This window comes from Diospyros lotus, chromosome 1 (assembly GCF_014633365.1).
Source record: "Diospyros lotus cultivar Yz01 chromosome 1, ASM1463336v1, whole genome shotgun sequence".
Lineage (NCBI taxonomy): Eukaryota > Viridiplantae > Streptophyta > Magnoliopsida > Ericales > Ebenaceae > Diospyros > Diospyros lotus.
This window is the reverse complement of record NC_068338.1, coordinates 24284489-24394447: the sequence shown is the minus strand read 5'-3', so window position 1 is coordinate 24394447 and position 109959 is coordinate 24284489. Positions and strand designations below refer to the sequence as shown.

The 109959-nt window shown below is 35.5% G+C and overlaps 8 protein-coding genes across 9 annotated transcripts; 1 reads left to right on the top strand and 7 right to left on the bottom strand.

Annotated features, from left to right (window-relative positions):
* The first annotated feature begins 2459 nt into the window (after positions 1–2459).
* Positions 2460–13864, top strand: LOC127793567 (outer envelope protein 39, chloroplastic). The gene is made up of 11 exons (XM_052324331.1): positions 2460–2637; positions 2736–2802; positions 2887–2922; positions 3009–3153; positions 3347–3505; positions 3617–3687; positions 3768–3846; positions 3944–4059; positions 5131–5278; positions 11067–11136; positions 13266–13864. The coding sequence occupies exons 1-11, from the start codon at positions 2604–2606 to the stop codon at positions 13421–13423; spliced, it is 1083 nt and encodes a 360-aa protein (XP_052180291.1). The 5' UTR covers positions 2460–2603; the 3' UTR covers positions 13424–13864.
* Positions 13865–19555: 5691 nt separating this feature from the next.
* Positions 19556–23731, bottom strand: LOC127802055 (glycosyltransferase BC10). Its single transcript, XM_052337717.1, has 2 exons — positions 22262–23731; positions 19556–19972 (listed from the first exon to the last, which is right to left on the bottom strand). The coding sequence occupies exon 1, from the start codon at positions 23375–23377 to the stop codon at positions 22274–22276; it is 1104 nt and encodes a 367-aa protein (XP_052193677.1). The 5' UTR covers positions 23378–23731; the 3' UTR covers positions 19556–19972; positions 22262–22273.
* Positions 23732–25772: 2041 nt separating this feature from the next.
* LOC127802061 (probable receptor-like protein kinase At1g49730) lies at positions 25773–43627 on the bottom strand. The gene is made up of 7 exons (XM_052337728.1): positions 43437–43627; positions 38682–38937; positions 29950–30002; positions 29810–29877; positions 26525–26614; positions 26303–26372; positions 25773–26201 (listed from the first exon to the last, which is right to left on the bottom strand). Exons 1-7 carry the CDS (start codon positions 43504–43506, stop codon positions 25906–25908), a joined length of 903 nt encoding a protein of 300 aa, XP_052193688.1. The 5' UTR covers positions 43507–43627; the 3' UTR covers positions 25773–25905.
* A 2085-nt stretch (positions 43628–45712) lies between these two features.
* On the bottom strand, positions 45713–72560 carry LOC127801807 (uncharacterized). The gene is made up of 10 exons (XM_052337225.1): positions 72158–72560; positions 71584–71658; positions 71303–71356; positions 70993–71071; positions 70748–70875; positions 58239–58322; positions 57484–57567; positions 52324–52475; positions 51777–51924; positions 45713–46428 (listed from the first exon to the last, which is right to left on the bottom strand). Exons 1-10 carry the CDS (start codon positions 72527–72529, stop codon positions 46093–46095), a joined length of 1512 nt encoding a protein of 503 aa, XP_052193185.1. The 5' UTR covers positions 72530–72560; the 3' UTR covers positions 45713–46092.
* Positions 72561–76440: 3880 nt separating this feature from the next.
* On the bottom strand, positions 76441–84699 carry LOC127809604 (increased DNA methylation 3-like). 2 transcript variants are annotated; one of them, XM_052348521.1, is made up of 5 exons: positions 84318–84699; positions 84033–84222; positions 83709–83787; positions 77132–77319; positions 76441–76842 (listed from the first exon to the last, which is right to left on the bottom strand). In XM_052348521.1, the coding sequence occupies exons 3-5, from the start codon at positions 83744–83746 to the stop codon at positions 76598–76600; spliced, it is 471 nt and encodes a 156-aa protein (XP_052204481.1). In that variant the 5' UTR covers positions 83747–83787; positions 84033–84222; positions 84318–84699; the 3' UTR covers positions 76441–76597. The 2 variants fall into 2 exon arrangements, with proteins under 2 accessions (XP_052204481.1, XP_052204490.1); XM_052348530.1 differs by lacking the exon at positions 83709–83787.
* LOC127809610 (uncharacterized) lies at positions 77326–82467 on the bottom strand. Its single transcript, XM_052348545.1, has 2 exons — positions 82211–82467; positions 77326–82121 (listed from the first exon to the last, which is right to left on the bottom strand). The coding sequence occupies exons 1-2, from the start codon at positions 82314–82316 to the stop codon at positions 81628–81630; spliced, it is 600 nt and encodes a 199-aa protein (XP_052204505.1). The 5' UTR covers positions 82317–82467; the 3' UTR covers positions 77326–81627.
* Positions 84700–95739: 11040 nt separating the features above from the next.
* LOC127812492 (pentatricopeptide repeat-containing protein At1g08070, chloroplastic-like) lies at positions 95740–97534 on the bottom strand. Its single transcript, XM_052352895.1, has one exon. The coding sequence runs from the start codon at positions 97499–97501 to the stop codon at positions 95915–95917; it is 1587 nt and encodes a 528-aa protein (XP_052208855.1). The 5' UTR covers positions 97502–97534; the 3' UTR covers positions 95740–95914.
* Positions 97535–98609: 1075 nt separating this feature from the next.
* Positions 98610–99944, bottom strand: LOC127811385 (increased DNA methylation 3-like). The gene is made up of 3 exons (XM_052351238.1): positions 99776–99944; positions 99325–99548; positions 98610–98645 (listed from the first exon to the last, which is right to left on the bottom strand). Exons 1-3 carry the CDS (start codon positions 99942–99944, stop codon positions 98610–98612), a joined length of 429 nt encoding a protein of 142 aa, XP_052207198.1.
* Positions 99945–109959: the final 10015 nt, after the last annotated feature.

Genomic DNA, 109959 nt, shown 5'->3' with positions numbered 1-109959 from the left:
CTTTAATATATGCCACAAGCACCATCTATTCTTTGTGTTAGGAAAGACTATTTCAATAGCATTTTGCATGGCCCTATCTTGATCAGTGATTATTCCTGCAAGGGCCTAATCCTCCATACACTCAAGCCATGTCCTAAAGAGTCACACAAAAGTCTTGGTGTTTTTGTTGGGAATTATACTACATCCAAGCAGTGTTGATTGTCTGTGGTGATTTACACTAATGAATGAAGCAAACGACATGTCATATCTATTGGTCAGGTATGTGATGTCAAATGTGACATCGTCGAATTTCTTGAATGCTTGTCTACACCTATTATCATCCCAAAAGACATTATTCAATCAACACTCTTAATCCAAATCCATACTAAAGTAAAAACTCGAACAAAAGACTTACATATTCGAAAAGTAAGCTTGAATGGCAGCAACATCTCCTTCCCCAAGTCTTAACCTCCTCACCTGATCAATGCAAGTTCTGCAATCTTTTTCCACAAACGTCAAGTTCTTATATCCACCAGTTTCAACAACAGTTGAGTTAAAACTTTTGTGTGATGGAATTCCAGTTATATCATTCACTTCAAGTTGCCACTTCACATGTTAGCTTAAATGTGTGTTGCATTGATATAACCTAGACTTGGTTGGAGTTGTTTTATGGTTATGCTTAAGATGGACCATGCTTATTCACTATGTCCCTAAAATATCTAAACATGTTGCTAGCCTAGCTTTACACCCTAACTGAATTGTTGGTTGAGGGTTCATGGAGGTGCTAGATTTAATATTTCTTTTGCCTTCTCGATTACATGCATATCCCACATATCTTACCACCCTATCATTGCCCTTCTTCAAACTCTTTCTTTTAATAAGAAAATCCACATGGTAAACATAATTTTTGTAAAATTCCAAAACTTCATTCTCGTCATTGAACTTCATTCCTACCTTAGGGGATAAGATCATTATCTTCTTCTGGTAGTTCATCGTTTAATGCAAGACACTCATTATCTTATCAACCAAAGTTCCCTCATTATTTTCAAATGATTTCGCAAGCACAATATGATTTCCTGGATCAAAACAATGTATGATCATATGAGAATATAATGTTAGATTTATAATTTGCATTATCCACATACATTCTATTAGCAAGCTTGTTTTATATGGTTGTAGTTTAAGGAAACTGTGCCAAATTTGGGGGAAAAAATCAAACATATCTATGTCACTCATTGTTAGTTTCCTTCATCTTCTAAAATATAATTGATTATCCATAATAAAATTTGAAAAATAATAGCAACTAAGTACAAAATTTGGCCATTAAGATCACTCATGCATCAACCCTATAGCTAACATCAAATTTGAAAAAATTAATGTTAATTTTTTATTTAACAACCCTATAGCTAGCAACTTTAAATCTGAAAAAAATAACATAAAATCTAATTTTTATTTAACATCACTCATGTTAGCTAACATCACTAATTTTTAATTTTAACAACTATTAAATAAAAATTAACATCAAATATGAAAAAAATAACAATTGAGCTTAAAATCTGGTTAAGTCTAATGTTAAATAACAAAATAAAAATTGAATCTAATGTGTGTAGAAGGCTATTATGTTGTTACACAAGAATGGAGAAATATACGCCCAGAAAAATATCATAAATTAAATACTCATCAAGAAAATCTACCATCCACGAGCTAGCTCAATCTATTATTGATCCTAAAGTAAGAGTGTGGGTGGCCAATTTGGCATTGAACTGCTGATGAATGGTGGATCTGGCGGTGGTCGACTTGGAAAAGGCGATGAGGTTGAGCTTCGATAAAGAAAGACGGTGGGCGATCTGGCATTGCACAGAGAGAGAGAGAGAGAGTAAAAGTGTGGTGATAATGGAGGTTTCTGAAATGTGAGAGACGGAGAGATAATGAAAGAAATAATGAGATATGTGAGAGTGAAACAGAGAGTGAGAGTATGGCGATAATGAGGGTTTTTGAAATGTAAGAGATGGAGAAACAGTGAAAGAGAGAGTGAGAGTGTGGCAGTAATAAGGGTTTTCGAAATGTGATAGATGAAGAAACAGTGAAAAAGATAGTGAGATAGGTGAGAATGAAAGAGAAAGTGAGAGTGTGATGGTAATGGGGGTTTTCGAAAGGTGAAAGATGGAGAGACAATGAAAGAGAGAGTGAGAGTGAAAGAGAAGGCGGTGAGACTGAGCTTTGATAGAGAGAGACGACAACTGATCTAGTGTTGTGTTGTAGAGAGAGATTTAAAGAGAGAGAGTGTGGCAGTAATGAGAGTTTTCAAAAGGTGCGAGACAAAGAGAGTGAGGTGAGACTAAAAGTGAGATTGAGAGGTAAAAGGGTGAATTTGTCTTTTACACTTAAGGGTTATATGTAATTTCACTTTGAGTTTGTGAACAAAGTTGTTTGTTTAGCATAATCCAATGGAATATAAATATCGCTGTGAAAAAGAAAGAGATAACTTTTGAGATTCTTCGGCTCCCATTATTGTCAGCTTCCAAACACCCATCGCAAGTAAAGCACCCAAACGTATTAGAACAACTCGTGCCCATTTGCAGCGCGGTTGATGGTTTCACTTGAATGGTGGAACCAGTAATGGGATGGGAGCTCAGAAGAGTATTCATGCCGGCAAAGGTCGACTATTCCTGCATTTCCAAACAAATTTCACTACAATCCATACATATGCGCCAACCTACTGATTGTATTTGAATTTGATGATTGCTTCTGTGCAGCCAAGATCGATTTCAATGTTGATTTCACCCACAAGCTATGTGCTGCTCTAATGCTCTCTCCTTTCAGGTTCCATTTTTGCCTATCTATTCTTTAACCTTTGTGTGTTCACTCGGATCCCTATCTTCAACTCTCTCTCTCTTCTCGAAACAGGAATTCTGGCAGTCCACTTTCGCTCGTAATTGGGAGGTACCGTTGTGGCAATTCCTCTTTGGTTTCAATCGAGAATTTTCAAATTCTCCGGTTCTAATTTATCGTTTGTTCCCCCCCGGCAGTCTCTGCATCAAACACCCCAATTTATTTGGTAGGAGCGAGAAGCTCGATGTGTTGTGGGATAAAGGCCTCTTTGACTCCAATGTCTTGATAGCCTATAGAAAGCCGGGGCCTGAATGGCTTCCACAGAAGTCTTTTGTCATCCAGGTTTCTCTTTTTCTATGTTTAATTTATTTTTAATTGAAATTGAATTCTGAAAACTGATAGTTGAACTTTTTGAACCAACAAATGAACTTCTGAAAATTGAATTCAGGAATTGGCGGACTGCATCTTTTGAAGAAGATATTTGTGGCAGTTTGTAGCTAGTTATATGATATGCGTTACTTTGATCAATTTGCAGAACTCTATTTCACCTGAGATTGGGGTACATGGTCTTCCTTTTGACAACTTCTCCCGTACAGGGAGTGGAGGCATAAATCTTTGCCGCTTGTCTGCAGGGCTAGACCTGAATGAGCCTGCAAGTTCTCACTGGAGCAGCAAAACCAGCATAAAGTTTGAGGTTTATCCGTGTTCTTACATTTTATATGATTAGCATCTATTTGCATTCTCGAGGTCCAGATGTGAGCCAGAAATTGGTTTAGAAGAGGTTTTAAGTTTTGTCTTCATGCAGCATGTCCGTCCAATTAATGATGATGGCCGCTCAATAAGCAGAGATCTGGATGGGTTTCCAGTGACCTGCAGGTAGTAAAGGCTTCAACTATCCTGTTTTGGACAAGCTGGCTGACTGATTTTAACTTGTGTGTGAAATACTTGTTGTACAGTGGCAGTTATCATGACAGTATGGTAGTATTGAAGCAAGACTCTCAATTTGCAAAGGCGGATGATCGTAGTTTCAATCGAGTAACTTGTCTTACTTATCAAACTAAAAGTGAATGTTTTTATTCCCAACATGATATGAATGCATATTTTTTACTTCAAATTTTTCTTTTATATACAGTTTACTCTACAAATTGAGCAAGGGATCCCTGTTCTATCCAAGTGGCTGATCTTCAACCGGTTCAAATTTGTTGCAACAAAGGGAGTTCAACTTGGACCAGCATTTCTCTTGACTAGGTGAGAGAGATTTTGCTTAAGGTGGTAACTCAAGGAATCAATCTTGGCTGAGGATGGATAATGTAAACTGTAAGTCAGGATAGTATAAAAGAATTAAGTAACATGAAGTGTTATGCTGGTTAAGTTATTGCAAACATGTAAGAAGCATTAAGAAAAGAAGTAAGCAGGAATTGACCAAGCAAGCGTAACTTAACATTATTTAGAATTGTATCAAGAAATCTTTTAACAGACTGATAATAGTTGGGGACCTGGATTAGTAGAGCTTTCAAAATAAAAAAAGAGCGAGGGTTATCATGAGACAATCAAGAACAAAATGGAAGACACTATTCTCAAAATAGGATTTTTTTTTTCTATTTATGATATTAGCATTGGATAGTAATTTTTAACCAAACTAACATCTAGTGTTATCTGAACCTGGGTCAGGAAAAACTAGCTAGTTGAACTGGCAGGTCTAGGCCTGTGGCATAAACCCACCAGATTAACTGGTTGGTTTGTACCAACACTTAGCAAAATTTTGCCAGGTGTTCCTCTCTCTCTCTCTCTCAACATCACTGAACACCCAATTTTGGGATGTTGATTTAGAGAGAGGGGAGAATGGGAGGGAGGGAGAGAGAAGAGGAACACCTAGCAAAATTTTGCTAAGGCAGGTATAAACCAGCAAGTTGAATCGGCCGGTCTTTCTGTGGTACAAACCTGCTAGTTGAACTGGCTGGTTTTGCTCGACGAGGTTAAAGTAACACCGGATGCTAGTTTGGTAAAAAACTAGTATCTGATGCTAATGTCAAAAACAGAAAAAAATAATGTTCATTTAAGAAAGTTCTCAAGATAGGGATCTGTATCAAAATAAAAAACTTTACTTTGCCAATGATAAGTTTATTAAAGATGGGAAGTACGAAAAGAATAAAAATTTCTGAACATAGCCTAACCTCTTCTGCATACTTTACAAAACTCCCTTATTCAACATACCTAAAATTTCCAGCATGCTTCCTGTAAATAATCTGCAAAGTGTGTGCATTGATGTGTTTTTCTTTTGTCTGTATCCTGTATGATTTATGAGGTTTTTATTCCCAGCTTAACAGGCGGTTCCATCGTAGGGGACATAGCTCCTTATCAAGCATTTGCCATTGGGGGTCTTGGTAGTGTTCGTGGATATGGTGAAGGTGCAATTGGGTCTGGTAGATCTTGTCTGGTTGCTAACAGTGAATTGACATTCCCTTTGGTATGTAATGACTTTCTCATGGCATTAGATTTCAACAATTTATGATGTAATCACTTCTGTTTATTTACCTTATTGATATGTCTCAACTCGTGTTTCTTGATATCTTCCCTGATATAAACTGGGTGGGTTTGCCCAAGCATCTGAAGAATCTCTGTTGCTGGTTTACTCACATAATATTTATTCCTAAAAGTCCAAGTTTCTAAGTGTTCAGTTGTTAAGAATCACTATTGTAAAATTACCATTTATTAATTTTACATGGAGCTAAGATTTGAGTTAAGGAGACAACCTTCTTACAAAGCAAGGATATAGCTGTGTACAAAAATGACCCTTGCAAAGAAGGGGGCCTCATGTGTTGGGGATGCCTCTTTTTGTTAATTTTACATGGAGGCATGGCCAATTGATTTCTTCTTTGGGGATGATTTTCCATTGTATTATAGCATTAAGGATGATTTTTAAGGGCAAGAGACAAACACCACACTCTAGAGTTTGCAGCTTCCTAACCTGCTAGGCATGCTTGAAGAGTGGAAAATACTTGTTTACAGTATGAAATTTACATTCTATTGTTCCTTTGGTAAGACAACATAATGTTTGTTGGAAGGTTTTGTGTGGCGGTTGATATCATAGCATCAAGGATGATGTTGTACTATGAGGAGAATTACATGTTTGTCATTTGAACTTTTACATTCTATTATTCCATTGGCAAGACTAGTATGTAGGTTTTGTACTACGAGTCAATATCATAGTTTCAAGGATGATATTGTAAAGGTAAGAGGTGAACACTGCATTCTAGATTTTCCTGGTGCCTAACCAGCAAAGCATGATTGAACAATTGATGTAGAATGATCAAGAGAAAGATAGCTCTGATACCAATTGATGCAGAGCCCACAGGAAGAAAGACAACAACTACACATCACAATCTAAACTCGAATCAAATCAATAATCAAAGTCTACCTTCAATTACATCCTAAACAACTCTATATAAGTATACCTAATAGATATAATCCAACTATAATAGGATTCCAATAGACACAATCCCAATCTAACTAGGATTCTAATGGAACCTAATAGCTAAATGATTAACAAAAAAAAGAAGAAAATAAAATAAATAATTCTAATTCCTATTTTTCAATCCACTTCAATATTTTCCACAGCATTACTAATATGGCCTACATCAGCAGGTTATATTGGACAAACTTATTATCTCCTTCTGGTATGTATAAGTATAAAAAATGCATTTGAAAATATTACATTTAAACATGTTTTGGGATACTCCTTTTGACAAGCAGGATATAGACTATTGAATTCAAGGGCTTGGTTCATCTGTCTTGGAACATTGTAATTGGAAGAAGGGAACCTACTCTTCAAAATGAATTTTTGTGTTATTTACTTGTTCCTCCCCCCCCCCCCCCCCCCCCCCCCCACACACACACACACAAATCCTGTCTCTATATTTATGTCATTTCCCATTTAAAGGTAATGTCTAAGCAACAAACATGCTTAGATAACTCATCAACAAAACAAACATACTTAGATAAAAGTGCAACACAAAGAGATATATAATGGACTTATATGTACTTTTAGGTGTCAGTTATTATTGGTGGTGCTCAAGGATTTAGTCTAACGGATTCAGCACCACAAAGTACCCTTGAATCTTGCATTTTATATTTGGTTAGTAGGTTTGAATCGAATGACACTATTGATGATCTTCAGGGTGTCTACAGACACAAAGTGTTAAGACTGGCTGAGGAGAATGGAACAATTTGTTATTGCACTAGAATGTTTGGTTTATTGCTTGGGTCATGCAAGCTTTTGTTTAAAAAGGTAAGTGTGCAAGGCAAAGTTGAAAAGTATGAAATGTAGCTCCTTTGTATATCCTCGGAGCATTCAGAAAGGAAAAGGCAAGATTTTTTTAAGATAGACCTTTATATTTATAATATCAAATTGATCATTCTTGGTGTTTCCATGTCAAGACTTAAATATGAACTCCTCCTTTGGGAAATTGAGCAACAAGGAAAACCATTTAAATTATTATTTGCTATTATAATGAAGAATATGATATATTTCTTGTTTAACCAAAATTAAGGGAGAGAGTCCATACTGAAGGTGTGTTTGTTGTCCTTACTTGATCCCTAGAGAGCAAATGATGGCAGGCATGATTTCTTGGTGAGATCCAGGATTCATCACTCCTCCTCATTGTAAAATTTATTCTTTAAGAATCCTTATTTGATAACTACAGAATAAGGGTCCTTAAAACTGAATGGTTTGCAAATCCACCCACCTTTTTAATCATTTGAGAAATATGACCTTGAACATTACAAATCTTCTGAAAAATGAAAGATTATTCAAACATAAAACATATGGAAGTTGTAAAGATAATTCTATAGATAAATATGTTTCATACATGCATATATAAATATGTCTCCAACATGCATATATGCATATATTTACTACTGTATCTCCATATATTAATTTTGGGGTTTGGGTGCTGTATTTTCTGGTGCTTTTGTGAGGAGATTGTGGGGGGCAGCTTCTGGTGTATCTTCTTGATCTTATTAACTAACAATGCTCCGCCTTCTTTCAAAAAAAAAAAAAAAAGAAAAAAAAAAAAGGAAAGAAGACGAATCAATGGTGGTTGAAAATCTGGAAGAAGAAGAAAAATTGATGGCAGTGGCAGTGGATGATATGGGAGATAGAGGAAGAGAGATGATGGTGGTTGATGATGGCGGTAGTAGCAGCAGTGATGGAAGAGAAAATGCATTTATGAGAAGAGAGAAGATTGAGAGGGTTTATATAGTGGAGGGGAAAATAAAATAGTCCAAAAATTGTAAACTTTAATCCACTCAGGTGGGATTATTTTATACTGGGGGGGCTAGTGGGACAAATTTATCCCACTGAACTTGTAGTTTTTCTTTTACTAATGTCTTATCTCAGCTTACTTCAACCATTTTTCTTTATCAAGCCCATAAATGTCACATCAAGATATCTGTATCCATAATATTCCATTTCTTTTATTTCTGTGCTTTGTTGCAATGGTTTTATTTAGGAATTTCTCAAGTGCTTGACATTCATTGCTTGTATTGTGACTCAGAGAAGGTTCATCAAATCAACAGATACATTCTCAAAAAACCCTGAAAGTATTTCTATTCCAATCTAAAATTTTTAGCACAACTAATGCAGAATGGAAACACTTTAGCTCGTGTTTGGCAGATATCATATCCCCAGAAGTTTACTCTTTTTCTTGTTTGTTTGTTCAGCGGTAAATGATCTGATATGTTTTTCCTGGCAATTCCATAGTTTACAGCAATTATTGTTCTTCTGCATTTTGCAGAAAATCCATATATATTATGCTAACAGGGACATAGTAAGAAGAGAGAGAACTGGTCCATCTAGAACAGATACTGTTGCATTTGCCCATTGACTTCAGTTCAAAACTTCATAAACCAGAAAATTGATGTAACATCACATTGAGAAAAAAGAGAACAACTAATTACGTAACAGATTCTAAAATGCATAATTGCCTATATGTGAAGGTAGAGTTGCATAGGTCTCCTTGAAAATGATTTTTTTGTATTAAATCAGTAGCACTGTTTGATATACTTCTAAAACTCTCAATGAAATTGAGGGTGTCTTCATGTATAGGATTTGCATTTCTTTCCTCCCAAGAACACCACTGAGGATGGTACTGTATATGGCAACATGTTATCTCATTTACAGAGTAACTTAATGAACACACACTTAGAGGGGAACTCTGAAACCATGTTTGGGGTCAATTGGAAATCCGAAGAGAATAGAGGATGAAAAAAAGAGGAAAATTTCCTATTTTGAACACGCACACAGAAAAAAGCAAGTAGGAAAGGTAAATGTCTAAAATCAATAAAAAACTAGAGCAAGGAAATGTGGATCTGGTTGCCAAAATTATTCCTTCACTAGAAAAGAGAAGTTGCTTACTTTATAAGCAGCAAGGACTTCCACTATCTGGAGAGGAATAAAAAATAAGAAATATGGACTGTACGGTTAAATAGGAAAAGCTTCACTGCAGTTGATGCTTGTGGAATGATGCCAGAATGTTTACTAGCCTTTCAAATTCATAGTGGAGCTATAACAGAGAGCCTATTAGAAGCACTGAAATCTTCGAGATTTGGAGTCTATTCTTCTTTTTTCCAGGTTATAAACCAGTAAAAGTGGCAGCAGGTCTCAATGGCATCTTGACCCCTATAAGGGATCTTTCTTATCAATAAGCAAGTACTCTTTTTTTGCCCCCATGGTTGACTCAGTAGGGTAGTTTCCTTTTGTTCATGTTTTTCTTCTTTTAATAACTAAGCTTCTTTTGCAGGAGTCCTGCTTACTACTCTAAGCGCATGCCATTCTGTCCACTTAATAGCTTTTTAGGTGTCATCTAATTTCCAAGTCCTAGCATGTGAAGATATGATTGAATATCCATATTTCTTATTGTTACGCTTTTGTTGTCTAGGTTAAGATGATTTCATGAAACAAATAGCACTAAAAGGCGCTTTCTTGTACTGAAAGCAGCAAGCTGCAATGGAGTTTTATAAGCAGCTAGAAAACTTGGGTTACTATATATTGGATGATTTATTTTATTTATGTTGATTTGCATTGATTTATCATAGTTGTTTATAGACATATTTGATTTTGGGATTAGAATCATATTTCGATTAGATTTTCTGTTTTTATCTTTTAGGTCGGTTAATCTTTTCAGAAGTTGCCTATAAATAAGGCATATGATATATTTTGGAATTCAAGCTTTTGATTATTTGAATACTTGATACAGAGATATTGATTTTCTCCCTGATTTTTTCTCTTATCTCTTTCTCGGGTTTGTGATATTTTCTTTTAGACAAACATGCACTTGTTGTCTTCTTGTTAACATGTTGTTATGGTCCACTGCAAAGTATAAGACTTGTCCCATATCGAAAATTTAGGCTCTTGGTGTGTGGGTTTTATAATCTCTTGGGCACCCTCCCCTTGATAGCTAGCTTTTGAGGATGAGTTCTACCCAAGGGGTCTAACAGTGGTATCAAAGTCGGCCTTATGTCTCCTAGTTGCAATCACATGGCGACGGAGGTGACGCCGGTATTGTAGTGTTTGTCTAGGATTAGTCGTGACTAGTGCACAACCTGCCGTCGTGGGCAACAGATTGTGGAGCGTGGTGGTATGTTATGGTCCACTACAAGATATGAGACTTGTTCCATATCGAAAATTTAGGCTCTTGGTGTAGGATTTATAACTTGTTGGGCACCCTCCCCTTGATAGCTAGTTTTTGAAGGTGAGTTTTACCCAAGGGATGTAACACATGTTTGCAAAATATTGTTATCAGAAAATAAAATATAAAAATTATAGAATATTGAATAGAGAGTCAAGGCACAGAAATATACATGATTCAGCATGAAGGCTAGATCTAAGGCTGGAAGATAATAATGCTGTTCCATTCAACAGCTCAATATAGAGAAACAATCAAATATATAGAACTCTAAAGATAGAAACAAGATTTTTCTGTTATTCTCAAACTTATCTCTAATCTCCGTCTCTTAGTTTAATTTGAACTTTAACATTCCCCCCTTGAGATGAAAATGGATTGAAATGCTCATTTCACAATATTTACATGTATATACTCACTTGTAAGATGAATGGCTGGACTACCTTATGTTTTGTGCCTTCACTCTCCATACCCCATCTATATTCTTTGTATGTTATCTTCTTGCAGTTGCCACACTTGATTCCATAAATTTTCTACTAATCAGACTCTTACATTGATTCTTGCTGTATGCAGAATCAGATGTTAGAAGGTGCTATTTTCTTGGATTGTGGAACGGATTTGGGTTCCGGCCATCATGTTCCAGGTTAGTTTATCTTGACACAGACTTCTTAACATGTTTTGTAATTGCACTTTTTCTAGCCATCAGATTTTGCAATTGCTTAGCTTGGTTTCTCTTATCAAAAACTAGATGTACAGGGTTGAAACTTAATTTTAATTTATTCTTGAAAGTTTGTTGGCGTTTATAGTTTGCCAAGGTCTTAACTTGATCATTGCTATGAAAGGAGAGACAAATGAATCCTCTGCCTTAACCATCAAAAGCTTCTGTATATATCAAAATATTGATGATAATTGTCATGCTAACTGGTTGTCTAAGATATTGGACAATCTTACTCTTGATGGACCTTTGGAATGAAGAAAAATTGTGAATCTTTATGCTGCTTATGTCTTTGGGGCATCTCATCTGTCTGTTAATCTTATCCGTGAGTCCATTCTCTTCCCCCCCCCAACACACACACACCAAAAAAAAAAAAAAAACAAAGCTGATGCTTTCTAGATAATAGATATCAAGATTGCGATGAACCAAATCCGCTCGCTGGCTGTGATAGCTCACTGAATACCAAAGGAGAGAATAATGCTAGCTGCAGTGAAGTAGAAGATGGTTTATCTCCCTGCTCCACTTGCACATGTAGCACCAATTTATCACTACCTGTCGCCTATTCCTCAAGTTGTCAGCTGTGAGAATAGCCTCAAGAGAAGCTGACTAGGCAAAGAAAGTCACTTTAAGTGAAGCACCTGCTTTCCAGGAGAAGTGAGATTCACCATAACCAACAGTTGATTCATTACTCGAATCAATTGCAATCCTATTCTTGTTATGCACGTCAAGATGATAATGGAACAAATGTAAGGAGAACAAGGAAAAGTGCTGGGGATTTTACAGGTATTGGTATAGTACCATGACTACAGCTTAAATGCAGATATAGCAACCTCAGAGGACTGGCAAGGTGCTTCAAGCTGCAAGTTTGTCCTAGCAGCAACATGAGTATAGGACACTATTTAAGAAATTCCTCCAATGTATGGGAGTACTGATGAGTTAGAAAGCTTTTTTATATAAGCATGGTGGTTTTATCATTTCTCAATATTTTTTCAGTCTCCATATTAAACTCAGTGGCCTCATCTGAAGGTTCCACCACTAGAGTGTGTTTTTTTTGGTTATAGAGTATCTCGTCTTGTCACCAGTAGGATATAGACAGAAGGATTACTCTTATCCTGGGAATAAAGGTACAAATCTGGAAGTAATCTGGCCTGCCTCATAGAAATAAATTCTTCTTTTGCTTGCAGTGTCCCTGTGGTGGGAATGCTGGTATCCATGGACATAACATAATGACTGTCTAGACCCAAATAACCTTGAAATTTTGATGAACTACGTTGATGATTATAGTAATCTCTTTGGACGCTCCAGTGACCTTATAGGTTGCTAACCTGTGGTCGAGATGATCTACGTATGTTGTCAAAGTCAATGTCCTCAAAAATCTTTGAACTCCATCAGACCTATGTTTTCTTACATCTCCTACCCTATTGAGCTTGGGAGCTAGTGGAACTCCTGTGTCCAAATTTTTGAGTTTCAAAAGTTACAGAATTGGACAATTGGGAAATTTATCTATGGAGTTCCTAATGTGTCAGGTCAACTGACTGCCTAAGGGTGCTCCGTTCTGCATATGTGTTTTGGACTCTTTTTTCTAATGTCGCTTTGCCACTTATTAGTTTCGTCGATTGTGAGATAGTGAATGTACTTCAAAGTCATGTCGTACGATATGGGGTTATTGACTTACTGGGATCAATTAAAATTAGTTACACTCTCATAGGAAATACAGCAACGAAGAAATTTTGCAGCCAAACTACCAAAACGGTATGGGCATGAAATAGACAAACCGTGCTAATTTGTCCGCAAATGGATGCAACAGGCAACGGAGAATAAGGGTGGAAAGTTCTTTTACTTTCTTTCTCTTCTTTTTCTCATTCTGTTTCTGTTATTTTTTTTCTACATGCTATATCCTAAGAAAATTGACAAAAGAACATCATTCTTTTCATTTTTTGGGTACAAGTTATCTGTTCTTTTTTTTTGGTGTGATCTTTGTCTATCTGTGTTCATAGTTTCTTTGTTTTCTCTCTCCATAATCTGCGCAAGGCGATGATATATTTTGGGAATTTCAGGAAATCCTGCCCTAAGACATGGCAAACCAGGAAATGGAGTTGGTTTGGGATATGGTCTTCGGTTCAAGTCCCAGTTTGGTCACCTTCAGGTTGATTATGCTATCAATGCATTGCAACAAAGAACTCTATACTTCGGCTTCAGCAACCTCGCTCCCTGATATAACCCAACCCACGTAGTCGCAATCGGATGCTCTCTTATCTTCCTTAAGGTGTGAAGGGATTTCTTTGGATGAGTGCATGCAACTTCTGCTTAATGAGCTTATCCCAACTTGCAAATAGAATTTCTTCAGCTGCTCAGCTACTGGGAACGTAAATGCAGATTCTATGAACTTTGTGCAAGTTGCATATGCAAAGAAAGGGCAAGGGAAAGCAGGTTAAGTTGTGACATTCTTTTAACTTCTTTTTTCTTCTCTTGCTGAGTGAATCTCAAATCATTTTTTGTTCAAGGTTGACGACTGATAGAAGTTTATTCATTGTGGTGATTGGAGATGGATGAGAGGAAAAAAAAGGGTATACAGATACTTCTTCTTGGAGGATTCCATCACCTTTACAGTGTTTTAACTTGACTAAATTATTAATTCATGTCTAACTATGATCAAGTTTTTGGACTAGATAATATCTCAATAGAAACATGCAAAAACATGAGAGAAAAGGGCAGTTTTTTTAGTTAACAAAATTGCTTAATGTGATCTTTAAACGAAAAAATGATGCTAGATGAGTGGAGCATGAACGTTTTAATACCTATTTATAAGGATAGATGAGATGTTTAAAGTTGTGAAAATTGTAAAGAGATTAAACTAATGAGTCACTTTATGAAATTTTGGGAAAGAGCGATTGACCAAATGTTAACAAGGAAAATTAAGGTGTTTTATGCTCAGTTAATCATCACTAGAAATTATATACTTTTTTAATATAAAGATATAAAGATCTATCTATATATATATGGTATTTATAGATAAAAGGTTTATGCATAGTTGTTGTGTAGTCTTAAGAGAAGAAAGGAGTTTGAATTGGTTATGTACAATAAATAATTGTAGCATGGAGTAGAAGTATGTGTAGAAACATGTGGAGGAAATTGATGATGTGAAGAAAATCACTAGTAAATTTATAACACCTGGACAATGGTGAGGGATTCTTTCCCATGCTCAGTCAGTCAGGTCAGGTTGTCTTATTAGATTGCTAATCTCCAATCAAAGATTGTTAATTTGTTAGAATTGTCTGGGGATAACTTGAAGAGAAAGGCCCTTCGAGGTAGAGTGCAAATGAAAGAATGGTTGGTTGCCAGCCATAGGCAATACATTTGTATTCAAGAGAAAAAAAAGTAACAATTCCGCAATGCCTTGATGAGTGTGTCATTTTATAGTCGCGTGTGTGTCCATGATGTTTAAACTTTTACGTCTTCATAAATCAAATTAAGGCAATGTGAATTAAAAAATCAATTCTCTTATATCTCAATAAGTATTTATTTTATAATCATTTGTATTTATGACATTTAAATTTTTACATCTCTATAAATCAAGTTTATTATGTGTCGTGGGGTGGGGTGGGGTGGGATCGGATTGAACCTACTCCTTACTTTATTAAGAAATTAAAATAAAGTACACAAGGGCTAAGATGAAACCTTCAAAATACAGTAATTTTATCCTAATGAAAGAAATCCCATATTTTTGTCGAGGGGCAGAATGCAAAGTGGTGAGGCTGAGACGTCACAAAGAAGCATCAAGATTCGATTCAAAGTGATATTTGTCTTTTAAAGTGGGATTTGGATTGGGATTTGGATTGGGCATGGTAATGGTATCTATGGTATGGATTGTGACGTGGGATAGAGCGGTGAGTTGAGTTAACGCAGCTCCATCTCAACCACCTACTTACTACTGCCCAAACCAAATGTCAAACGCTACTACATTACTACTACTGTTCTAAAAAAATTATATTTATATATAGAGCTTGATTATTTTTAGTTTAAATTATATTATTTTTTATAATTTAAATTATAAAATATTTTGAATGTCTTACTAACTTTTTATTTTTATGCACTTTATTAAGAGATTTAAAATATTGTATAACTTGATAAAAAATAAATACAGTCTAAATTGAAAATAATTTTATTCTTGTATATATGTATTAGGTCACATATATATATATTATAAAGTAAGCTCACCATCTTCTTCTTCGTAGCATCCATATATATATATATATATATATATATATATAAATTAAAGTGTTGATGAAAGAAAGGCACTTGTTGTTACCAGCAATGGAAGAGGTTTAGGCTGCATTCTCTTTACTTTTTAATTTTTAATTTTGAGTTTTGAATTTATTTTTAATTTTATATTTTGATAGTCTGTTTTTAGAAAATTGAAAACTACTTATCTTTATCATTTTAAAAAATTATTTCTCAAAACAAAAAATTAGAAAACGTGTTCTTTTTGAAATTTTGAAAATAATTTTTTAATAATATTTTATTCAATAAATTTGATTATTTAGTAAATTAAAAATATTTAATGTTTATAAATTATTAAAAAAATATCTACATTTTAAAGTTAATGAATTTTGTAATATTTTTTTTATTATAATAATAAAATATGAATAAATAAATATATTTTGAGTTTTGAGTTTATTTTGAATAAAAACACTCAAAACAACTTTTTGTTATTTTGAGTTTTTTTTATAAATTTTTTTTTTTTTTTAAAAATATATTTTTAAAAACAATAAAAAGAACGCGTTTTTATTATTTTAAAAAATTAAAAACTAAAAATAACTTAAAAACAATAAAAAGAAGACAACCTTAATTATTAGAATAATAAAAAGTAACAAACGATACCAAAAATAATAATAATAATAATAATAATGAGCGTAAAAGCAATGCAAGAATAAGAAAGGCACTTGTTGTTATAAGCAGGAGGAGGTTTAGATTGCATTCTCTTTGCTTTTCAATTTTTAATTTTGAGTTTTGAATTTATTTTTAATTTTCTATTTTGATAGTCTGTTTTTAGAAAATTGAAAACGCGTTCTCTTTGTCATTTTAAAAAACTATTTTTCAAAATAGGAAATTAGAAAATATGTTCTCTCTGAAATTTTGAAAATAATTTTTTAATGATATTTTATTCAATAAATTTGATTATTTAGTAAATTAAAAATATTTAATGTTTATAAATTATTAAGGAAATATTTACATTTTAAGTTTAATGAATTTTGTAATATTTTTTTATTATAATAATAAAATATGAATAAATAAATAAATAAATAAATATATTTTGAATTTTGAGTTTATTTTGGATAAAAACACTCAAAATAATTTTTTGTTGTTTTGAATTTTTTTTATTTTTAAAAATATATTTTTAAAAACGATAAAAAAAACACGTTTTTATTATTTTAAAAAATTAAAAATTAAAAATAACTTAAAAACAGAATACAAGCTTAATTATTAGAATAATAAAATGTAACAAACGATACCCAGAAATAATAATAATAATAATAATAATAATAATAATGAGCGTAAAAGCAATGCAAGAATAAGAAATGGGGACGCAATCACTCTCACTCTCTCACTCTCTCTGCGAGGGTCAAAAAGGAAAGCCCCCCACTGCCAAAAGTGGAACTGACTGTTGGGTTGTAATTAATATTATTATTATATAAAGCCAATGAGGATAGTCACTCACTCACTCCTCCAAACCTGCAGTAATCCACTCGCTCCAGTATTACTTTTATGTTTAGCGTAGATTACATTTATCACTTTTTGAGTTTTTGTGAAGATTATTAAATTCTTTTGAGTTATTAAAAATGCCAAAGACTCTCTTATCATAAAAAATGTCAAGTAAAAAGACCATGCTATCCTTTTCTTATTTATTTTTTTTCATATTTTATGTGTATATTATTGTCACAAGAGTTACGAGTTGAAACTCATGTCAGTCTCAGCCCTGTATATATGCATATATGTGCAGAATTAATGGTCAAATAAGTCAATTGCCCTTATTGTTCCATCTACGGGTGGATCTGAGAAGGATTGGCATAGGCTTTAACTCCTCCCAACCTCAACCCCTGAATCCACCCTTAGAGGAGCTTACCTCTTCACCAAAAACAATCGTTGGAAGCATGTTGCAAACGTCTCAATTTCTATCCCTCTTTCTTATTTGTCTCATTGATAACAAACTCATCATGATGGCATCTCTATAACAAAGATCCCGATCTCTCTCTCTCTCTATATTGGTTATAACTTAACATGATGAGAAAGAGATGAAAAGAAAGGGAGGAGAGAGAAAAAGAGAGAAAGTGTTTTGAGAAACATGCTTATGTCAAAGAAGAATTTATTCAAGAAAGGTAAAGAGAATGAGAAAGAGAAAATAAAGAGAGAGGCATTTTTGGCAATTGAGGAAGTTTTGTATTTTTTGTTTGAGAAATTCTATTTGCAGTCACATTTTTTTGCTTTTCATAGCCACCTTTTACAATTACTCTTCACATTCACCTATAATTACTTTTTGCAACAATTATTTTTAAAAATACTCTTTAGTGTACACAGTCATCCCATTTTCTCTTTGCACACACCATCATCACACCCAATCATCATCATCAGTGACAACGTTCCCTCATCGCAAAGCTCCCACTGACGGCTATGATGAATGTGGTACCCTATCCTTGCACTACCAATGACCATATTTCTTGCGATTGCCTATCATTGCACTTGAACCGTAGGGTTCAGGGGATGCGAGCTCCGCGTTCGTCACAGTTGCTAGTGGGAGCTTTGTGATGATGGGTGGTCGCAAGGAACGCACCCATGGACAGGCGCCATAGCCGTCGATCTCCTCTCCTTCTTCCTTAATGATTGGCAACCTTTGTTGTTGCTGTTAAGGAAATATGCTGGCAGCGATGATGAATAAAAAAAAAGATGGGGTGACTAGCTGTAACATCCCACATCGAGCGATAGGAAGGACCGGAATAACTTATCCTGATAGATCTACGCGAACTTCCTAGAAGGGTCACCCATCATTGGATTACCCCAAGTCAAGTACGCTTGACTTGGGAGTTCTTTGCCAACATTCAGCCCAAAAGGTATTCAACTGGTGTAGTTTCCTTCCTTACACTATCCTCGATATATACTAACTTCTCTGGGCTCTCGGGTATTACATTCACCCCCCCTTGAGCACATGACGTTCTCGTCATGCGACCTTACAACTAGTCCCAGACCTTCTCCCATTCGGAGGCTGCCATCCTAGAAGCCTGCCAGGAGCCGCTCCTTGATCAGGCCTTGTACCCCGGCACCACTCTCCGCCCTCATTGGACCGTCTTCTCTAAGAGTCGGCTCTAATACCACCTGTAACATCCCACATCGAGCGATAAGAAGGACCAGAATAATTTATCCTGATGGACTTACGTGAACTTCCCAGGAGGGTCACCTATCTTTGGATTACCCCAGGTCAAACATGCTTAACTTGGGAGTTCTTTACCAACATTCAGCCCAAAAAATATCTAGCTGGTATTGTTTTCTTTTTTACTTATTCTCGATATATACTACTCTCCTCTGAACTCCCGAGATATTACACTAATGAATTTTTGCTTAAGATTATTTTAGTCATATTAAAATATAGTTGTGAAAAGCAAATTACCAAACTGCAAATAAAATTTCCCTTTTTGTTAAAATCTCCAAAATCCTTATTGCAATTTACCCTACCCTTTTACAATAGTATAGATTTATAAATTTCTCTATCATGCACCCTAGTGCACCTGATTTAATTCACAACAAATTAAGTCCCAAGTGCATAATTGGTACGTGCATTTGCCCGATTAGTTATATTTCAATTACATGTCTTGCTTTGATTGGTTAAAGTGTACTAGTTAACCTTCACCCATAGAAATATGAACTTTAGCTTCTATATTACACACACACACACGAGCACATACATGCGCGGGGATGTTGCTAAGCCCATTAAAGTTCTAATTTAGAATAAAATATACTTTAGAAGTTTAGTATAAATACCAAAAAAAAAAAATCCTATGTGCTTTTAAAAATTAACACTGACCATTGCTTAAAGGTTATATATCAAAATATCCCTATTGTTAAATTGGCATCACACCAAAAGGGGGCACCCTCATGATCGAAAAATAAAAATAGGATTTAAGGTAACATCTCTAGAATGGGATGTTAAAACCATAGCAATCAAACCATAATCCCAGCAAACAGACGTCCCAATGCCATCGATAATTACTAAGAATTATTTATTGCATAAACGCATGACACGCATCCAAATTACTAACACAATTGATAGGGTACCAAACAGAGACAAAGAGGAAAGGAAAGGGGAAGGAAAAAGCCTTAAGACTTTGATGCCTCATTTTCAGAAGCAGGGCAAGATCCACCTTTCAATTGAAAAGGCAATTGAAACTTGCAGCTGCTAATTAAACTCTCCAGGGGGGTTCGGTCATATGGAATGGCCTCTTGTTGATACATCAACATGTACAAAATACACAATAAAAGGATCATCATTACCCACTTCTACTACTGCCACCATCACTATATATATATTACAACACCAAATATACCTTAACGTATTGCTAACTACTAGGCATCAGAAAGCGAAATCCGTTCTCATGCTTAAGTTGGGAGTTCTGGGTTCTCGGGTTGCAAGGCTTCTTGTGGCCTCTTTGCAACCTCCTTGTCCTTGAATTCATCCTTTTCCAGTACTTGAAAAATTTCCTCTCATTTTCCTCATCTGCAAAAAGTAAACACACAATGATCTATCTAAGCATTGATTCCAGCATGAACTTCACAGGTAACAGAGAATGTAGTATAAAACCACACATCTTTGCAAATCATTGAGCTTGTGAAAATGGAAACGGTTATCGCGGCAAGGGGCATGCCCTGTTTCTTGACACGCATTTTGAATATGAACCGCAAAGGTCCAATTAAAATAAATAATTAGAGTTACCCTTCAGTTTGCCCTGTTTTTGTATTCCATTCTAATTTAATACACTTTTCCTTTTATTTATTCCAATGTCCAGCGTTCTAAAAACTGAACCAAACTGGCCAATTAGACTCAATTAACCGGCAATTGTAACCATAGTGGTCCAGGGTGCTGAAGAAACCAGCCAAGTAACGGATGAATCAACAGATCCAAATGAATATAGATTTTATTTTAAGATGAACTGAATATAGATTTGGGTTTACCAAAATCCAGGGTTGAATTAACTGGAAAGAAAAAGGGGACACAAGGAAGTAGCAGCAGCAGCAAAGAAGAGAGGTAAAGGCAAGTAGCACAAACATTGTTGGTTCAGAGAAAAAATAAAAGTGAAGGAGAGGCAGCAAAGTCATATCAGAGTTTGCTGAACTCAAATTTGGGTTAATGGAGAAGATGGAAAGGAAAAGGATAAAGAAGCAAAGGAAAAAGCTTAAAGTTGCGCATTGTTCTCTAATTTGGGCCCTAGTAATCTCTCAAACTCCAGTGCCTAGAAAAGGAACTTTGAACTCAAATTGGATTTAATTCTCTGAAGAAGAAAAAACATTGGTCATTCAGAAATGAAATTTGAGATTGAAGATCAAAGGGTTTGGGATTGAAGAAGACAAATTTGCAGGAAAGGCTTTTCTTGCTGATGAATTAGCTTTGATTTAGACCACCAACTGAGCCAAGTGTGGGTGGAGAGACGAATTTGAAATACTACTCTTAGGTAGCCAAGTGAAATGCTTAAAGATCCAGGTTGCTTTGGCTTCTCAGAACCATTAAAGAGATTTTTTTTTTTTTTTCCCTTTCTCTAGTTTCTTCCATTTTATGATGAAAGGACAAGTTTACCTGAGCCAGCTAATGCATTGGCATATAATTTTATCACAATTATATATTACTTTTGTGATGTATATTGGTAACTTATTTAAGTCAATAATATATTTTAATTATTTCAGATTTGATTTATAATTACTTTTAGTTATTTAATTATCCTAAAACTCAGTTCAACTCTGGTTCAATAGTTGAACCTTGATGATTTCTCCCATCCAGTTCACTACTGCAATCCAATTTTCAGAACACTAGCAACATCAAAATTTTATGTAGTCTGATGTGAAAGATGCTGGAAACTGGAAATAAACACACAAAAGAAAAGATGAAAATATTGCCAAGAAACAAGTGCACCAACACGCACACACGCACACACAAAAATGCAAAAGTGGGTTCAATAAAAAAATTGTCATTGGGAAGAAGTGGATTAAATTTTCTAATTTTTTTCTCAATCTGGTTCTATTTAACCATTTCAAATATCTATTCTAAAATTACCTGCCAAAGAATTCAAATATATTCCACAAGAAGAAGATATAAACTTCCACTTCTCTCAATCAACTAACTTTGTCTTCAATTCAATTAGACACTAGCTCAAAATGAAACTTGAAAACAAAAACCATCCACCTTAGCCATGGAACTAGTGTAATGCCAGTGCTCAATGAAGGATGTGATATGGGTGTTTTGAGTAACTTTATATCGAGGAACATGAGCATCAACAGAAGAATCAATAGGCAAAATCTGAATCACCTCATCCATTATTCAACTTGGAACATGCCCAGTTTGATACTTTTCTTTTTGGTAAAATAAAAATCCTCCCCACATTCTAAAGGAAGCAATCTTAAAGGCAAAATTACCGCTCAAGCCCAAGGAAAAGTACTTGGAGACTTCTGACAAACCTTGCCGCTCAAGCCTAAGGAAAAGATTCCAACTTTTCAATAGTAGATGAAACTACAACTCTACCAAATCAATATCTACCATCCATTTGTTCCAAACATCCCCCGAGTCAACTCAGCAAACACGCTAACCTTGCCGCTAGTACCAAATCAACACCTACCATTTGACATTCCAAATATCTACCGAGTCAACTCGCCATAACCTAAGCTACTGCCAGTGCCAAACCAATATCTAATATCCACTTGCCATTCCAATTATCTCCCGAGTCAACTCAGCTCTCACTGAGCCAACTTGAAACACAGTGAACTGATATAGACAAACAAAATTTTGATCATTACTCACCAGATGCCGATCCTAGTCCCGGAAGATGACCGAATCAGAGATGTCCAGCAACGGGTCCAAACAATCCGGTGAGAATTTCCTGGCAAACAAGTATGAAGGAGAGAAATTCGACTGGCGAAGATTGTAAATCAGCTGTGGTGAGACCTCCGGCCGCCGGTACATATATGGGTGTCCGTCGGTGCTTCCGGTCCAATTAACACGAGTCAGTGTATACTTAGTGCAGCCATCCGGATCCTCCATTGACAGCAGCGTCGGGAAATAATGCTCTTCTGGGTAACAAGATTCGGTGTCCAGACAGGGCAGCTGGAACTTCCTCCAGAGCCGCCGCTCTCCGACCACCAGGACCGCGTGCCGCCGCGCGAGAATGAAGAACTGGGATCCGATCCGGAACTGATCGAACCGGACCTCCGGAAGCATCACGTATTTCCCCCTGGCGACGTACCTCTTCCATAGAAAGGACTGCTGCGAGAGTATCTCGATGAAGCTGCGGTGCTGTAGCTTGCGCAGGCGAGTTAATTCGGGAATGGAGTGGTGGAAGATAGTGTTGTAGAGGTAGGCGAAGGAGTGGAGCGGGACGCAATGTTGGGAGAGGAGGGCGAAGAAGGCGTTGTGGGGGTCGTCGAGGAGGGCGTGGGCGAGAAGGCGGCGGGAGGCGGAGATCAGTGAGGCGGAGGCGCGTCGGGTCCTCTTGGCGGGGATGAAGCGGCCGGTGAAGACGCCGCCGGGAGGGCTGATACTGACGGTGGGATCGGCGTGGACGTAGACGTTGTAAAGGGCGGTGGATCCATTGGCAAAGAAACGTTGCCAGAGAGGGGCGAAGTGGAGATCGGAATTGGTGAGGAAGAGGAAGGCGATTTTGGGGGGGCGGGGGTTGGTGGAGCCGAGGCGGGTCTTGGCGGAGGGGCGGCGGTGGGGGTGCGGCGGAGGGGTGTCAGCGGCGGCGGCGCGGCGGAAGAGGGCGAGGTCGTCGAGGTCGTCGGGGAGGGAGATTGGGGGGAGAGGGCGGGGCGGGAGGATACGTGGAGCGAGAAGGAAAAGCACAGGGAGAGAGAGCAAGAAGAGAAGGAGAGTGGGCAGCAATGGCGAAGACGATGATGAAGACGAGAAAGGGAACATTGGGAAAAAGAATATCTCTATCAATGGAGGCAGGCGATCGGGTGGGTGGTTTTGAAAGGGTTTTATGAATCTGAATCTGGAGATTGGGATTTGGGGGGTTAGGGTTTGAGAATGTGAAGCTGTCCGCTCTGATTTGGTGTTCGCGGTTAACCAGTGACAGTGAGCGGGAGCGGGATGAATGATGAATGGGAGGAAGAGTACAATCTATACATCCACACTGATACTCCTAGACGCTTCTCCTACTGCGTCTAAGAGGGGATGGGGATGGGGATGGGGACGGGGACGGGGACGGAGAGATTGGGAGGGCCTGAAGCCTGAAGAGGACAGATGTGCCGGAAAGTTGTAATGTAGCGTCGTTTTGTTATTTAATTTATTAATTGCGTTAACACACTGATATTCTCAGGCGTTTCCTTCCTCACCAAGCCCGGCCCCAGTCTGATTATGGGCCTGCCCAAGCCCAACTAATAACATAACTACTTGGGCTCTGTTCGGAGAGCCCAAGACATAAAATAATATATCACCGACAGAGGTGTATCGGAGAGTTGTGATATTTGATAATTCTTCTTCTATAGATTTAATCTGTTTATATAAAATAGATTCAACCGAACAGTTATAAGATAAATTTAAATGTTTATTTTATATCTAATCAATCGATTTATCTTAGATAAATAAACTAAGTTTATACAGAATTTTTGTGTGCATCCAACCAATATCCATCCATCAATTCACTGATCGCTTGATTATTATTAGAATCGTACTTTTTTTATCCATTTTGTTTTGGGAGGGAGGGTTGGTTAGAAAGTTGCGAGAGACATGAGAGAGAAACAGCAGTAGCAATGGAAGCTGATGAGGCAGGAAACAACACGCAATAATAGCTTCCGTTCTGCTTCTCTAAATAAGATGTCAACGTCAAGAAGGAAGCATCCGAAGAGGACGAGGGAAAGGCACTTGTGTTGTGTAGCCTGCCCTTGGAGTGCAATGTTGTACCGGGTACGTCAATTTTGAGTATTCGAATTCATTCTCTTTCCTATCATTTTCTCTGTCTCTTTTTTTTTTCACCAAATCTCATGACCAAATCTCATGTCGTTGCTGCCTCCCCTCCTCATTGCCCACGCATCAACTATCGCTGCATTCTCTCTCATTGCAATGATCGGCGCGTGGATGGCAAGGAAGCGAGACAACAAGACAACAAGAAAAAAGGGGGAATGCAGTGACGAAAGACAAGGTGAATTTTTGGGAAAAGAAATCTCCAAAATGACTTTTTTACTCCCAAAATGAACGGGTCACGTTACCCCTTAAAAGGGGTACACAAAATTGCACTCCCTTTTTTGTGTACTCATTGCCATTGCCAATAAGTTATATAATAATTATAAAAGTATTGATAATATTTCAAAATCTAGGTGGAACTAAAATCCTCCAATGAATGAGAGTCTATAACTCTCTTCAAAGGATCAGATATTTCCAACAAGGGCAATTAATAAAGGAAAGTTGAAAAAATTTAAGAAGATGAATAGAAATTAATCAAATTAGTACTTTTAACATAAAAGTAGAGCATCGTTTTATTATTTATGTTGGGTTTGTCCAATGTGGGCATGTAAGAGAAGGGGAGAGGGCACACCTCCCCTCTAATTTTGTCATAAATATTATGTTACTCAATGCGAGTAACATAATAATTTCTCATAAAAACATATTATACCTACCCACATAGTATGTGTTTTATGAGATTAGATTAAGTTATCCCAAAATTACTTATATATTCAATGCTTGAAAATCCAATAATATAGGATTAAATAATTCTGAAATTATATTTTATCCCTTATACATGAGATTAACTTATTTCATTGTGCACCCTAGGTTTAACTTATCCCACCATTAGAAGGAACAGTTTGGGCTACAAAAGATGGAACCATTCCTTACCCACCCTCTCTTTTATCTGTTCTCTGATTTTGAATTTTCTTTAATCGCAACCGGACCGGAGAGAAGTTAGGCTTATTTGGAGTGGCCAAAATAGGGAATAAAGTAAAGGGCAGAATGGTAAATTTATTTTCATGAGCAAGATATCATCACCTATCAATCACATGAGATATAATAACGCCAAGTAAAACATGATATAATCTCATCACTGTTTCATCCTATTATTAACTCTATCCCATCACTAATTTATCCCACGTACCAAACGACATGCAAGAACATTAATTTGATAAACAAACTTCCTAACTTAAAAGTGAAAAATACCTCATATGCACGGCCTAATCATAAACACCATATACACAAATTTATAAAGAGAGAATACTAATTTGGCATTTTTCACTTCCTGAAAGTATGTCAATATTTTCCTAGAAAAATATCTCAAGGAGAAAAGGAAAGGAAGAAAATAACGAATAAGGAAAAATACTGAAGAAGAAGCAAGCAACTGAAACATGCCAAATGCATTTTTCATGGGACCTAAGTTTGGTTTAGCCATCAACTCAATTTCTAATGCATATAATACATTAAATATAAACACTACAACAGTCATCAAGAACAATTTATGCTATACCTACATTCTTCTGGAGATACCTGAATACCTGGGGAGTAAAAACTGTTGGCTTATCCGCTGATCTTATGCACATTCTGGCCACAGCTAACAGACCTTTTAGTTCTCTGGAATTGTAATTATCTCCAAGATCTGGATCAAGCATATTATGTATCGATCTTGAAAAACGAGGCTTGGATTCCTGGATCCATTGGATTAAATCGGCACCTCCATCCTCCGAGGACTGACCAGTTATTAGCTCAAGGATCAGCAATCCTAGCTGAAAGACGATATTTGTGGATGTCTGTCCTGTATATTATGCAGCAGGAGAGAAAATGAGCATATAACGATTGGAGTTAAAAAGAATTAATAGGAAATCGTGAACCTAAAGCATAACTATAGAAATTCACCCTTCAAGCATGAAGAGACTGGCATTGTTATGGTATTTCCGCGAGCATTTAGAAGACCGACATCCCAGAGCTGTTGCAAGAGGTATTGTTAATATTTTGGACACATCCAAAAAGATTGATTATGGTGCTTTCTTTTAAGAGAATAACAGAACCTATATTAATATATAACGTTATATGAGCCAAATGCTGGACCCTAAGAAGAGGTTGACTTAAGTATTGTACCTTAGCACTGAATTTGTCATCTAACATGATGGTACTTGAACTGATTGAGACGTGATACATCGGAGGGTCGCAAAAGAAGTGCAAATATTCCTGTAATATACAAATACAAATTGTACCAAGCTGCTCAATTAGTGCGGAATCCCATACAAACAGCAAATGCGGAAGAGAGAAAAGAAAAATCCAGCCCAAATGCAAAGCCATTATTTGGATTGGTAAGAGTCGGACAGAAAAACCTTCATATTTTCTTCTCCACCGTAATATTTTAGTCAATTACACCAAGTGGTCTGCTTTTTGACAGGTTTATGATGCATACCAAGCTGCAATTTTGTACTCCGTTGCCTTCAAGTTAATAAAGATTCTTACGGGAAAATATGGTGTTCACTCATGCTCCATGAATGTTGTTGAGGGTATATACAAAAAAGTTCATCTTTTATCGAACTCCTTAAGTTTTTAGATGAAATAGTGATTTATAATTTAAAATTAGTGGCAAGAGTAGACAAAAGTGTTAAGTTTAAACCTCATTGTTAACCCAATATTTAAATTGTTACATGTGATTGGACTATTGTCTATTCATACAGAGAAGTCTGATTATGCATGAGGGGACATAATGAGAATAAAAATGATAATATAAAAAACAAAATTAACTCTCTATCTAATAACTTAAACTTTTACATAAAATGATGATTAATAATTCAACAAACGTTATGTACCACTCTTGAATTGTGATACAACAATTGTACTGGGAAAAAAAATGCAGCCACGCTAATCAAAAATTGATTTTTGTGGCAGAGGATTATCCTCAAATGGATCCTCTTACAGAAAAAGGCCTACAACAAAACACAGATCGTAGATCACAGGCACAAGTCAACTCTTTATAAATCACAGGTATATATTAAGGCCAACAGCTCTATATTACTGCCTGAAAATAAAAGGTCATGAATCTGACTGATAAAATCAAACGTGACCAAAACATACCAAGTTAACTGCATAATTTGAATTTATTTCTTGGAGAGAAATAAATTCCAGCTGAACCCAGCCATGTTTCCTTGGAGAGAGAGAAGAGAGAGAGAGAGGTACCAGAATTTCCATCTGTATCTTTCCAGATTGTAAAGGTTGACGGACTGGAAACCATGAATTGATTAAAATGAATGCTCAAAACAAACGAAAGCCAGTTCACTGAAACTAGCGATTTGAGATGATGATATCGTCGGATTTAGAGAACCTAGCCAGATGTTACAACGCTCCCTCATCTCTTTCTCTCCTCCCCCCTCTCCCTTGCAGTGGTTGCTGGTGGAGACTCTTCTACTTCCATGCATTGTTGCCGACAATGAATTTATTTCTCTGGTTGGAGCTTTATTTATTTTTTAATTAGAGAGAGATTAGGAGAAGGATAGATTAAATTAAATTTAATTTAGTTTTAATTTATGAGGTTTGTACCTGTTGCAACCTTTCCTCCGGGAGGTAGTTCTTCCACAGAAGGCACCAATCTCAGAAGAAGAGTTCTCACGAGAGAGTAAGTTCTTCTAGAGAATTGTTACCAATCCCTTCTCCCAGGAAAGGATATTCTCTCGAAGAACTGTCCCATGTAGTAAAATCCACCTGATCGAGCATTCTTCTGAGGAAGTCACAGGGAGACCCATCTCCCGCACAAGTTTGACCCACATTGTCTCGCACAACGTGGCTCGCCTATAGTAGGCCATCCTTCCTCCGGGGGACCTTCCCCCCCGCGACAACAGGGTCCTTCTAAGCTTAGCCTTGAGACAACCATGTGTGCCAAGGAGAACAGTGTGTCTTGTGCCCAAAGGAGTCACGTGTTCCCCGTACATGCGTGCCATGTGTCCCAATCACAACGAAGGGTATAAATACCCCTCAACTCTTCGAATTCTAAGCCTTCTCTCCAACCTTTGAACTACCCGTACCCTCACAACTCCTATTCTCCCAAAGAATCCTTCACTTCTCCTGGATGATCTTCACAGCATATTTCACCCGCTCTACTTCATCTGCACAACATCTGCATTTCTACTTCACTATGGCAGCATCTGACTTAAGTACCAGAGTGCCTGCACAGGAGAAATCCCCGTGTGCCTTATAAATGCTTTCTACCTTGCAAACACTGCTCCAGGGTACCTCACAACTCTTCCATACAACAAAGATTCACCCGGACAACTTTCTCCTGGACTACTCTCATCCAATCATTCCCAAGCTCTCCCGGATAGCAGATCGAGCCCTCACAACTGCTGCAGGCTTCTCTCAGACAAGCTTTGTTCCTCTGTCTTGCCTAGCCCTGCTGACTTCTTGCTGAGCTTTCCTAGAAACAAATTTTAATTGTTGTAATCCAACAACAACATTACTAAAAACTAATAAAGGGGTTGTTTGACAAATGACCCAAAACAGGGGTCTGAAAGGAATTGACCCATTTTAATTCTATTCATTCTACTAATACTAATTCATTATGCATGTAATCATACCATAACTTCTGAAGAGCAGGAACCTGTAATAAAGGTAAAATTGCTCTTCATGAGTGTATGTACCTAGGAAATTGTGTCCTAATTCTAAATTTAAGCCTGTGAAAACCAATCTAAGATAAATAGAAGGAAAGCGTTTCTAAGTGCCAAGAGTAGTAGGTCAACCTGCATTACCACTTCATTCTTTTTTTATTTATCAATGAGAAGTCTCAGACCACTTTCACTGCCTTAAATGCTTCAATCATGGTGTTTTCAATTCATTTAGAATAGTGCATCTTCTCATCTTATGTAGAGCTAGATCCCTCTCCGCAAAATATCAATCAGAGTGTTTTCAATCCAGTGATTAAACTGTGTCCTATAGGATAAATAAAGCTTGGACTGGAAGAGAGAACTGGACGAGGGAGCTAATGACCCTTGCTGTTATCATATTCGTTACATGTTTTCCAAGGTTCTGAAGAAACAAAGCAAAGTTTTTTTTTTTTTTTTCCAAATTGGAAATTTTCTGGAATCAAGTGTCAATTATCAGCTGTCAGCTGAATTCCAAATTGTATTTTGGATTCTTGAATAATGGAATATGTTGTCATCCCTATTCATCATGTGTTGAACTAAAAGCTTTCATTCTCTTGTAAATAGAACTTACTGAGTCCTATATCTTGGCATCAGTATTCATGTGCCACATTTATACTTTTCCCCCTATCTTTTCATGGAATTGATCACTACTACAGAAACATACAACAACAAAACAAAAGATCAAAAAAGAAAATCGTGAAGAGGATTGTCATATTTTTTTTATTATGTAATGTTCAGCTTTAGAACTTACCAGAGCAGCCGCCACACCATTGATTATTTGCAGTCTTGTTCTCCAGTTCAAGGGAGTCTTAAGAGGATCTGCCAAAAGACAACTGTTTAACACAAAAATAAAAAGAGGAAAATACACGGAGTATGTGCCCCAACGGTTACCATTTAGATGTTCTTTCAGGCTTCCATTTTCTATGCTTTCAAACACAAGGAACCTGAAAAGAGAAAAATCTACATATATCATTATTACAAGTCTCTCAGAATAAACTAAGGCTTAAAATCTTTAAAAACCTGGGGACTCAAGATACAATGAATATCGTATCAATCTTAAGCAATGGCTGGGTCACAGGAATAATTTTGCAGTACATCACTGAAAATGCTTCTAGGCATCTCAACTTTCACCATATGCTCTCTCTTTTAGTTATGAAGCTGATTCTAAATCACAAATCAAAAACTGAACTTATCATCTGCACAAAAAATTACCTATGTTCTTTTACTACATTTGGAGTTTGTCGGTATTTGTCTGATTACATTTATGTATTAAGATCTCATAATAGTTTTGTAAAATTATCCCAAAAGACTTCAGACGTGATTCATAGTAGGATATTTACTGTCTAGTTAAAAGCTGGAAGCTTAATAACAAAAACTGTTACTTTCACAAACAAACTGAATAAATATAAATGTTAAAGATGATGCATCACATGCATGCCTATTGATTAAAACTCTATGGATTCACAAAGCCCTATTGATAAAATATTCTGTCATAAAGTTAATGTATGGAAGCTTTGGAGCTGACTACATACAACGAATGTAATGCAGAAGGAGAGGCTGCAGTTTGTTACTTAAGTATTGGAGTAAATAAAAAGCAATCCAAGTGCATAGTGCACCATGGAAACACTTAAAACTTCATATTGGAGATGAACAGAAACCTTTATACTTGGACAAAGTAGATAGGCTAGATAAACAGGTTATAGCGTGATAAGGAACTTTGAAGTACAAGATAATCAGTTCTCTCTCCATCATAATGCCTGATCAAAATTCACAAATTATAATAATCTACCCATCCCATTTGAACAAAATCTGTTAAAATGTCACATATGAACAGAAGCCAAGAATTTTTCATAAGCATTTGTTTGCTAAAAAAGAATTGAGTTATTGTGTAGATGTCCAGATCCCAAATCATCTATTTTAGGTTATAAGTAATTAGGGTACTCAATTAAGGGAATCACAGCTTGGAGGAGATTTTCGATTTTAAATTGTTTCCTTTTTTATTTGATTGCTGATTCTTAGGATAATCACAATCTGTTAGAGATGTGATTGAGGATTCCCTTGTGTATATAAATGTACCAATCATGTACAGCAAGAGTGTGAATAAGATTTCAGTTTTACCACATGGTATTAGAGCCATAATCATCGGTTCTTCATGTCTCTGTCGTCTTCGGCCATAATCACTAGTGACCCATCCGAGATTGAGCAGATCCTCGGTCAAGAGGTTCCCTCTACTTCACTGTAATGCCAGTTGCAACGTCTTTGGTCTCATTCCCCGTCCCTATATCTGTTGTCCATCACCATCATCTGAACCTGAGCCTCGTTTGTGCCAACCTAGCCTTCGTCCAGGACAACTATGGCTACCGAGAAGGGTTCCTCATCGGTGAATGTCATCCTGAGTCATACAGGAGCCGTCGATAGCTCCTCATTCACCATCACCAGCCATAAGTTGAGTGGTCACAATTACCTCTAGTGGTCGCAATTGGTCCAAATCTTTATCTTAGAGAAAGGGCGAGATGAATACCTCACCAGCGAAGCTGTGCAACCCAAGAAGGAGGATCGGAAATATCGATCTTGGAAGACAGAAGGCAATCTCATTATGTCATGGCTTCTTAACTCCATGACAAATGAAATTGGCAAGAACTTCCTCCCGTATGATACGGCTGCAGAAATTTGGACTGCTGCAAAGGAGGCCTATTCTCATGTGGAAAACACATCAGAATTGTTCAAGATAGAGTGCATCCTCGATGACCAGCAGCAAGGAGATCTGACCGTCACTTAGTATTTTAACATTTTGACTCGTCACTAACAGCAGTTGGATATGTTCACTACACACCAGTGGCAGTGTCCGGAAGATGATCAATACTACAGGAAGATTATTGAACAGCAGTGGCTGCACAAATTCTTGATCGGTTTAAACAAGAACTTGGATGATGTTCGGGGCAGAATCTTATCTACAAGACCCACTCTAAGTCTCCGAGAAGCCTTTGCCAAGGTCAGACGTGAAGAAAGTCGAAAGAAGGTTATGCTAGGAACTCAGGATCCTTCTCATGAAGCTGCTGCACTTGCTGCCCGTGGTAACCACCCATCATCAAATCACAGCAAACAGAAGCAGGAATGGCCAAAATGTGAGTTCTGTCACAAACTTGACCATACCAAGGATAAATGCTGGGATTTACATGGGAAACCAGCAGATATGAAACCTTCAAACTGAAGGGAAAGTAGAGGGAACGTGGCCAATTCAGAGGAACAGAATACCTCCCCTGAACTAGCACTTTTCAGCAGAGAACAATTGGAGTTCCTGCAGCAGATTTTTGGGCAGTCCCAAAGCAGTACATCCTCCTCCATCATTGCAGCCGGCACAACAGCTCTCTAATATCCTTCATGCTTTCAGTGTTAAAAGCAATCTTTCAAATGTATGGATTATAGACTCGGGGGCCTCAGATCATATAACCAGAAATTCACGGCTATTCTCTCAAATCTGCCCTTCTAAAGAAAGATGGACTGTTCGAATTGCTGATGGCACTCAATCCCAAGTAGCCGGTGTGGGAACACTGAAGTTAACTGAAACTTTTCATCTACAATCTGTCTTATTTGTTCCCGATTTGGACTGCAACTTATTATCTGTCAGCAAAATCTCTCAGGACTCTAACTGCATCACTAAGGTTTCCAAAAAAACTGTGTGAATTTCAGGATTTGGATACGAGAAGGACAATTGGCAGTGCTAGGCAGTACTCAGGGTTATACCTTCTCTCAAGCACTCACTCTCTTCATGGCCAAAATCTGCATGTTGGTAATTTAAGTTGTAGCAGTACCTCTTTTAATGTTTCTATTCCCAGCTCTAATAATCAGGCCATGCTTTGGCATTTTCGATTAGGCCATCCGAATTTTACAGATCTTGAGAAATTGTTCCCATTGTTATTCAAGAATAAAAATTCCAGTTTACTCCAATGTGAAGTGTGTCAATTATCAAAACATACTCACAGTTCCTTTTGACCTCAACCATATAAACCATCCCATCCGTTTGCCAAGTTTCATAGTGACATATGGGGACCCTCTCGGACAAGACATGTTTTGGGATTTTGTTGGTTTGTGTCTTTCATTGATAACCACACTCGCTTAACTTGGGTATTTCTTCTAAAAGAAAAATCTGAGGTTGCTCAAGTTTTTAGAAATTTGAACACCATGATTCAATCTCAGTTTCATACCAAAATCCAAATTTTGAGAACCGACAATGCCAAGGACTATTTCAAATTTGTCTTGGGGGATTATCTTTTATAACAAGGGATTATTCATCAAAGTTTTTGTGCCGATACTGCTCAGCAAAATAGCAAAATGGTATTGCTGAACGGAAAAATCATCACCTCTTGGAAGTCGCTCGATCACTCATGTTTTCCACTAATATTCCAGCACATTTTTGGGGGGATGCCATTACTCACAGCTACCTAACTCATTAATCAGATGCCTTCTTGGGTCCTTCAGTTCCAAACTCCTCTCCAAGCCCTCCTTGTGACCTATCCCCAGCCTCGATTTGTGTCCACTATTCCTCTGAAAGTGTTCAGATGCTTGGTATTTGTCCATCTTCATTCTCATAATCATGACAAGTTTGATCCTCGGGCCCTTAAGTGTATTTTCTTGGGCTACTCTCCTAACCAGAAAGGATATAAGTGCTTTTCTCCTTCAACAAGCAAATACTATCACTCAATGGACATCACTTTCTTTGAACATCATCCATTTTATCCAAATCCTACCATTCAGGAGGAGAGTGACTTTACCAAGGAATGTCAGTCTTGGGATGCTCTGAACTTTTTTGCTCCACCTCCTTTGATGTCTCTCAACACTACCGATACTCCTCAATTTGGGTCTCATCCTCAATCTGAACCTCACTCTTCATCTAATCCTAACGACGATCACTTACCAACAAATACAGAACTTTGTGTCTACTCCAGGAGAGGAAGTGCTCGAGATCAAGAAGAACATCAATCACTGACCAAACTTGAACAACTGTCCAAACCAGATTCAATGAATGAGGATAACACCATTCTTTACAATTCACTTAGTGAGGCACCTGAGAATGATCTGGATTGGCCTATTACTCTCAGAAAGGGAGTAAGATCATGTACAGTGCACCCTCTTCATAATTACATTTCATATAAGGGTCTCTCATCAAAATTCTGAGCATTTGTTACCAGTTTGGATATAGTCTAGGTTCCCACCAACATCCAAGAGGCACTGGCAGATCCCTCATGGAGGACAACAGTTTTAGATGAGATACGTGCCATAGAGAAGAACCAGCCATGGGAGATCACTAATCTGCCTTCAGGGAAAAATCTGGTTGGATGCAAATGGATCCTCACTGTGAAGCATAAGGAAGATGGAAGTATTGATAGGTACAAAGCCCGTCTTGTTGCAAAAGGTTATACTTAGTCTTATGGTGTAGACTACCAAGAAACTTTTGCACTAGTTGCCAAACTCAATACATTCGGGTTCTCCTATCTCTAGCAACAAACCTAGATTGGCCACTAGTTCAACTTGATGTGAAGAATGCGTTTCTAAATGGTGACTTAGAAGAAGAGGTGTACATGAAGATTCCCTCGGGGTTTGAGACTCAGACTACGAAGAATCGAGTATGCAAGTTGAAAAGATCTCTATATGGTCTTAAGCAGTCACCAAGGGCATGGTTTGACAGGTTCACAAGAGTGGTCAAGTCTCATGGTTACTCTCAATGTCAAATCGATCATACTCTATTCGCGAAGAGGTCGTCAGAAGGTAAAATATCTATCCTGATTGTATATGTTGATGACATCATTGTCACATGTGATTTCATAGAGGAAATGGATGGTCTAAAGAAAGTCCTTGCCAAAGAGTTTGAGATCAAAGATTTAGGAAATCTTTGATATTTCCTAAGAATGGAGGTGGCAAGATTTAGTGGAATCTCTATGTCTTAGAGAAAATACGTTCTAGACCTACTAAAGGAATGTGGGATGCTTGTGTGTAAACCTACTGATACCCCAGTGGAAGCCACCACCAAGCTTAGAAGGGGAGAGAAGGGTACTCTAGTTGATAAGGGATGAAATCAAAAGTTAGTTAGAAAACTCATATATCTTTCTCACACCACACCAAATATTGGTTTCGCAGTTAGTGTGGTGAGCCACTTCATGAGTGATCCAAGGGAAGACCATATGGAGGTAATCTACAGAGTCTTGAGATATTTAAAACTAACTCCAAGGAAATGTCTCTTCTTCAAGAAAGGTTCAAGTCAAGGGGTGGAAATCTACAGTGATGCAGATTGGACTGGTTTAGTCACAGATCGAAGGTCTACTTTCGGAGACTGCACCTATGTATAGGATAACCTTGGTACTTGGAGAAGCAAGAAACAATCAGTGGTCTCTAGGAGCAGTGCAAAAGCAGAATTTCGCGCCATGGCTCATGGCATTTGTGAAGGGATGTGGAAAAAGAGATTACTCGATGAACTGGGAGTCAAGATCGAGGGACCAATGAAACTCTCTTGTGGCAAATTATAAAGAGATTACTCAACGAACTTGGAGTCAATATCGAGGGACCAATGAAACTCTTTTGTGACAATCAATCTGCCATCAGCATTGCCAAGAACCCTGTACATCATGGCAGGACTAAGCATGTGAAAATTGATCGTCACTTCATCAAGGAGAAAATTGAAGGGAATGTTATCAATCTAATCTATACTCCAAGGTAGCGTTTGTTAAAATGAACAAGATAAGGGAGTATCAAGATAAGGTTGGAATGCTTTCCAGACCAAGATATGGAATGGTCAAGATAAGACTGGGAAGAATTCCAAGATTTCTATCAGACTATTTGTTAAGTTTTTGAAATCCATTGAGAATTGTATTTTTTTTTCATATGTTTGTTAAATGCATATGATAAACTCCGAGATACGGGTTTTTTTTATCAAAATATCCCTATTACCAAATTCATAAACTGCAAGTTAACATTAACAAGAAATTTATGATTAAAATAGTGCTTTATGATTAATGTGAATTATCAAAAAATAAAAATTAAAAATAGTGTTTATTTTTCTAAATCCATGTTCAAAAATAGATTCTAAAAAGACTAGAAAGTAGAAATAATTATTGGTGGAATTACAATAATTCCAATTAGATAATTAAAAATTGCCAAAACATATTTTCATAACAGATAATAAAATATAAAATTGAATAAAATAATTTAAAAAATCGGTGAAAGGAATTTGTATTAGATAATAAAAAATATACATAGAGAGAGAAATTTAAATTTTAAAAATCAGTGAAAGCAATAATGTCATTTAAATTTTAAAAATTGCCGAAACATATGGTAATTTAAAAATATATTAAATGACATTAATTATCCTACAAAGGGCATATGAATAATTTAGACTTATTTGTAAAATATTAGATAAATTTATCTGGAGGGGGAGGCCAGATACTCCAAATAAATTTATTTGTAAAAAGTCAGATAAGAAGTTACGTGAGGGTTTTTCCAAGAAAGCTCAGATAAGTTTTAACAAACACTTTGGAAAGAATAAACATCTGGAATGTTTCCCATATTTGACATTTTCCACCCTATCTTGGTTAACAAACACTACCCAACAAGACTGCAAGTTGTTGATATCCTAACTAAAGCTTTGCCTTGAAAATGCTTCAAAGACCTAAGTTCCAAGCTTGGGATGATTAATATCTTCGCCCCAGCTTGAGGGGGAGTGTAGATGTCCGGATCCCAAATCATCTATTTTAGGTTATAAGTAATTAGGATACTCAATTAAGGAAATCACAGCTAGGAGTTTTAAATTGTTTCCTTTTTTATTTGATTGCTGATTCTTAGGATAATCACAATCTGTTAGAGATGTGACTGAGGATTGGCTTGTGTATATAAATATACCAATCATGTACAGCAAGGGTGTGAACAAGATTTCAGTTCTACCACATATTGTTTAACTGGAATGGTGAGTAAAAGATTTAAAAAATGTTCAGAACTTGTTGATGATGACTGCAACATCAAAAAGGTATAAGATCTAATCAGAAAAATTTAATCATTACCTGAACTTGATGAGGTCAATATGTTTTTTATATATTAAACGAAAATTAGACAAAGGATTATTATCAGCTTCCCTCAGATTAATAGGATGTTATTGATCATGAAGGCAAAATGAAATACATGTCTATGCATAAGGTTGCCATGGACTCCCTTCCAGTCAGCAATTGCCTGGAAGTGGAAGTTCAGTTGTCCCACCTTCATGTGTTTACATGGTCTCTATCAACTCTGACTATGCCTTGGACTTCCCCTTCTCAAATATTTACCTATAAAAAAGATAAAGAAAGAAAGAAAGAAGGTATCTGCTGCTACCGGGAAAAACTCCATCCCGTAATGCTTTCGGGGGCAGATATCCTAAACTAGCATGGGCAGATATCGGTTATAGAAATTGCTTTGCTTTCCTTCCATTTGTATTATGTCTTTCTTTTACAATAAGTCCTTTCATATTGTGCAAAACATCTAAAAAAAATAATTACTTTGGTTAAATAATCAATTGTGAGGTTTTTGCTCATGCAGTTGAATTCTCTAATAAGTGAATTTGAAAATGTTCAGAATTTTCCCATATTTAAAACCTTTTTACTTTAAGTCTATCACGTGCCTAGTCCATTCCTTCAATGAAGTGCTATATATACTAACAAAAGGAAGAACTAGAGTCAACTCAATGTCACTACAAAACACAGAGAAACTCCTTAAACCTTATGAGTGTAAGCCAAAAGCCTATTTTATTTCTTTCATTTTGCTTCCTTTTCCCTAACTAGGGTCTTGCCATGAATGCAAAATGTTTTTAAAAGAAAAAAGTTAAAATATTTAAAAATTGCATAGTTATTAGGTCTGCAGGAACAATTAACATCCTCCAACAGATGGGTACACAAAAAAGGATACATAACCAAGGGTAGTCCTGTGGACACATGAACCAGAAAACCTAGCAAATTAAACTCGATCAGGTTTCATGACATCTGTAAGCTGTACGAGCCAGCTAGCTTTGCCTCTGGGTGACAAATAATTATAGAGCATTAAATAAAGCAATATTAAAGGTTTTTAGAATGATATTCCAATAATAAAAGCAATTTCATCCAACCTAAGGGCAACAATGAACACAATTGGGCATTCTCCAAGATTCATGAAGAATCATTATTTGTCCTTTCTTGAGGTTAGTTCTTTGCAATATCCACAAATCTGCAGAAATTCAGATTCACTACCTCCAAATTGTGGAGGTAAGTTAATCACAAATATGTTGGTATCTGCAACCTGAGGTCCTGAGGCCCAAAACTGTGTCTGCCTCTCACTTCAAAAATACCCTAAATAGGAGCTTGCCCAAGTAAACTTGTGAAATTTGTTAAAGAAAAATAAGGAATCAAAACTCTCGTTTAGTGTAGGGACTACACAATCCTGCATACATTCAGATTCCCAACCACCAAATTTGGGCTAAGTAAATCATGAAATATTTCCTGTTGCCGCCAATCTGAGGCCCAAGTCCCTCCCTGTCTCTCTCCCTCTCTAAATGTCCTAAATAAATAGGAAACTGTCCCGAGGACAAATGAAAATTGTGACAAAGATTAAGCAAGAATTAGGAGTCAAACCTCTTACGTCCTTCAGAAAACCCACTGAGTGAAACAATGTGGCGGTGATGCAAGCTCCCCAAGAGTTTGATTTCTCTGTAGAAGGCATCTTTTTCTTCATCAAAATCTTTTATTTCTTTTACTAGGGCAGCAGCACCATCTTGGAATTGGGCTTTATATGCAGCCCCATTTGAAGAATTTTCAATAATCCTTCGGAAACCATCTGTAGCCCTCTTTATGTCATTGTATTTGAATCGCTTCACAAATGATATCGTAACTGAAATAGTTTCAATATAAAGATCCCAAAAAAGAGAGGTTAATTGAATTATATAGCAATTTTTGAAAAATATCTATAACTTAATCATAAAAGTAAATGACTAACACTGAGGCCAAGAAGCAGCAAGAAGATAATGTTCAGAAATAAAACAAATTACTTGGCTTGAAATATTTTTCCTATGATTCTACGTTTGAATAAATTGGACTGAAGAGAATAAGGACAATTTTGTAAGAATTAGAGGGGTTGTTACAAGAAATACCTAGAGAAGAGAAGATTATTATAGGAGGAGACTCAAATAGTCACATGGACAGAGAAGTGAATGAGGAAAGAGATGTGGATGGAGGTTATGGCTAAGAAGAAAGAAAGAATGAGAGAAACTATTTTCAATTTTTCTACAACATATGATCCCAACATAGCTAAAAGTGAGATTAATATTAGATCACATAAATGGTCTCTCAACTACCTGAACACTACTTTCTTATTAGATAAAAGGATTGCTCATATTGTAAGTGTTAACCTCGAGGGTACAATCAGTGATTTTTTATGATAACAAAAACAATCTTTATTAAACAAATGATCTTTTGAAAAATTATTTCAAATGCTTTTAATCCTATATCAAAAAGAGACAAATATTTTGAGTATTCCTTGTGTTTTGGTAAATCCAAATGCTTAAAACAATCATACTTTTTCACCAAAAATGATCCTCAAAAGAAGTGAATCTTAAAATTTATCAAATTAACTGAAGTTTGGTTGACCAATGTTCTGTTCTAGTTGACCAAAGATGTCCATAAACTACCTTTTCCAAAGATAACTGGTTTGGTTGACCACAGTCAGAGTTTAATTGACCACTGTGTCACAAAATGCCTGAACATTTTTCATCTAAAGTTTGGTGGACCAAAGTTTCAATTTAGTCAACCAAAGTTGAGCAGTAAGCCTTTTTGTTTGGGAACAACTCAAGTTTAGTCGACCAAAGTCTTCCAGAATGTTTTAAACACCTTTTAGGAAGCCACATTAGTCGACCAAAGTCCATCTACAAACTCAAGAATCCTTTTGGATTAGATGTTTCTTTCTCATTCAAGCTAAATCATATCAAACCTATAATTCATTCTTTTTATTCTATGAATCATTCTCTTGCAAAAACAAATTAAACAAAATTTTTCCTCTTTTGGTTAGTCAAACAAACCTGTATTTTTCCTAGCTAATGTCAGGACCCAACGGTTGGTTAGGAATGGTTAGAGGGTTTAAATGGTTGTAAGGGGAAGTTGTAACCATAGTTGATAGTGTAACAAATAACAAGAGGTTGTTAGCTACAGTTGTATAGTTGTAACAGTAGGCTGTAACTGGGGTTAAACGGTTGGGAATAACTGTCAAGGAGGATGGGCCTATATAAAGGGGCTTTCCCTCTCCATAAGGGATATCAATGAATTCATAGTAAACGTTTCATTTCTTTTCCTATCTCTCAGTTCTCTCCCAAATCTCTCTGTTCATTCTTCTCTCCCGTATCTTTCCTCTCTTTCTCTCTTCTTTCCTACCCTAATTTCCCTCCCTCAAGAAGAATTCTCTACTGTCAGGGCCGAGAGCCTGACAGCTAACTGTGCCTTTCATCAAGATGTTTTTTGACAGACAATAGATCTGAAATTTCCCCTTTGATGTCTAGTATTAATTATTTTTGATCTGGTTCAATACCTTCTTGTTGACCTAATATACAATAAAAAAGATTTGATTTCTTGTAAAGCTATTTTCTGTGCAAAGCTGACACTCTTTCAGGTTGAAAAAGACATTGGAAGATTTCAAATTTGAAAATTTTCAAGCTCTCAAATTCTCCAATGGTTAGTAGCTATTGAGGCTCTTTAAATAGGTCAAACATAGCAAGCATTCATTCACTTATCAACTTTCAGATTTGGTCATTCAAAGAAGAAGGTGTTCAAGGTGGTCAAGCATTCCTTTGAGTTGTACTATTGCTGTTCCAACCTTTATCTTTGATGTTTAAAGGGCTGTACATCATTGATTATTGTTGTATTTGACTCGCTTGTGTATGAGGAGATCTCACATTGTTTGTGATGGATTTGACTTACTACAAGAGTGTTCTTGTTAGCAGGGGGACTGTATCGAGGTTCTAGCTCCTAAATAAAAGCTGTAAGTCATTGATTATTGTTGTATTTGACTCACCTGTGTATGAGGAGATCTCGCATTGTTTGTGACGAATTTGACTTGCTACAAGAGTGTTCTTGTTAGCAAGGGAATTGTATTGAGGTTCTAGCTCCTAAATAAAAGCTATAGATTGCATCAAGGTTCTAGCTCTTGAATAAAAGCGAGGGTTGTTATTTGTTTCATATTGAAAACTTTAAGTTTTAGCTTGAAGAGAGATGACATAGGCTCTTAAAGTCAAGTCTCTATAAATGTGTGTTTGTGCTTGATTAAGTTCATACCTGTCCATCTATACCCATCAGCAAAACACACTTAAAATTAAACTCATTAAAGAAAATAGTTTGGTAAAAAATTTGAAATTTTTCATAACAATTCACCCCCCAACCCTCTTGGGTTATTTTTCTGGGCAACAGTAAGGATTGTAAAATTACACCAAGACAGTGTTTAACCACTCACCATGGGCTTATGGTTTTGACATCCAAGCCAAAAAATGGAGGAGGGGAAGGATGATAAAAAAAAAAAAAGCCCAAGAATTGCATGGTGGGATTTAAAAAGTGAATAACAGGTTAACAGAAAAAGTGGTAGAGGAAGAAGAGATTGAATTGTGAAAGGTGAGGCTAATACAATGTTGATTGTGATGGCTACAACTATATGAAACACAACAAAATTGTTCTTGGAGACTTGAAGGTAAAAGTCCCCAAACCAGAAAGAGTCATGGTGGTGGAGTGAAGAGGTAAAAGAAAAAATAAGAACCAAAAGAGCTTGCTACAAGATTGTACATACATTCTGTAGTAAAAAAATAAATAAATAAACAAAGATGTATAGTTTGGAAGGAAAAAAATAAGCAAAGAAGGAAATTAATGAAGGTAAAATAACATATTAGAATACAAAAGCTTCAAGTTGAAAAATTAGATACATGGAACATGAGTTTAGTAAAAATATAAGCGTGAATGGTGCTGTGGTGAGACATGAAAATCATGTTATTCCTAAAAAATATGAGTTTAGATAATTTATATTAATTGCTCAAAAATAAAGGGAGACCATTGACAATGATACCCATTAAATAAAGGCAAGATAGTTAAAGTAGTGAAATGATCCAATATTTTATGCAAACGTAAAATCTCTTTAAAGTTAAAAGGGAAGTATTAACAAATAGTTATAAGACCATCTTTATTGTATGACTTAAAATGTTGGGTAATTAAGTACTAACATGTGTAAAATATAAATGTAAATGAGATAAAAATGTTATAGATGCATGGCCATTCAAGAAAAAAAGAATTAGAAATGAGATTATTTGTACTAAGGTTGGGGTGATGCTTATTGAAGATAAGATGCGTGAGATGTGATTAAAATGATTTGAATATGTGAGAAAAAAAACCAATAGATGCACTTGTGAGTGAATAAATAAAATGGAAGAAATTTGTAACAAAAGAGGTAAAGGAAAAAAGCTTCGTAGAGAAGACTTACACATGATATGGGATATAATATCCTTAAAGAAGATATGGCTATGGATAGAGATGATAGGAGAGTTATAATTCACATAATTGACTCCACCTAGTGGGATTGAGGCTTGGAATGTTGATGAAGAAGAAGATCAAGTTTCAGTAAGTAACATATCGCATATATATTACCTTTTTATGTAGGTCAAAAGGACAAAATAGAAGGAAAACTAATAACAGCCTCCCAAGAGAGAGAGAGAGAGAGAGAGAGATTACAAATAAGAAAGTACTCATATTATTATTGAAGAGACATCTTCTTATTAGCTAGTTAGGTCTGCTGGTGTTGATGGCCAAAGAGGTCTTAGTTTTAGAATTACAAGTTCATTCAGAGGTCAACTCTACAAAAGGAAAATTTTCTCAGACATTGCATAGATAATTTAACCACCAAATGCAAAACCATAGGTATATTAACAGACGTTACAGAAACATTAAGTATATTTTCTCAGTATGAGAGTTTAAATTTTCCATTTCCAATTCTTTTTTTTTTTTAATGTAAAAACAAGCAAATCCCCGTCCTACTTTCACTTCCTTACTGGTCCACTGATTGCTTCAGTGACTAATTCAGAATTTTAACACACCTTCCGGGACCAATTCCAGATTTAGTCGAATTCATCATGCAAGAGTAGACTAATTTACAGTGAATTGAAATATGATCATGAACTTGAATTAAAACGCACGGAAGATATCCATTATCCAGAACTCAAATCACATTATAGTCACTAAACTCAAACAAAAAAGCGGAAAACAAGTTCACGAAAAAATTGAGCAAGTATTAAGGTTAGAACCACTAATTGGCGACCAGATCAGAACGACGTTACAGCAAAAGGAGTTAAGATTAAGGCAGAGGCGTACCAGGGCGAGATCGGCGGAGGTGGAGCCAAGCAAGGAGAAGAAGCTTGATCTTCAGCAACAGAGGATCCATTTTCTTGTCAGTTCAGAATCCAGACAATTGCTGCGGTGGTTGCAGCCGCACCGTAATTTCTCCATGGCTTCGCCTTTATAGAAAGTCGAATTTCGGAACCTCTCCCCCCCCCCCCCCCCCCCCCACCTTTCACTGCTCTTTGGTCGGTAAAAAGAGGAAAAAGGAAGGAATTTATACACCCATTCGATTTCTCTTCGTATACATCTGCACAAAGGGAGTGGGGTCAAATGGGTCATTTAGGAATGGTAGTTGGCCGCCACCTATGCGTGCCTAAAGGTGAAGCGACTTCAGTGACGAAACTGAATTCGAACGTGCTGGGCTAAACAATTTTTTTACGATGCCGTGTGGTGTTATTTTATAGTTTTAAATGGTAGTATTCTTATATGAAATATTTAAAATATTTTTATATTATTTATGACTTAGAATTAAATAGTATTATTTTTATTTAAATTGAGAATTTTTAAAAATAATAATATTTTTAATTTTTTTCAAAATACATTGATCATAAACTATTTCTCAAATATTATTAAATTTTTTATAAGAATATAAAATTATTGATAAAATTAGATTAGTGAATCTTAAATGATTTTATTGTTTAGCCTATATTCAATATAAGTTGAAATAGAATATTAGATCTGTAATTAACTTAATTATAAGAATTTGAAAAAAATAAAAAAGAGTAGATGAAAGGAGTTTGGAATAAGTCAAAAGAGTTGATTATAATCAATATATCAATAAAGTTAAAGATGATTGGGTTAAAAATTAGAATTCTTAATTGAATAATTTTATTTATATATTAATTTTATTAAACATACAATTCAATATAATCAATTTTTTAATAATTAAATATTTAATTTGATCTAAAATTGAGCAAATGCGAACCCACTATTACCAAATTTTAGAAATTCAAGTTATAATTTAAAACTCAAACAAATATATATATATATATATATGTTTAGAACCCGGCAATTGCCAAATTCAGTAATATAGTTTAGAATTAGTTTTTTTTTAAATATATTTTTGTAATTTAAAACTATATTTTGTACAATTTATAATATACGCTTAATATATTTTTAAATATATATATGTTTTAGCTTAAAACTTTTTATGTATAAATAGTTTAGAGAGGGAGTGAAAAGAAGGGAAATAATTAAAAGAGAAATGGTTATTTAATATTATTTTTAACAATAAGTGTAATTTCTATTGTTTTTAAAATGTAAAATATATTTTGCTTTCAAGTCAAATTTCAATGATGATAATTATAATTTATTTTATATTTACAGAGAATATTACTTGAACACTCATGCTTGACATTTGTAATTATATCCTACATTAATATCTTATATATTTATATTGATATGACACATAATATAAAATATTACAAATGTTAAATTTAAATATTTAAATAACATTTTAATATATTAAAATATACTAATTATGTTTGACTCCCCAATTGATATTTTGTGAATGTTTTTCTTTTTAATATAAATGTTGATTTGAGATTATACAAATCTAGATTTGTACTCTAAAATTGACTTTAAATTTATATTTGAGAAAAGACTCATTTAATTTGGACAAGTTGAGTCAAAACTCTTAAGCTACATTCACTCCTTTTTAATTTTTAATTTTTAATTTTTAATTTATTTTGAATTTTTTATTTTGATAATCTATTTTTAAAAAATTAAAAAATATTCTTTTTGTTATTTTAAAAAATTATTTTTCAAAATAAAAAAATTAAAAATTACGTTTTCTTTAAAATTTTAAAAATAATTTTTTAATAATATTTTATTTAATAAATTTTATTATTTAATAAATTAAAAATATTTAATGTTAATATATTCTTAAAAAAATATATACATTTTAAAGTTAATAAATTTTATATTTTATTTCATTATAATAATAAAATATAAATAAATAAATATATTTTGAGTTTAAAATTTATTTTATATAAAAACACTTAAAATAATTTTTTTTTAATTTTTTATAATTTTTTTTATTTTTAAAAATATATTTTAAAAACAACAAAAAAAACACGTTTTTATTATTTTAAAAAATTAAAAATTAAAAATAACTTAAAAATAATAAAAAGAACGCAACCTTAAAATTTAAAAACAACTCAACTCAACTCATTTGCAACCATAGTTATCAACAACTAGCTTGAGTAATAATCCTTTTTTTTTTGGGTCCAAATTTGGGTAGACTGAGAAGAACTAATACAATTCAACACTTGGATTTACTTAAATCTCACAAACAAGACTTGTAGCCAAAGGGAAAAAATAAAAAACAAAAAGCGTCAAGTTGATCTTGTTCCTGTATAATTTACAGCCATGGGAAAAGAAGCAAAGAGCTGTGACCCATTTTGAGAAGATTGGAGTAGCAGATGGCCATTCTTTGGCCCATAAACTCTTCTTCATTATAGATAGTGTGATCTCTTGATGTGAATTGAGGAGCAGATGAGAACTAGAACACCTGCAAAAACTTTCCCATCAAGTATCAACTGTTGCCACCGATTGAGTTGAAATCTGGAGCTTGCTTCATGCTGATAAACTCATCCTGTTTCATCAGTAACTGCATTTGGAGAATTCTTCAGCTTTTTACCTCAATCTCAACACACTCCGCATTGTCAGACTCCTTCAGACAAGCATCTGTTTTCACCTTTATCTTAACCGGATTCCCGAGCTTTGACTTATCTTCCATCCTTGCTATTTCAAGAGCCCTTTCACATACCAAAAAACCCTGACCATCCCAGGACTCCAGGATGACGCCGGAGCCAAGGCAAACTTCCCCCTGATAGAAGGCTGCAAACTGCCCGGCTGCCAGGCCTTGATCATCTTCAGATAACTGGACAACTGCAACTTCGTGACCATCTTCGTCAAGTTGCATTCTCAAGCTGCAGTCGTAGAAACCAGGGCCATGTCGAACCTAAAAGGAATCGTCAACAGATTTGCTTTAGTAGAAGTGTATACAAGAGAGTGATTAAATTGAATTAGTGGGCTGCCGAGAGCATCACAACCAGTCACAACAATATCCAGCCATGGAGGATCATCACAAGGTAAATGCTAAAACATTTCTAAAAAATCATTGAAAATAAAACTATGCCAAGCAATTCCAAGGCACTAACTGATGCGGAACGCAAAAACCAAAACACAAGAGTAATCCCAATTACTCAAATCAATAGCAATATTCAAAATCCATCTTTAATTATAATTTCAAGGACTATTTATAGACTACTCTAACTAGGATTCATTATTCCAGTCGAATTAGGATTGGAAACCTAATCCCAATCTAATCAGGATTCCACTGAAGGAAATAAAAAGAAACAAAAAATAAAATAAAATATTAAAGCAATACTAATTTCAACTTCTAGGCTGTCATGTACCAGCTACGTGGGGACCTTGTATAGGGAGGACTATAGACAATGGGTAGTTGTACTCAGGAACTTACAGCAGTAAGGGGTTGTACTCTGGTAGTTAGAGCAGCAAGGGCTTATACCAGGGAGATAGCTTATTTGATTGTATTCCCCAGAACATGGGGGCGGTTAGCGGCACATGGGTGGTTGGATCAGCATATATACAAGCTGTCCACACCCAATTGGGATATCATATACCAGAATCCTGATATTTTCTCAGAATTTATCTCTCTTCTCTTCTCCCTCCATTCTATATTCTTCTAATTTCCCCCTAAGCTTCTCTAATTCTCCCTCCTTCTCTAGCACCCTCACTGAATCGGTGAGAGACTTGGTCAGATCCTTTGGGAGCTGACATTTTGGTATTAGAGCAATGCTCTTGGGCAGTGTTCTTTTCATCATAGTATTTTTTGATGACATTCTTGTATACAACCCCTCTTTTGCCAAGCATCTAGACTACCTAAAAACCACTTTTGAGGTCTTTAGATTCAACAAATTGTATGTTAAGGAGTCAAAGTGTGCATTTGCACAGAGACAAGTGGAGTATTTAGGGCACATCATCTCAAATGCAGGGGTAAGCACCGATCCAAGCGAGGTGGCAGCCATGGTTGCTTGGCCTAGGCCTACCAATGTTAAGGACCTTAGGGGTTTCTTGGGGTTAACTGGCTACTACCGAAGGTTTGTAAAGGATTATGGAGTAATTATCCGTCCTCTCACTGAGTTGTTGAAAAAGGAAGAGTTCAAATGGGATTCTAAGGCAGAGGAAGCATTTGAACAACTCAAGAAGACAGTGAGTGAAGTGCCAACCCTAGGGTTACCAGACTACAACAAACCTTTCATTTTGGAAACAGATGCTAGTGCTAATGGGATTGGGGCTATCTTGGTGTAGAAGGGCAGACCCTTAGCATTCCTCAGTCAGGCTTTAGCCCCTCGACATCTAGGTTTGAATATATATAAGAAGGAGCTGTTGGTAGTGTTGATGACGGTGGATAAATGGAGACATTATTTGGAAAGGAGCCAATTTGTGATTAAAACGGACCATGAGAGTCTAAAATCTTTGTTACAACAAAATTTACATACACAGTTGCAAAGGAAGGGAATGGCCTAGCTTATGGGCCTAGATTATGTTATACAGTATAGAGAGGGAAGGGAGAATATAGTTGTCGATGCACTGTTAAGATGTTATGAAGAAGGAAGCTCGGCTACTATCACATCTATTGTTCCGGATTGGTATCAAGATGTGACATCAAGCTATGAAATGGAGAGTACTAAGGAGTTACTTGAGAAGTTGGTGGTGGACCACTCGAGTAAGCCCAGGTATACCCTTACTAATGGCTTAATTAGATATCAAGGAAAATTGGTAATAAGGAGTGATGATCAACTAAGGAGCATACTGGAGGCATTACATGAGTCTCCCATAGGGGGGTATTCGGCATAGTGAATACCTACTATAAGGTCAGACAACTTTTTCATTGGCTGGGATTAAAAAAGTTTGTGACGGGGTTTGTGTTGAGCTGTGATGTTTGTAAAAGATGCAAATTTGAAACAGTAGCCATTCAAATTTGTTACAACCATTGGCTATTCCAGGGCAGCCATGGGAAAGCATCTCCGTGGACTTGATTGAAGGACTACCCAAGTTCGAAGGAGGGATTGCATAATGGTGGTGGTAGACCAATTCACAAAGTATGCCCATTTTCTCAGCCTAACCCATCCCTACACTACTCAAGAAGTGGCTAGGCGCTTCTTAGACCAGGTGGTGAAGTTCCATGGTACACCTCAAGCAATAGTGTCTAATAGGGACAAAATTTTTACATGTCTGGTATGGAAAAAGTTGATGAAATTATTGGGGGTCAAATTGCACATGTCCACCACATATTATCCAGAATCTAATTGTCAAACAGAGAGAGTGAACCAATGTTTGGAGACCTACCTGTGTTGCACCTACTTCCTACAGCCTAAGACTTGGCACAAATGGCCAGCTCTGGCTCAGTGGTGATACAACTCCAACCACCACAGTTCTATAAAGATGTCTCCCTTTGAGGCTCTTTATGGTTACAAGCCACCCCTAAACAATTCAACTACGATGGCAACCTTAGACACTTATCTGCATCAGAGACAACAAACCTTGCAATTGTTGAAGACTGAATTGGCTACATCTAAGAACCGAATAAAGCAATTTGTAAACAAGAGGAGGAATGAAAGGGACTTTTAGGTTGGGGGTGAAGTATACTTAAAGCTCAACCTAGGCCACCTCATTTTGAAATTGAGCCCTAGGTTCTATGGTCCTTTTCCAATTACTGCTAGAATTGGAAATGTTGCTTACCGACTTCAACTACCTAAAGACTCCAAAATTCATCCGGTATTTCATGTCTGTCTCCTTGAGAATTCGTGGGGACATAGCCAATGAGTTCTTCCTTGCCCACTCTTCCTAATGCAGACAATAGTACCATGGAACCAACAACTATAGTGGACCAACGAGTCATGTATAAACAAGGCGCCCCTATCACTCAAGTCCTTATCTGATGGCCTAACCTTCATCCAACCAATAACATATGGGAATACCTTCCAGATTTACTCAAGCAATTTCCTCAAGCTACCAACATTTTCTGCATTTCTTGAGGATAAGAAATTTGTGAAGGGGAGGGCAATTGTCATGTACCAGCTATGTAGGGGAGGTACCTTGTATAGGGAGGACTATAGACAATGAGTAGTTGTACTCAAGAATTTATAGCAGTGAGGGGTTGTACTCTGGTAGTTACAACAGTAAGGGCTTATACCTAGGGAGATAGCTTATTTGATTGTATTCCCTAGAATGTGGGGGGAGTTAGCAACACATGGGCGGTTGGATCAGCATGTATACAAGCTGTCCACGCCCAATTGGGATATGAAATACCAGAATCCTGATATTATCTCAGAATTTCTCTCTCTCTTCTCTTCTCCCTCCATTCTATATTCTTCTAATTTCCCCCTAAGCTTCTCTAATTCTCCCTCCTTCTCTAGTACCCACACCAAATCGGTGAGGGACTCGGTTAGATCCTTTGGGAGTTGACATAGGCCTAAAATATTGTTTCCCAAAATATTTGCTCCTTTGATTTTCATCGTTATCCCCCAATTGAAAAGAACTCGACTCTTATGAGTTGGACTGTGAGTACCACCCCAAGAGCTTGGGATATAGAACTTGAAAATACTCTTTAGTAATCCAAGTATTATCGAATTCAGGTTAATCTTTTCATTTGACAAGGAATCGTCAATAACCACCACAATAAGAAGCTAGTATCTCATTGTCAAGCACAACATTAATCACATCCTTTTGCTGCAGAAGGTGTGGGACATGAGGAACCTAGTGGCATGCAGGAACACTAGCACGCAAGAGAGGATGGTTAAATATACCTCATTAAGGAGTTAACTCTTCCAAATTGGAAACGAGAGCAATATTCATATTATCAGGTAAGTCAAGTAAATAAGCATTAGATCCAAGTTTTCGGATGATAGGAAATGGGCCACTAGCTAGAGCATGCAATTTCTTGAAAGAGTGTTTAGGGAAGCACTTGGGGAAAATATGAACCATGACATAATCACCTTCGTTAAATTCTCTAGTCCTACTATGTACATTGGCAGCAAGTTTATAGTCAACATTACTCATTACAATTTTCCTTTTAATCTTAGCATGTGGGTCATGGATGTGTTGGGAAAAATTTTCAGTGAACTCAGAAATTTGGGCATCTAGGGGTAAGGGTACAAGATCAATAGGGGTGTGAGGAGGCGATGATGGTGATTCCCAATGAGATCGCGACAGGGAGTTGCAATGGTAGGGGCCCTCCAACCTTGGCTTTGACACCAACTAGTTGTGATGAAAGCTGTAGGTGATGGCTTTGATGGCTAAGAACTGATGAAGGTTAGGATGCTTGCTGTTGGTGCTTGGCAAAGATGGTTGTTGTGGTGGCTTGATGGATTGTTGGTGAAGATGGTTAATTTTAGAAAATCCCTTACCAAATTCAGGATTTTTTACTCTGATACCAATTGATGTAGCACCCAAAAACCAAAACACAAGAGTAATCTTGATTACTCAAATCAACATCAATATTCAATTTCAATCATCAAAATCTACCTTTAATTACAGTCTCAAAGACTATTTATAGACTACTCTAACTAGGATTTGTTAATCTAATTAGGATTGGAAACATAATCACAATCTAATTAGGATTTTACTAAAGGAAATAAAAAAAAATAGGAAACAAATTAAGAATTGGAAACAAAAACGAAATAAAATATCTATAGAATACAAATCCTTATTTCTATGCCTAAAAACATTGTTTCCCAAAATATTTGCTCCTTCAATCTTCATCACTAACCTTCCAAGGGAAATATGAAAAATAGACATCCTACAAACCCACACATCACCTAAAGGTGGTATTGGCATTGAATTGAATATCGACACAATCAAGGTCACAGTTAAAAACATGAATGAGAAGAAATCAACATGTTTACAACAGAAAACAGGAGCTGATTTCGCTTCATATAGAACAGCATAAGATGGTCAAGGAATATTTATTTCATTCTCCCTTCTTTGTTATTGTTTTCTCATAAGAGTCAACCAATTTCAGGAAGATTATTCACTTTTATATCAATCCTTCAGGGAGATGCCATGTGTGCAGGGTTGTGATTGAATCCAATGAGCTTGTGAAAATTTTCCGTTACAGATAATATATTCGATTTGCTCAAGGCCAAGTATTTTCTTTGTTTAGGCAGAGCATTATATAGTCAAAAATGAGTGGAAGGCCCTTCAGACGCTAGAACCCCCTTTCCTACCTTATCCAGAGAGAGAGAGAGAGAGAGAGAGAAAGGGAGAGAGAGAGAGAGAGACCTTGCATTGAAGTAAGTTAGTTTGGGCAGGAGATGAACTGAGCCATTTCAGGGATCCAACACGAAATAAGCGCCTCCTTTTATCATAAGAGAAATAATTCCTTGATACAAAGATGACATTGTTTTTAACATCCTTTTGAACAACATACCTGCAAAAGATGCAGCAGTACTTGTCAAATTAGCTGTTTGGTTTGATTACCTGCAAAATGTGAAATCAAGAAACTGTCGTGGATCCTAATCAACAAAGAAAGTTTATTGTGTTTAAGACAAAAAAACATTTTGAAATTTAGATCAGCACTGTGGAAATGCTTACTAATTTAGCACTCAAAAGTTCTGCACAACAATGCACGTCACCAGTACAACTATTAACACCCACAAATTTCCAAAATAATAATTTCATAAAAGGTTTAGTTGACCCAAAACTACAGGTTGTTTGCGAACAACCAAAATCCAACATCATTTCAGACTACATATAAAATCAAAACAAAAAAGAGAAAGTAACTTTTTACCACTATTAAATAACATAGCAAAAGGACACAAGATAATACCAGGGCCCTCCAGGGAGTCGCAAGCCTTGGCGTTGGCCAATTGTATAGAACCAAAAGCCCCGATGTCTCCCTAGGAAATCTCCTGTCTCGGCTTCCAATATGACCCCTTCCATCTCCCCAATGTGCCTTGCAACAAATTCACTAAACCTTATCTGTCATTAAAAAAAAAAAACAGTTTTGAGGAACAAAAAGGGGCACAAGTTACAGCTCATTAAGCAAGACAATGCCACAAAAACCATCAGTGGTTACATCAATGTATTTTTTCAACAATATTACCTGAATTATAAAGGTTACCAGGTCCTAGATTCACAGCTGCTGTGGCTGTGTATGCTCCATGAATCAATACTGAAGTGAGAGCTTCTATGAAGAAAAAAGAAGGAAACTGGAAGAGAACTGAAATTGAGATTTGCTGAAAATGATTCTTGACATTAGAAACAAAAAATCAGTTGAGTATTTATAGACTGTGAACTCAACTGATTCTGTTAGGGATACAACTAACCTTGACAGCTGTACAAAGACAATTGGACAAGTCCTAACTGACAAGACAAATAGAATACTCTCTACGTTCCCCCTCAAGTTATACTTTGGAACTTGTGCAGATTGAGAGTCTTCTGTTGAGTGAACTAGAGAATTATTCTTGAATCATCCTTCTTAGGAGTCTGTTGTAGTTTATCTTGAACAACACTGTTATGAGACAATGTTAGGCGAAGTCTATTACACAAAAAGAGAAACCTGTCTCTAGGCAAACCTTTGGTGAGAATATCAGCTGTTTGATATTGTGTGGGAATATATCTAATCTCCATCTCACCATTTTCAACTTTCTCTCTCAACAAAATGAACATCAATTTCAATATGTTTGATGCCTGAGTGGAAGACATGATTTTCACCAATAATTTTAGCTGCCATATTGTCACACCAAATGATAGAAATCTTAGAAAATGAATAGCCCAGTTCAGCAAATAGAAACTTTAGCCACAAAACTTCAGTAACTCCCAGTGCTAGAGCCCTATATTTGGCTTCTCCAACTGACCTGGCAACCACTGATAGTTTCTTGGAACTCCAAACTATGATTATTACCAAGATAGACACACAACCCACTTGTGGATTTGCGTATTACTGTACATCTAACATGATCTGCATTTGTATAAACCTCAATAGACAGATCAGAGGAAGGAGTGAACAATAAACCTAATCCAATAGTCCCCTTTAAGTATCTGAGCAACCTTTTGCAGGCCAACCAATGATGTTGTTTAGGAGAATATAAAAACAGATTGAGTTTATTCACCACAAAAGCCATGTTAGGCCAGGTGCAAGTCAAATATTGTAGGGAGCCAATAATAGTTTTATATAGAGGGATCTGAAAACACTTCACCATCAGTTAGAGGAGTTCGTAGATTAACTAGTGTAGAACATGACTTGCAGTCTTGCATACTAGCCTTTTTCAACAAATCAACAGTATATTTGGACTGAGTAAGATAGAGACCTTTGCTATCCCTGATAGCCCAAAGTTTTGAGAGCAAAATGAGTGTCCAAATCATGAATAAAAGACTAAAGAGCCTTAAAATATGAACCAGTGATAAGAATATCATCAACATATACAAGAATGAACAGAACAGAATGAATAGACTTCCTAATGAAAAGAGAGGTATCAAAAACTGCTCTTGCAAAGCTGTCCAAAGCTTTATGTACTAAGCACGAGGGGCTTGTTTAAGACTATATAGAGACTTCTTTAGTTGACAGACATAAGAAAGAGACTCTGAGCTAACAAAACCTTCAGGTTGGGACATGTAGACTAATTCAGTCAAATCTCCATTAAGAAAGGCATTGTTCACATCAACCTATTGAATATCACAGCCAAAAGTCACAACTAATGAAAGGAGAACCTATATAGGAGGTGCCTTAACCACTTGATTGAATGTTTCAGTATAGTCTATACCAGGATTTTTGATCAAAACCCTTAGCCACTAACTGAGCCTTATATTTCAGAACTAACTCATCTAGGTTATACTTAACACGAAACGCCCACTTGCAGCCAACCAAATTCACATCAAGAGAAAAAGGAACGAGCTCCCATACGCAATTCCGTTGCAAGGAATTAAATTCTTCTTGCATAGCCTTAACCCACCTAGGATCCAAGAGAGCATCACTAACTGAGCTAGGTTCTATAGTACTCACTAGAGCATGAGGTGAAGAGGTTAGAAGTTGTTTAGATTGGAACAAGTGATCATAGGATGAACAGAAAGAAGAGGATGCCGCTGAGGTTGCTTAGGTTGTGACCTAGATAACGTTGGTAATAAAGGAGAACTTTGTGGCTGCACAGTAGGTATCCAGACTAAAGGGGCAGAAGATTGTATTACTTGAGGATTAGAAGAAGAAAAGGAATGAAGAAATGAACTGAGAAGACTGTAAGAAGAAGAAACAGACTGTGAAGAAGATGGAAATAGGGTAGGAAAATGAAAATCGGAAGGATTAAACTGAACATGTCTGGAAACATAGACTTGACCTGTGGAATGTAAACATCTATACCCAGCTTGCACATGACTATATCTAATGAAAACACATTTGGTGCAATGAAAAGAAAACTTGTGTTTGTTGTAGGGTCTAAGGTAAGGAAAACAAGCAAACCAAACCAAAGGGTTGAAGGGATAGATAATTGAGTTGTTTGTGATAAAGAAGTTCAAAAGGAGAGGTAAATTTGAGAGGAGAAGCTAGTAAAAGGTTAATTGTATAAACAGTTGTTTGAAAAGCTTCTGCCCATAATGGCATATGAGCATGAGCTAATAGTGTAAGAACCATTTCAGCAATATCCCTATGCTTCCTCTCTCAGCAATCCCATTTTGCTGATGAGTATGAAAACAAGTCAAATGAGGTTGAATGCCATGACAATTAAGATATGGCAAGAAGGCTACAAATTCCCCTCCATTATCAAATTGTGGAGCCTTTATTTTGGAGTGAGATTGTAATTCAACAAATTTGAGTAAGGCAATGAAAGTAGAAAGAGCATAAGACTTTAGTTTCAATGGATATAGCCATGTATAGTTGGTATAAGCATCTACAAAGATGATATAGTATCTATAGCCTTCAATAGACACAGGTAGGAGTTGGACCCCAGATATCTGAATAAACTAATTCTAAAGGTTTCTTGGCTATAATTACACAATTAGTAAAAGGATGCTGATGCAGTTTGCCAAGTTTTGCATGATTTACAACAAAAAGAGAGAGAGAGCAAGGAATATGAATTTTATTCAAGACCATTTTCAGTACAGAAAAAGAAAGGATGTCCCAATTTGGCATGCCACTGATCACACACAGTTTTATTTGTTATTGTGTTTTTATTCAGAGGTGTGGCATGACAAGATAGGGATTGCAAAGATGACATTTTAGACTAAGTAGATTTACGGCATTCAGACAGAGGAGACAAAGAAGCTGAAGCAAAAACAAAACTGGATGCGGATGCCAATTGAGAGTCCATCTTTAAGTAGCCCTCAGAGTAGTACAATTCCTTTGTCCTTGTCCTTAATCACACAGGAATCAGAATAAAATTCAGGTATCACATTATTGTCTTTTGTACGATGAGAAACACTTATAAGGTTTTCGTCGTGTAAGGAACATGAAGCACGTTAGATAAAGAAAGAATAGAAACAGGTTTGGTTTGAGTACAAAGTTGACTAAGGCCAACATTTGAAATGGATAGTTTCTTACCGTTGTCAACTGCAACTTTATCAAGGCCTTGATAAGCAGAGTGAAAAGTGAGGTTATGAAGATTGGAAGTAATGTGGTTAATGTGGTTTGTTGCTCCAAAGTCAACAAACCAAGAAGGATCACTACAAGTTGCTGAAGTATATTGATTATCCAAAGAATTGTTATAGTGAGAACCTTGAATAGAACCAGTCTCACTTAGAAATACTTCCCTACGATCACTAAGGCTATAGGATAAGCTCAATCAGATTGAGATAATCCTCCTCTGCCAGAATTTTGACTGGGAAAACATTGAAAATTTCTGTCAAACCTATGGTAACATTTGTCAGTAAAATGACCTTGTCTCCCGCACAATAGACGATATATTTTTCCAGTGTTAGATCTGCCTTGACCTCTACTTCCTCTGTTAGAAAAACCTCCTCTAATAGTAATAGGACCCCTGCCATTCTTTGACCAGTGAGATGCAACATTTGCATTGATCAGAGTTATGCCTCAAAATTTAGGGATGAAGATGAAGAAGAATTCTTAACAAATAACCTTTGTTCATGCATCAACGGTAAGTATTGAACCATCTCTAGGTTAATATCATCCATTTGATAGGTAATTAGACTAACAATAGTTTCATAATCATTATCAATCCACTCAAAATAGCCAATAAAAGACTTATCACTAATTGGTTCACCAATTGCAGCAAGAGCATGTCCTATTGTTTTAGTCTTCAAGACATAGTCATTTACAGATAGAGAATCTTTCTTGATAGATCTTAATTGTGGTTTTAACTAAAAAGATTTGGCAATAGTTTGCAAAGAATATAAGATCTCAAGAACATCCCAAAACTCTGCTGAGCATTCACAATGAATTGCCTAGGCTAGAACTTCTTTGTCAATTGCAGAGAAAAGCCACCTAGGAGTAACTGATTTGATTTGAGCCAGGCTAGATAATCTTCATTTACTTTCTGTGCATTAGGATCATCAGAATCTGGATCTTGTAGATATTTGACTGGAGGTTTTTCTGATTTGTTGATAAAGGAGATCAAATTGAATGCCCTAATTGTCACCAAGATCTGAGCTTTCCAAAACAGATAGTCATTACTATCTAGTTTGATTGGACTGTAATTGAAAGCTCTCGCTATGGAGGAGAAATCATATTGCAAGGCAAGAAAAGGAGCAGGATCGACTTTGAGAAGAATGTGACTCTCTGTGATTTGCATGAGTATTTATAGACTGTGAAGTTAACTAATTCTTCTAGGGATAAAACTAACCTTGACAGCTGTACAAAGACAAATAGACAAGTCCAAACTAACAAACTTAACTAAACTATAACTATACTTAACAGAACGGCCGCTAATATTCCTTTGGATAGGATATATATAACTACTACTCTCTACAAATACTATCATAGGCATAAATGCATAGAAGTTCTACATTCAGAAAAGTTTATTAATCCAAAGTGAATGCACACCTTTCCAAGAAAGCATATTCCTTGTGAATCCTTTCTATCCTTGTTAGGCAAATCAAATTCTTTTGCAAGCTTCCGGACTTCATCCTGCAGATTATTTAGCAAAGAAAAGAAGAATTAAAAGAAAGATAAATGTCCCAGTTCTTCTTGGATCCATCATCCAAAAGAAAAACTATCTCAAAGGAATTGCAATTTGCTTTTGACAAAATGATAAAATCTATGCATCAGTACCTTTCTACTTTTGCGGTGCAATATCAAATCAATATTTCCTCTACTGCATCTATATTTATTCATATTAGTTCTCTTATCACACACCAGATTGTTTCTCAATGCCTCCTATGTACATAGTTCTAAATCTTTCACGTTCTGCTTGGAGGAGCCACAACCACATGCATTGCATGGGTGCCTATTTTAGTTTTACATACAGAATGTCAATACAAAACTCATAATTAATAAGAACAATTATAAAGATCAAGGTTAGGTAGCTGTAAGAACCCACAAAAATCGTGACATATCCATGCACTAAACCAAATGGCTGGAAATTGGCATGAATTATTCTCATTAAAGTAATCCGATACAAACGAGAATACAACATAACACTTGGACAATATATGTAAAACATTGTGCTCTTTTCTTTCCATTACAACATAGTGGCATTTCTAACTGTTTAAGAACTACAGATATGGTGGGAAAATACACACAGAAATCAGATATATTGTGAGATTCCTGCATATACCATAAAAATACTCCTCACTAACCTTTGTGATACAACCAAGAGGAAAAATGAGTTTCTTAAGTTGGGACTGTGAGAGATGTGAAAGGAAGTATGTTTGATCCTTGACCTGAAAATCAATAAGACCAAAGGCATAATTAAATAGATGACGTGCAAGAAAAATAGGCCTCATAATCCCCTACAGTACATTATACAAATCAAAATAGCACAACAAAGGTACATGCAAAATCTTCCATCTAACCTCATATGAAGTGAACTAAGTATTATAAATTTGTAAGAATAAAGGAATAGACTGTTATAAATTACTCACCGCACCCATAGTTATTAAAGGCGCGCCTAGGCGCGAGGCGCCTTAAGGCGCCAGTTTGGCGCCTCGCCTGGGCTGAGGCGAGGCGGTTTCAGCAAGGCACTCGCCTTGCAAGGTGAGGCGAGAGGCGCGCCTCATGAAACCCGCGCCTGCATCCTGCCTGCATCCTTTCTTCCTCTCCTCTCCAGCATCCCCTCTTCTCAGTTTCAATATGTATACATCCATATTTTCTTTTATTTATATTTTATCTTCCATTTACTTTAATACATAAATGTAAATAAGAAAGTACCCCCCATTTGGATTCAATAAAAATATCTAAAAAATCAAAATCCATAACAATAAGAAAATAGAATTTTGATTTTAGTACAAACTCAAGATTTAGCGATTTTACCACCCCAAAATACATACCTACTATTTCTTGAAAAATCCATTAAAAATCATTTTAACAACAATGAATATTAACTATCAAAATACCGGGAGATAGTTTTTCAAAATGAAAACATTTTCTTATATGTCTCCTTATAATGCCCTAATCTTCCAGACTTAGAAAAAATGTGCTAATCTTCCAGACCTAGAAAAATAGCATTTTTCAAAATGAAAGCATTTTCTTGATGGTGGACTTGTAGTGTTTATTGATTGTGGAGAATACTAAAACTATTCCAAAATGTCCTCCATCAATAAAACAAGAGATTGGAGAGTACATGCAAAAGAAGAAAAATAACAGGGAATCAGGGATGAGCAAAATATGGCACCGTAAGATGATGATTTTCAATTTGGTGAAGGGTATGATGATGATGATGATTAAAATTTCTTTATTGATTGTGGACTTGTAGTGTTTATATATTTGTTTAGAACTTTGCACGATGATTGGTACTTGTTTGAGTTTGAGACTTTAAGTTTGAACTTTGATGATGTTTATAGTTTAGAAATTGCATGATAAATGAATTAACTTTGATGTTGTTAGTTTAGAATTTGAAGATAATGAAACATTAATGATATGCATGTGTTATTATTGATAATTTGATAGTTTTTTATGATTTTACAAGATTTTGAGTTTTTTTTCTAAAAGGCGCGCCTCGCTTCGCAAAGGCGCGCCTCGCCTCGTGCACCTCGTGCCTCAGGCTCCAGGACCCTTTGCGCCTTGCGCCTTTCAGAACTATGACCGCACCAATCACAATACGTGCACAATAACAAAAAGTTAAGAATCGACAGAATTAAAAAAAAAAAAACAAAACAAAAAATCTAACCGCAATACTTTGCACACTGATTTACCCTGGTTCATGCCATAGAAATGACACTACATCCAGCAACTCCACCAAGAGAACAATTCACTAAGAAATCCAGAAATATGTATAAGAATCACTCGCCTTCTCTTACACTCGAGTACAATCCTCACAAAAAGACTCCAAGAACTATACTGATCACAACTCTCTCTTTTCTCACTGCACTCGACTAAGAGAATGAAATGATAGAATGATTGATGATCATAACAGGTCCAGTTGCCCTCCTATTTATAAACTAAAAGGGCGGACCTTCCTAGGGGAAATAACCGACTATTACAAAGTCTAAATTATCCCTAATATTTACAGTTAATTACAGATGTATCTTGCACTCTAATTGCCAATCCGATCATCGTCATAGTCTCCTCAAATTTCTTCTAAACTTCCAGCATACTTACTCGCACTCTAATTGCCATCCGATCATATCATCATAGTCTCCTCAAATTTCTTCCAAACTTCCAGCATACTTACTCAGGCAAAACATCAACATAGACATTACATGTTCTGCGGATGTATATGTCCAAATGAAAAGCACTAAAAAAAATGAAGAATACCAAAGCAGTCGAGAACCAGATAATATACCGGATAGAAGTATGGAAATGCATGGGAGAAGAGGGCTTTTTTTGGCTAATGAAATTATTTAATGTGATCCTTAACTTTAATCAAAAGGGATGTAGGATGAGTAGAGGAAGAGCATTTTAGTGTCTATTTTCAAGAATAAAGAAGATGGTCAAAGTCGTGGAAATTATAGAGCAATCAAGCTAATAACCCACATTATGAACCTTTGGGAGAGAGTGATTGAGCAAAGATAAAGAATAGAAACCAAGATGTTGGAAAACCAATTTGGTTTCATGCTTGGTAGGTCAAAAACGGAAGCTATATATTTGTAATACAACAAGTGGAAATGTTTGGAGATAAAAAAAAAGATTTACATATGGTGTTTATAGATCTAAAAAAAGGTTATGGCGAAGTTCCTAAAAAAGTCTTGTGGAGAGTTCTAGAGGATCAAGCAGTTTGATATGGTTATATACAATTTATTAATAAATGTATCATAGAAAAGAAACATGTTTTAAAAACATGTAGAGTGTGTTTGATAGGCATGGAAAATGAGGGTGGAATTCGAATTCCATCTAAATTCCAAGAAATTCTATCAAACAACTTTTTAATTCCATGGAATTCGAATTCCATCTTAGTTCAAAAAGTGCAAATTTTCCTTGAAATCAAGGAATTGGAATTCCTAGGGGTTGGGGTGAGAATTGGAATTCCATCCTTATTTTCCACCTCTATCAAACGCACCTGTAGAGGAGATACAGGAGTGTTTTCCAATTACAAATGGGATTACACCAAGGATATGTATTAAACCCTTGCCTATTTGCACTAGTAATGGATGAACTCACTAAATATATCTAGGAAGAGGTATCATAATATATGCTATTTGCATATGAACTTGTGTTGGTGGATGAGACAAGAGAATACTATCATGACCTAGGGTTTTGATGGGAAATTAGAAGAATCTAAGGGAGAATTAGACAGAAATGAAGGGAGAACAACAAGAATAGCGGGAGAACAGAGAAGATCGAGAGGGAAACAAAGAATTGAGAGGGAAATTAGAGAGAGAATTTGAGAGAGAAATTCAATTTATCATTCCACGATATGACTAATTCTCTAGGTTACAACATATTTATAGGCTTTCTACGTAAAGAACAAATTAGCAAAGCAGTATGGTACAGCCACTAAGTAATACATGTAATATCCTATGCCTAATCTATCCTTGGGGTCATGACAAACCCCCTCCTCAAGAGGTTTCTAGTTCCCAAGAAACTACAATAACTGAGCTGTTGTTTCTTCATCCAATTCCCGTCTTCACTATCTGGTTTAGTCTTTGCCTTTTCTTGTTCTTTTCTCTGACTTTCCTTTTCTTTTGCTTTTCCTTTTCTTTTTCCCCAACAATAACAATACTACGATTTATTGCAACACCAAGTCCAGCCATCCACCTATTCCATATTGCAATTGAAAATAGTTCTAATTGACCTGTCATTCCTTTAACCATATCATTTCCAATTGTAGAAATGAATTCAAACTTCTCTACAAGCTAAAATATGATTTGACGCTATAGCTCTCCAATTGGAATATGAATAACTAGGACAACAAGAGTCTTGTTCCCAACTACATCTTTTACTTCCTAATTGCTGGTGTACACCAAAGGCTCACTTTCTGCAGAGTTTTCCTCTAGCGGAACCTCAATAACCTCTTTAGCAATTACCAATCCTTTCTTGTCATCCTGAATTGCCTAATCCAATTCAAGTTTTTCCTCATTCCTTGCAACTACCATTCATATTCTTAGGACCTCATCAGCCTCATACCTCTCATCAGCTACATGAACGCTATCTTCCTTGCAATCCTCCTCTTCCAATGCTACTTCATTAGCTTCTTGCAGTACTTGATTTGCAGCTTTAGAAGTACCGTCAATCTGCTAGCTACTCATCAAATAATTTTTAGGCTACTACCCATGCTTTCTGTATATCGCTTCTAAAGCAAGCCCAGTAGCCTTGCTTTCTAAGCATCCTACTTAATGGTGGCAGGCCGCATCATGTTGATAGTTGATCGTAGTTTGTCTTTAAGGCCACTGATGAAATTGGAAACGAAATACCTCTTCATTAAGGCATGTTGCGAAGTCAACATCAAGGATCTTAATTCTTCAAACTGGTCCTGATACTCCATCATTGATCTGACTTGTTTTAGTTTATGAAATTCGTCAATTGCACGGTCATTGACTTCTCTCCAGACCAGTCACTTCGATCCTCCACAAACTCAGTCCAATTAACCTCAATTTTAGTCAAAACACTGACCCAATACCTCTAATAGGATCCTCACAAGAAATTGATAAAATCTCACAATCAACGTTAAGAATCTCCGATTCTTAACTCCGATTCCAAGCTAAGAACAAAAAAGAAAACAATATAGGCCTACTCGAGAGGGCCTTCTCTCCCAAAACTTCTTCAAAATTCTCTAGCTACTTCTCTCTCCTTTTTCACATGTTTTTATACCTCCTCGGCTCTCCTCCCCACTCTGTTGCAACCATGTGGGTTGTTATTCTCCCCCAACCGAATTTGACCCTTTTGCCCTCGTGTCCTATTCCTTGGCTGCCCCCTGCCTTTGGTAAAACTTACAAATCAAGGGCTCTAACATTACTCCCGCCCACAAGATTCACCTTGTCCTCAAGGTGAAACAAAGAAAATTGATGCAGTAACAGATTATACAGTTCCCAAGTGGCCAACGGGGGGGCGGTGGAACCACTTCCATTGAATAAGAACGTCGAGGCTCCTCAAGTTATTTCCCATGCCTGACTTTACCCCCAATAGGAATTCTGGTTTTAGCTCTACAGTTAGCTGGTCAGGGATAGTGGTGGCCTCTTGCCCTGCTCCTTCAGCCTTTCGAAGCTAGAAAATGCGAATTACGGGATGAATTGCACCAAAGGGTGGTAGAGACCACTTGTACGCCAGCCTCCCAATCCTTTCCTCCACCTCGTTGACAATCTCCACCTTGTCGTGAACAATAAGTTTCCCCTCTAGGTTGAGAATCTGGTCAACCTCAACAACCACGGCCATCAAATGGCATCTCTTTTTAACTTTGGAGAAGAGATGGTCTCGTTCATAAACTATAGGTAGTGTATCTGGAGAGTCTATAGGCACCATAATCATGATCCACACCTTCAAGTTTCTTAGAGCAGTAACCAATCCTCCATAGATAACTTTCATGTCCATAACATTTCTGACAGATGACCCGTTTCTCCCCATTCTAGTCAGATATGATTTAATCACCACTCATTTTCAGGGCTGATAGTCTGCAGTGAAATCTTTAGGGGCTACTTTGCCATAGACTCTAAACTAGGAACTCAACAACCAGTACAGTGGTTGTCCCACCTGTGTTGACCATTGTTCTAGCTAGTTAGATCCTCGTTCTGTTTCAGCAACAGGAATTTTGTGCATGCATACTTGCAGTGGCACATTCCAGGTTGCATTAGGGTCATTAGATTCTTGACAGACAAGAGGCTCATTTTGTGCTCTTTCTTCATAGCACTCGTTCGTAGTAGGTTTTTGATTTACAGCAATTCCCATTCCAATCACTACATCCCTGGTTATTGATACAACTTCGCAGCACCTTGACTTTGTCAATTGTTTCATGGCTTGCCAATTCTCAACCTCATTATGAAGTGCACCCAAATCCCCCATCATTATTTAAGATCTTTGGGTCTGCACCATTGGGCTCCACAACATAATGCAAATTGAGCCTTTGACTTCTAGAAACATGCTACCATTCCACCATCATGACCTGCTTGGACGAGGCACCCACCCCTTCATGATGGTGAGAATACATGGGGGGGCCCTCCATTATTAACCAACCCCATGTGCAATCTCTGAGAAACCGAGCTAAGAATCAAACCAGCTTCCCAAACAACATGGACCGTTGATGGCGCCCCAATCATCGGTAAGATGCTCTCCTTGGATGTCTGCAGATCAGCAGTCCTTAGCATTTTAAACGGACCAATCATCGGCTACCCTTCTACCTCGCTAGTGAACTCCCCAACACCATCGTTGTTGGCAGCCATTTTGCCTCGCGACACCATGTTCTACTCAACCGCCAATCCCCCTTCAATATGCCAAGGGACCCTACAACGTGCACAGTGGACAACAACAAAGACTCTGCCCGAAAACTGAAGTCTCTTAGTGCTCATTACTACTGATATAGCGGGCATTCCCTTTTCAAGCGCAAACTAAGCTTGCGCTTCATGTTCATCTTTTAGGGCAAATGACACGGTCAGAACATCTCTTTCAAACAAAAAGCCTCCAAAGCTAACAACTCCACATCCAACATCTAATACAACATGGGTTCGTTTTCCCCAGGCAATATTAGGGACAGCCTTGTTTAAAGCCTTGTAGTCCACGTAAATTCGCCACCCACCATCCTTCCCTTTTACCTTCATCGTCTATGGAGGAGAGCCTACCAAGGAATTCAACGACAATTCCACCATCTCACCCTCCTTAATCGTGTCCCCCGGCTCGTCCGACTTCTCCACCGTGCCTTCCTGCGTGGATCCTAAGTGATTCCTCAACAACCCCTTTAGCTCTTCCCAGCTTCTCACTCTCCGTCTCCGTTGCTCTCACTGGAACCATGAAAGTACAGCACCCTCCAAATATAGTGTTGTTGTGTCCATCTTCTCCTCGTCAGTCAGCCCATTCACCGCAAAGTACCTATCGGCTCGGAATATCCAGCCGTCAGGATCTTCGCCTTTAAAGAGGGGCATCTCCAGCCATCACCCTCGAATCTCAGGCCGCCAACCCCTTGCTTCAGCTCACCGCACTCCTATTTCTAACGTCACCTCGGAATCCTAAATGAATTCTAAAGGCTGGTCTCCCAACTCCTCCTTGTTCTTCCTCTCCCGTTCCTGTTCTTCCCACCTCGTTCTCATCCAAGCAAACTGTTCTAGCAAGCTCACTACATTCTTCTCCACCACTTGAACCTCACCCCTCAAGGCATCAACTCCCCATTGCATGCCTTTCATCCTCCTTTCCAATTCACCTACTCAGTCTGTCAGGTTCACCATTAGGATCGATGAGGCTCTGATACCAAATTGATAGGATCCTCACAAGAAATTGATAAAATCTCACAATCAACATTAAGAATCTCCGATTCCAAGCTAATAATAGAAAAGAAAACAATATAGGCCTATTCGAGAGGGCCTTCTCTCCCAAAAAACTTCTTTAGAATTCTCTAGCTACTTCTCTCTCCTTTTTCACCTGTTTTTATACCTCCTCGGCTCCTCCTCAGTCCGTTGCAACCATGTGGGTTGTTATTCTCCCCCAACCGAATTTGACCCTTCTTCCCTCGTGTCCTATTCCTTGGTTGCCCCTGCCTCTGGTAAAACTTACGAATCAAGAGCTCTAACAACCTCCTAGCAAGCTGAATCAACAATTTGTCCATTCAATCTAGCTTCTGCTTGAAGTTAAAGCAACTTTTCTCCCATGACTACACACTATTTTCCCAAGTTTTCTCAGTTCCTCTAGTCAATGCCATTTCCACAGTTCGTCTACTTCAAATTATCGTTTCTGATCACTACAAGGGATCGCCTATCAGAAAATGTGTCAGTTCTCAAATCCACCTCAATTCGTTGCTTCACGTTTAGCAAACCTAATATGCTAATTGATCAATTCTGGTTTTCTCATAGGTATCGCCTCCGATCATAGTCGAAGGTCGGCTAGCTTCGCTTAGCCTTCACACTTCGAACAAGAATTGCCAGAATTATCAGAAGAATCATTGGCATGTTCCGCCTTTCAGAATCACGACAGCCAAGGACTAATCGGCTCTGCTTCAACTCACATAAATTCAGTGCCTCTAATCTGCAACTGACATGCCAATTAGAGCCGACAATCGTGATGGATTAGCAACCTCCAAATCTGCTCGCGATCGCTACGGATTCAAGATTGCTCAAACTCTTATTGCGATTGTTGTGATTCAACAATCGCCCTCAAGCCTACTTCCACTTCGCGCCTTCCTTCTCGCCGGAATCTCAGTTGCAATCGTTGTGATTCAACAATCGCCCCAAAACCTACGTCCACTGCGCGCCTTCCTTACTCGTTGAAATCTCAATTCAACAGCTGAGGACCACCGGCTCTAATGTAGCTTCTTGAGTTCACCTAGATCGTCGAAAATCGCTGCTTCAAATTCCGAACCTAACTACCAAGGATTGTCGTAATCACCACCGAGGATTGATCAGCTCTGATACCAAACGTCACAACCTAGGGTTTTCCTAGGGTTTAAAAGGAGAACAGAGAATTGAGAGGGAAATTAGAGAGAGAAATTCAGTTTATCATTTCACAATATGACTAATTCTCTAGTTTACAACCTATTTATAGGCTTTCTAAGTAAAGGTACAAACCAGCAAAGCAGTAAGGTACAACCATTAACTAATACATGTAATATCCTATGCCTAATCTACCCTTGGGGTCATCACAAATACATGAATGCTAAACTTGAAATATGGAGAAACACTTTAGACTAAAGAATTTTTAGAGTGAAAACCGAATATATGGAATGCAAGTTCAGTAAAAATGTAAATGTAGATGATGTTATGGTAAAAATGTGAGATCAAGTCATACCAAGAAAAGATCAATCCAAATATCTTGGATCAATCATCCAAAAAGATGAAGAGGTTAATGATGATATTACCAACAAAAGTAAGACGGGATAGTTAAAATGAAAAAGTACATCGGGCCTTTTATGTGATAGTAAGATTCCATTACAGCTAAAAAAAATGTTACAAAACAACTAGGACAAACATGTGCAAAATAAAGCACTAACAGAGAGGACCAACTTGGAGAAGAGGAAGCTAAGATGGATATGCAGCCATACCAAAAAAGAAAAAATTAAAAATAAGATTATTTATAATAACGTCAGAGTGGTTCTTAATAAAAATAAGATACATGAAACACGATTAAGGTGGTTTGGTCATGTGAAAAAATGACCAATTGAGTCTTCTAAAAGGGAGTGAATAAAATGGAATAAATAGTTAGCAAAAGAGGCTGAGGAAGACAAAGAAAAACTTGTGGAAGACAGTATTAGTTATAAATGCCTTGGAAAATATAAGACCATGGATAGAAATCACTAGAAAGCCCGAATTCATGTAGTTGACCCCAAATAGTGGGAAAAAGGCTTGGTATGTGGTTGATGTAAACAAATAGTTTCTAAAGAAGGAAGAGTTTCTACGGGGTAAAAGGGGGTCAATATAGTTTACTAAGTTACATTTAGACTAAAAGGACATGGTGTTAACATAAATGTCTATATTTCATAAAAAAAAAAAAAAAGGTACTCCAATAAATTCCATGTTCAAAGACATGGTTTTAATTGGCAAGACCAGACATTCTAGAAGGGCACAGAAATAAAGCATAGGTAGAACCCAACTCATGTCGGTAAGGCTTTGCAAACATTCTAGAAGGACACAAAGATGATGGCTGTTGGTGGAAGAAAAGAATAACAGAAAATGAAAGTCGTAATGGAACTCTAGTCTAGTAGTGGTCATCAAGTTAGTAAAAAATAAGGTGAACCGCTGTTTTTAGGTGCAAAAGGGCATTTTCACAAAAGTCAGCATGTATAGCCAGCAAATGTGAAGGATAAACAAGAAGGGTACACTACAAAAGCATGGCCCTCTCTCCTAGTTAAGCATTATCTGTGCTTAGGCGTTAGCATGATCCATAAGAAAAATTTTCAGTAGGCCAGTAGGACCGAGCCATGCCACTAAAATTTGACTTTCATAGTCAGGAAGCATCAATATGCTGCGGATCAAGATAATGACCGAAATAGCAACTTAAGTTTTAGGTGCTATCTTCTCACCCTTTTCCCCCTATACTATCAACATACCTGGTAATTTTCTGCCCACTAAGCCACTATTGCTTAAGCAACATACATTGTATGTGTAAGTTGACACATAAAACATGACTCCAACAGGTCACATTGCAGTAGGCATAGGAAGCCCATTTATTGTTGGCTATAGCGCCCCCCCCCCCCCCCCCCCCCTCCCCCAAGTACTTGATATTATGCTTTATTGAATATAGGAACTGAGTGGAGAATTTATGTTATGAGAAAGTGAAACCAGGTAATCTTGTCCAGTTGTTCTGGGAGACACATTCCTCAAAAGAGGCAAGTATTAAAGGGCTGTCTACCCTAGAACTAGAGTGGCATAAATGTAGCATAAGTGCTCATAAAGTGGAACATAATGGAGGGAAGCAACAATGAGGTTACTCCTTTGTAAGTGGAAGGTGACAAGTTCGAATTGTGGAAACAAATTCTTTGCGAGAGAGAGAGAGAGGCAGGGGGGAAGATTTGTGTACAAATATAACCCTCCCCCAACCCCTGAAAAGTGGGAAGCCTCGTGTTCCGGGGACACCATTTTTCCTTCTCTACACCTAGACAAGTTTTATTGGTTCAAGATGATAATGTTAAGGCGACTGAATGAAAAGAACATAAAAGAGCAGTAAAAAGTGAACCAAACATATTTATTTAAGCAATGGGTAACCATGGTTTGGGACAAGAACAAGATGGTGGTATCAACTTGTTTGAAATGCTTCAGTGACAAACAACAAACAAGAATGATTGCACCAGTTAGTAAAGAGGATTCAACAAAGGGTGAGTGCCCAAACATCAAACCCATCTGATTCTCATGACTAAGAACACAGGGATTCATCTGAATTTCAAATTTCTAGGTACTTTAGTTGTAATTTTATCAGATAAGTACATAAATTATTACACAGATTTTTATGCACAGAATGAGAGTTTTATACTACAGATAATCTGAGGAAGTAGTCAAATTGGAAGTAATAATTGCTAGTTGTTTAAAACGTAATGGGAGCCAGTAGATCATTTACTACTTCATTGTATAGTTGCTCACGATGTTTCAAGCTTTTTCATTTCCTTTTTTTGGTATACAATGGAATTTTAATACTCATGGGGTTAGAATATCCCAATTAGGAGGCACAGAGAGTTTTGGAACTATATTCCTTTTTCTCTATGGTGGTACATTTGGAAATAGAGAAACAGGAATGCTGTTGAGAGGTTGAGAGAGAGAATTTTTGCCTCAAGGGACCCATTCTTGTTTCTTTGTTTTTGTGGGTTGAGTTTGTACCTCTCTTTTGAATCTGTTCTAAAGTTTCTTGACAAGTTCTCTTCGTGATTTTCTCTCAAGCTTTCTTGTCAGTGTTGGCCCCATGAGATTACTTAGTGTTTCTTTACATACCCTAAAAAAAATTATACAGTCTTACATTTTTTTTTCACATTTTTATTAAGCTCAAATCGAAGTTAATCATGTAAGGAACATATCCTATACCCTATCTGAAAGTGTCAAGTGCCCAACATAAGTACTTAACCAATCAGAAGACTCTCAAGTAAAATAGATTATAAGAAGTAGGAGGAACTGATTATAGGAAAATGAAAATTAAGAAAACAAACACAAGTAGAAGAAATTGGTTGATATTATGCTGAGGACTATCAAGGAGTAGGTTTATGCCAGTTCAGAGTTTCATTGTTAAGAAACAATGTAGTCTTTAGAAGTGAATGTGGTGGAAGATATATGTGAAACCAGGAAGAAAGACTAGGGGGAAGATGAGGTTTTTTTATAAGAAAATGCATAAAACAAGAATTTGTCAAAATAATAGCAAGAATCAAGGATTTGGTACAGATGGTGGTTCAAAGCTTGGTTCTTGATGAGATGGGCAGCACCAGTGAAGAAGAGATGAAAATATACACAAAACTATGGAGAACAAAAACATGGTAGATGTAGTCCATCATTTCTCTGTATGCTGATGATAGAGGTAAGAATTTGTGCAAGGGGTTATGGTAGATAAGAGAATAAGAAACATGTAACAAGATAAGGCATCCTCCAAAAGGGAGGGGAGAAAGATACATGCAAAACCGTTATATATGTAAAACCATTTCAAAAGAAGAATGGTGGACCATGATTCTTTGTCTTTCTTTTTGGTCAAGATACAAGGAAGAGTTTGTGCAAGGGATTATTATGGACTAGAGAAAAATAACCATGCTATCTATTTTGATATATGAACTTAGTCCAATGGGGGGAGGCATTGGTTTAATTTACTGTCTGCTAACTTTTGGATGACAATATAATGTTCAATTAGAGAGGCATTGTGAAATGTAAAAACCTGATTGATGGTTAAGCATGCATAATTCTCAAGGTGGGTAAGCATACCTCCCCCCCCCCCCCCCCCAACCCCCCAAAACCAAAAAAATATAAGATAATAAAAACAGAAAAAAAAAATTATAGTTAAGAAGTTAATTTTCCAGGAAGTTCAGTGTTCTGGTTCATTCAGCAAAAGAAAGAAAAGAATAAACATTGAGATTGTTTAAAAAGAATACGGAAATGATATCTCACATAGGTACCAGATCTTTCGACAATTCTAGAATAGAGAGTTCATCCCTTTGTTCCACAAAGAAGTGAACAACTTTTGCATAATGTCCAGAAGCAACAAAGTCAAATTCCAACCCAGCAATGGCATCCAAGAATGCACCTGACAGAAAATTAAAAAAAAGTCCATCAATGAAAAAGGAAAAATAATGATAACATTAGAGGGAAATAAAGTAATACAGAAGATATATATAAATTCATAATGGCTGGAGTTATATACCAAACTTTATCCTTGTATTGCAGAGAATGTCTGGGTTAGGAGTACGCCCACACTGATACTCCTCAATAATGTAGGAAACCTGATACATGGACTCATAAGTTTGCCAACTTGACCAGTTATCAGATTCCCATACACAACAGCTTGCTAGCCTACCAAACCCTCTCCCCCAAAAGAATAAGAGATAAACACAACAAAAATAGAGAACAGATATGGAACAGAACGTAACTATAACTGCATATCCACATAATAAATAACAATTGGTTAACAGCAGGGGCAAAGCTAAAATGCAAAAAGTTGCACTTCTGCATACCACATTTTCCCAATATTCATCAGTCAGATGGACAACTTCCAGTGGCACATCAACCTGAAATTGTGGTACTGATTTAGTTGGGTGAATGAGTGGCCGATTGTGGGACAAAATAGACAATAAAAAATAAAATTTGTTCAGTGGGACAAAAAAAATTAAGTTGACTACCATATGAGTTGTTTATAATAAATTCAAAAGAAAACCATAATGATAGCAACAAAACAAGAGGTATATATCCCATCTGCTAAGAGACCCTGCTAGATTTGAGATTATCCGAGTGAAACCTGATTGCAAACGGCTTTTGCATACTTCAAATCCTCCTCCCATGGGCATTCGGACCAAAAGTTTTCAAAATCTTCCTATAAAAATAAATAAACAAAAAGAAACAGCCGAGATTAGAGGAGTATGCATAAAAAGTATGATTCTTCCAAAATGATCAGCTAAATAAACCAGTTGGCACTGGAGTATATGACGTTAATTAACATCAATACTCATAAGAAAAAAAGAGCCAACAAATTTGACCTGGAGAGTAGTGAGGCCTATTCGTTATGGGGACTCAATGCTCCGGGGGCAGGGTGTATGTTGAACCCCCGGAAATGCTCAAGTCAGAAGCAGCAATGAAAACCGTCCCCCGATAAATGCATCTATCCTTTTGGACAAAAATTAACTGAATCGTGCAAGAATTGCATTGCAATTTTTTTCACAAATTCTTGTTTAACCGCAGAGACAGATAGGATCCATAACTACTCCAGATTGTAATCACTTCGAATTTCCCCCACATTTTTCGAAGATAAAAGTAAGAAGAAGAAGAAGAATAGAACATTACCAATCACCATAGCTTCGACTCTGGTATATTACCTGGAACCAAATCTTGAGATAAAAGGCGGTGCAGGAATGGCCGGCGGTGTGGAGGAGGCGGAGAGCGACGCTGCTGTCGACGCCACCACTAAGAAGCACAGCGACCTTCAGAGGACGCTTATCGGGCATGGAACAACGAAGGTAGTGGTTTAGGTCGAACTCCTCCGCCACCTTCACAAGAGAGGCCGAAGGCGCGCATGGAGTGGAGGAGGAGAGGCGAAGACGGAGGAGAAGGTTCGCTCTGCAGTTGGAGGAGGGAGGGAGGAAGGGTTTGGAAAGGGAAAGATTTTGGAAAGATAAACGGGCATTAGCAAAAGGTGGGCGGAGGAGAGAGAGAACGGTCGCCATTGTTGTTCTGACATTCTTCGTCATCCCATCGGCCGTCCCCCCAATGGCCCGAGAAAATACGGAAATGCTATTTAAGTATAGAACTATTTTATACTTTAGGTGACCTTAGAATTAAAGGGAAAATTCCACTTTTCTAGGGTTATTGTCAAATATATTGGAGAAAATATAAAAAGTATCTTTTGAAGTTGGATTATAATTTATTTTATCGTTAATAAATTTACATTAAATATAAAAAAGTGATCAAAATATTTTATATTTAATTTTTTTTTATTTACGTTTATTTCTCTTCTCAAATCCCTTTTCTATTTTTCTCTTTAAATGATTGATGACAATCATAGTAATAGTAGCCATATCAATGACGAGTCTCTCGTTTTTTTTTTCTTTTTTTTTTTTCATCTTTTCTCTCCCATCGAATTCAAATTTAGGCCCTTCATTTTCATTTTAGATCTAAATTTATCATCACATACTGACAATGAACCTAAATTTAGATTCATTACCGACTTATCCTTCTTATTCCTTTTCTTATTTTCTTTCTCTATCTTTTCTCTAACCCAAATCTAGATTTTTCTTCTCCAACCCATATATGAGATCTACCATCACCTTATTTTTATTTTTTTTTCTTATTCATGATCATCATTTTTTTTTCTTTGTCTTTTTATTTTTATTCTTTTCTCTCTCTTTCTCTCTTTATTTTCGAACTCAAATTTAGGTCTTTCTTCTTCAAGGGTTCACCACCATATGTCAGCGATGCACCAAGATCCATCACCAACTTCTTATTCTTATTCTTTTTCTTTTGTTTATCTCTCTCTCTTTTTCTCGAATACAATGGGAATGATATAAATTCATAGCTAGTGTCTTTTTCTTTATCTTTATCTTTTTATTCTTTTTCTATTTTTTCGAATCTAATAGTGATAAAACTAGATATTGGTTCATTGTCAACTTTTTCTTTCTGTCGACGTTCGAAATTGGTCGATGGTGATTCATTGGCCCACACTAGTTTGGTAGATCCGAGAATGAGATAATAAGGTATTTTGGTTCAACGTCTTGACCCGTTAGCCCTTCCCTGCAAAGTACTTCGATGCCCAAGTCAATGGGCGAGCAAGTAAAATGTGCAAAGTAGTTGTTCGTGGATCCAAAAAAACATACTCTGGCTCTCAGAAGAGCTGGCTGATATATACCCCAGGACATGCCTCTCTGTCTCCCCTATACGTATACAGATAATGGGATGGAATAGCCGGTGTCGGCGGGGACGGCCATGCTGCAACAAGGTGTCGATGAGACCCTCATTAATGTGAATGAGATCCACCATTAACGAGGATGGGATCTGAGGTGAACGCGCGAAATCCAGACGCGACTGTAATAATGTTGTAAAAGAGGGGCCAAGATGGGACCGGCGTGAACCGGCCAAATGGGCCGAAAAAATGGGCCTGAATAGTCTAGCTGGGGTGACCCCTGGCCAAATGTTAGCCATGGCATACGCCATTCCCGTTACATGAGCCGATCGGCTATGCCAACGAACTGCAAAGGTCGCTAGAAGCTTGCTCAAAATGTAGTTGGGAGCTCGCTTAGTTCCGTCGTATAAGCACGGGCGCTAGCAGCGTGTGAGCTCGCTTTGATGGGCTTAGCTCGAGGTCTCCCAGATCTTAAGCGGTTGGGTCGGCCCATTGACGTAAATCCGACCCGCATAATGTAGAGCAGGAAATACCCGTAACACTTTCTTTTTTATCCCAAATGGGTTTCATTGCCATAGATCGATGATGAACCTAGTGGGTTCCAACTATTTTTTTTTATTAAATGAGATAAAATAAAAAAAAATTTAATTATTTTACCCTTGGTGGTCATTATTGTTTTTCAAACATAAAAGAATCTTTTATAATTTCACCAAATCTTATGGGTGTTATTTACAATTTACCCTAGAATTAATGTGTTTACATTCACTTGTACATTCAACGTTAATATGGGAGGAGACAAAATTCATGTTTGTTATCTATATATGTGGGATTATTGAAAAAATATATATATTTATATATAATAACTATCATTGATATTTAATATCATGTTGTTGTGATCGTCCCTATTATTAACTTACCATGATTAATGTTTTCAAATATCCAAATTATTCTAGTCTATCTTACTCCAACTTATTTTTCACCTCTTTCTCATCTTAGTCATTGCCCACAAGTCAAAACCACGAACTATCTCTATTTGGAAATGTTTCCTTTTAACTCGGCAACATCTACCCCTATATTTTCACTAACCTCCTTGATTTCTTCCCTGAGTTCAAAATTGATGATGACATTGCATAACCCTTTATCTATTTGACAAGCCATAGAAAGTCACAATTGATGAGATTGGATTGGCCATTTGAGCTCGATGGTGTTAGCCCTTCTAGTAAAGATATGAGGTTGGTAGATAAAGTCTACAAGAGTGAGAGGAAAAGGAAGGGATGAGAAAGATCGTCGTTGTAGATATGTAGTACATCTTAAACTAATACAACAAACATAAAGACTATCAGACTATAACATACATGTATCAGTCTAGTTTCTTTTCTTTTTTTCTTGTTTTGCCTTTTTGGTAGCAATAGTAAGATTACTCCTTTATAATTAGAAGGTCACAATCGAACTTGTGAAAATTATCTTATTGCTAAAAAAAGAAGAAAATGGTTACATACAAATACAACCCTCTCTTAACTCTTACAAAATAAAGAGTCCCATGCACCTTGAACACTTCTTATTTCTTTTGCCTCTTTAGTGTTGAGGTTAGATTTTTACTTTGATTCTGGGAGGCATTTAGCTGCCATAAATTTGGCATGAACAATATATAGGTCACCCATCTCATTAAGAGAATAACCAAATAACTAGACAACAATCAGCATATTCACTGAAACTACTTGTGATGACAGAAGCGGGAGAAATATATTAACAAGACTTTTATTTTGCTAAACTGTTATTATGATCAAATAAAAAAATGAATCAGCATTAATTCGTTTGCATTTCCTGACAACTACTTTATATGAAGATTGTTACAATGCTCACATTTGATGTGCTATAGCTAAAAGCCACAAGGAGAATACACATTACTTCACAGGATTTGCAATGCAATCAACCAAGTCATCATGTCTTTGGATGGATGCACCAGCACCAATACAACAACATTGATTACAGCGGCCTCATTAGGCTCGGTTTTCTCTAGTTGCAACATCTCCTTGAAAAGCCCAATGGCATCTTCACAAAGTCCTCTACGTGCATAACCACCCACATAGGGCCCAAGAAACCACATCTCTCCTTGGTCTATTCACAAACAGATGGTGAGCACTCCTTGAAGACCCACATTTGACATAGAGACGTCCAGCAGGGCATTGTCCAAAACAATGTTATATTCACCCAAATTCTTAAAGGCATACCCACGAACGGCTTTACCAAGCTTGATGAACATCATACCACAACATGCGGAGACAACGCTCACAAGGGGTGATAGCAATGGCCTCCACGTTCATAGCAAAACCCCTAGAATGGCTCACACTTGAAAGCCACACTTAGGGAGCCCAGAAATGATTGATGTTCAAGAAACAATATCAGGACAAACGACTTCATCAAAAACCTTACATGCGTTAACAATGTCCTTGCCAAGAACGTAGAGACGACCAGAAGATCCTTCCACTTAAATTTGCAAGCTCTATGGGGTTTCATAATTTCTACGATGATCTCGCTTGGGAATATTCTTGAATGGATGAATCATGAAATGGTAAATGGGGTTGTATGCAAAATAAGGATCATCCGTGGCCACTAAATTTTAAACTTTAATTTTATTAGTCACTAACCTGACATTTGTATCATGGCATCATCATTCAATTTATTTGTCCAGAATTCATATAGTTTAGTTGTTACCCGTCGACTACTACTTAATGCAACTTGCCCTTATTCAAGCTTAGAACCTGCTGTAAACAGAAACCCTACTAAAATATCATAACTTTACAGTTTACCCACATTACATACATAACTGTATAAAACAACCTACTCAGAAAATCCGGTGCTAAGATAGAAGCAGTTAAATCGTTGGTAGCAAAGGTAACACAATTATTACAACTCTTTCTTAGGCTGTAGGCATGACCTTCATTATAACGAGCTCAAGGATGCCGTCCAACCTGAAATTGGGTGAAACTAGTCTGGGATCAACAGGTCCAGGCAAGTTGAAGGAAATGCTAAACTCTCCAGGTGGGCTTAGCTGCTGCACTCTCACCACATGCACAGTTGATGAATCTTTCAAGAGTCTTCCAGACGGTGACATTCCTCTTACAGTTACCTTTCCCTCCCGCTGGATATCAACTGCAAGTTTACCTGCCATGAATGCAAATAAGCAACATTACATCATTTCTTTTCTCTCTTAATTTTCAATCGCGATATTGGCCTTGTAATTCTTTAGACAACCCTTTTCTTTTGCAGGTCATTTGGCTCTTTCACTGAGTGATTAATAGTTAAATAAAGTTTCACCCATTCTCACAGGTGCAGTGCATGCCAAGGTGCTCTAAGTTGTTTAATTCGAGTTCAGAAGTAAGTAAACAACTTCCACCTTCTATCTGTCATATTGATGCCTATGTTCGAAAATCCTCAAAAATACAGCACTTACTTTCATCTTTCCTAATCCCAGGCAGGGCAATCCGACAAAGGTAGGCTTTTGGACTGACACCAATATCCATCAAACCAAGAGTAGGTCCACAACTCCCTTCCTTGGCAGTACCCGTCAAAACAACGCATGGATTGAATTCCTCAGGAGCTGCACACGCTTCTGTCCCCATGATCTCCAATTTTTCTTTCCTTCACATGGAGAAAATAAATCAGTCACAAACAACATATCTGTTCAGATGCATATACTAGCTTTGTGTTTACTGCTATAGTAAGAAAGCCTTCTCTGAACTCATCCAACACCATTCACTGCAGAAGAAAAAGACAAAGGCCAAAGAAGACAAAGGAAGGGGCTTCGTTCAAATTTACGCCTGGACATTTAAATTTTATAATAAACATGACATACAAATAACGAAAAACTGGTAGGGTGCTAAAACCTTTATGATAAACATCGCATATAAATAGAGAAAAAATGGTATAGCCAAAACCTTTATCATAAACATGACATACAAATAGAGAAACCTTGAGAACAAACATCAAGTTACCTACCAAGTTTAGATTCATTATTTCTTTTGACAACAAAATTAGCCATAGCAAACAAATATTTAAACTGCCAAAAATGCTAAAAGGAAAAAAAGGGAGACATAAAAGAACCAACTGCAACACAGGAGATAGATAAATAGCAGGCAGATTGTTTTATCCAAAGGTAACTTGTGAAGCAAAGGTTTATGATGCTATTATTGATAATGAAAGTATGGAGAATATTGCATCGAAGGAAGTGTCGTTCCTTGTACTCCCAATATCTTACCAAGCAACTCCCCTATGCTTGGATTAGCTTATCAGACTCAGCCCTGTCAAATGTCCTCCCAAGGTAGACTCATTATAAGGATCAAAAGGCGCTCAGTATCTTGTAGTCCACCCACAGTGTGAATCTGGAACAGTCCCATAGCTCATTGCATAGAGCTGGTTCAGTCCACAAAGGCTAAAATCTTGATGGCATGAATAGAATATCAAATCAGAACCAGCAGTAATCTGGTGGGCTATCTTCACTGAGTATCCAACCCATCCTCAATTTTTTTATTATCTTGGGCCTCAAATTGCCTACGGATCTGTTCTAGATCCTCCCAGTGCCCAACATGACTACTTGCACATATAGCCCATCAACCAAGGAACTGCCTTCGCTATTAGATCTACACTTTTTTGGTGAATGAAACCAATTAATGGGACGTTATCACTAAACGGGTAGACCAAGTTCCTTCTTCAATGCTGTCTTGCATGAGCTTTGCTTTTTTGGAGGGTTTCTAGGGAATAATTAGTAACCATCAGATTTTAGGTGAACATGGAACTTTGGATTCCACTCTTTTGCATCTATGGCATTGACAATCCCTTTCAGTTTCAGTTTCCAGTCATTCTAATTGATTATCCAATGCAGACCCAAACCACCTTTAGGACTTTCAACTCCTAAGACAATTCGTGACTTACTGTAACAACACTAGCTAGTCTCCCATGTGACTCGTCCCAACCAAAATCTCAATCAACAAGCACATGAAAGTGCTCTGGAAATTAGAAATGCCAAAAAGCATTACAATCCATTCAAATAAGCCATCTAGAGTTTTAACAGTTGTCATCCATTCATCCCCACTCGTGAGCCTAATTTGAAGGTAACCACTTCTCAAGTCAATCTTAGAACACCACTGACACGACAAGCACGCAACAAGCTGGTCCAACATTTCATCTAGCCATGAATTGGGAATCCATACGTAATTGAGATTTCAAAAACCTAATCACTCAAATACTAACCATAAAGAGACAAATAAAAAAAACATTAAAAAATAAAATAAAAATCTGCATCATGTCTCCTCCTCTTCTATCTGTCACAACCTATTTAGTAGCCTCCCTCCATCTCTCTCTCTGATTTCTCAAGTTAAGAATAGTAATTGGGAAAGTAAGCCCTCTCTTCAACCATAAACATATAGCATGTATTCACCGACTTGTGATGAAAAATAAGCTATTCATTGGAGAAGATAGACTAGAACACTTCTATCTATTTATTTCTATTATTTTTTTCCTGCAGGGTCTACCTCTTTATCCTCATTGTCTCTTGCACTGTGCTACATCCTCTGTTTGACTGTAGCGAGCACTGCATTCTCTATATGCACTCCAGTTTAATGTATTCTTATGTCAGCTCAGACTAAGTCTCAGTTTCTTGCACAATCAAGTACTCCCATCCATTGTTGTTTGTTCTAGAATGGCATATCAACTTTGGTGTCTATCAGTAAACAGTTGAGGCATTTTGCCTAGTTTTGCATGATAAAGCAGCTTACTTGTGGTCTGGCAGACAGTTAGAAGGGTGATCTTTTGGCAATCATACAATGCATTGACCTGCTATTGCAGAGTGCTAAATTCTGCAATATCAAATAATGTTGCAGTCTTGGTGGAGCTACAAGTCTACAACATCTCCATTTGATATGGGTAAAGCCGTAAAGGGATTTCATATGATCTGGCGTACATAGAACCAAACTACGCACCGCAGCACCGTTCCCTGACAAACAGGGAACAATCTGACTAATGATTTGTCATAAAGCCTGTACAAGTATGGTCAGTGCACCATCATTGGAATTTGGAAGTATGGGGTTGTTTGATTGTGAGGTGAGAGATGATTATGAAAATGTTCAGCATCACCACCACTTTCAGAGCCTTGGTGTGGAGTGCAAGGGTTTAGTTTCCTTCTTGTGACTCTCTTGGCTGTGTTAAAATTCATGCAAGACAAGTAGTTCCAATAGAAGTGTGTCCCACTCCCAGAAAAAATTGCTTCGGACATCAAATAACTATTCAGGAGGTGATCATGTCATGAACCACCTTCCTAAGCAACCAAACCTTGTGCCTCAAAATCACAGTGATGCAAGCTAAATGCCTTCTAGAAGGCTCACCCTGTTTCAAATGCACAAGCATAGTGAATTGTTCGTCTCCTAAAACATATTGATTCAAGAACATTCTCTTCCTGACTAACCCACCTTTCCCAAGGCAAGCTAGGACTATTGCATTTTCCAAATATTCAATTCTCAGATACAATATCCAATCCTTAACCAAAAGGATGTCATTCCCAAGGCGGGATAGAACCCGCGGTTCAGTGAAGAGCCCAAATGAATTGTCAAAGAAACACAATTCTAAAACAACTAAGCTCAATAAATACTAAGCAAACTCAATCCTAGTACATTTAAGATTTTTGCTAATCTTCTTTTTCTCCATAAATAAGTCGTAAGTTCTTGATCATTGTCCCTCTGTACATCTCTATGTCCTATACATAACATTAGCTCAGGGTATTGCAAGGCGTCTATTAGTTTCAATAAAAGGAATCAAATTGTTATAGAATGAAATATTAAGGTGTTCAAGCAGCACCCACAGTCTCCTTTCCATTGCAAAGGATGAAATAATCCTTGTTATTGTCAGTTCCCATAGCTTCCTAAATTCATATTCTTAAAAATGATGAGAAAGGAAACACTGCTGGAGCAAGAAAATTGAGAAAGATGAGTCGTAAAGAAGAGAACAACATATGGGAGATTCACAATGAATTGCATTGGTTACTCTGAAACAAGAGAAATTGCTACTGTAGCACAGTGCAGGGAGAAGGAAAGAACTGGTTTATGGTATATTCAATGGTAAGCAACACCAATACATGACTAATGAAGGGCATTCCATTCTGAGATAACAAGGAACTACACTTGACATGAACTAGGAAAAACCAAGAAAGAAAAAGTATGTGGAAAATAAAATTCCTAGAGAGATGAAATGAGAGAGGCTTGCATATAGCAACAATACAAGATGAGTTCTATCCCAGTTATCTCTTAGCAAGAAAAGTTACTTTACAAATGAATACTTCAGAAAAATTCTAGCAGAAGAAAAAGTAGTAGCGAAATGAATTCTGAGAAACGGGAAGGATTTTATCCCTGACCATTTATCTAAAAGCTGATAAGTATGTACTGGAACTAGTTGTATACATTTCCTTGTGGTTGTGTGTGCTTTGTACATATTCACCTCATCATCAAAGAAGTGATGTTCTACACCAATCTAGAGCTCCTCCCAGGGAAGCTCGTTACCCACAAGCGAAAATGGCCTAAAATCATGAAAACCCATACCAGATTTTACAACTCAGAAGCCACTAAACAATGTCACAAATATGATCTACCAAATCCCTGCACCTTACACACAAAGCACTAGTCAGTCCTAATGCATCTTCTCTTCCTACAATTATCAATGATGAAATCATTAGTGGTGAGAACGGATTCAAGTTATGCCGTTCATACAAATAAAGGCCTCACTGTCCATATAGCCTTCCAAAGAAAACCACTCTGTATATTCCAACAAATGAATAAATATGCATGGAATAGCATAAAGACATAAAAGTGGAAGAACATGACCGGCGATGGGTTGTTTGTGGGTCAGGTCTTAGGGTTGTTGTAGAGCCGTGTAAGGACATAAATGACAATTAAAAATTCAAATTTAATCGAAATCAACTCCTGCATCATGGTTGGGACGATAATCAGCCCACACTAAATCAACAATTGTATTCCTATTATTAGACCATGCTGCATCAGCTTTGAAAGATATGTGAGCATTTGGAGTCTCGTCTTCAGATACATCGACAACATGTGTAAGGTTATCCTCATCATCTCTAGTATCTACATCCTCACGACAAACATCTTCTATATCATCATTCCTTAAGAAGTTGTGAACGGCACAACAAGCTAGGACTATCTTTGCTTGTGTTTCAATGTCGTGGTAGGGTTGATGCCTCAAATATGCAAATCTTCTCTTAAGCAAACCAATTGTCCTCTCAACAACATTACGTAGAGATGAATGGCAAAAATTGAACAACTCCTTACTACTTTCAGGGCGTTGACCCTCAATGTCTCTAGGATGATAACGAGTCCTACGATATGGTGCAAGAAATCCCGGAACCAATGGGAAGCCGGCATCACAGAGATAATATTTACCTATCAAAGAATTGTTTGTTACATAATCATTATTAAATAATTGGTAACCTTGTGAAAAAAAATGATATCAAACTAGTGGTACAACTTACCCAAAGGAACTGTCAGCTTATGTCCTTGTCGTAATATTGCACTCCTTAACAATCGACCGTCATGTGCCGATCCCTCCCAACCGGCAAGCACATATGTAAATTTCATATCAAATGTGCAAGCTACCAAAACATTTTGAGAAATCTCTTGCTTTCTATTGCGATACCTAGCTTGTTCTTCTAAGGGGACATTTGCAGGAATATGTGTACCATCTATTGCCCCTACAGCATCCTTTAACAAAAAAAAAATACTTTTAATAAGAAAATTACTTTAGAATATTGAACCTTTACAAAATATATAATGAAATAATTTCGACTCCTAACCTGAAAATATGTGAACCAAGGCTTGACATTTTCTTTCTCGTATGGTGAGTTGTGAACAGTGGCGTTACTGACAACATCTCTATATAGTCAAGCATGTAAGACCCTATGGAAGTAATGGCTCACTGTTTGTCCAGATCTAAAGAAAGTAAAACTTCCAGCTCGATTACGTTCATCATGCCCGACCTTCTTTAGGAAAATAGCCACTTGTTCCTCAACAAGGACAAATCTACTATCAACCAATCCATATGTTCGTAACCGAGCACATAATCTATGAAACGACTCTATTTTCATCCTAAGTAGGTTATGACAAATTCTATCACTCATTCCAAACATTCGTGTAAGGGTCATTTGTCTTTTAGAATCCCAATTTATATGAGGAGCTCTTGGGAGATGTTGGTTGCGACGCCTAATATCATTATATATCACAATCGCTAGCATGACCATCGTCCAAAATAAACCCAAACGTTGTTGTTGTCGTCGACGTTGATCCCTTGTTGAAGGCATGTTACTCACTACCATGTATAAAATAAAAATTCAATAAAATCAACATATAAAAAAAGACGACAAATTAAACTACAATAGTTTGTAAAATTCAAAAAGATATCAAGAGTGAGAAATGTTACTAAAAAAGACTGATTGATGATGTTGCTAGAAAGAGATAAAAGTTTTGAAGCATCCAGTCAAAAAATTCCCTCCAATGCAGGCAGCAGCTTTCTACACTCCTCGATCACCCTCTATTTTATTTTTATTTTTACTTTTGAACTCAGAATTATTATCATGGGGGTGCATTTATTTTAATTATGTTTGAAAATACATATATAGATAGATTAGATAGATAGATAGACATGGGAGTGGAAATCAACAGAGTCAAGTCATTAGGAAATCAACAGAGTGAAAATACATAATGTCCAGATAACAAATGGTTAATAACAGTGATAGGCAGTTCATGTAGGACCCCTAATAATTAATTATCCAATGAGCATAGACAGACACAGGATAACAGATAAATAAACAAATTACAGCTCAGTTTGGTGGCTAAGTGTATGAAGTTAACACAGTAAGTAATTAAAGAATTATACTTTAAGAAGAGAGACACGCACATAACACAAGCAAATAAATCAATATACCAAATTATATTGGTGTACAACACTAGTGCATGTCTATGAATAATGGGCACCTTGCACTATTCGTTTCTGCAGTCAGTGACTTGTCCATTTTTTCAGAAACTCCGTGTATCTGAAACACAGTTTCTCAACCTACAATGGCATATGCCTCATTTAACAATATTTCATTTGATTCTACACGAGTGGACCCAGAAGTATATATCACAATATGCAGAAGTGACAAAAACCAAAGCTACTTTGGTTTCTTTTTTCCTTTATTCCACACAAATATGGACATATATCAGAATATTAAATTAATAATGTTGAGAAGTTTTCTGTATTATAAATTTTTAGAACAAAAATTACCCAAGATGGGGAAGATGGCGACGAAAGCTTACCGTGGACGAAGATGGCGACGAGGATGAACGACGGTCTGCAAGTCGGAATCGGAGGTCGACTTCGGCGGAGATGGCGAACACGAAGATCGCTCGCTGAAACAGAGGCCAAGATCACTGGCCAAAACAGAGAACAAGATCTCTTCCGGTGGACGAAGACTCCAGATCGATGGTCGAAGACCAAGATCGTTCACTGAAACAGAGAGAAAAACCAAGATCGATGGACAAATACCAAGATCGCTCGCCGGATCTACAGAAATAAGAACAGAACGAGGACGGAAACCTTACCGTGGAAGAAGATGAAGATGCGCCGGTGGTGTGAAACTCGAAATCGAAGATGGTCTTTTGCGGAGATGGCGAAGAAAACGAAGTCAGAGCTGGTCTTTTGTGGAGATGGCGACGAAGCCCGAGTCGAAGATGGATGGCGGTGGATGGCGAGTCACAGGAAGTCGGAGATGGGCTTCTTCGGCGGTGGATGGCGACTCACAGGAAGTCGAAGATGGCGAGGAAGCCCGAGTAGGGGCTCGACTTCGGCGGTGGATGGCGACGAAGAGGAAGGGAACGAAGCCGGCTCGAAGGCTCGAATGGGAGAGGAAACCCTAGAGAAATCGAGGACGAGGCGGCTGCGCGCGCGGCTCGGCCCCCCCCCCCGCGCCCCGAATGCGATTTTTGTTCACCCCCATTAACGGGGGTGAACATAACCCCCCCCCCCCGGGTCAGTGGGGGTTAAAAATATATATATTTTTTAAAAAATAATATTTAATTTATGTTAGAAATTGTAAAAACTAATCATATTTAAAAAAAAAATTATTTTTGGAACTAAATCGAAAAAGATCAAAATTGAATGGATTAAAACTTATAAAAAAATGACGAACTTACAAAAATAATTGACATGATTAAAATTGAGTCAAAACTGAAAAGTGGTTGTTTTTAGCAATTAGTTTGTTTAACTGGTTAAAAATAATTTTTTTCAAAAAAGTGACTAAAAATATTTTTTTTTTTGAAACATGATTAATTTTTACAATTTTCAATATAAAGATAAAACATTATTTTTTCAAAAAGAGTATATTTTTTTAACCCTCACTGACGGGGATTACGTTTACCCTCATTAAAGGGGTGAACAAAATCGCACTCCTCCTACGAAAACTATTTCCAATAAAAGCTATAAAATAGCGTCACGTGACCGAAAGTGAGAACTTAAGTTCTCTGAAAAATAAATACAATCAAACACTAAAAAAAATGAAATTTAGATGAAAAAAACTCATTTTTCATGGAAAAGAAGTGCAATCAAACAGGCCCTTAGTGTCTCAATCACAAATAACAACTTATGATGGGATTTAATTTGTGACTCCAACTAAAATGTAACCATAGTCAAGATTTTTAACAAATTCTCACTTAAAATGCCAAATATTAAAAAAGTATATTGTGATTGCAATTGAAATTGAGATTTAATAGAAGTCAATAATAATTCCCTTTTGCTAGCTAATAAAGGAAAAATTTTAATTTAATTAGCATTTATTAAAATAAGTAAGATAAGTTTGTATCTAGTAAAATTGTCGAACAATGATACCACACACTTAAGAGAGGGAGGTAAATTAGGTAATTAAAAATTTTGGTTTAACTTAAAAAAAAAATTAGCTTAAAAGTGAGGATTTAGTGCAAAATATGGTGATGGATAGAAATGCAAAAAAGAGACCAAAAAAATTTGAGTAGTTCAGTCAAATGATCTAATTCACTATATTTAACTCTTCGCTAAGGATTTTAAAAACTTCACTAAATTATCTCACTTGATCACAAGTAGGCTTTCTTGACTTAAAAGACTAAGAAATACAACCTCTAATTATCAAAATAAGTCCTCATGCACCCTTACTAGGAAAGTACAAGAATATTACAATAAGAAAGAATTTAAGAGATGAATATCTTAGTTACAAGATCTCTAAAAATAAACATAAGACTTGAAATAATAAATACAAGTAAGGAGCAAAGCCTCTAAGATAAAAGTTTTAAAACAATTGAGCGTTTGTGAGTAGTTGGAACACTTTTAAGTTTGCAATTAATTCTCTTACCCTTTTACCAAGTTTGAATTTATAGAACTTGATGAGCCATTTGAAAATTTTGGCCGTTGGTGGGTAGTTGGGGTAATTAATGAGCTTCAAAACTAGTCGTTGGAGAAGTATTCAAGAAAAACAGTACTACAAAGAATCGATTGACAGATTAGTATACAAATTTGAAAAACCATAGACACGAGGGAAAAAAAAATGATCGACATGCTAAAAAACTGTTGACCAATTTTTATATAGTGACTGTCGACTGTACTTGGCCGATAGCCAACATTCGATCTGTCGATAGGCTATGAAAGCCGATCAACAACAAGGGCAAAAGCGGACGATTGTTCCTTAGAATTGTTCGACAGTTTATCTTGCGCTTATAAAAAAATATTGCTCCATTTTTCAAGCACTTCAAAACCACTTTTGAATAATTAAATTTAATTAAGAATAATACATAAAATGAAAAACTTGATTTCTCAAGAGCCGTCAAGAAATATTTGGCATTTGATTTCAAGAATTGAAATTCATTTTGAAATTTAGAAGACTTATAACATAATTCAGGGTATAAAGACAAACAAAACAAAATATTTATGTCATTATAAAAAAATATTATTTTTATCATCAAAACCAAAATAAAGAGCAAAACAACATTTGGTTGGATTGTTGGGTTTCTGAATTCCATTATTTTTTTAGGGGTTTGTTGTCGAGGTTATACGTTGCCAAGGTTTAAGGAAATAAAGTTGTGCCTCTCGTAACAACTATAGATTTTGGCATAATAGTAAGTGCTTGATCTTGGGTTCAATTGGTAACAGAGCAAGATTGCAGGTTCGAAACTAATTAAGTAGGAAATCATAGACCAATATAAGGATCAAACCACGTGGTCAATTGAAATAATAAAACAGTGCAAAATTAAATATCTGGAGGTTGGAATGAGAGAAAATAAAAAAAGAGTAATGGAATTTTAGGGTTTTGATTAAACACCGAAATGGAATTATAGAAAGTAAGTGTGTGCAAAACTAGTGTTGCTTTTCTTGCCAATTTTCTTTTATTTTTCAAGATCTATTATCAATCTTACATATTTCATTTTGTTTTAAGACTTGGATAAATTATACTTAGCAACCCTAAAGCTTTATAGAAATTCAGGTACGCTATAGATATTTGATAAATGATAACAAACTTAATTTAGTTCACAACTCTAACTACATTTTCCCTTACTGTTATTTCACATATATTACAAATTTTAACATAATCAAAATACCTTCACATTTTCTCTCCCTCTTACTTTCATCTCATTATATGGACATAATCAAAATACCTTCACATTTTCTCTCCCTCTTACTTTCATCTCATTATATGGTTATTTCTTTGATCAACGATGGTTTAGCCATTGCTTAACTAAAGAGAGAAAGACATCAACAAATTGCTAAATTTTGAATAATTCACTAAACAAGTTAGGAGGATAAAATGAGAAAGAAAATGGTAAGATACTTCTATCATATTAACAATTTTAATGAAGAGAGAAGAAAATATAATTAGAGTTATAAAGTTAGAGAAGATCACTACCATTTCTCAAACGTTAAGGATATTTTTATCTTTTTATTGAATCTAAAAGGGAAATGATTGTAATTCTTTTTATTGGACTTGCCCAGAGGCACAAAGAGTTTTGAAACTATATTCCTTTTGTTTATGGTTGCACGTTTGGTAGAAGATAAATTATGAGTGCTTTTGAGAAGATTAAAAAATAGATTTTTTTAGCTTAAGGGAACCATTCTTTGATTTTATGGGTTTGGTTTGTACCTTTTGATTAGTGGTTAATTTTATAAAAATTTTGTTATAATTATACCCTTCTTTTGATCCTAAAAATGGCTTAAATTAGATATTAATATATATTTTATGGTTATATGCAAGTTTAAATTGAAAAAATGAATGAAATGAAGTTCTAAAATAAAAAATTTAATAATAATAATAATATATATATAATATATAATTTATGAATAACACTAAATTGTTTTTGTTTGTAGGCATGAAAAAGATGGGTTTGGATACTCAAATTGAATTAAAGCCCATGAAGAATTAAAATCCATGAAGAATTAAAGCCCAATTTGAGCAACCCATGTAAGATATCATTTGGAGAATGCCCAAACATTATTTTTTTAATCCTAATAAAGATAAAAAACCCAATTATAGAAATCTATTTTTTTATTTTTTAATGTGAGTGCTTTATTATGTGTGTTTTTTAGCTAAAATTCATTTAATTATTAGGTGTGTATTATAGCTAAAATCCAATTAACTTTATGAGTGCTTTATTAGGTATGTATTTTAGCTAAAATCTATTTAATATTAGGTGTGTATTATAGCTAAAATCCATTTAACTTTAAGTGTGTGAGTGCCCATTAGATATAATTATGTTTAGTTCAATAATTGAAATTGTGTGGTTTGTATTGTATCTTGTGGCCTATAAATAGCTCACTTGATTGTATTTGTAAGTGTGATTATTATTCTTGAATCAAAATTTAGTTGTTTTCTTAGAATTCTCTATTTGAAAATTGCTTTTATTCTCTCTCATTTTCTTTATTGTTTTCTCTTGTGATCTTACTTCATTTCTTTGTTCTTTTAAATTTTATGTCATTTATTGTTATTTTATTATTCACCGCCTAAATGGCCGGTTAATTTATGCCTTTAAATTTCTATAATTTTAATTCTTGTCATTTAATTGTTCACCGCCTAAATGGCTGGTTAGTTTCTACTATTTTAATTCCTGTCATTTAAATTCTGTTATTTAAATTATGTCATTTAAATTTCTGTCAATTAATTTTTAAATGAGATGAGTGGCTAAATCTAATCTTTGGTTAAGTCAAGGACAGTGTCCAACGCCAATGATTCCCAAAGAAAGCTGCGCTTTAAATGAGTAACATTAATTTAAACTTCAGTATGAGTGTGTTTTGATTATTGAGAAATCACTAGGTTTGGATTGAAGCGTAAGTCTAACTTAGAGCTTTCATGTCACACATGAGAGTTATTAGAACTGAAAACGCTATCATACCCAAACCCAGATGATTAATTTAGTTATTTTGTATATTAATTGCAATTGAATTTATGGTAGTTGCTTAAATTAAAATCCCGCATATCATGTATGGGGATTGCTTAAACTAGAACTATCATTATCTCTAATTAGATTTAATAACAAACCCTCATATCTGAAATTAAATTAATGTTGCTAATCTTTTATGCTAAAATTTGGGAATCAACGGGTTGGCGTTGAAATTGTCTTAACTCAAGTACTATCCAATTTCATATTCTCACGTTCAGTATTTATTTTAACTTCTGCCTTGCTTTAATTTCTAGTATTTGTTATCTAAAAAATCATAAAAAAAATATTGTTATCAATCCATCTAAATGCGTGTGCGTGTGTGTGACATTCTTTTTCTTTTGCCATAAATAAATCTCTCAGTGGACGATTTGGACTCATCCAAAAAGTATAAATTTAAATTTGAACTACAACTGCACTCGTACACTGACGAGTATAAACCTTTCACCTAAATAAAGAAAAAAATATAAAATTTTTATTGTGTTTTGTTTTATGTTTTAATTGCAGAGTGACAATGCAACCACCTTTCTCTCTTGAACCTATCTGTGAAGCTAGAGAGAGAAAATATATTATGTATATTTTCACATTAACTAATAGGTTCTACACCTATATATATATATATAAATATGCATGAATCACGACATAAGCATAGGTCATGATACAAGCGTATAGCTAACCCTATAAGAAATATACAAACACAATAATCAATACAAAAAAATTGATATTTTGTGGCAATTTCAAAAACTTTCACAAAACATAGTATTGTGGTGGTTTATAAATCACTACAAGATACATTTTTTGCGATAATTTCTTTAACATTTTGCGGTAGTTTTAAAAAATTGTTGCAAAATTTAAAATTTTAAAAATAAAATTTTGCAATGGTTTTTGAAAAACCATCGTTAAATTTAGAAAATAATTTAATTATTAAAAAATAAAATTAAATTAACATTTGTGGCAGCTAAGATCCGCCACAAAATTTATTAATTTAATCATTAAAAAATTAAATTTTGCGAAAGTTTTTGAAAAATCGTCATAAAATCTAGAAAATAATTTAATAATTAAAAAAATAAATTAAATTAATATTTGTGACGATTTTGAAAAATCACTGCAAAATTTATTAAAAATTAAATTTTGCGGTGATTTTTAAAAACCATAGCAAAATTTCAAAAAAATAATTTAATAATTAAAAAATAAAATAAAATAAATCTAATATTCATATTCAAAACATATAAAATTTTGATAATTTATATAATTTATAAAAAAATTAAAAAAATATGTTAACTCTTATTTTTATTTTTTAATTAATTTATTAATTTAATTTAATTCAATTAATTTATTCCATTTTTCTTTTAAAATATATATTTTAAATTTAATCAATTAATTAATTTTTTTATTTTTTTTATTTATATTAAAAAATATAATTATGAAAAATAGTGGTTGGATTAGTATATAATTAATATGCACAAGTACATAACAAGGAGGCTTTGCAGATCGGTTGGCTTTGCGCCCGCACGAAAAGTCCTAGGGATCGAAACTAGGGAAAGACACTAACTGCAATAAAATTTTAACATTGCCACGTGGCAAACGGCATGGCCTGCCCGCTCAACAAGGCACGACTAAAAACCATGTGCATACATGCGCGTCGAAAACAACGACGGTTGAAATCGCTGCTAAAGTTCAATGATTTTTAGCAACGATTATGAAACCGTAACTAAATGTTACCAATTGTTGCAAAAAATATTGTCTAGTGGCGGTCAACGGTTGTTGAAAACCACTGCTAAATGTTTCGCGATGGCTGCATTTATGGTGATTTTGAAAATCGTCGCTAAAATTCGATTTTTTTGTAGTGAATATACAACTCAACACTCCCCCTCAAGTTGGAGCATATATATGATATGCATCAAGTTTGTTACAAAAATATCCAATTCAAGGACTCTTGAGCGATTTAATAAAGACATCTGCTAATTGGTCATTTGTATTGACAAATATGTAATGATATAATCAGATAAAATATTCCCTTGAATGAAGTGACAATCTATCTTGATATATTTGGTCCTCTCATGAAAGACTGGATTGGAGACAATATGTAACGCAACTTAATTATCGCAAATTAACCTTACTTGTGATATTTCTCCAAACTTGAGTTCCTGAAACAATTGTTTTAACTAGATAAATTCACACCTCCCATTTGATGTGTGTTTGTAGAAAATCGAATGATCAGACTCACTGCAAGTCATACAACCTTCTTGAATAATAGCAATGAAGCGACCAAACCAGGCTCACAAAGAATGTTTTAAACCATACAATGAGCAACAGAGTTTACAAGCTAAACCAAACTCCCCCTGAGGAACAAACTCAAGAGGTTGCTCCATATAAATTTCTTTTTGAAGTTTACCATGTAAGAAGGCATTTTTAATGTCCAACTGATACAATGGCTAGTGGCGCATAGCGACGATAGAGAGAAACAAACACACAAAAGACATTTTAGCCATAAGGAAAAAGGTATCACCATAGTCAAGATTATAAATCTAGATGTACCCCTTGGCAACCAAACAAGCCTTAAGCCGATCAATTTTCCCGTCAAGACTAACCTTGACAGTATAGATCCACCGATATCCAACAAGAGATTTCCTTGGGGGTAAGGGAACCAAATCCCAGGTATCATTGGAATGCAAAGTAGTAATCTCTTCTACCATTGCTTGTCACCACCCGGATTAGAAAGTGCCTCACTTATAATCTTGGAAATAAAAACAGATGATAAGAAAGAAAGAAAAGCATTAAAAGGGGAAGACAAACGATGATAACTAAGAAAATTATAAATGGGATGGGATTGCGAGTAGGACAGGTACATTTCTGAATGGCAATGGGAAACTGATCATCAGGAGGTAGGACCGCAACAAGTGGAGATGCTGGAGTAGGATGTGAGGCAGTAGGAGTTGCTAGGGCAATAGGAGAAGCTGGAGTATGCGCAATGACATCATCAAGACCAACATGAGTGTAACGCCCCAGCCTCTTCAAGGCGTTAAATTTATTTCATATATGCTAGGTTTTTTTTTTTTTTTTTACATACACAAAATATGCTAAAATCCTCAACACATCCATATAAGAACAACACTTTCAAAATATAACTAAGGAAATGAAATACTTAAACATAAGCGAAAGTAGTTTCAGAACCTTAAAAATCATAATGTTATGGGTATTTCCCAGACTAATCCTTATGGGTTGGGCTCGACCCAGTAGGCTGGCCCAATCGCCTAAAGCCCAGTAGGCCCAAGCCGAGCTTGTCAGGGTAAGCTTGCACATCGTTGAAACCCGAGCTCAGATCGCGGAACCAAGCGAGCTCCCAGCGAGACTTCCATCTCGCTAGCCTACCGATCAGCTCATCGATCAACCTATTCAGCTCGCATAACAATAAGATTGCGGAAGCCCCGAAGGCATGGACCCACCTACTTTATCTTATACAAACCAGATCCCTTGTAATGCGGAGCCCACTCTTGGTTTTATGGAGATGATAAGGACACATTGTCCCCCATAATATCATCTTTATATTTTTGTATTTTCTGCAATTGTAAAGACCTCTTACTATAAATAAGGGTAAAAAACACCATTGTATGGGGGATAAAATCATAATAATGACATACTATTACTCTACCGAAATAACCAGATGACAGTCGTGGAGTAGACATCGTTCTGGCCGAACCACGTAAAAATCTCTCGTGTACGTTCTATTCCGTTCCTCCTCCTTGCATTTGGGCTTATTTCCTCATTGCAGGTATACGGATCACGATCGTCTAATTCTGAGCGTCGGCACATAACATACACGAGTTCATACATATCGTTTGTCCAACATATCATTACAATAACTATTAAAATCACATAACATAATCGACTGAAATAACTGGTACTTAGCCCTCCATAGGGTCCACCAAAAACTTCTATCACGATCATGCCTCAATCACTCATTCGCCTTTCCGGCCGCTTGTCTCGCCTAAAATGTGGAATATTCCTGGGATATATGTCCAACGTTAGAAGATGAATCTTCTAAAAGATGGTTAAAATAATAATGAATGAATGATGTATGGACATGAAGAAACATATGCCCTAGTGTAACTTTCTTGGCCCACCAGCTCGACACGGAACCTTAGGCAGAATCCCGACCTACTTTCAAGATAATCCTAACGTTGTTCCATCAATTGCCCTTGGAGAATTACCCCTACACTATCGGGGCGACATCCCATCCCAACACAAATATCGATATGTCAACAATATCATGCAGAGAAAAAAATCACGACCATCAATGCAACAATATATGTACAGATATGACAAGATGTGCATAAATTATATATGGCTTAACAACCATCATAAATATCATGCTCAATATAGATAAAATATAACATGTACAAGCTTTTGAGAAAAATTACTCACATCTCAAACTAGATTCAAAACACCTAAAAAAACGTGCATAGTCTGAATTTTCGTGTCGAACCTTCAAATTTGTACAATCAGTCAATTTCGAGCTCCAAACCACCCTATCCATCATATTTATTCAAATAAACATTAAAATATATTTTTTCATAATTTCTTACATTTTTTTCTATTTTCTTTCTATTTTTCTCTTTAAAAAATCTAAAATAAATTAGAATATTTATCCAAATATTTTTTACACCAAAATTCATAAAATGATACTCCAGATACTCTAGAATTTTTCTAGAGTTTTTCGAATTTTTCTCTTATTTCCATATTCTCATTTTTTTCAAAAATAAATATTTCTTAAATAATTTCCCAAACTTTTCTCCACAATAATTCATAAAACAATATTCCAAATTTCTGAAATTTTCTAGATTTTTTTCTTATCTTCTTCGATCGTCACAGTGACCTGCAACTTGCTCCGATGCTTGATCCGACTTCACCTTCTGGAAGATCTCCTTAAGCCGATCACAATGGTGCTCTTGGATGCTCGAAAAATTTATCAGAAGTGCCTTAAATCGGCCAATTACAGTCCGGCTCTGACGTCGACCCAATTTTCTAACGACCCTGAAAACCCACTCAAATGAACACCAAATCTCATCAAACTTTCCATAAATTCTCCCCAAGACACGAGAAACAAAAGTCTTTTATCCTTCTCCCTCAATTTTTTCTCAAACACACGGATTCACGACTCGACCGATTTTCCAGCAAACTCTTAAAACCCGCTCAAATGAATACGAAATCTCGCCAAACTTTCCAGAAATGAACCTAAAAGTATGAGGAACAAAAACCCTCTATTCTCTTCCATTAAATTTTCGTCAAATGAGAGCAATTTGAAGCCCAAATTTGTGAAAATCTTCGGGCAATTCTTCATTTATTTATACTTGAAATTGGCCCTCCAAACATCCATTCTCATTTAATCCAAGGCCACTAACGCATCCACTTGCCCTAGATCGGTCCAAAAACCTTGATAAGAGCCCCAAAAATCTGATTATAGTGGCCCAATTTCCATCCACTTTCGGCTAAAATTTTAGCCATTTTCGCCATCGACACGGCCGATTGTTGGCCAAGGAACGACCTAGGCCTATAGCCCTGAGCATTCCCCACCACTTTCCTCGAGCGGCCGAAAGAAGCGGTTAGGGCCAGCAAGTGATAGCAACAAACACAAGAACAGAAAGTTAAACTTCCCTTTTAAAATACCAATGAAGGTTACAGCTTATTCAAGGCTCAGATCTGTATATCATCACCTACAACGAACCAACGAGAAGCTCTCCCAAACCGAAGTCCAATCGGCCCAGCTTGGTACCAGCACACAGCAAGAAGATCACACAGAAATGGTTCACACAGAGACCCAACGAGTTCAACTAGGTTTCTCTTCTTTTTCACCCGCTCGTCCCATCGAACCCACATAGGTTTTATAGCCATCAAGAGATAAACTGAAATCAGTAAAAAATCCCTCAAAGGAGGATAAAGGAACCAGGCTTTCGGAGAAGATAGAAATGGCGAGATAGGAGGAGAGGATAAGCTAGGGTTTTTGACGGAGTCGCAAACGGCCAGAGAAGAAGTAGGTCACAAAACGAGAAACAACTATTATATACCTGGGAGAGGGCTGGCCGAGCTGGGCTTCAATTTGGGCCTGAGCTGCTGGGCCAAAATTGGCCCTACCTCCTCAAAGGCCCTTTGGGCTTGCTTCTCTATTTGGTGACCTGCACATTGGGTTGAATCCACACAAAAGTGGCCCACATGATCATCATAGCCTTGGGATGTTTGGTATCACAAACAACATTTCTTTTTTTTTTTTTTTTTTTTTGGGGGGGGGGGGGGGGGGGGGGGTTGTCTCTTTGGTAGCAAGTACCAATCGTAAGGTTTATCCTCTTTTTGCACCAAAAAAAGAAAAGGAAAAGAAAGAAAAGTAAGAAGGCTGCGTACATGCACTAAGGATTTTTTTTTTTCTCTTTGGTGTTAAAGTTTGCTTTTGCTAGATTTTGCAAGCATTTAGCTGCCCTCAATTTTGTCATGAATAATAGGTCTCCCATCTCATCACAAGTTGCAGAAGAGAATAGCCAACAATCAGCATCTTTACTGAAACTACCTGTGATGACAGAAGTGGGAGACAATGTATCCCCTAGACTTTTATTCTACTAAATCATTATTAATTATTGTGATCAAATAATAAATGAATCAGCAATTCGTTTGCTTTTCCTGACAAGTACTGTATATGAAGAATGTTAGAATACAGACATGTGATGTGCTATGGCTAAAAGCTACAAGAAGAATACACATTACTTCGCAGGGTTAGCAATGTAATCAACAAAGTCATCATGCCTTTGGATGGATGCAGCAGCATCAACCCAGCTACATCCAGCCATTTTCTTCAAGGCCATACTTCTCATTGCATCTCGAACCTCATTAGCATCTTCCCACCTCATGGAACTAGCATATGTGTTAGACAGTAGAGCATAGGTACCAATGCTGACACCTTCAGTTTCTGGAAGGCAGCGGGTGATCTGCCCGGACATCTCCTCGTTCCCATGAATTCTACAGGCATTAAGCAATGCTCCCCAAACTGTTCCATCTGCTACCACGGGCACTTTTGTTATGAAAGCCTCAGCTTCCCTCAGCAGACCTGCTCGACCATACATATCGACAATAGAAGCATAATGCTGCATTTGGGGAACAATTCCATAGACATCAGTCATAGCTTTGAATAACACCAACCCCTGATCAACCATCCTCCCATGACTGCAAGCAGACAACAAGCCAACAAAGGTTACATCATCAGGAGGTACCCCATGAACTAGCATCAGTGAGAAGAGCTGCAAAGCTTGCAAACCGAGTCCATTCATAGCCATTCCACTAATAAGAGTACTCCATGACACTACATCCTTGGTCATAAGCTTGTTAAATACCTGTATCGCCATGCCCATATCACCACACTTGGCGTACATGTTAATCAAAGCATTCCCCACACTACCATCCAGGGTAAGATCATGTCGAGTCCTCACGTATGAATGCACCCACCGACCCAAACTCAGGGCACAAAGTGAAGAACATACCGATAATACATTGATTAGAGTGGCCTCATTAGGCTCAGCTTCCCCTCTTTGCAGCATCTCCTGGAAAAACCCAATGGCCTCTTCACAAAGTCCTCTCTGTGCATAACCACCCACCATAGTAGTCCAAGAAACCACATCTCTCTTAGGCATATTCACAAACAGATGGTGAGCGCTTCTCAAAGACCCATATTTTACATAGATATCCAGCAGTGCATTGTCCAAAACAACGTTATATTCACCCAAAAATTTCAAGGCATACCCATGAACGGCTTTACCAAGCTTGATAAATCCCATACCGCAACACGCGGATACAACACTCACAAGGGTGGTAGCATTGGGCTCCACGTCCATAGCCAAAAACCAAAGAATGGCTCTCTCTTGAAAGCCACACTTAGAGAGCCCAGAAATGATTGATGTCCAGGAAACAATATCAGGACAAACTATTTCATCAAAAACCTTACACGCATTAAGAATGTCATTGCCAAGAACATAGAAATGGATCAGGGAGTTTTGGATGAACACATCAGAAAGATAACCGGATTTGAGGGCGTGGGCATGGATTTCGAGACCCTTTTGGGTGGCATGCAGCAAGCAGCAAGCTTTGAGGGCATGGGTGAAGGTGAAGTGGTTGTGGGAAGTGGGGTGGCGGAGCATATGGTTGTAGACGAAAATGGCACTTGCTGGGTTGGATGAGCGGGTGAGAGAACCCAGAAGCAAGTTCAAGATGTAAGGATTGGTTGATTTTACCAACTGGGCTTGGATTTGGCTTAGTTGTCTGAAGCTGAGACTGCGTATCAAAGAGTTTATTAGCATAGTTGTTTGCAGGCTCGTGTTTCTTAATAAATACTTTTAAACAAACCCATCCCCAGCCTTCACGAACGTTTTCGATAAGAAACGAGAACGTGAAAATAAATATTTTTTTTAAAAAATAAATATAAATAGAGTCTAAAATAAGAATCAAAAACGTTTTTCAAATGATTTCTATAAGATGTTTCTGTGTAACATAGCCCTCACCCCCAATACTTTCGCATTTTTTAATTTAGATATTTAAATTTTTAATTATTTTAAATATATCTCTAAACTTATAATTTTAAATTAATTATATTCTTAAATTTTTTATTATTTCAATTTCACTTCTGAATTCATTGCTCTCAACAAATTTGTGAGATATGCTATTGATTCGAAATTGCATAATTTAGTGATATAATTGAAATAACAAAAAGTTCAGAGATACAATTAATTCAAAATTGTATAGTTTAGGGATATATTTGAAACAACAAAAAATTTGAATGTCTAAATGAAAAAATATACAAATACAAGAATTAAAATATATATTTAACCTTAAAATGATAGAAATGAAAAATGGAGCGTCTTGCTATTTATTCAAGTGCAAGTTATATTTTACATTACATTTAATATTAATACATTGTGTATTAGATATATATTATTGTTAATTTATTTTTAGAACATGTTATTTTTTTTAAAATGACATGATATTAAAAAATATGAATTACTTGAATAATGCCACTTAAAGATTTGATATCTTCTACAAAGTGAATAGATATAGTATTCAAGATTGTTACTCTTTTAATAAATTATGATACAAATTCAAAGCAAATTGAAAATTTAAATTTGAAAACATTCAAAGTTCACTACATAATTAAAAACACGATAAAAGATTAATATTTTTTTATAATTAACTCTTAAATTTAGTGTGTAATAACTAAGACAATGAACTTGCACTTCTGCTGTTGTATCATGCTTAACTTATTTATTTATGGACCGTACTGATTTATTGGGTCGTGTCTCAGTGGCAAGCCCACCACTTGGCACTTAGTTTGGTCCCAGGCTAGATCTTGGCCCAATAGTTTAGATAATGTTTCCATTTAAGTTGAGATTCTTGGATCAATAACGAATCCGATCAACCTTGGACAACTCGCACACTGATCTTCATCAGCTCATAATCCTCATTAGATCCAGGACATTCGAGGATAATCTCTATTACTATCGTGCATTTCAATCCTCTATCGTCTCACGACGATAAACAACACACAAAGTATCTTTACCCCTATATAAACCAACCTAAATGCAAGCCAATGTATGTTCTTTTTAAGTCTTACCAATTTTCTGACATTATGAATCCCTACTAACTTGAGTGTCGAAGTGCTTGCAAGTGACGACCACCCCATACAGTGCAAATCGCCAGACTACAACACTCTGCCTCCATTGCAACTAGTCCGATCAACCTTGTTGAGCCGAAACGAACAATTTATATGGTCTAAAATGTTTCCATGAGACTAACAAAATTCTTTTCTATATCAAAGCTTGAAATGAACCATAAATACGTAGAAAGAAAATGCCTCAATCCTTGTTCAATCCTTCACACTTTTCCCATATAATCTAAAACCTAAATACATGGTAAGAAAATGCTCTCTAATCGATATAGATAGATATAAAAACTTATAAGATGAAACCTATATATTGTTTAATCTCAAAATAAGAATTCTCCTTTATCCACACTGCTGAAGCGAGTACAAGCAACATTTTCAGAAACTCCAGTGCTAAAAGTTATGGAACATATATAATTATTACAACTCGATCTTTCTTAATTAGCATTCAGGGTTGAACTTCCTTACCATGATCTCAAGGATGCCATCTGGCCTGAGGTCAGCTTCAAAGAGCTTGGGATCAACAGGTCCAGGCAGGCTGAAGGAAATGGTAAACTCTCCAGGCGGGCTTACCTGTTGCACCACCATCACTGCATGCGCAATTGTTGGTAAGTCCTTCAAAAGTCTTCCACCCGTTGAGGTCCCTTTTATAGTTACATTTCCGTCGCGATGGATATCAATCTGGAGTTCATCTGCCATGAATGCAACAAATAAACAACATTACATCTTCTCTTCTTAAATTTAAATCACTAGATTCGTCTTATCTGACATTTGACTGTTTCGTTGGAAAATGATCCTTTGGTGTTGTCACCAAATGAAGTTTAAATCGAGTTCAGATGTAAGCAATCAACTTCCATGGTCAATCCAATTAAAAGTTGGTGTGTGTTTGTGTGAATCTACAAAAGTAGAGGTCACTTACGTCCATTGTTTCGAACACCAGGCAGGGCAATCAGACAGAGGTAGGCTGTTGGACTCACACCAATATCCATCAAACCAAGAGTAGGACCAAAACTCCCTTCCTTGGCGGTACCAGTCCGAACAACATTTGGGTTGAATTCATTTGGAACTGCACTCTCTTCTGTCCTCATGTTGTCTGTTTTTTCTTTCATTCACAAGACGCGATTAAATAAGTCCCAAAAGCCACAAACTCATATGCATATATTAGGTCGTATGAGAGCCTTCCTTGAACCAAAGAAGACAAAGGACGAAAAACACAAACGAGTTTCATTCACCTTTATGCCTGGACTAGAATTAAGAATAAAAAAGGGTTCCCCAACAAGTAAAGGAAAAATGGTATATAGATATTGCCAAATCCTTTACAATAAACATGGCATACAAACAGAAAAAAAACTTGAGATAAACATATATGAAGTTATCATCACAGTTTATGTGTTGACCGTATAAATAAATAATTGAACTTCCAAAATCGCAGAAAGCAGGGGGGGGGGGGGGGGGGGGGGGAAGAGGCTTGAAAGAACCAACTGAAACCATCATAATAGTTGACCATCTTCAATCATTTAAAAACTTCCTAAAATGAGCTTGTAGTATCAAATTTACGTGTCAATAAAATCATCCAACAAAAATCGCTAGTTGAATCACTGATTATTTTTTACTATTTCATTGAAAGAGCGTTGGTTCGAGGAATAATTTTACGTGAACGTGGTTTTTAAATGACTTCGAAATAATAATAGTGAAATTCTCATTTTTAGATAATAGTAATGAGAATGCACATATATACCTATAATAAACATTAAGAAAGACAAAATCCTATAAATAGAGCATGTAGTGTCCGTGGTATTCATGGAATTGTCAAGTACATATTTTCAAACTCCTATTGAAAGGTTAGATTCAAAAAATTTCTAATAGTTGACCATATTAGTACATATTTTCTAAAAAATTCTCTATACACAATTGTTTATAAAAATATTAGTATAATGTAACATGAGGGATCTCTAGCTAGGTTGCATGGGAATAGATATAATACGAAATAAAAACATAAAAATAATATTTTTAAAAAAATAGAAAATAGATATATGGAAAATATGTAAATAAAAAAATATAGGGATTTGTTTTGTAAATATAATTTTTAATATAAAAATTATAAAAAAATAATTATTCAACCAAACATAAACATAAGTTCCATTATCAATTCAAATAAATGTAAATATAAGTTCTATTATCCATGAATTATGAATTCATAATTAAAAAACAGATAATAAGTTCAAAAAAATAATCAAACATAATAAAATGAAGAAGGAAGAATAAGATTTGGGTTTAAACCCTAATTTCAATGAGAAGTGAAAAATTTTCATCTCTAACGTCTTGAGTAAATATAGGAAAATGTGTTTCTAATGTTTTTAAAAATTGCGAAATAACCATAAAATGTTTTTAAAATTATAAAAATTACCCAAAATTTTTTTTTTAGTGTTTCTTGAGGTTTCAAGATACAGAACATTTCAAAAATATCGAAATGACACTATTTTAGCATTCATGAGAGAGCTATAGTTGAGCAAAATTAATACTAAAATAGTTTATTCTTTAAAAAAATCCTCCCCCCCCCCCCCCCCAAAATTGATTAAGACTTGATACATTGTTTATGCCATGACTTGATAGCTTAACTTTTGGAATTGTACTTCCATGTGATAATTCTTCTGCTTTGTTTAATAAATAAAACATTTCCTCCAATAATACCATTCCATTGATGATGTCCTAGATGGTCACTTTAAAACAATTTAGCAAAAACACTTTTACTATGAAATGAGGTGACTCTAGCGAGAAACAAGGTGAAAATCAATTTTTTTTTTACAAATATGAAAATCCTCATTGCATAGAAATGATCTAAAAATTGGGAAGCAATACCTAAATTGTTATCAAAATCAAATTTGGCAAACAAATGAGAAGATCAACCAAAAATCATCCAAACCAACTAAACTAAGAAACAAAAATTGCATTTACACAAAAGTGTTATGAAAAATCAACATACACATACAAATCTAAAATGCCATTTCATAGAAAAAGTTAGGGTTTATAGACAAACCTAAGTTAGACGTCATATTCTTCTTTAGCAGCGAATTTATACAAGAAAATTTTACAGCAGGGGCTTCTCTTCTTCTCTCAAGCCCTGAGTACTCACTCTCTCTCTAATGGGGGCAAGGAAATGTAGCAACCCTTAGAATAAGGCAAGGAAATGTTGCAACCCTTAGGAGTTATTTATACCCACACAATTAGGGTTTACCTTGTATATGAGAGAAAAATAAAACCTACCCCTTCAATGTATTTAAGACACACAAATTATCCCATCACTAGTTCTTGGGCCTCTATGGGCTTACACTTATTTGGCCCACATTCATTTGACTTTAAGAATTAACCCATCACATTAGTTATTTATGAATTTTTTTAATGTTTCATAATAATATTAATATATCTTAACTTAATTTAATATAAAATAAAATTCATAATTAATGTAAGAAAATTCATAAGCCCGCATAATAAGAAAATTTTAACAAAAAGTTCTAAGATGTCTAAATATCAATATTTGTTATAGTGACAAATTTAACTCAACAATATATCGAGAACTCCATAAAGTAAACGTCCAACTATAATAGTGCTAAGAATTATCCACTTGAATGCAAATTGATAGTTATGATACATAAAACATCAATTTAAATGTATTTTCAAACTTACTTTGGCTACATTCACCTATTCTTCGACGAATAGATTAATTGTAATATTGAACCATAAATCAATACGATGATCAAACCGTGTGATTTAAAGAAATATCAGAATAATGCTATATTATATATTTGAAGATTGAAATGAGTGGTGAAATGAATATGATAGGTGGGAACTTTAGGGTTTTGATCCCGGGTCTAACTGGAAGGAGTGAATAGCATTTATATATATAATGTTTCTTTTCTTGAGTTTCTTTTTGTTTTGGGGCAAAGTATATTTCAATGCAAATATTTCTTATTTTTCACTATCAATCTTACATATTTAATTGCTTTTTTTTTTTCATTTGAATCTTTAGTTTTCTTTTTTTTAATGATATAAAAAATTTAATTGAAAAAACAACTAAACACTGTCAAATATGGCCTTAAATTTATCATATTCACTTAAAAGTCCCATTGTTTTCTTTTGTCACGTTTTTTATTGAAAAATATTATTATGCTCTTATATTAATTAATTTTAAAAAATCAATTTGAAATACATGATGTGATAGCTGGCTATAATTCTTTGAGGGTCAACTTCAACTAGAATGACAAATCCCTTGGTTTACTTGAATAATTGCACATTATACAATTTTGGGATTTAACAATAAGGGGTTAATAATTAATCGGTATGATTATCAAATTAACTAAATTATTTCAATTGAATAGACTAAACTTGTGTCAATCAAACCAATGGAATAGATTTTCAAATCAGACAAATCTAAAAAATATAAAAAATTAAAAAAAACCAAACTAACTGAAAAATAATAAAAAAACTAACAAAAAAATAGGAAAAATTGATAAACCAAAGTAACAAAGTGCAAAAACAATGACGATTTTGAAATTTTGGTCGATTCGTTTATTTTGATTTTTTTCAATACGGAAGCCGAACCAAACTAAAATAACTGAAATTACAAAACTTGAAAATCGAACCAAATTGACCTACAGCTTGAACCGAACTAAATTGATAATTTCAGTCGATTCAGTTCTATTTAACTGAAATATTGTTCACCCTTATTTAACAATGAGAGAATTGAGTGGCATTTCCTTAAATGCAAGTTGTAGTTGTTAAAATTAATAAAAAAAAATGATGTGTTTGAAAAGAGGTGAAACTTGTATTAATGATTTGCAATTAATACTTATTGCATTAATAATTTATATTTTGTAATTTGCATTAATAATTTAAATCTTTCAATTACTTTGAAATAATAAATAGTAATAAAATATTCCCCCAAAACTTGCATGAATGATTTGCATTTATTACTTATTGCATTAAAAATTACATTTTGTAATTTGCATTAATAATTTAAATCTTTCAATTGTTTTGAAATAATATGTACTAATTATTGTAAAATTGATAATAAATTTTAAATACACGAGTTTATCAATGCTAATCATGGATTTTTCAATACATTATTATGTGAATATTAAATATTTAATTAATCGTTCAAACAATCAAAAATAAATATTATTTATGAGTAATATGAATAGACACTTAAATTATTAATTAAGTCACAGAAAATTGTTCATTTATATAAAATTTTATCTTTATATAATATAAATATTATATCTCTTTATATATATAAAAGTAGGATAGTCTTGAAAAAAGAAATTTTTCCCCAAAACTTGCATTAATGATTTGCAATTAATACTTATTGCATTAATAATTTATATTTTGTAATTTGCATTAATAATTTAAATCTTTCAATTGCTTTGAAATAAAAAATAGTAATAAAATATTCTCCCAAAACTTGCATTAATGATATGCATTTAGTACTTGTTGCATTAATAATTTACATTTTATAATTTGCATTAATAATTTAAATCTTTTGATTGTTTTAAAATAATATGTATTAATTATTATAAAATTGATAATAAATTTTAAATACACGAGTTTATCAATGTTAATCATGAGTTTTCAATACATTATTATGTGAATATTAAATATTTAATTAATCCTCCGATCAATCAAAAATAAATATTATTTATGAGGAATATGAATAGATACATTTATATAAAACATAAATACATTTGAAATTTTAAATGGTATTTGAAATTTCAAGTTTAACTATGTGAATATAATAAATTTCAAATGGATTGAAACCTAGATTACCTTTCTAGGAAATAAGGCCTAACATGCATAGCGTTGATTTATCTCCATTAGATCTTCTACAAAGCTCGACCACTCTGTTTTTGATTTTAGCCTTTTTCTTTATATTTCGATAATAGTTGTCCAATTATGGGAGAAAGTGATGGAAAATATCCATAAAGATATAAGTACTACGATTAAATTAAATTTTAAACATGTCAAAATGTAATTTCTCTTAGATATGCCAGGTAAGTCGAGCCTATCATTTATCATTATAATAAAATAACTTGACTTATTAGCCAAATCGAGAGTTTAGTTCAACCACAAACTCATTTAGAGCAAGTCGATCAATTGGAATTAGAGGTCAAACTTGATAAGTTAGTCCTTTTTAAAGTTATTTTAAAAGTAATTTTATAAAAATATACATCTAGGAGTGAGATATAAAAATATTTTTAAATATGCAAATTCTTCTTTTAAAATAAAACTAAAACGTTAGAACCTAGAAGTTAAAAGTTTGAAAATTGAGACTTTTAAATTTTTAATATTGTTTCTAATAATTTAATTCCATTTTTAATATTATTTTTTAAATATTTAAAATTTATAAAAATTACTTCATATTTTAAATTTGAACTCCAATAGATGTATATAAAACTATAATTTATGGACACATCTCAAGGCGCTGTTTTAACTTTTTTGAAACGTTCCCCTTTTTGAAATGCTAAAAATATTTACAGGCCATTTTTATAATTTTGAAAACATTTTAGGGTTGTTTCGTAATATTAAAAAAATAGCATAAATATGTTTCCATCCACGAAGAAATTTTGGTTAGAGATAGAATTTTTAAATTTTCTTAAAATTTATTTGAATACATTATGAAATTTATGTTTATTTTTTATAATTTTATATATTAAAAATTATATTTACAAAAAGGCCCCAATATTTTTTAATTTATGTATTTTTTTATTTTTTTAAATATCATTTTTTATGTTTCAATTTTATATCGTATTCGTTTTCTGTTTTTGTTTTTATGTAATCTAAATATGAATTGCTTATTTATTTAGAAATTTAGAAAAAATTTAAAGTAATTATGATTTTTTATATATAGGATATAATTTTTTTTGGGACAAGTGTAAAATTTTGAATTTGTAATTCTATGCATGTAATTTTTAAAGTGCAGGAGTTATTATTAAATTAAATGTAAAAAAATTAAATTTATAAATTTTATAATTTCATAAAATCAAAATTTTGTCAACCTACGAACTCGAGTCGTGAGTGCATAAATATTAAATTGAACAAGTATGATCCAACTCATCATGGATCAATTTGAGTAAGCCCACGTATGTAAGACCTGATTTCACATCTCTAATTACCTCAACATTCATATGTTTCCACTACAAAACATATTAAAAAGGGTTTTCGTTTCATTATCTCATTTAGATGTGTAATACAGGTAAATCACACCAAAAATGACAAAATTTTTGTGACTTTTCTATTGTGATCACTAAACTTTAATTTTTTGTAATATGATTTAGTACCTTTGAATTTTTTTTGCACTGTGAACATATTAAAAATTTTCTAGCAAGCTTTCCCATTATAGTTGGTGATGTGGTGCTGATGTGGGAAACATATGTTGATTGTGCAATATCTATCAATGAGATACTATCATGTGTCATTATCTATCAATGAGATACTATCATGTGTCATTACACCCCCAATAAAACCCTTTCTCTTTCTATCTCTCTCTTTGGGTCTTTTCTTCCTCACTTAATGGCTTTTCCTCTCATATTGTCATTCCTCATTCGTCTCTACCGTTCCAGGTGTCGCCGACACCTCCATCGACGTTTGCCTCCGCCTTTCCAGCCCCCACTAACACCTCCATATCCTTCCCTCTCTTTGGGTCTTCTCATTCTCGCCCCCAACTTATCCTCTCCTATTGCTGTTCATTGTTCCTCGTCGCCTATGCCTCCATTGTTGTTGGCCTTCGACGCAGTTGTCGTTGTCATCAAATAATATATATATTACATATATTTGTAATATATATAATATATATAAATAATATATGTGAACTTTTTATTTATTTTTTTATTTTAAAGCAAATTTGGCTCATTTTAAAAATAATTTGTGTTGGTCCCTTAAGGTATGCCACTCAAGAGGGGGGTGAATTTAGTGATTAATAATTTTATTAAAAAATATATATTTGATTAATATAATAAATTATATTTGAGATTAATAATAAATGTAAGTCATAAGATATAACAAAAATAAATATAATAAGGTATAAGACAATTTATAGTGGTTCCGTGTCTTCACATATATCTACTCCACTCTCCTAAGATCTAACCACCCTTGAGGTTCCACTAAATCAAAATCACTAAGGTTGCGTTCTCTTTGCTGTTTTCAAGTCATTTTTAATTTTTAATTTTCTAAAATAATGAAAACGTGTTCTCTTTACTGTTTTTAAAAATGCATTTTTGAAAACAAAAAACATATTTATAAAGAAAACTCAAAACAACAAAAAGTTATTTTGAGTGTTTTCATCCAAAACAAACTCAAAATTCAAAACACATTTATTTATTTATTCATATTTTATTATTATAATGAAAAAAAATATTACAAAATTCATTAACTTTAAAATGTAGAATTTTTTTAATAACTTATAAACATTAAATATTTTTAATTTACTAAATAATCAAATTTATTGAATAAAATATCATTAAAAATTTATTTTCAAAATTTCAAAGAGAACGCGTTTTATAATTTTCTGTTTTGAGAAATAGTTTTTCAAAATGACAAAGAGAACGTGTTTTTAATTTTCTAAAAATAGATTACCAAAACAGAAAACTGAAAATGAATTCAAAACTCAAAACTAAAAATTGAAAAGCAAAAAGAACGCACCCTAAGGTTTCCACATTAACTCACATTGGAAACTAGATACACACCTAGATTATAATAAGTTCTAGGCAACCACTACACTAAGGTTTTCTCCCTACCTTACCTTGAAAACTAAATTCATTTAGATTTTAACGGATCTAGAAAACCTATACAATCCTCAATAATAATTTAAATGTTATAAATAATTTGTCCACACTTGGACACAAATAAACAATTAAGAACAAATTATAAAAAGTAATAATATTTAAATAAATAAATAAATTTATAATCTCAAATGGAGAAATTCGGATTTGTCGTAGAAGATTTGAAGAATTTTTCTCCTCTTACCTTGTGACTCTTCGATAGATGAACAATGAATCTTTGAGAGCCTTGGAATGCTTGAAAATTAGCTTGAGAGCTTTTGAGAGGTTTGAATATGCAATATGTGCAATAGATGTTCAAAAAATGAGTTTGGGGATATTTATAAGCATTTTAGCCACTAAAAAAATGATTAATATGCAATTTGAAATTTAAAAAATGTTTGGATTTTATCAAACAATAAGAAAACATGTCTCACATTTAATTCAAAATAAATTTACTTTTTGCATAAAAAATCAAGATTTGAAAATTCAAATATAAGTTTTTGAGACATAAATATTTAAAATAAGAAAACATCTCTAAAAGCAATATCCTTTAATTCAAAATAAATTTACTTTTTGTATAAGTAAGAGAAAACATGTCTAAAACCAATTCTTTTTAATTCAAAATAAGTTTACTTTTTGCATGAGTAAGAGAAAACATATATAAGAATAATTATTCTTTAATTAAAAATAAATATACTTTTTGCATAAGTAATAAAAATATTTATCAATAAATGAAAATTCAAACATAAACTTTTGAGATATAAATAATCAAAAGTAGGAAACATGTCTAAAAATAATCCACCTTTAATTTAAAATAAATTTATTCTTTGTACCCATTTTTAATTCAAAATAAATTTATTTTTTATATGAGAAATAAATACATTTATATCATAAAAATATTTTTATTAATTATCAAAACTTAATTAATATGAGCAAGCTGGCTCAACAATATGATTAGACAAAAATACAATAAATGTTTTTGTGAAACTTTGAAATAAACAAAATATACCAAGATGACAATTAATCACTGTACCTTATTTTTGCAATATAGCCACTAAACAATGATTTTTATTATAATTTAGTTCCTCATTTATTTCTCATCAAATTATTTTTTTTAAAAAAATAATACAATATACATTATTGCTGCCTAGAAAATGCCCTTCAAGGGTGAATTGAGCTTTTAAATTTTTGTAGAGAGCTTAGCAGATTTTATAGAAAATATTTTCATAAAGTTTAATTTTTGTAATATGATTGCAAGATGAATAAAGTAAACAAAATAAAGTAAAGATCAACCACAACACAAGAAGTTTTTATAGAGATCTGGCTTATTAAAATTTATATAATATTTAAAAATTTCAAGAAGCTTTTTTGGATATTAAATTAAATTTTTAGAAGTATTGAAAATTAAATCAAAATAAAGTCCAAGTGACATATATTATTTATATATATTACAAAACTATATATGTAATATATATATATATTATTTGATGGCAGTGGTTGTGTCAGAGGCCAACAACAATGAAGGCATCAACGACAACAAATGGCGATAAGAAATAAGAAGTCGTTGGGCTTCGAGAAAAGACTCAGAAAGAGATACAAAGAGATAAATAATTTTGAATCACACTATTTATACAGAAGATGGGTTATAGAAACGCTTATAGGGCAATGAAAATACTCATTTTGCTCTTGTAATAAATGACCCAATATCATCTATCTCTCCTTCAGTCTTTTTCTCGCTCTTCCTCTCACATCGTCGGCCCTAGCGGTAAGGCGACGACAGCGACAAGGCAACGACAGGGCAAGGTGGCAGAGCTTGCAGCGACGAGGCGAAAGCAGGCGAGACGGCTGACACGAAGAACAATGGCGGGTGGTTGGTTGCAGCGGCGAAGGAAGGGGGGAGAGAGAGAGAGGAGAGGGAGAAGATGATGAACAAAGCATATTACAAAATATCGCGATATTTTGATGTTAAAATATTACGATATATCATACATGTAAAGCATTATGTAAGAATGCTTTTGTATAGATAGCATTTTTCAATAATTTTCTTGAATGTTGTAATGCTAATGACATATGTCAATATTTTATTGTCAGGTATTATATAGGTAGCATGTGTTTGTCACGTTAGTGTTATGTTATTAGGTATTGCACAGGTAGCATGTGTTTGTCACGTTAGTGTTATGTTACCATCTCTAGTGAGGGAGCTTGTTGAAAATTTTTTAATGTAATCATATGGTAAAACATTTTAAAGAATAATGATCATGTTGTAAAAATTTGAAGTCTAGTAATAATATGA

Coding starts and splice junctions, on each gene's coding strand:
- LOC127802061 (XM_052337728.1), bottom strand. CDS start 43,506: ATGGATCCTCTGTTGCTGAAGATCAAGCTTCTTCTCCTTGCTTGGCTC. Junction 29,878..29,949: donor CCTGAAAGAACATCTAAATG/GTAACCGTTGGG, acceptor GTCTTTTGGCAG/ATCCTCTTAAGACTCCCTTG. Junction 26,373..26,524: donor ATGACAAATTCAGTGCTAAG/GTACAATACTTA, acceptor CTCTTGCAACAG/CTCTGGGATGTCGGTCTTCT.
- LOC127809610 (XM_052348545.1), bottom strand. CDS start 82,316: ATGAAATTTACATATGTGCTTGCCGGTTGGGAGGGATCGGCACATGAC. Junction 82,122..82,210: donor TAAGCTGACAGTTCCTTTGG/GTAAGTTGTACC, acceptor ATTCTTTGATAG/GTAAATATTATCTCTGTGAT.
- LOC127809604 (XM_052348521.1), bottom strand. CDS start 83,746: ATGGACAAGTCACTGACTGCAGAAACGAATAGTGCAAG. Junction 77,320..83,708: donor GCAGAAACGAATAGTGCAAG/GTGCCCATTATT, acceptor CTCCATGTGAAG/GAAAGAAAAATTGGAGATCA. Junction 76,843..77,131: donor TGGGATTAGGAAAGATGAAA/GTAAGTGCTGTA, acceptor CATTCATGGCAG/GTAAACTTGCAGTTGATATC.
- LOC127812492 (XM_052352895.1), bottom strand. CDS start 97,501: ATGCTAATAAACTCTTTGATACGCAGTCTCAGCTTCAGACAACTAAGC.
- LOC127793567 (XM_052324331.1), top strand. CDS start 2,604: ATGGGAGCTCAGAAGAGTATTCATGCCGGCAAAG. Junction 5,279..11,066: donor GTGAATTGACATTCCCTTTG/GTATGTAATGAC, acceptor TGCTGTATGCAG/AATCAGATGTTAGAAGGTGC. Junction 11,137..13,265: donor TTCCGGCCATCATGTTCCAG/GTTAGTTTATCT, acceptor TGGGAATTTCAG/GAAATCCTGCCCTAAGACAT.
- LOC127801807 (XM_052337225.1), bottom strand. CDS start 72,529: ATGACGAAGAATGTCAGAACAACAATGGCGACCGTTCTCTCTCTCCTC. Junction 71,659..72,157: donor ATCTCAAGATTTGGTTCCAG/GTAATATACCAG, acceptor TTATTTTTATAG/GAAGATTTTGAAAACTTTTG. Junction 51,925..52,323: donor CGACTCCCTGGAGGGCCCTG/GTATTATCTTGT, acceptor CATCTTTTGCAG/GTATGTTGTTCAAAAGGATG.
- LOC127802055 (XM_052337717.1), bottom strand. CDS start 23,377: ATGTTCCCTTTCTCGTCTTCATCATCGTCTTCGCCATTGCTGCCCACT.
- LOC127811385 (XM_052351238.1), bottom strand. CDS start 99,944: ATGAGGACAGAAGAGAGTGCAGTTCCAAATGAATTCAACCCAAATGTT. Junction 99,549..99,775: donor TGGTGTTCGAAACAATGGAC/GTAAGTGACCTC, acceptor CATTCATGGCAG/ATGAACTCCAGATTGATATC. Junction 98,646..99,324: donor ATGGCATCCTTGAGATCATG/GTAAGGAAGTTC, acceptor GAGGATTATGAG/CTGATGAAGATCAGTGTGCG.